The sequence below is a fragment of the Vipera berus genome (genome assembly GCF_964194415.1).
Source record: "Vipera berus genome assembly, chromosome: 5".
In the NCBI taxonomy this organism is placed as follows: Eukaryota; Metazoa; Chordata; class Lepidosauria; order Squamata; family Viperidae; genus Vipera; species Vipera berus.
Window position 1 is genome coordinate 61,428,812 of NC_138207.1, and position 112,872 is coordinate 61,541,683.

A 112,872-nucleotide genomic window follows, 5' to 3' on the forward strand; every position below is an offset into this window, starting at 1 on the left:
GGAAGGAGAGAGACAGAAAAAATATATGAATATATGTGGTTGTCCTTGCTGGACTTCTAGTAAAGAATGTTTAATGAAATATTTTGATGTTTTTTTTAATTAAGAGGTGAGGTATGAGGATAATTATGCTGTATTTAAAGATGGTAGATAAGCTACTAAAATTGTTTTTTACCTGTTGGGATGAAAGAGAAAGGTTTTTTTCACTATTTCTCTTGTCCTTTTCTCCCCCCCCCCCGCAATTTTTTTCTTTTCTGTTTTTCTGTTTGTAGTTTTTATAGTTTGCTTTTTATTTCACAAATATGAGGATGACTCAAATAGACATTTGAGTATTTTATTTGAAAGTAACCTTCGACCCAGCGACTTTTTTTTTTGGAGTTCAAAATGCTTTTGTTGCATGCTGAAATAAAAATGTGTTTTCTTTGTAGCAGTTCATTGATTTCATAAATGCAGCACGCTATAGATTTTTTAATACATAGCATAAAGGTAAAAAACAATATATCCAGTGGTATCTTCATTTTAGATGTCAAAAGGGTTTTGCCGCTCCCAGTGTCTTCTTTTCGGTGGGAAACGGGTTCAAGTGGCTCTTTAAGTGTTTTAGGTCGACTACCCCTGCACCAGACGGAGGACATATTCCCCATATTTATTTTTTACTATAGGTAGTTTTTGAGTTACAATTGATCCCAGAATTTTTGGTGCTAAGTGATACATTTGTTAAGTGAGTTTTGCCCCATTTTACAAACTTTCTTGCTGTAGTTGTTGTGAATCGCTGCAGTTGTTAAGTGGGTAACACGGTTGTTAAGTGAATCTGGCTTCCTCCCATTAACTTTGCTTATCAGAAGTTCGCAAAAAGTGATCACGTGACCCCGGTCCAAAGAGATAATAAAATGTGAAGAAGGAAACAAAATACCTCTTCAGCAACCAGCATAACAGGTAAGCAGGATTTAATACTAGACAAACTTTTCTCTTTTTTATCCTGTAATCCCTTAATTTGGAGTAGAGTCAGGACGGCTAAATGGAGCTGAGCATTTACTGGTCCGATGATCCTCCTGACACCTACACAGAGCAGCAGATATTTTCTCTTTGCACTCTGAGAGACAAATATCTGCCACTATCTAGGATTGAATTCTCAACCTTCTGAATGGGAGGGAAGTGTCTTCACCACTAGGCCACCATGCCATTCAAATACTGTACCAGACAAACAATCAAACAAAAAACAATACCGTAATCATTTCTGATTAGACCAAACACTTGCTTAGTCCAACATCCTGTTTTCTATAACAGGCAATCAAATGTCTTTGGGACATCTACATTTAACTATCTACAGTCCTTTGTCAGTAGACCATGACATTTGAATAAGACTAGAAGTATATTTTTTGACAAGATACAGGAAATATAGAACTAAGCTGGTCGCTTCTCTGCTACTTAATGTGAGAAGTTTTATATCAAAATGTATTTTATTCTTTATATTGTTTCCATCTTCCCTTAAAACAGGGGTCCCCAACCCCCGGTCTGTGGACTAGTACCGGGCTGCGGCATGCCATCAACTGGTCTGCACAAACAAGCAAAGCCCCATCTGTGGGATGCAGACAGCACACAAAACCACGCACCCTCTGGTCCACGTAAAAACCTCTCTCCACACAACGGTCCCTGGTGCCCAAAAGGTTGGGGACCTCTGCCTTAAAACATTAACAAAATCACAATAATCTGAGAATCAGAGTCTCCACTAGATAATTGACAGTCAAGCTGAAAATAAATTAATGAAGTAAAAATAGCAAACAGGGGAAATCCTTTACCCAAACTTCCTTAAACTTCCAAATAACTTACCCAGACCTAATCCATATAATCCATATAAGGTCTGCAAACAAAATAGAGTTAATTATATTAGGTCTCCCAGTGGAACTGTATGTTCACAAGAATACATACCTACACACACACACACACAAACACACACACCTCAAACGTCACCCTAGAATAAGCATGTAGACACTTCCACACTCTAGATAAGCTCCCCTTATAAAAATCTGCTGCTGCACCCCATTTTTCTGCAGCTGCCCCTAAAAGCAAAATGTTTGCTTTTAGGAATAAATATTTCACAACTGTCTGGATCTCATTTTTATTTTTCCACAATCCCGGCTCACGTTGGAAGCCCAAATTATTCTTCTGACATTAACTAATAAGCTAAAACTAATAGAATATTACTGAGATTTTTTTAAAAGGATTTTTTGTTAGCTGCAATAATTTTAATAATGTGCAGCGCATGTTGCTAGTCACCCTCCTGTGTTAATTAGGGTTACATAGGGTGATCGTTCAGCTTGTCATATATTTAATTTGTTCAACTTGTGACGATGACAGAACAGAAAGAGGAAAGGAAATACCTCTTGTATTTAATTGAAATGCGGAAAGAAAGAAAGTACTGAAGAAAAGAACAACTAATTCTCAGAAGTTTCATTCTACCTGTCATTGATATAGACACGGCCTTCAACTTTTACCATAGGCTCTTTGTTTTACTTAAAAGTTAGATGGAGATTTTTAAACTGGGTGTTGTTACAATAAACAAGTTGATGAGCATGCCAAATCCACAAAGGTCACTCTCAGTGAACATTTCTCTAAAATCATATAGTTCAGATTAGTGACTAACACACCTTTGTTGTTTTTTTTACAAAATTTACTGCCTGTGCAAGAAGCCAAAATTTGCTACTCGTTATGGTTGCAACTTTCTTTAAAATAAGTTGACACTACAGTTATTGGAATGTGGCACATGATGGTCTGTATATTTATATGCTTAAAGAGTTACAGCAAAAGAGAGAAATGAAGAGGATCTAGATCTTAGTTTTCAAATCGAAAACATCTGGGAATGTATGACAGATCAGTTTTGTTCATTTTGATCTAAGGAAAACATGAGGCCATTTTGCAAATGAAATTCAGAATAGTAGGATGGCAGTATAAATTTTCAAAAATAGGTGTATCTTTTCCTAGTGAACAGCTCTCCTCCATGGATATTGTGACAAAATGAATCAATTTTAGGGCCAAACATGGCCCTTTAGGTGCCACTGAATGACAATTCCCAGAAGGTCCTGGGAAGCTCATTGAGAGGGCTGCTGGGAGTTGTAGTTCATCAACTTATAGAAAACCATGCTTACTATTGCTGACCTTCATTTTAAGCTGTGCAGTTAAGAATCAAAACTGTTTCCAATCAAATCTAATATAGAAGAGAAAGGTAAATTTCATCAAATCCACAGTTACATGGAAGGTAGGTTTAACTTTGTCTCTCCAATTGAGGAAATCCTTCCTTGCATAAAAATTAGTTGAGAGAAAGAGTTTTAAAATAAATTACTGCTATAGAGTTTCTAAGAACAGTAGGCCAGAAGTCCTTCACTTCCCACTTTCCAGAGGTAATTCAGTTTTCTCTATGTGTGCCACTAACTCTTCAGAAAAGGAACTCATTGGATGGATAACACCTTGTTTAATTTGGCTGTGTAATTTTAGGAAGTATAAGATAAATTCTACTTGTGGAATTTCATATCTTGCTCTTGTCTGATATTTTTATCAGAAAGTCATTCCATACATAACAGTAGTGCATATGGAAGTTTAGTAAATGGAACTCCACCATCCCAAGATTGTCATTTGTGTGTATTCTAAGCAGGCTGTCAGTTTTTTTTACTGAGGTTTATTTTGATTTGATTGATTATGTACCATCAAGGACTAAATACAGGTAGTCCTTGAATTATGACCACAATTGACCCCCAACATTTCTTTTGCCAAGTTAAACATTTGTTAAGTGAATTTGCCTCATTTTATGACGTTTCTTGTCACAGTTGTTAAGTGAATCACTACAGTTGTTAAGTTGGTAACACGTCTCTTAAGTGAATATGACTTCCCCATTGACTTTGTTTGTCAGAAGGCAGCAAAGGGTGATTACATGGCCTTCAGACACTGCAACCATCATAAATATGAGTCAGTTGCCAAGCATCTGAATTTTGATCATGTGATCATGGTCTTAAGTGTGAAAAATGGTCATAAGTCACTTTTTTCAGTGCCGTTGTAAGCAAACTGTTGTATGTTGAGGACTACCTGTAAGCATTCTTCAAGATGCCTACAACTTTAAAAAATTGTGAATCCTATCAAATGTTTCAAGGGTTTTTGCAAAAATATTACCTGAAATGTTATTTGTTTTCCACACAAGCCCTTAGTTATACAATTAAACAAATCAGTCAAAAATATTTTACTTCATTTATTTACTGAGCAAAATGATCCAATGCTACATATTTATAATTGAGCATATTATGGTTTAGAACAGGGATGAGTAATATACACTGTAGATTACATGCAAACACTGAACCCTTTTGCAGCTGAGTGACTAGCACCAAAATTTGTTTCTCCTATTACTTTGAGATTAGAAATATATGAAAACTATAGTATATACAATCCTAAAGAATATGACAATTGTGTCTGGCTTTATCCTTATCCTCGTTTTCTCCTGAGAATTCTCAGCCCTAGCAAATGATACCAGTCTCCTGAACAGTACAGAAAGACTTAGTTCATTAACTGGGCCTGCTTAATTAAAGGGAGTAGGATGATATATCAATAATTAATTTTAATAGAACACACTGTTTTTACGGTCTCTTGATTTGTTCTTCTGGCCAAGCCCTTAATTTTTAAGAGTCTGTTACTGGTTTGGTGAATATCTGGATTGTTTTAAATTCATTATACTTGTAAATACCTCCTGTTGAGTTGAAAACTTTATAATATATTCTGTTTTGTTTTCAAGAAATACATATTTTAAAACACTGTATTTTTAAGAGTCACTTTGTAGAATCCAGCTGCCTCAATTCAGCATTTTTAATTCATCAGAACTCAGACCATTGTTTTATTCTTGGATATACTCAGTGGGTTAGGATGCTGAGCTTGTCGATCAGGAGGTTGGCAGTTTGGCGGGTCGAATCCCGAGTGCCACGTAACAGAGTGAGCGCCTGTTACTCGTCCCAGCTTCTGCCAACCTAGCAGTTCGAAAGCACGTAAAAATGCAAGTAGAAAAATAAGGACCACTACGGTGGGAAAGTAACAGCGTTCCATGCGCCTTTGGCGTCTAGTCATGCCGGCCACATGACCACGGAGACGTCCTCGGACAAGCACTGGCTCTTCGGCTTTGAAACGGAGTCGGAAACCACTAGCACGCATGTGCGGGGGAACCTTTACCTTTACCTTTTTATCCTTAGAGAAAACAAAGCACAAACCACAAAAAGCAAAACCACAAGCCACACAATTATTTTGTTCCTTTTCTGAAGAAAATATTTAAACGATCACACTTCATTCTCACCCCTCTTGGAGACCAGACATACTATAGATACTAGCAGCAGAAGAGATAGCATGCTTTTTAAAATGCATAAGTATTCTCTATTTAACAACAGTAATTGGGAATGGAATTTTCTATTGCTAAGTGACAGGATCATAAAGGACAATATCACACATGCCTGCACTGCTTAGCAGTGGAAATTCTGGCACTTCTGGTTGCCACCCTTGATTCACTGCAGGTTGTTCAGCAAGGACTTGACATGGTTACCACATGCAACCTTTTGCCAGCTTCCCCACTGATTTTGCTTGTAGGAAGCCAGCACATGTTGCAAATGATGACCAATGATTGCAGGGACCTTGTGATTGACATAAATACAGGTCATAAAAACCAGTCATTCAGTGGCATCATATGTTTGAACAGTCAATGAATTAATAGTTGTTAAATGAGAACCACTTGCAGTTAAATATGTTTCTGGGCTACAGCACCACAAACTTCAGTTGGGGATTTGCATCTCATATGGACAGATTTCAGAAGACAGAAACCCCAGTACATGGTGAATGGTTCTAGCCTACTTCTCAAACGCTCTATATACTTGGATAGCTTGGATATACATAAACTTTGTCATTAACTTTAAAAATGAACATTTCCTGGAGCAATTGCATTAGATGTCATTGTATGTGATTACCAAGCTTTTCCGTAATATTGGAAACTTAGCCTCCTTCTCACTTCGCCTAAGTGGTAGCTCTGTGTTCCCTGGAATAAATATTGTGAAATGAAAATATTATTAACTTCCTTGATGCAGACTTAGGAGATGAAGATGAAAGATCAAATTGCATACTAAAAATTTTCCTGTTTGGATTGGAACATTTATAAATTGTCAAGTTTCCTGTTTCTTTAGATTAGCAAAATACATCTTGAAATATGGGCACCCAGAAACTCTTCCCTTGGATGCTCCTAATACATGCTGCACTTCTACAAGAATCAGGTATGGTGTATATATATTATTATATGTTATTTTATATATGTTATATATTATACACTTGCTTGGATCTGAGAAGAAGATAGGTGATTGCTAAATGTCAGTAAACTGAGATATTGTGGACTGCTTTGCTTACGGTGTTCAGGAAACACGCAGCAATATTGTAAAGCATTAACCAGCTATGCTTGGATTAATGTTACCTCTTGATTCTATGAATTTGGATGCACAGAAGCAAAAGAATCAATTTACAAATCTACAAAAAGTACAAGCCCAGTGTGTACATATTTTAACACTTTTTTTGTTAATCCAAAGTTGGTTTTCGTGAGAATAATGTAATAGCTGCACAACTTGACTTTGGATGGTGCTAGCAATCATTCATCAAGAAGTCTCCACAAAACTGTTCTCAGAGAATTATTTTCAGTGATTTATATGAATGAAATAAATCCACTCAGGAATTAAGTCATAATAAAACTACTACGAGTCCATCATCTACTCTGTTGACCTAAACTTATTATTTTGCAGAATATATTATAGCATTGTGGAGGTGGTTGTTTTTTTAAAAAAAAAATTCAGAACACCATTGAGCTGATCTAATTTTATTTTATCAGAACCACTTACAATAATATCATTTGTGTTTTTGAAAGGGGCACAGGATCTACGCTTAGTAAATGGAAGCAACAGATGTGCCGGAAGACTAGAGGTTTATTATAAAGGAATTTGGGGAACTGTTTGCGATGACTACTTTAATCCAACCAATGCACAAATAGTGTGTAGACAACTTGCATGTGGAAATGCAACTAAGGTGATGGGATGGGCATACTTTGGCCAAGGATCAGGGTACATCAGTCTGGATGATGTAAAATGCACAGGAAGTGAACCCACCATCTGGGATTGTGTTCACGCCGGGTGGCTCAACCATGACTGTGGACACAATGAGGACGTTGGTGTCATTTGCTCAGGTAACATCTCTCTGTATATTTATATATGAGGTAGATCTTTAGAAATGAAGCCAAGTCAGATATCTCAACTAAAAAGTTGTACAAACTGATTTCATTTGGCCAAGTAATCCGAATCAGATAGTACCATTTCAAAAATTGAAGAAACAGGACTACAACATATATAGGGTTTATCTGAAATGCAGTACTAATGGAATTAGTGAATCTTATTCTTATCATTACTAGCTAGGAAAACAATGTTCTCTAAGAAAAGGTAAAGGTTCCTTCAGATTAAATTCAGCTCCTTGTATAACCAAATTAATATATTGGCCTGATGAAGGAGTTTACTATTGCCTTTTTTGGAGCATATATTTTAAAATGTCCCAATCTAATCTAAAACCCTATGGCCTTGTGTACAAATATTAAATGTCAAGCCCTCTTTAGTTTTTTGAGATCAACCATGTGAGTTAAATGCTGGTCTCTATTTAATCAATGCTTGTTAAGTAACGTATATGCAACTCTTTCCTAAACTGAGAGTTTATAATGTAATAAGCCTTGGTGGAGCAGTGGGCTAATGCCTCCTTAAGTAACACCAGCTGCCTGCAATTAGTGCAGGTTCGCATCCCACCAGGCTCAAGGTTGACTCAGCCTTCCATCCTTCCGAGGTAGGTAAAATGAGGACCCAGATTGTTGGGGGCAATTAAGCTGACTTTGTAATAATGCCGCTTGGGTTGTGTGTGAAAGCCCTAATAAGCAGGCATATACATAGAATGAAGGCTACTGCTAAGCTTGTAAGCCGCCCTGAGGCTTCGGAGAAGGGCGGGATATAAATGGAATTAAAATAAAAAATAATAATAAATGGTAACATTAGCCATCTAATCAAGATGAAACAATCCATGTCATCTCAAAGTGGGCTATTACAGTCTTTCTAATTGACTATTAATGATAACTTATTTGTTATTTACAAATGGAATGCAGTGGCTTAAGCAACAGATCAAAGAACTTATTATGATGCCATCTCTCTGTATTGATTAGTATTTTTTATAGTCCTCTTAATCTGAGCATAAATTATGAAGCTAATTGCAATTTCGGTTAATTCCATGGATCATAACCAAAATAAGCATCAGTGGGAGATGAACATACAAGTATTTCTTATAACTGAATGTCCAGATTTTCATAAAAATCATATGTGACATATTATACCTTATGCAGCAATAAAATTAAAGAATCAACATTTTTTGCCTCTTTGTTAAAAGATGCTGAATTACTACCAACAGGCAAGTCTCTTTAATTACTCCTGGTTAAAAAGGAGAGGGGGTTGATCTTTCTTAAATCCATAATCACTCAGGGGAATCACAGTCATGATATTGTTCATTAATTCTATCCTTTACAAATTGACAAAGTAGCTTCTCTGAAATGTCTTTTTTTTCTGATGATAGGCAACACAGAAATGCCAACCCCAACTCCATTTTTTACGTCTGAAGGTAAGCATCTTAAAACATTATTAGTTTATTAGATTTTCATCCCACCTTTATGGCCCCCGACCTTCGCTCCTTCCGGTGCGATCTCAAAACCTTCTTTTTCGAACAAGCTGGCCTGGTCTGACGGGATGGGGTTGGGTTTTTATAAATAGTTTTAATTTTAATATGTATTAATTTTATGGGCATAATGGTTTAATGGCTTTTTAATTTTTGTATTCTGTTTTTTATTATGTATTGCCCTGTTCACCGCTCTGAGTCCTTCGTGAGAAGGGCGGTATACAAATTAAATTATTAAATTATTAAATTTTATAAATAACTCATGTCAGCAAACATACCTAATACTCCTTTCTTTTCCTATTTTCCCCACAAAACCAATGTTGTGAGGTGAGGTGAGCTGAGAAAGGATGACCGCCCCAAAGCCACCTTCCCATCTTTCATTCCTAAAATGAGATTAGAACTCAGAGTCTCCTGGTTTCTAGGCCAGCACCTTATCCATTATTGCAAAAGGAATAAAAGGGTATCAGACATGGGTGGGACCAGGTGAGGAAAGGAAGAGTAGATTTGTCAGTGACTTAGGATTTAGGATTTAGGATTTATTAAATTTATATGCCGCCCTTCTCCCTAAGGACTCAGGGCGGCTCACAACAATAAAAATTAAGAGACTTTTACCAGGAGTTTGCTCAATTGATATCAGTGTTGCTTTTGGCATAAATAATGTTTGTTCTTAACTTTTAGGAAGAATAATAGTTTTGTTCCCAATATACCACCGTTAAACTTGTTAACTGCTATTCAGGAAGCGGAACTATCTAACAAGCTAGTGAGAATTCATTTGGAAACAGTATGAGTGTATGAGATGTTTGCATCCAAATTTCAATTTTGCCCAGAGATATTGCATTGCTTCAGATTATTATGTAGGTTTGGTGAGGGTTTGGCAAGGAAAACAATCTTTGGCTCCAGGGTCACATGCAGTTTCCCAAAGACTTGGCAGTGAGTTTGGGCCACCTCTCTGCAATTCTTTTTTTTATTATTAAAGAGTTTTACAAAAACAAGATTTTACAATATATCCCCAAATCCCCCCCACCCCGAACCTGCCCACTTGCCCCCCCACTTCCCAGAGCTAAATACAGGATTATAGTTATAATAATCATATTCTAAATAAAAATTATGCATAATATACAATTAACCAAATTCATAATGTGCTTTAACTCCCCTTTAACATAGATACATACAAAGTACCAACACTAAGATCAATAACAATATCCCTCTAAAATCTACTCATAAGCTAAATGGAACTTTTTAGTCCCATATTTATTCTGAATATAATCTATCCATCTCCTCCAAACTGAAATATATCTTTCCTGTGAATGATCTTTCAAGTAAGCAGAAATCTTAGACATTTCTGCAAGATTCGAAACTTTAAACACCCATTCTTCTATAGTAGGCAAACTATCCTTCTTCCAATATTGTCCCACCAGTAACCGCGCTGCTGTTATCATATTCAACATCAAATTGGTTTCTTTAACATCGCAATCTACAACAATACCCAATAAAAACAATTGCGGAGAAAACTTTATCTTTCTCTTAAAAATCTTTTGAATGCATCTATAAAACATTTTATAAAAATTTTCTCTTAAGTTTTGAGCCTGAGTAAATTTAACATTTCTGACCCAAATTATCTCCCAAGTGTCCAGCGAAATTGGTTCCTGAATATTTTGTGCCCACTTTATCATACAATCTTTAACTTAAGTCTCTAATTTGTTTTACTAAATTTTGATCTGTAATTGTGATGCCAACTTTTTGATCTAACTTCCACCTAGCTTTCAATTGGGTATATTGAAACCAAGAGTGACTTATGTTTTCTTGTCTTAACTCATCTAATGATTTAAGTTGCCAATCATTCCCTTCCAATCTAAGTAATTCCTTATAAGAAACCATATCCAAACTCACTCCCATAGATGAGGACCCATATTGTTGGGGGCAATTAAGCTGACTTTGTAATAATGCCGCTTGGGGGTGAATGAAAGCCCTAATAAGCAGGCATATACATAGAATGAAGGCTACTGCTAAGCTTGTAAGCCGCCCTGAGTCTTCGGAGAAGGGCGGGATATAAATGGAATTAAAATAAATAAAAATAAATAAATAGATACGCCCTCTATCGCGTGTCCAGGAATTCCCCAAATCGGTATTTTATAATTTAACTTATAATAATACTTTTTCCAGACACGCAATAAAGCACTTCTAAGAATATGGGATTTAAAAGCCCTGTCCACCTTCTTATCATAAAGCAAATATGCATGCCATCCATATACCAAAACCCAACCCTCAAGATGAAGTATTCTCTTATTAGTTAAATTAAGCCAATCACTAACCCACGTCAAGGCAACCGCATCATAATACAATTTCAAATTCGGCGCCTTAAGTCCCCCTCTTTCCCTAGCATCTTGTAAAATCTTAAATTTAACTCTTGGTTTTTTCCCCGCTGAAATAAATTTATTAATACCCTTCTGCCATTGATCAAGGTTGGCATCCTTTTTCAATATAGGTATCATTTGAAACAAAAAGAGAAACTTTGGCAGAACATTCATTTTAACGACTGCAATTCTTCCCAATAAAGATAATTGTAATTTTTTCCAATTTTTTTTTTTGGAAAAAATTACCTCTCTGCAATTCTTAATGTGACATAAGGAGAACATTATTCAATACTTGCAAAATGCTTGCATTAGTTGAATTTAAATTAATTTAAATCAATCAATAATGTGAAATCATAGGATGCCAAAAGATTAATTGTAGTGTTGCCATGCCTGTACTTAGAAAGGTTTATTTTTGTGATGTCTCAGAAATATGGGTGGTATTTGACTTATGACTACAATTGAGCCCAAAATTTCTGTTGCTAAGTGAGACATCTGTTAAGTGAGTTTTGCCCCTTTTTACGATCTTTCTTGCCATAGTTGCTAAGTGAATCATTGCAGTTGTTAAGTTAGTAACATGGTTCTTAAGTAAAACTGCCTTCCCCATTGACTTTGCTTGTCAGAAGGTCACAAACAGTGATCAAATGAACCCAGGACACTGCGATTGTCATAAATATGAGTCAGTTGCCGAGTGTCTGAATTTTGATCATGTGACCATGGGGATGCTGCAACAGTCGTAAGTGTGAAAAAAAGGTCATAAGAGACTTTTTCCAGTGTCATTGTAACTTTTTTTTTTTATTGAAAAGTTTTAAAATACAGTTTTCCTTTAAAAACCCCCCCTTCCCCCTCCCTCCTCCCCCCCTACCTCCCCCCCTCCCCCCTACCTCCCCCCCTACCTCCCCCCCTCCCCCCCTCCCCCCCCCGACTTCCCAGAGCTAAATACAAGGTATATATATATATAAAAAGCAATCATAAACAACCATATACTAACAACTATAAATTCTAAAATCCATCACTCTCTAGCTTATATAGGATAAAACAAACCTTAGCAATATTAAATATATATAAAAAACTAGAATAGAAAAAGAAAAAAAAACGAAAGAAGACTTATTCGAATGCTACATAAAACTTCTTAACCCTATACTTGTTCTGGATAAACTCAATCCATTTTCTCCATTCCATAATATAACGTTCTTGCGAATGATCTTTCAAATAGGCCGAAATCTTCGCCATCTCTGCCAGGTCGGAAACCTTTAAAGTCCACTCTTCTATGGTCGGCAGTTCCTCTTTCTTCCAATATTGACCTATCAAAAGTCTTGCTGCCGTGACTAAATTCAACATCAACTTGGAGTCCACAACTGTAGCGTCGACCATTATTCCCAACAAAAAAAATTGCGGACAAAACTTTATCCTCCGTTTAAAAATCTTCTGCATATTCCACCAGATTTTTATCCAAAAAACCTTAACCTTCTTACATGTCCACCATATGTGAAAATATGTTGCATCTTCATCACCACACCTCCAACATTTAGGCTGGTAATTCGGATACATACTTGCAAGCTTTTTAGGATCTAAATGCCATCTATAAAACATTTTGTAAAAGTTCTCTCTTAAATTTTGAGCTTGAGTAAATTTTACATTCCTCACCCAAATCTTTTCCCACGTGTCCATTGTAATAACTTCCTGAATGTTTTGGGCCCATTTTATCATACAATCCTTAACAAGCTCTGTTTCTGAGTCAATTTCTATCAATGCAAGATATATCCATTTGATATGTGCTGGTCCCTGATTTCTAATTTGCTTTATCAAATTTTCATCAGTCGTTGCAAATCCATTTTTCTGGTCTTCTTTCCACCTGGCCCGTAACTGAATATATTGAAACCAAGTTTGAACAACCTTCTCTTCTCGCAAGAGGCTATATGATTTCAAACACCAAACATTCCTTTCCAAGCTTAAAATTTCCTTGTAGGTAGTCACATCATGTTTGAAACCAGCATGTATATTTTCTATCGCGTGTTTTGGAATTGCCCACAATGGTATCTTGCTGCTTAACTTATGTCTATACTTCTTCCAAACTCTCAGCAATACCTGCCTTAAAATATGCATCCTAAACACAGTATCTACCTTCTTATCATACAACAAATATGCATGCCAGCCAAACAACAAATCATGGCCCTCAAGATTTAATAACCTCGGTTGCGTCAAATTAATCCAATCGCTTATTCCTACTAATGCAGCAGCTTCATAATATATTTTGAAATTAGGCAATTTAAGGCCACCTCTCTCACGAGTATCCTGCATAATCTTAAGTTTAACTCGTGGCTTTTTCCCTGCCCAAACAAATTTATTGATACCACGCTGCCATTCCTCCAAGTTAGAATCTTTCTTAAGAATCGGTATCATTTGAAATAAAAATAAAAATTTGGGCAGGACATTCATTTTCACTGCTGCAATCCGTCCCAACAAAGACAATTGCAATTTTTCCCAACTCTCCAATTCTTTTTGAATTTTCCCCCATAGTTTTTCATAATTATTTTTATATAGCTTTGTATTAGAGGGCGACAAAATCACCCCCAAATATTTAACCCTTTTAACAATCTCAAATCCAGTTAATCCTTCTAAGAGGGCCTTCTGTGAAACTGTCATATTTCTAGCCAAAATTTTAGTTTTCTGTGTATTTACTTTAAATCCAGAAACCTTCCCATATTGTGTTATTATCTCCATCAGGTCCACAACAGAGTTCTCTGGCTGGGTCACTGTAACAACCAGATCATCTGCAAATGCTCTCAATCTATAGTCCTGATCTCCAACTTGTATCCCCTTAATTTTTTCCGAATTCCGAATCTTAACCAATAATATCTCTAATGTTAACACAAATAACAAGGGCGATAGCGGACACCCTTGCCTTGTGCCCTTCTCAATATTACATGCTGCTGTCAGGCTATTGTTAACTATGATTCGGGCAGTTTGTTTTCGATATAATGCCCTAATCGGTTGTAAAAATTTTTCCCCAAAATCCATTTTGTCTAAAACTTTCAACAAAAATTGCCAATTCAATTGATCAAAGGCCTTTTCAGCATCTAAAAAGATTAGCGCTGCAGAGATCTGGTTGTGCCTTTCCAAAAACTCTAACACATCAACTATATGTCTCACATTGTTTTTCATTTGCCTACCACTAATAAACCCCGTTTGATCCCCATGAATCACCTGTTGCAGAACCCTCATCAATCTATTAGCCAAAACCTTAGCAAATATCTTATAATCTGTATTTAAAAGCGATATCGGTCTGTAGTTTTTAACTTGAGTAGCATCCTGGTCTTCCTTCGGAATCAAAGAAATAAAAGCTGTTCTCCAAGACGGTGGCACCTTTCCCCCCCTCTGGATTGTCTGGAACAGTTCCTTTAACGGTTTTATCATCTCTAATTGTAAATTTTTATAATAGGCCGCAGTCAAGCCATCCGTGCCTGGTGCTTTATCCATCTTCAGTTCCTTAATTGCTGTAAAAATTTCTTCTTCTGTAATCAGTTGATTAATCCCCTCTTTTTGTACTTGCGTAAGAACCGGGATGCTAGCATTCTCCAAGTATATATCAATATCTTTTGCATTAATTTCCTCTTTAGTATATAATTTCGAATAAAAATCCACAAAAGCATCCTTAATAAGATTCTGTTGAAACACAACCCTTCCTTTATACTCAATCTTATCTATATTAGAGGCCCTTTGTTTTTTCCTCAGTCTATAAGCTAACCATCTGCCTGGTTTATTAGCGTTGCAAAAAGTATTATGCCTAGCAAACCGCAGATTGGTCGCCACTTGATCAGCCATTAATTTATCAAATTGTCCTCTTAGCAGTCTAATAGCCTCCTTAGTCTTCACATCCTCTGGGTTCAAAATCAAAGCCTTTTCTTTTTCCTTTATTTCATTCTCCAGTTCTTTCCTTCTAGTTTCCACTGCACGTCTATTATTCATATATATCAACACCCCTCTCATATAGGCCTTGCTAGCGTCCCAAACCATATCCATAGAGGTACCCTTATTCATATTAATCTCAAAGAAATCCTTCATCCGCTGTTTGCATTCTTCCACATTTCTCTGATTTCTAAACAAGTTCTCATTTACGCGCCACGAGCGCCTATCTCTTTTCTCCTTATCAATCTCCAACCAAACTGGACTGTGGTCAGAGATAGTTCTTGCACAAATCTTCACCTTTTTAGTTCTCAAAAAAAAATCATTAGTCAACAAAATAAAATCAATCCTCGAAAAAGATTGGTGTCTGTCAGAATAAAAAGTATAATCCTTCTCCCGCAAGTGTCTCTCACGCCAAATATCTCGCAATTCCAGGTCATCCTTCATTTCAAAAAAAGATTTAGGCAATCTAGCATGACTTGGAATGCGCTTAAAAGCTCCAGCCTTATCCAACTGTACATCCAAAACACCATTCCAATCCCCCATAAAAATAAAAGATTTATAATCCAACTGGGTAAGCTTTGTGTGAAGTAAGCTAAAAAAGTCAGCTTGTTGTTGGTTAGGTGCATATAATCCAACTAAAAGCGTCTTTTTACCTTCTAACAACAGCTCAATCATAACATATCTTCCATGCTTATCTGCTTCAATTAAGTCTGCTGTTAAGGCACTTTTAACATAAACAACCACTCCATTTTTCTTATTCTCTGCAGAAGCAACAAATTGCGTACCCAGTCTCGAGTTCAGTAAATGCTTTTGATCCAAAACTCTAATATGCGTTTCTTGCAGACATATAACATCTATCTTAAATTGTTTTAAATATTGAAAAACTTTCTTCCTCTTCTGCGGTGAATTTAGTCCATTAACATTCCAGGTTAGAAATTTAGTTGCCATGCATATCCTCCCAAAGCTCTTGGACCACAGCTTTGATAGGACTAACTTCTTTAGGCCGTGCTCCTCCCACAGCTTGGCTATAAGTACGTTGTGAAGAATCTGAAGACTTTTGCTGATCTTGTTCTTTTATTTTCTTTGCTCGTTTTAAAGCAGCACGCGTTACTCTTTGCTCTCTAGGATCATCCAAAGAAATTGTAGCTTGATCTCCTCCAGCACCATCTTCCTCTGTTTCATCCTCTTGATGTTCTCCTTCTCCAGATCCCTTTACAGCTTCCAGAAGTGTTAATGAGGTTGCTTTTAAGACATTATTGTAGAAATCACGCGCTTGCTTCACAGTAATCAGCCGATACCTTTTACCTTCATGCATCACCATCAGCCCATCTGGAATCTCCCATCTGAACCTTATATCTCTTTGCTTAAGCTCATGCACGAGAAATGTATAGTCCTTCCTTGCCCTTAATATCCTTGGAGGAATTTCTTTTAAAACCAAGACTTCTTGTTCAGCAATCACGACTTTAGCATCATAGGCAGCTTGTATAACTTGATCTCTAATTTCTCTTTTTGCAAAATAAACCACCACATCTCTAGGCAACTTTCTCTGTCTGGCAATCCATGAATTCACCCGAAACACTTTATCCATAGCTGCTCTTATTTCAGATGCTGGCTGGTTCAATACCACTTCGAGAGCCTCAGAGATCAGTTGCTTTAAATCTTCTTTACTATTCTCTTTTAAACCTCTAATTCTGACAGCAAACTGCATCTGGTAAAATTGGGCAAGGCTTAACTCCCTTTCCATTTTGTCCCTTGCATTTTCATTCTCCCGTGCTTTTACTTCTAATATAGCATTCCTTTGAGCCAAATCATCCATTTTTTCATCTAATTCTTCCACACATTCCGCCACTTTATGCACTGAAGACAAAATGTCTACCTTCATCACGCTGAACTTCTGTTCCATCCTCTCTTCCATTCTCTCCTCCAGTTTCTCCAATTTCTCCTCCATCTGTGCAAATTTATCACCCATTGATTGATTGATTGAGTCCAAAAGTTTATCCAGAGCATCTCGTAAATCCTTCGGTGTCAGCACTTCAGGAGGGTGCAATGCCTGTAGTGATGATTGTTGCACCGGCGAGGATCCACCACTCCGAAGAGTTTTAGGGGGAGGTTTAGCCGCCATCTTTTACTCCTCAATTATGACGCACTTTCACTTAAAAATTAAAAAGTCCAACAAACTCGAGAGTATAGTAAAATAATCCTCTTCACCTTTTCCTCTTGTACCGCTCTGCCTGCTCCTTTAAACCATAGTCCTTTCTTCAGGCAGGGATGGTTCGCAGACGCCTGGCTCTGCTCCAAGAAGTTCGGAGCAGAGACGCCGGCCAGCTGGGAGCGACCCAGGCTTCGGGGGAGTTCAATCCTTCAGCCGCCCAAGCTCCAAGCTCAGGCGGCCCTGGAGAACTCTACCCCTACCTGGGGCCTCACCCCCTCCTCTTCTCCCGAGGAGGGGGCTTCAATTTCGCCCGAACAGCTGATCGGCGCTGTTTCGGGCGAAAAAACAAACAGCTGAGCCGCGGGCAGCCCGGGAAGGCTGTCTTCGGCGCCGCGCCGCCACCGGAAGTCTCAGTGTCATTGTAACTTTGATCAGTCGCTAAATGAACGGTTGTAAACTGAGAAATACCTGTAATCCTTCTGGAACATGTTGAACGTAAAGACCAGCCCAGGGCCAATGCTATTACCTGGAATGGTTTGAATGTAACTGATTATGGTGCAGATTGAAGTGCAATTTTGTACACTTTCCTATAATGAACTGCCTTGATTGTGTAACATATTGTACAGAATCTGGGCACTTCCATACTGTCATTGTTTTGACACATCTCAAACCCTCAGAATCAGTCTGAGAGCAATTGTTAATCATCTTTAGTTTTGCCACTTCAGAAATGCTCCACCTAACAGCTTTATAGCTTGCAAAAGGAGGGGGAAAGATGAAAAAGATCCAGTTACCTGGAACTTTGACAAAAAGCGCTGTACAATTTCAATTTTTCCCCATTTTGTCTGGATAACTGAAGGGGAACTACAAAGCCTAGAATTCTCATTAAAAAGCCTGAATCATGAACTCTGTCTTTGATGGGGATACAGAGATACAGCATCTAAAAATACCGTATTTTCCGGCGTATAAGATGGCTTTTTAACCCATGAAAATCATCTCAAAAGTTGGGGGGTCGTCTTATACGCCCAGTCGTCTTATACGCCGGAAAATAGTACATAAATCAATCGAGTGCCCCCGTTCTTGCAAAGCAACTTCAAGCCTCCTTAGTCCAGTCCCCCCTCCAATGTGACTCTCCCTTCCCACCCCCAAGAGCCTCTCAGCCCCTTCCCCTCCCCCTTGCAAACGCCAGACCCCGGGAGCTCTTGCGTCTATTCCAAAGGGTGGGTGGAAGGAAAAGCCCCTTTCGGCTCCGGCTTGGCTGCAAGTCAGCGAGCCCGGGAAGGCACGCCCTCCCCTCTCACTGTGGAGGAAGCAGGGCAGGCTGGCGTCTGGCGGGAGCCGGCAGGGCAGTCCTGCGCACGCGCACGCTCCCTGGCTCCTAAGGAGTCCTCGGGGAGCTGTGGCAGGTGCCTCACGCTCTTCCCTCTTGAGCCGGCATTGGCAGAGACGTCCGGCATCGGGCGGGAGCCGGCAGGGCAGTCCTGCACACGCGCATGCTCCCCGGCTGCTAAGGAGTGCTCGGGGAGCCGTGGCAGGCGCCTCACGCCCTTCGCTCTCGAGGCGGCACCGGCAGAGCCGTCCAGCGTCAGGCGGAAACCGGCAGGGCTTTGCATCATCTGCATCAGACGGGTCTGAATCGGGCTTGTGTCGGACAGTTGGCAACTGGCATGTAAGTATTTTCTGGCGTATAAGACGAAAAATCTTGAAAATCTTCTCAAAGGTCGGGGGTCGTCTTATACGTCCAGTCGTCTTATATGCTGGAAAATACGGTAAGTATACAAACAAACCCCTAACTTGCATCAATTTCAATTACATTCAAAGTGACTTGGAGATCAATAGGCTTAGCTTTCCCACCCGACTGACATCCTGGGGACAGAGATCTGAAACTTCAAGTAGCGCTTGTTTTAGTGACCACAACCTGGTCACTAAGTAACATGGTCATTAACTGACCACAACTGTGCTTTCTTTTCCCACCACTTCCCTGCCCTTGGGAATCCTCACCCACAAGACTAGGAAAATTAAGCAAGAAGGGAATTAATGCTTGCATTTATGTTCAACTGAGAGGAAAGGATTACAAGAGAGTAGGCAGGTACACAGAATGCACATCAAAAGGAAAATTTGCCTACCAAGTTAACTCTAAAATTTGTTGGTTTTGTCAGACCTTACTACAAACTCCGTAGAACTGACTACGCAGGAAATAAGAGTATTTATTATATGTTGAAGTGGATTTGCCTTTTGGTGTATGTTTTGTAGCAAGATCATCTACAAATGATTACGATTAATTTTGAGACATTTGTAAAGCCTGATTTCTAAACTTGGACAAATACTATTTTTTTAAAGGGAACAATCTTGTTCTGTCTGATAAAATATTGCATCTAAATAAAACATACACTGTTTGTTGGGCAAAATTCAGCTGTATTCTTTATTCAGCATAATAAAGCATAATACAACTGACCTGTTATGTCATTGCATAAACACACAGAGACAAGAGTTTGAAAAAACTCTTATGTACTGTAAATATTTGCTGAACAGCATCAGTGTTCTGGTTTTTACATTAAATCGTGATCCCTTGAATCTAAAGAAGATACTCTAAAAGCATTGAAAAAATAAAAAACACAGTTAAAAAGCGGAATGTGTCAACAGACAGAATTCTGTTAAATCTGATGTCATTATCAATTGCACTAATATTATGATATATATTAATGGAAAAGCTTAGAAATTTATCTGTCAAAACAGACCCAATAGGCAAGTATCAACGTATCTTCAAATTTTTAACCAAAATATGGGAAACACACCACCCACAGATTAGCCTGGTTGATTTTTCAAGGTTAAAAATGTAAGGGTTAGCTATTCCACTGATGGGCTTATCCACAAATATATACAGTGTTCATTTCTCAAGGCTAGTAAACACATTAAAAACAATTCTTATTCTGAAATAAAATAAATCCTTGCCTTATGCTATGTTATATTACTATTGCTACCTTTATTGAAACCATAAGTAGGAATATTTATTTATTTATTTATTTATTTATTTATTTATTTATTTATTTATTTATTTATTTATTTATTTATTTATTTTTGGGACTTATATGCCGCCCTATCTCCCGAAGGATTCAGGGTGGCTAACAACAATAAAAATACAATAATACAAAAGTTAAAAAAGAATTAAACTAGCAGCCCCAATAATAAGTTAAAAACATTTTAAAAATACATAAATTACTAATTTATGAAAGCAAGTTGGCTGCCCAAACTGAAATTTATTTAGTAAAATAAAAACCTTATTGAGATCACAGGTGGATATCTAATATTATGATTTTTTTGCTTCTGAAAAGAAAGCAGCATAAATAATAGTTTGAATTTCTGAAAAAGAAAAAAAAAGAAATTTATAGTATTCTTTTGGATATCCAGATTGCTTCACACATATAACATCACATTTTCCATGAAGCTAAACTTGGATTATTTCCAGGATTTCAGAAATGGTTCTAATGGCTTTTATTTTATTTTCATTTCTAATTATTATTATTATTTTTGTAAACCCACCTCAAAGTCACAGGTGAGATGGGTGGAAGTAGCAACTGAATAAATAAATATTTGCTCAAGTTCGTGATGGCAGGCTAGAATCAAAAAACTCACTCATGATTCTTCTGAAGCTTATTCTTATGTAACTCAAAATTATTTTGATTCCTATTTCTTGGTAGATTCCACATATTTCCCAACTGAAAAAACCACCCATCCAGCGACTGAGAAAGAAATAACACCTACTATGAGAACATTAGAAATGTCAAATGGAACCACAACATCATCTAAGACTACCCATTCAATAACCCAGAAGGAAGAAACAGTGACGCCAGGCTTGGCAGCCACTTCTCAAGGCGCTGTAGAAGACTTGACATCTGCTCCCAGCTCCATAACTGGTACTACAAGTTAACTCCAAGTATTGCTCTGAATAGTGAGAGGGCATATAAATTTGATATGTGGGTTACATAAAGAAGTGATAGTGCCCTGAATGATTGGGAGCCAAATAAATCAGGCTAACTGGGGGAAAAGCAATATGATGAAGTGGTTTGGTCAAAGAATGAACAAGGAATGGATTTGAAAACAAACATATCTAGGAGAGCAATAGCTGATCTCTAGGCTATGTTCCAAAGGCTCATGGTCATCAGAAAATTCACCACGGAAAAGAAAGAAAGTTTGAAACAACATAAAAATGACGTTGTTTGTTTACAAGAGACATATATTGTATTAAGTTTTTTTTATTGGATTATATGCTCCAAGTCAACAATAGTAAAAATTCTTTAAATTTTTACATCAGAGACTAATCGAACTGGATTATAAATTTGTTATTATGATGAGGGACTGGAATGGAGTTTTGGTGCCGTTTGAAGACAAGAAGGGACCCTCTAAAAACTTTTTTAATTTGAAATTGCCTAAAGCTTTTTTTTATTTGAAGGAAGATCTGGAATTATGGCGGGAAAGGAATATGAGAGACAGACTTGTTTTTACAGAAAATATATGAAAGAATCTTTTGTTATAAACATGCATAGGTACCTTGATAGAAAAGGTTTGGGATACTAGTCTTATTTTGAATCCATTGGATAATGGGGTATTATTGTAGATTGTGATGTTAAAGAAACTAATTTGATGTTGAATAATTATGGCGGGAAAGGAATATGAGAGATAGACTTGTTCCTACAGAAAACATATGAAAGAATTTTGTTACAAATATGCATAGGTACCTTGATAGAAAAGGTTTGGGATGCTAGTCTTATTTTGAATCTATTGGATAATGGGGTATTATTGTAGACTGTGATGTTAAAGAAACTAATTTGATGTTGAATATAAAAAGGATAGTTTGTTTATTATAGAAGAATGGGTGTCTAAAGTTTCGAATCTTGCAGAGATGTCTAAGATTTTTTGTGTATTTGAAGGATCATTCACAGGAAAGATATGTTTCAGTTTGGAGGAGAAGGATAGATTATATTTAGAACAAATATGGGATTAAAAAGTTCCATTTAGTTTATGAGTAGATTTTAGTGGGATATTGTTATTGGTACTTTGATTGTAGTTATGTTAAAGGGGAGTTAAAGCACATTATGAATTTGGTTAATTGTATATTTGCATAATTTCTATTTAGAATATGATTATTATAACTATAATCCTGTATTTAGCTCTGGGAAGTGGGGGGAAAAGTGGGTGGTTTTGGCGTGGGGGGGATTTGGGGGTAAAACTTTGTTTTTGTAAAACTTTTCAATTAAAAAAAAACCTTACTCATGATTCTTCTGAAGCTTATTCTTATGTAACTCAAAATTATTTTGATTCCTATTTCTTGGTAGATTCCACATATTTCCCAACTGAAAAAACCACCCATCCAGCGACTGAGAAAGAAATAACACCTACTATGAGAACATTAGAAATGTCAAATGGAACCACAACATCATCTAAGACTACCCATTCAATAACCCAGAAGGAAGAAACAGTGACGCCAGGCTTGGCAGCCACTTCTCAAGGCACTGTAGAAGACTTGAAGACATCTGCTCCCAGCTCCATAACTGGTACTACAAGTTAACTCCAAGTATTGCTCTGAATAGTGAGAGGGCATATAAATTTGATGTGTGGGTTACATAAAGAAGTGATAGTGCCCTGAATGATTGGGAGCCAAATAAATTAGGCTAACTGGGGGAAAAGCAGTATGATGAAGTGGTTTGGTCAAAGAATGAACAAGGAATGGATTTGAAAACAAACATATCTAGGAAGAGCACAAGGGCTGAGAGGAAGAGGAAGACAAAGAGGAGGGCTGCGTTTTTTCCAGGATTATTTTTTATCTCGATATATCTATGACAGCAAAGGAGTTTTTGCCAGGTTTCTGAAACATATAGCTATAAAATTTATTGTTTTTGTTAGACTTTACTACACCCTCTGCAGATCTGACTAGCCAGGAAATATCATATTTTCTGGTGTATAAGATGACTGGGCGTATAAGACGACCCCCTACATTTCCTGTTAAGTTATAGGGTTTGGGCTATACTCGCCGTATAAGACTACCCCTCTTCCAACGCAGACCAAATAAAAATTAAAAAACATCAGATTTGATTTTAATATGGTAATTTTAATTCAAATGCTTATGACATGCAGGTACTTAGTAGGAAAACTCACTTATAAACATAAGGCTGTTTGTCATCAAACATGTAAATACAAAACAGTGCAAGTGGATTAAACTTTTCCTAATTCACTCTAAAGCTTTCCCTGCGCAGACCAAATGGGAGATCCGCTCCAGGTTTTCCAGCCAGCCCGCCCAGTTCCTGAGTCAAATGTGTCCTTAGAGCTAAGCAGCTGCTCTGGCTGCTGCATTCCCCACCTGCCTTTCAAGTTGGGATAGACTGCAGCTGCTCTTCAACTTTAGAAGGAAAGACGCCCAGACCCCAGCCTGTAAAAAATCACAGACTGCAGCTTCTTCTCCAATTGGTTACGCTTTCCCTGCGCAGACCAAATGGGAAATCCACTCCAGGTTTTCCAGCCAGCCCTGTCCCTAAAGTTTCAGCACCCGGCGTATAAGACGACCCCTGACTTTTGAGAAGATTTTCATGGGTTAAAAAGTCGTCTTATATGCCAGAAAATATGGTAAGAGGTATTTAGAATAAACTGAAGCAGACATGCATTTTTATAACACTAATGAGTATCATAATAATAAACGTACTTCCAGCTGACTGCAAGGGATGCTTTCCACACAAGGAGTGCAAAACAGAACTGCAGAGAAGAAATAAAGAATTCTAGAAACTAGATATTTGAGGTGAAAGTCCAATACACATTTGTTTTCCTTTCAAGAAAAATCTCTGAGACTGGTGAATGGAGAAGACAAATGTCGTGGTCGCATTGAGGTCTTTTTCAATGGAAGCTGGGGAACAATTTGTGACGATGGCTGGGACGTGAATGACGCACAGGTTGTGTGTAGGCAGCTTGCCTGTGGAGAGGCCATTGAAGCCCTATCTAGTGCTGCATTTGGGGAAGGAACTGGCAGCATCTTCCTGGATCAGGTCCAGTGCAAAGGAAACGAATCCTCTCTTGAAGAATGCGTTCATAAACCTTGGGGCATTCATAACTGTCATCATAAGGAAGATGCTGGGGTCATTTGCTCAGGTAATCTGAACTGCTCAGATTAATAATATAATATAACCTCCTAATTCATCAACATCAGTATGTTGTCTTCTTCACCCAGACCAAAGTTATTCTTCTATTTTCAGGTCCTGCAGTCAGCACAACACCACCTGGTAGGTATTTGCTTAAATTCCTATTGTTACTTAAAACCAAATCTTGCATCCTAATTTACGGGGGATATGGTAAGTAAATAGCTAAATTGGTGACTAAATTGTTTGTGGTTAATCAATAGTGATTTGGTACTGATTGATTGGAAGCAAAATTAATTAGGTTGTTACCATCTTGAATGGGATCACAAAGGATCCTAACTGCTATTATGTGTAAACCTTTCAGACAGTCTTAATTGATAATGGGCCTCAGTAGAAAAAAAGTGCATTTATTATTGAACTTATAATGATTTGAAGATTTCTTGTTATGCAGGTTTCAGTAAGTTATGACATTATCTTTTATAACAACATCAGCACTTAACAATGTTAATTGAGCTGGCAGAGTCAATTCCAGTCAGTAATTGAGGACTTACCTGTAGTCTCAATATAAAAGACAACAAGCATCAGTTCTTACACCTCAAACCAGGCTTCCAATACTCATTTTTATTTTACTTCTTATATCAAACTAAAGAAGAGTAAAAAAATGTAAAAAATAATGGTAACGTAATAATAATGGCAATATAATGTAAGCTCCTAATTCATCAGCATCAATAGGTTGTCTTCTTCAGCCAGATCAAAATTGTTTCTTCTATTTTCAGGTCCTGCTGTCACCACACCAACCCTAGGTAGGCATTCGCTTTAATTTCTATTGTTACTTAAAACCAAATCTTGCATCATAATTTAAAGGCAAATAGAGCCAGTAAAGACTTTAACACCAAAGAGAGAAATAAGATTGACCCACTTTCTGATCTTTCTTTTCACTGAAAGAACAATCTGTGAAATAAAATTAGTCTTTATGCTAGGCATATGCTGTGAAGACTCGAAATTTGCTTTTCAGCAAGTCATTGAATGATGTATGGGTATAAGAAAGAATGAGTATCATATTTTGCTGGGGTCATTTGCTCAGGTAATCTGAACTGCTCAGTTTTCAAGTGGTGTGCTGTTTTACTTGGTTTACATTATCTAAACACAGTAAAGCAATAATTTAGTGTCAATGCAATGTGACTGTTGTCAGGTAAATTATTATCATCAGAAAGCCAAAGCCTGTTACATCCAACTAGGAGGTATGAATGGGATCACAAAGAAGCCTAATTGCTATTATGTGTATACGGTAGCTTTCTGATGATATTGATAATGTTTCTCAGTAGAAAAAGTGCATTTATTTTTGAACACACAAAGATTTAACAAACAAAACGTTAACCTATGCAGGTTTCAATAAGTTATTACATTAAAGTAAATTTGATTAAAGTGCTTAACATGCTTAAAAACCATAGCACTTAAGTATGCAGTTGCAGTCAGTAAATGTGGACTACCGGTAGTCTCATTATTGAAAAGCAAGAGGCATCAGTTCCAATACTTTCAATTAGGTTTGCTGTGCCCTTTTTTATTTTATTTTATTGTATCAAACTAAACTACATCCCAGAGTTCTGAAAGAGCTGGCAGATGTTATCTCAGAACCATTACGTCACATCTTTCATAAATCCTGGAGCACCGGGGAAGTACCTGAGGATTGGAAATGGACTGATGTGGTTTCCATCTTCAAAAAGGGGGGAAAACGGGCCCAAAAAGCTACAGACCAGTCAGTTTAACATGAATACCTGGAAAAGATAATCAAAATACAGATCTGCGAACAACTAGAAGCAAACAAATTTGTAACTAGTAGCCAGCACGGGCTTGTTAAAAACAGATCATGCCAAAACAATCTTATTTCATTTTTCAATAAAGTGATTAAACAAGTAGACAAGCGAAATGCTGTGGATGTAGTATACTTAGATTTCAGTGAGGTATTTGATGAAGTAGACCACAACCTACTCTTTAAAAGCTAGAAAAAGGTGAAATAGACAAAATCACCAACAGATGGGTCTGTAGCTGGCTGACAAACCGTACTCAATGAGTAGTCCTCAATGTCACCATATCCACATGGAGAGAAGTAAGCAGTAGGATACCACAAGGTTCTGTCTTAGGCCCAGTATTCTTCAATATCTTCATAAATGACTTAGATGAGGGAATTGAAGGGGAACTCATCAAATTTGCAGATGACACCAAACTGACAGGAGTAGCCAACATCCCAGAAGACAAACTCAGGATCCCAAAAGATCTTAACAAACTTAAACAATGGGCCCCATCCAACAAAATGTGTTTCAGGGTGGAGAAAAGCAAAGTTTTACATTTACGAAGGAAAAATCAAAGGTACAGGTACAGATTGGGTGAGACCCGGCTTAAAAACAGTAACTCTGAAAGGGACTTTAGAGTCCTAGTGGACGCTCACTTGACTATGAGCAAGCAGTGTGCAGCAGCAACCAAAAAAGCAAATACAATCCTGGGTTGTATAAACAGAGGCATAGAATCAAGAAGATCATGCAAAGTATTAGTACCGCTTTACAAAACCTAGTAAGCCCACACCTGGAATACTGCAGCCAATTTTGGTCACCATATCACAAAAAAAGATGTTGAGAGTTTGGAAAAAATTCAAAGAAGATCAACTAAGATGATCAAAGGCCTGGAGACTAAAACATATGAAGAACAGCTGCGGGACATGGGTTTCTCTAGTCTAAAGAAAAGAAGAAATAGGAGAGAGATAGTAGCAGTATTGCAGTATTTGAGGGGCTGCCACAAAGAAGAGGGGGTCATGTTATTCACCAAATTACCATAGGGCAGGACAAGAAACAATGGTTGGAAACTGATCAAAGAGAGAAGCAACCTGGAATTAAGGAGAAACCTCCTGACAGTGAGGACAATTAACCAGTGGAACAGCTTGCCTCCAGAAATCATGGGTGCTCCATCACTGGAGATTTTTAAAAAGAGACTAGACAGTCATTTATCTGAGATGCTTGAACAGGAGGATGGACTAGAAGACCTCCAAGGTCCCTTCCAGTTCTATTCTATTCTATTCTATTCTATTCTATTCTATTCTATTCTATTCTATTCTATTCTATTCTATTCTATTCTATTCTATTCTATTCTATTCTATTCTATTCTATAGAAGAGTAAAAGATATAAAAGAAATAATGACAATAATAATACTGGCAATATCATGAAACCTCATAATTGATCATCATCAGTATGGTGTCATCTTCACCCAGACTGAAGTTATTTCTTCCATTTTCAGGTCCTGTTGTCACAACACCACCACCTGGTAGGTATTTTCTTAAATTTCTATTATGACTTATAAGTTAAGGGGAAAAAGAGCCAGTGAAGACTTTAGCAACAAGAAGAGAAATAAGATTCATCCAACTTTCTTTTCTTTTCTTTGCTGAAAGCACAGCTCATGAAATAAAGTTAGACTTTATGCAAAGCATGTGATGTGTGAAGACTGGAGTTTTGCTTTTCAAAGGATGGCTGGTTTTTTCATCATTATTTTTATCTATATACACTTATGATAGCAAAGAAGGTTTGGCAAAGTTTCAGAAACATATAACTATAAAAAAATTGTTTTTGTCAGATCTTTCTACACCCTCCACAGTTCTGACTACACAACAAATAAGAGGTATTTATTATATGTTGAAGAAACACTGATATGCCTTTTTAAAATGAACCCTCAAAGAGTCAACGTAAGGTGTCATTGGGGGGAAAATGCTGCTTATATTCTTTTGACAATTGCAGAAAGTGCACTGGTAACGACAACAAGCTCGTTGACTGTAAGGTTGATGAATGGAAAAACAGATGCCAGGGTCGGCTTGAAATCTTCTACAATGGGAACTGGGGAACAGTCCTTAATGATTGTGAACCAAATTAATTAGGCTGATTAGTACAAAAGCAGTATCATGAAGTGATTTGGTCAAAGAGAATGAACAAAGATTGAACCTGAAAACAAGTAATATGTAGGAAGCACAAACGGATTGAAAGGAAGTGGAAAACCAAGAGAATGTTTTTTCCCCCAGTGTTATCTTTATACACCCATAATAGAAAATAATTCCTGGCAAAGTTTCTGAGTCATATAACATTAATTTTCTGTTTTTGTCAGAACTTTCTACACTCTCCGCAGAGCTGACTACGCAGGAAAGAAGAGGTATTTATTATATATATTATATTATATTATTATATTCTACATATTAGATATCTCAGATGAAATGTTCATCTTTTATTCCACAATGATGTAAAGAATAACGAGTTTTTGATCTCCGGTATTCAGGGGTAAGGAAGCTCAAAGATATCATTCAAATATACAAAATAATTTTTGGAAGATCCAAGGAAATCACCAAAATTTTGTAGATTGGGTAGCAGTTGTGGCCAGTCCTCTTAAATCTATTCAACCCCATTTATCTAAAGGGTCACAAGATCTAGAGTTGTACACACACACACACACACACACACACACATGCATGCATGCACATAGACACACAGACACGGAATCTTATCTGACAAAAAAACTATCAGATTGAGAAATATTCATATGCCTTTTTAAAATGAACCCTCAAAGAGTCAACGTAAGGTGTCATTGGGAAAAAAAATGCTGTTTATATTCTTTTGACAATTGCAGAAAGTGCACTGGCAACGACAACAAGCTCGTTGACTGTAAGGTTGACGAATGGAAAAAACAGATGCCAGGGTCGGCTTGAAATCTTCTACAATGGGAACTGGGGAACAGTCTGTGATGACGGTTGGGACTTAGAAGATGCAAAGGTTGTTTGCAGACAACTTGCCTGTGGAGAAGTTATGGAGGCCACCAGTGAAGCCTATTTTGGGCAAGGCACTGGCAACATCCTCCTAGAAAATGTTCAGTGTAAAGGGAATGAATCGTCTATAGAAGAGTGCTCCAATCCAGGCTGGGGAATTCATCGGTGTGGACACAAGGAAGACGCTGGGGTCATTTGCTCAGGTAACCATCTCCATCGTTGTTAGTGTAAAATGATTTCATAGGAGCCTTCGTAGCAAAATATGAATACCTCCGTATCACTCAGAGGAGGAGCTTACTTTCTTTTTTTTTTTGCTTTTTTTCATAGAAACAGTTTCCCTTACAACAAAGAATCCCATTATACCTAGTAAGTATCGGTTGTCTTTGCAAACAGTAAATAGTGTATTTGAGAAATGATCTCATTTTGCATAGAAGAATGTATCATGAAATTAGTAATACAATTAGGAAATACTGAAATTCCTGAATAATATTATTTAGTAATATAAAAAAGTCAGTGACATCTGTTCTATGAAACGTATGTGTTATGCCTCAGATTTATTTTCACTGAAAACCGAATCATTATTTTTAAATTCCTGCCGTTAGGAGCCTCTCTGTGAAAATTAGCATACTAGAGTTTCATTGTGAAGGCTCTGTGTATGCTGTAAATAAAAGGTCATATATTCTAAACTATATTTTCTGGTTTTAATAGATAGGCTTGCAGAATATTCCTGAGAATAATTAAAGTGATTCTGTAGAGAAACAATTAAACTATCAGATTCTTGTGTCTCTTTTCCTTTCCTTTCTTCATTTATCAAACTCAGCTATTTCTTTTCTTTTGGTTTCTGTAGCTCCCACAAAAACTACATCCGAAGTCCCAGGTATTTACATTTGGATAATTTTCTAATCAACATGATGTAGACATTATACTGCAAACGTGTTCTTTTGTGTGTTTAACACATTGTTAAATGTGGACGCTCACTTGACTATGAGCAAGCAGTGTGCAGCAGCAACCAAAAAAGCAAATACAATCCTGGGTTGTATAAACAGAGGCATAGAATCAAGAAGATCATGCAAAGTATTAGTACCGCTTTACAAAACCTAGTAAGCCCACACCTGGAATACTGCAGCCAATTTTGGTCACCATATCACAAATAAAGATGTTGAGAGTTTGGAAAAAATTCAAAGAAGATCAACTAAGATGATCAAAGGCCTGGAGACTAAAACATATGAAGAACGGCTGTGGGACATGGGTTTCTCTAGTCTAAAGAAAAGAAGAAATAGGGGAGAGATAGTAGCAGTATTGCAGTATTTGAGGGGCTGCCACAAAGAAGAGGGGGTCATGTTATTCACCAAATTACCATAGGGCAGGACAAGAAACAATGGTTGGAAACTGATCAAAGAGAGAAGCAACCTGGAATTAAGGAGAAACCTCCTGACAGTGAGGACAATTAACCAGTGGAACAGCTTGCCTCCAGAAATCATGGGTGCTCCATCACTGGAGATTTTTAAAAAGAGACTAGACAGTCACTTATCTGAGATGCTTGAACAGGAGGATGGACTAGAAGACCTCCAAGGTCCCTTCCAGTTCTATTCTATTCTATTCTATTCTATTCTATTCTATTCTATTCTATTCTATTCTATTCTATTCTATTCTATTCTATTCTATTCTATTCTATTCTATTCTATTCTATAGAAGAGTAAAAGATATAAAAGAAATAATGACAATAATAATACTGGCAATATAATGAAACCTCATAATTGATCATCATCAGTATGGTGTCATCTTCACCCAGACTGAAGTTATTTCTTCCATTTTCAGGTCCTGTTGTCACAACAACACCACCTGGTAGGTATTTTCTTAAATTTCTATTATGACTTATAAGTTAAGGGGGAAAAGAGCCAGTAAAGACTTTAGCAACAAGAAGAGAAATAAGATTCATCCAACTTTCTTTTCTTTTCTTTGCTGAAAGCACAGCTCATGAAATAAAGTTAGACTTTATACAAAGCATGTGATGTGTGAAGACTGGAGTTTTGCTTTTCAAAGGATGGCTGGTTTTTTCAGCATTATTTTTATCTATATACACTTATGATAGCAAAGAAGGTTTGGCAAAGTTTCAGAAACATATAACTATAAAAAAATTTGTTTTTGTCAGATCTTTCTACACCCTCCACAGTTCTGACTACACAACAAATAAGAGGTATTTATTATATGTTGAAGTAGATATCCATTCTTATAACAGTAACGAATATTGTAACAATAAACCTACAGCACTTCCAGCTGATGGTAAGGGGTGCTTTCCACTCAAGGGGTGCAAAACAGAACATCAGAGGTGATTCTTCTCCATTTAGAAATAAAGAATTCTAGACATTAAATATCTGAAGCAAACGTCAAATATGCATTTGTTTTCCTTTCAAGAAAAATCTCTGAGACTGGTGAATGGAGAAGACAAATGTAGTGGTCGCATTGAGGTCTTTTTCAATGGAAGCTGGGGAACAATTTGTGATGATGGCTGGGACATAAATGACGCACAGGTTGTGTGTAGGCAGCTTGCCTGTGGAAAGGCCATCCAAGCCCTACCTAAGGCTGCGTTTGGGGAAGGAACTGGCAGCATCTTCCTGGATGAGCTGAAGTGCAAAGGGAATGAATCCTCTCTTGAAGAATGCGCTCATAACCCTTGGGGTGTTCATAACTGTCTCCACAAGGAAGATGCTGGGGTGATTTGCTCAGGTAATCTAAACAGCTCAATTTTCAAGTTATGTGATATTTTTACCTGGTTTACATTGTCTAATAGGTGCGGTGGCTCAGTGGCTTAAAAAACCTGGAGTTGGTCTCTGCTCTGGTGGTTCAAGTCCTAGCACCACATGGCAGAGTGAGCTCCCGTCGCTTGCCTCAGCTTCTGCCCACCTAGCAGTTACAAAACATGCTACATGTGACTAGATAAATAGGTGGGAAACATGGCATCTTCAGTGGGAAACGCGGCCTCTTTTTGTATAGCCAGTCAGACCCGGGGTCGTAATGGTCTTGCCTGGATAAAATGCCAAATTTTGCTGCAACATTGGTGTGAGAGACCTCAGATGATGCCATAGGATTCCACTTGTCTTTCTGATGCAAAGCTAGTTCATCCCCTGTGGTATGTCATGGATTAGCACATGAGCGCAAACTAAACAGACTAGCACTCTTTGACTAGCAACCAAACAACTTCTATGTACTAGCTAATTGTATCAAACGCTAAATAAATAAATACATTAACCAAAAACATTGAAAGCATAATTAAATAATAAGGTGATAATGTAATGTGACTGCTCCCTGATAGAATATTATTATAAGAAAGCAAAGTATGTCATCATTGAATCTGATTCTTGAACAGGATCACAAGGAATCCTAATGGCTATTATGTGTAAAGTTTTCAGGCAATCTTCATTTTCTTGGTAGAAAAAAGGGTGTTTATTATTGAACATACAAGGATTTAAGGATTTGTCCTTATTATGTAGATTTCAATAAGTTATTATATTATTTTTAAGTAAATTTGATTAAAGTGCTTAACGTGCTTAACAACCACAGCACAGCACAGAGGAGCTGGCAGACTCAATTGCAGTCAGTAAATGAGGACTGCCTGTCGTTTCAATATTGAAAAGCAACAGGCATCAGTTTCAATACTTTCACTCCCATTTGCTATACCCTTTTTTATTTTACTTTGCTGTATCAAACTAAAGAATAGTAAAAACTATATAAAAGAAATAATGAGGATAACAATACTGGCAGTAAATCATGAAAACTCATAATTGATCATCATGAGTATGCTGTCATCTACACTCAGACAGAAGTTATTTCTTCTATTTCCAGGCCCTGCTGTCACCACACCACCACCAGGTAGGTATTTTCCTTAATGATTGGGAAACAAATTAATTAGGCTAATTAATACAAAGAAGTATCATGGAGTGGGTTTGGTCAAAGAGAATGAACAAGGATTGAATCTGAAAATAAATATATGTAGGAGGAACAAACGGATTGAGAGGAAGCGGAAAACTAAGAGAATGGTTTTTTCCCCCCAGTATTTTCCTTATACACCCATAATAGAAAATAACTTCTGGCAAAGTTTCTGAGTCATATAACGTTAATTTTCTGTTTTTGTCAGAACTTTCTACAACTTCTGCAGAGCTGACTACGCAGGAAAGAAGAGGTATTTATTGTATGGCTAAGTGGATTTGCATTCTTGTAACTGTAATAGATACTGTAACAGTAACACAATGAAACCTGTATACCTCCTCTTTCTGATCTCACACCCATTTTATTGTATAGTGAGATGAAGGTTGTTGGAAGTCTGCAAAGACCATACAAATCTGAATTTCAATAAGCTACAAAAGGAATTTTACATTAAATAGGAAATTATTTGAAAGTATATTTCCTTAAATCAGAGATGTCAAACTGCTGGCCTGCGAGCCGGACGCGTCATCCGGAGGTCGCGCCCACCCCATTGCCGGCAATGGCGAAAAGTCTCCAATATGTTATGCGATGTCACAAGATGTCGCGAGTTTGACATGTCTGCCCTAAATCATGGTTGTGCTGTTGAAATGAGCCAAAGAGTATGCTATGGTCATACCAGTTGAAACTACTAAGGGACAGAACTGAAACATAGAGAGCACGTGGTTTCCCACCGTACTGTAGAACCACTTCAATTGTCAGAGAAAAATAATGACTTGAATGAAATTGACTGATATTAATGTATAATGTATTACATTAATATGTTATATTGGCAAAACAGAACAGCAGAGTGATTCCTCTCTGTTTAGAAATAAAGCATTCTAGAAATTAGATATCTCAGATGAAATGTTCATCTTTTATTACATGATGATGTAAAGAATAAGGAGTTTTTGATCTCTGGTATTCAGGGGTAAGGAAGCTCAAAAATATCACTCAAATATAGAAAATAATTTTTGGAAGATCCAAGGAAATCACCAAAAATTTGTAGATTAGGCAACAGTTATGGGCAGTCCTCTTAAATCTATTCAACCCCATTTATCTAAAGGGGAACATAGGTTAGAATATCTAGAGTTGTGTACACACACACACACACACACAAACAGACAAACACAAAAGAATGCACATAAGATACACAAAGGCAGAATGTTATCTGAAAAAAAATCAGGTTGGGAAACACTGATATGCCTTTTTAAAATGAACCCTTAAAGAGTCAACGTAAGGTGTCATTGGGGGAAAAATGCTGTTTATATTATTTTGACAATTGCAGAAAGTGCACTGGTAACGACAACAACCTCGTTGACTGTAAGGTTGATGAATGGAAAAACAGATGCCAGGGTCGGCTTGAAATCTTCTACAATGGGAACTGGGGAACAGTCCTTAATGATTGTGAACCAAATTAATTAGGCTGATTAGTACAAAAGCAGTATCATGAAGTGATTTGGTCAAAGAGAATGAACAAAGATTGAACCTGAAAACAAGTAATATGTAGGAAGCACAAACAGGTTGAAAGGAAGTGGAAAACCAAGAGAATGTTTTTTCCCCCCAGTGTTATCTTTATACACCCATAATAGAAAATAACTCCTGGCAAAGTTTCTGAGTCATATAACATTAATTTTCTGTTTTTGTCAGAACTTTCTACACTCTCCGCAGAGCTGACTACGCAGGAAAGAAGAGGTATTTATTATATATATATTATATTATATTATTATATTCTACATATTAGATGTCTCAGATGAAATGTTCATCTTTTATTCGACAATGATGTAAAGAATAACGAGTTTTTGATCTCCGGTATTCAATGGTAAGGAAGCTCAAAGATATCATTCAAATATACAAAATAATTTTTGGAAGATCCAAGGAAATCACCCAAAATTTGTAGATTGAGTAGCAGTTGTGGCCAGTCCTCTTAAATCTATTCAACCCAATTTATCTAAAGGGTCACAAGATCTAGAGTTGTACACACACACACACACACACACAAATGCATGCATGCATGCACATAGACACACAGACACGGAATCTTATCTGACAAAAAAACTATCAGGTTGAGAAATATTCATATGCCTTTTTAAAATGAACCCTCAAAGAGTCAACGTAAGGTGTCATTGGGGGAAAAATGCTGCTTATATTCTTTTGACAATTGCAGAAATTGCACTGGCAACGACAACAAGCTCGTTGACTGTAAGGTTGACGAATGGAAAAAACAGATGCCAGGGTCGGCTTGAAATCCTCTACAATGGGAACTGGGGAACAGTCTGTGATGACGGTTGGGACTTAGAAGATGGAAAGGTTGTATGCAGACAACTTGCCTGTGGAGAAGTTATGGAGGCCACCAGTGAAGCCTATTTTGGGCAAGGCACTGGCAACATCCTCCTAGAAAATGTTCAGTGTAAAGGGAATGAATCGTCTATAGAAGAGTGCTCCAATCCAGGCTGGGGAATTCATCGGTGTGGCCACAAGGAAGACGCTGGGGTCATTTGCTCAGGTAACCATCTCCATCATTGTTAGTGTAAAATGATTTCATAGGAGCCTTTGCAGCAAAATATTATGAATACCTCCGTATCACTCAGAGGAGGAGCTTACTTTCTGTATTTTTTGCTTTTTTTCATAGAAACAGTTTTCCTTACAACAAAAAATCCCATTATACCTAGTAAGTATCGGTTGTCTTTGCAAACAGTAAATAGTGTATTTGAGAAATGATCACATTTTGCATAGAAGAATGTATCATGAAATTAGTAATACAATTAGGAAATACTGAAATTCCTGAATAATGTTATTTAGTAATATAAAAAAGTCAGTGACATCTGTTCTATGAAACGTATGTGTTATGCCTCAGATTTATTTTCACTGAAACCCGAATCATTATTTTTAAATTCCTGCCGTTAGGAGCCTCTCTGTGAAAATTAGCATACTAGAGTTTCATTGTGAAGGCTCTGTGTATGCTATAAATAAAAGGTCATATATTCTAAACTATATTTTCTGGTTTTAATAGATAGGCTTGCAGAATATTCCTGAGAATAATTAAAGTGATTCTGTAGAGAAACAATTAAACTATCAGATTCTTGTGTCTCTTTTCCTTTCCTTTCTTCATTTATCAAACTCAGCTATTTCTTTTCTTTTGGTTTCTGTAGCTCCCACAAAAACTACATCCGAAGTCCCAGGTATTTACATTTGGATAATTTTCTAATCAACATGATCTAGACATTATACTGCAAACATATTCTTTTGTGTGTTTAACACATTGTTTTATTTTATAGGTTTTTCTGGTGTAGTCCGTAAAATAGGGGTGTCATACTGCTGGCCCGTGGGTCGGACGCATGATGAGGAAACCGTGCCCACCCAATTGCCTGCAATGGGGAAAAAATTCCGTGTTGTTGCGAGTTTGACATGTCTGCCCTAAAATAACCTCCCATTTTTTGCATTTAAAATTATTTTCAGTCCTAATTTTAAATTATATTTGCTCTATTTATTACCAATTTGGGCACTAAATACTCGGCATCCAACTACTAGACCTGTTACTGCAGTAAGTGTATCACATCCAACTGCTCCAGATGTGTTATGCCTCAGATTTATTTTCAATGAAAACCGAATCATTATTTTTAAATTCCTGCCGTTAGGAGCTTCTCTGTGAAAATTAGCATACCAGAGTTTCACTATGAAGGCTCTGTGTATGCTGTAAATAAAAACTAAACTATATTTTCTGATTTTAATAGATAGGCTTGCACAGGGCTTTTTTTCTGATAGAACGCTCAGAACGGAGTTCTGGCACCTTTTTTGGATGGAACCTTGTAGGGTAGGCAAGGCGGGTTGTATGACACGTGTGAGTTCCGGCACCTTTTTCTTTTACAAAAAAAGCACTGGGCTTGCAGAATATTCGTGAGAATAATTAAAGTGATTCTGTAGAGAAACAATTAAACTATCAGATTCTTGTGTCTCTTTTCCTTTCCTTTCTTCATTTATCAAACTCAGCTATTTCTTTTCTTTTGGTTTCTGTAGCTCCCACAAAAACTACATCCGAAGTCCCAGGTATTTACATTTGGATAATTTTCTAATCATCATGATCTAGTCATTACACTGCAAATGTATTCTTTTGTGTCTTTAATACGTTGTATTATAGAACCTTGAATCTGATGTTTTATTTGAGCAAATACATTTTTCAAAGTGTTTTATTTTAAAAGTCAAACTGTTCTGATAGAACCCAACTAAATCAAATAATAATCTGACTTGAATAAAATTGACTGTCATTAATGTATTCTATGGACAAAACAGAACAACAGAGGTGATTTCTCTCTGTTTAGAAATAAAAGAATTCTAGAAATTAGATATCTGATGGGAAAATTCCAATATTTACTTGTTTTCCTTTGAAGAAAAATCTCTGAGACTGGTGAATGGAGAAGACAAATGTCGTGGTCGAATTGAGGTCTTTTACAGTGGAAGCTGGGGAACAATTTGTGATGATGGCTGGGACATGAATGACGCACAGGTTGTGTGTAGACAGCTTTCCTGTGGAGAGGCCGTCGAAGCCCTAACAAAGGCTGCGTTTGGGGAAGGAACTGGCAGCATCTTCCTGGATGAGCTGAAGTGCAAAGGGAACGAATCCTCTCTTGAAGAATGCGCTCATAACCCTTGGGGCGTTCATAACTGTCTCCACAAGGAAGATGCTGGGGTCATTTGCTCAGGTAATCTAAACCGCTCAATTTTCAAGTTATGTGATATTTTTACCTGGTTTACATTATCAAAACACCATGAAAAAATAATTTAAAAATCAGGTATCAATGTAAGGTAACTGTTGCCAGGTAGAAAGATATCATCAAAAAGCCAAAAAGCCATGTCCTCATCTAACCAGGAGGTCTTGAAGGGGATCGCAAATGGTCCTAATTGCTCTTATGTGTAAAGATTTCAGACCATCTTCACTGATAATGGGTCTCGGTAGAAAAAGTGCATTTATTATTGAACATTCAATGATTTAAGGCCTTGTTATGCAAGTTTCAGTGAGTTATCGCATTATCTTTAAATAAATTTGATTAAAGCGCTTAACATGCTTAACAACCACCACACTTAATGATGGAGTTGGTAGACACAGTTGCAGTCAGTAAATGAGGACTACCTGTAATATCAATATTGAAAAGCACCAGGCATCAGTTTCAATACTTTCACTCACATTTGCTATACCCGTTTCATTTTACTTTATTGTATCAAGCTAAAGAGTAAAAAATACAAAGGAAATTATGATGGTAGTAATACTGGCAATATCACGAAACCTCATTAACTGATCATCATCAATATGCTGTCATCTTCACCCAGACAGAAGTTATTTCTTCTATTTTCAGGTCCGGCTGTCACCACACCACCACCTATAGGTAATTGCTTAAATTTCTGTTATTACCTAAGACCAAAACTGTATAATTTAATGGGAAATAGAACCAATAATGTCTTTATTAGCACAGGGATAAATAAGATTCATCCAACTTCCTTTTTTTATTCTTTTCACTCAAACTGCAATTTGTGAAATAAAGTGAGCCTTTATGCTATGCATGTGCTGTGAGAATTGGAATTTGGCTTTTCAGCAAATCATTGAAAAATATATGAATATAAGAAAGAAAGATTATCATTAGTTTGATTTAAATAAGGATTCATTAACGTAAAAGCAGTGAATTATGGAAAGTTTTGTTCTGGAAGCGATGTGGCATATGGCTTTAATAAATAATATGTAAAATATTCTGTGCCTTTGAGGTATTTAAAAATTGTTTCTGGTTAAGCAGTACTATCAATGTCCTTAATGATTGGGAACCAAATTAATTAGGCTGATTAGTACAAAAGCAGTATCATGAAGTGATTTGGTCAAAGAGAATGAACAAAGATTGAACCTGATAACAAGTAATATGTAGGAAGCACAAACAGACTGAGAGGAACTGGAAAACCAAGAGAATTTTTTTCCCCATGTGTTATCTTTATACACCCATAATAGAAAATAAGTCCTGGCAAAGTTTCTGAGTCATATAACATTAATTTTCTGTTTTTGTCAGAACTTTCTACACTCTCCGCAGAGCTGACTACGCAGGAAAGAAGAGGTATTTATTATATTATATTATATTATATTATATTATATTATATTATATTATTATATTATATTATATTATATTATATTATATTATATTATATTATATTATATTATATTATATTATATTATATTATATTATATTATATTATATTATATTATATTATATTATATTATATTATATTATATTATATTATATTATTATATTATTATATTCTAGAAATTAGATATCTCAGATGAAATGCTCATCTTTTATTCCACAATGATGTAAAGAATAACGAGTTTTTGATCTCCGGTATTCAGGGGTAAGGAAGCTCAAAGATATCATTCAAATATACAAAATAATTTTTGGAAGATCCAAGGAAATCACCCAAAATTTGTAGATTGGGTAGCAGTTGTGGCCAGTCCTCTTAAATCTATTCAACCCTATTTATGTAAAGGGTCACAAGATCTAGAGTTGTACACACACACAAATGCATGCATACACATAGACACACAGACACGGAATCTTATCTGACAAAAAAAACCATCAGGTTGAGAAATACTCATATGCCTTTTTAAAATGAACCCTCAGAGAGTCAACGTAAGGTGTCATTGGGGGGAAAATGCTGCTTATATTCTTTTGACAATTGCAGAAAGTGCACTGGCAACGACAACAAGCTCGTTGACTGTAAGGTTGACGAATGGAAAAAACAGATGCCAGGGTCGGCTTGAAATCTTCTACAATGGGAACTGGGGAACAGTCTGTGATGACGGTTGGGACTTAGAAGATGCAAAGGTTGTTTGCAGACAACTTGCCTGTGGAGAAGTTATGGAGGCCACCAGTGAAGCCTATTTTGGGCAAGGCACTGGCAACATCCTCCTAGAAAATGTTCAGTGTAAAGGGAATGAATCGTCTATAGAAGAGTGCTCCAATCCAGGCTGGGGAATTCATCGGTGTGGCCACAAGGAAGACGCTGGGGTCATTTGCTCAGGTAACCATCGCCATCGTTGTTAGTGTAAAATGATTTCATAGCAGCCTTCGTAGCAAAATATGAATACCTCCGTATCACTCAGAGGAGGAGCTTACTTTCTTTTTTTTTTTTTTGCTTTTTTTCATAGAAACAGTTTCCCTTACAACAAAGAATCCCATTATACCTAGTAAGTATCGGTTGTCTTTGCAAACAGTAAATAGTGTATTTGAGAAATGATCTCATTTTGCATAGAAGAATGTATCATGAAATTAGTAATACAATTAGGAAATACTGAAATTCCTGAATAATATTATTTAGTAATATAAAAAAGTCAGTGACATCTGTTCTATGAAACGTATGTGTTATGCCTCAGATTTATTTTCACTGAAAACCGAATCATTATTTTTAAATTCCTGCCGTTAGGAGCCTCTCTGTGAAAATTAGCATACTAGAGTTTCATTGTGAAGGCTCTGTGTATGCTGTAAATAAAAGGTCATATATTCTAAACTATATTTTCTGGTTTTAATAGATAGGCTTGCAGAATATTCCTGAGAATAATTAAAGTGATTCTGTAGAGAAACAATTAAACTATCAGATTCTTGTGTCTCTTTTCCTTTCCTTTCTTCATTTATCAAACTCAGCTATTTCTTTTCTTTTGGTTTCTGTAGCTCCCACAAAAACTACATCCGAAGTCCCAGGTATTTACATTTGGATAATTTTCTAATCAACATGATGTAGACATTATACTGCAAACGTATTCTTTTGTGTGTTTAACACATTGTTTTGTTTTATAAGTTTTTCTGGTGTACTCCATAAAATAGGGGTGTCATACTGCTGGCCCGTGGGTCGGACGCATGACAAGGAAACCGTGCCCACCCAATTGCCTGCAATGGGGAAAAAATTCCGTGTTGTTGCGAGTTTGACATGTCTGCCCTAAAATAACCTCCCATTTTTTGCATTTAAAATTATTTTCAGTCCTAATTTTAAATTATATTTGCTCTATTTATTACCAATTTGGGCACTAAATACTCGGCATCCAACTACTAGACCTGTTACTGCAGTAAGTGTATCACATCCAACTGCTCCAGATGTGTTATGCCTCAGATTTATTTTCAATGAAAACCGAATCATTATTTTTAAATTCCTGCCGTTAGGAGCTTCTCTGTGAAAATTAGCATACCAGAGTTTCACTATGAAGGCTCTGTGTATGCTGTAAATAAAAACTAAACTATATTTTCTGATTTTAATAGATAGGCTTGCACAGGGCTTTTTTTCTGATAGAACGCTCAGAACGGAGTTCTGGCACCTTTTTTGGATGGAACCTTGTAGGGTAGGCAAGGCGGGTTGTATGACACGTGTGAGTTCCGGCACCTTTTTCTTTTACAAAAAAAGCACTGGGCTTGCAGAATATTCCTGAGAATAATTAAAGTGATTCTGTAGAGAAACAATTAAACTATCAGATTCTTGTGTCTCTTTTCCTTTCCTTTCTTCATTTATCAAACTCAGCTATTTCTTTTCTTTTGGTTTCTGTAGCTCCCACAAAAACTACATCCGAAGTCCCAGGTATTTACATTTGGATAATTTTCTAATCATCATGATCTAGTCATTACACTGCAAATGTATTCTTTTGTGTCTTTAATACGTTGTATTATAGAACCTTGAATCTGATGTTTTATTTGAGCAAATACATTTTTCAAAGTGTTTTATTTTAAAAGTCAAACTGTTCTGATAGAACCCAACTAAATCAAATAATAATCTGACTTGAATAAAATTGACTGTCATTAATGTATTCTATGGACAAAACAGAACAACAGAGGTGATTTCTCTCTGTTTAGAAATAAAAGAATTCTAGAAATTAGATATCTGATGGGAAAATTCCAATATTTACTTGTTTTCCTTTGAAGAAAAATCTCTGAGACTGGTGAATGGAGAAGACAAATGTCGTGGTCGAATTGAGGTCTTTTACAGTGGAAGCTGGGGAACAATTTGTGATGATGGCTGGGACATGAATGACGCACAGGTTGTGTGTAGACAGCTTTCCTGTGGAGAGGCCGTCGAAGCCCTAACAAAGGCTGCGTTTGGGGAAGGAACTGGCAGCATCTTCCTGGATGAGCTGAAGTGCAAAGGGAACGAATCCTCTCTTGAAGAATGCGCTCATAACCCTTGGGGCGTTCATAACTGTCTCCACAAGGAAGATGCTGGGGTCATTTGCTCAGGTAATCTAAACCGCTCAATTTTCAAGTTATGTGATATTTTTACCTGGTTTACATTATCAAAACACCATGAGAAAATAATTTAAAAATCAGGTATCAATGTAAGGTAACTGTTGCCAGGTAGAAAGATATCATCAAAAAGCCAAAAAGCCATGTCCTCATCTAACCAGGAGGTCTTGAATGGGATCGCAAAGGGTCCTAATTGCTATTATGTGTAAAGATTTCAGACCATCTTTATTGATAATGGGTCTCGGTAGAAAAAGTGCATTTATTATTGAACATTCAATGATTTAAGGCCTTGTTATGCAAGTTTCAGTGAGTTATCGCATTATCTTTAAATAAATTTGATTAAAGCGCTTAACATGCTTAACAACCACCACACTTAATGATGGAGTTGGTAGACTCAGTTGCAGTCAGTAAATGAGGACTACCTGTAGTATCAATATTGAAAAGCAACAGGCATCAGTTTCAATACTTTCACTCACATTTGCTATACCCGTTTCATTTTACTTTATTGTATCAAACTAAAGAGTAAAAAATACAAAGGAAATTATGATGGTAATAATTCTGGCAATATCACGAAACCTCATTAACTGATCATCATCAATATGCTGTCACCTTCACCCAGACAGAAGTTATTTCTTCTATTTTCAGGTCCGGCTGTCACCACACCACCACCTATAGGTAATTGCTTAAATTTCTGTTATTACCTAAGACCAAAACTGTATAATTTAATGGGAAATAGAACCAATAATGTCTTTATTAGCACAGGGATAAATAAGATTCATCCAACTTCCTTTTTTTATTCTTTTCACTCAAACTACAATTTGTGAAATAAAGTGAGCCTTTATGCTACGCATGTGCTGTGAGAATTGGAATTTGGCTTTTCAGCAAATCATTGAAAAATATATGAATATAAGAAGGAAAGATTATCTTTAGTTTGATTTAAATAAGGATTCATTAACGTGAAAGCAGTGAATTATGGAAAGTTTTGTTCTGGAAGCGATGTGGCATATGGCTTTAATAAATAATATGTAAAATATTCAGTGCCTTTGAGATATTTAAAAATTGTTTCTGGTTAAGCAGTACTGTCAATGTCCTTAATGATTGGGAACCAAATTAATTAGGCTGATTAGTACAAAAGCAGTATCATGAAGTGATTTGGTCAAAGAGAATGAACAAAGATTGAACCTGATAACAAGTAATATGTAGGAAGCACAAACAGACTGAGAGGAACTGGAAAACCAAGAGAATTTTTTTTCCCCAGTGTTATCTTTATACACCCATAATAGAAAATAAGTCCTGGCAAAGTTTCTGAGTCATATAACATTAATTTTCTGTTTTTGTCAGAACTTTCTACAACTTCTGCAGAGCTGACTACGCAGGAAAGAAGAGGTATTTATTATATATATTATATTATTATATTCTAGAAATTAGATATCTCAGATGAAATGTTCATCTTTTATTCCACAATAATGTAAAGAATAATGAGTTTTTGATCTCCGGTATTCAGGGGTAAAGAAGCTCAAAGATATCATTCAAATATACAAAATAATTTTTGGAAGATCCAAGGAAATCACCAAAAATTTGTAGATTGCGTAGCAGTTGTGGCCAGTCCTCTTAAATCTATTCAACCCCATTTATGTAAAGGGTCACAAGATCTAGAGTTGTACACACACACACACACAAACACACACAGAGACACATGAATGCACATAGACACACAGACACGGAATCTTATCTGACAAACAAACTATCAGGTTGAGAAATACTCATATGCCTTTTTAAAATGAACCCTCAAAGAGTCAACGAAAGGTGTCATTGGGAAAAAAATGCTGTTTATATTCTTTTGACAATTGAAGAAAGTGCACTGGCAACGACAACAAGCTCGTTGACTGTAAGGTTGACGAATGGAAAAAACAGATGCCAGGGTCGGCTTGAAATCTTCTACAATGGGAACTGGGGAACAGTCTGTGATGACGGTTGGGACTTAGAAGATGCAAAGGTTGTTTGCAGACAACTTGCCTGTGGAGAAGTTATGGAGGCCACCAGTGAAGCCTATTTTGGGCAAGGCACTGGCAACATCCTCCTAGAAAATGTTCAGTGTAAAGGGAATGAATCGTCTATAGAAGAGTGCTCCAATCCAGGCTGGGGAATTCATCGGTGTGGCCACAAGGAAGATGCTGGGGTCATTTGCTCAGGTAACCATCTGCATCGTTGTTAGTGTAAAATGATTTCATAGGAGCCTTCGTAGCAAAATATGAATACCTCCGTATCACTCAGAGGAGGAGCTTACCTTCTGTATTTTTTGCTTTTTTTTCATAGAAACAGTTTCCCTTACAACAAAGAATCCCGTTATACTTAGTAAGTATCGGTTGTCTTCGCAAACAGTAAATAGTGTATTTCAGAAATGATCTCATTTTGTGTAGAATGTATCATGAAATTAGTAATACAATTAGGAAATACTGAAATTCCTGAATAATGTTATTTAGTAATATAAAAAGTCAGTGACATCTGTTCTATGAAACGTATGTGTTATGCCTCAGATTTATTTTCACTGAAAACCGAATCATTATTTTTAAATTCCTGCCGTTATGAGCCTCTCTGTGAAAATTAGCATACTAGAGTTTCATTGTGAAGGCTCTGTGTATGCTGTAAATAAAAGGTCATATATTATAAACTATATTTTCTTATTTTAATAGATAGGCTTGCAGAATATTCCTGAGAATAATTAAAGTGATTCTGTAGAGAAACAATTAAACTATCAGATTCTTGTGTCTCTTTTGCTTTCCTTTCTTCATTTATCAAACTCAGCTATTTCTTTTCTTTTGGTTTCTATAGCTCCCACAAAAACTACATCCGAAGTCCCAGGTATTTACATTTGGATAATTTTCTAATCAACATGATCTAGACATTATACTGCAAACGTATTCTTTTGTGTGTTTAACACATTGTTTTATTTTATAAGTTTTTCTGGTGTACTCCGTAAAATAGGGGTGTCATACTGCTGGCCCGTGGGTCGGACGCATGACGAGGAAACCGTGCCCACCCAATTGCCTGCAATGGGGGAAAAATTCCGTGTTGTTGCGAGTTTGACATGTCTGCCCTAAAATAACCTCCCATTTTTTGCATTTAAAATTATTTTCAGTCCTAATTTTAAATTATATTTGCTCTATTTATTACCAATTTGGGCACTAAATACTCGGCATCCAACTACTAGACCTGTTACTGCAGTAAGTGTATCACATCCAACTGCTCCAGATGTGTTATGCCTCAGATTTATTTTCACTGAAAACCGAATCATTATTTTTAAATTCCTGCCGTTAGGAGCCTCTGTGTGAAAATGAGCATACAAGAGTTTCACTATGAAGGCTCTGTGTATGCTGTAAATAAAAACTAAACTATATTTTCTGATTTTAATAGATAGGCTTGCACAGGGCTTTTTTTCTCATATAACGCTCAGAACGGAGTTCTGGCACCTTTTTTGGATGGAACCTTGTAGGGTAGGCAAGGCGGGTTGTATGACATGTGTGAGTTCCGGCACCTTTTTCTTTTACAAAAAAAGCACTGGGCTTGCAGAATATTCCTGAGAATAATTAAAGTGATTCTGTAGAGAAACAAACTATCAGATTCTTGTGTCTCTTTTCCTTTCCTTTCTTCATTTATCAAACTCAGCTATTTCTTTTCTTTTGGTTTCTGTAGCGCCCACAAAAACTACATCCGAAGTCCCAGGTATTTACATTTGGATAATTTTCTAATCATCATGATCTAGTCATTACACTGCAAATGTATTCTTTTGTGTCTTTAATACGTTGTATTATAGAACCTTGAATCTGATTTTTTATTTGAGCAAATACATTTTTCAAAGTGTTTTATTTTAAAAGTTTTTCTGGGGCACTCCCTAAAACAGCAATGTCAAACTGTTCTGATAGAACCCAACTAAATCAAAAAATAATCTGACTTGAATAAAATTGACTGTCATTAATGTATTCTATGGACAAAACAGAACAACAGAGGTGATTTCTCTCTGTTTAGAAATTAAAGAATTCTAGAAATTAGATATCTGATGGGAAAATTCCAATATTTACTTGTTTTCCTTTGAAGAAAAATCTCTGAGACTGGTGAATGGAGAAGACAAATGTCGTGGTCGAATTGAGGTCTTTTACAGTGGAAGCTGGGGAACAATTTGTGATGATGGCTGGGACATGAATGACGCACAGGTTGTGTGTAGACAGCTTTCCTGTGGAGAGGCCGTCGAAGCCCTAACAAAGGCTGCGTTTGGGGAAGGAACTGGCAGCATCTTCCTGGATGAGCTGAAGTGCAAAGGGAACGAATCCTCTCTTGAAGAATGCGCTCATAACCCTTGGGGCGTTCATAACTGTCTCCACAAGGAAGATGCTGGGGTCATTTGCTCAGGTAATCTAAACCGCTCAATTTTCAAGTTATGTGATATTTTTACCTGGTTTACATTATCAAAACACCATGAGAAAATAATTTAAAAATCAGGTATCAATGTAAGGTAACTGTTGCCAGGTAGAAAGATATCATCAAAAAGCCAAAAAGCCATGTCCTCATCTAACCAGGAGGTCTTGAATGGGATCGCAAAGGGTCCTAATTGCTATTATGTGTAAAGATTTCAGACCATCTTTATTGATAATGGGTCTCGGTAGAAAAAGTGCATTTATTATTGAACATTCAATGATTTAAGGCCTTGTTATGCAAGTTTCAGTGAGTTATCGCATTATCTTTAAACAAATTTGATTAAAGCGCTTAACATGCTTAACAACCACCACACTTAATGATGGAGTTGGTAGACTCAGTTGCAGTCAGTAAATGAGGACTACCTGTAGTATCAATATTGAAAAGCAACAGGCATCAGTTTCAATACTTTCACTCACATTTGCTATACCCGTTTCATTTTACTTTATTGTATCAAACTAAAGAGTAAAAAATACAAAGGAAATTATGATGGTAATAATTCTGGCAATATCACGAAACCTCATTAACTGATCATCATCAATATGCTGTCACCTTCACCCAGACAGAAGTTATTTCTTCTATTTTCAGGTCCGGCTGTCACCACACCACCACCTATAGGTAATTGCTTAAATTTCTGTTATTACCTAAGACCAAAACTGTATAATTTAATGGGAAATAGAACCAATAATGTCTTTATTAGCACAGGGATAAATAAGATTCATCCAACTTCCTTTTTTTATTCTTTTCACTCTAACTAAGGTAAAGGTAAAGGTAAAGGTTTCCCCGCACATGTGTGCTAGTCGTTTCCGACTCTAGGGGCCGGTGCTCATCTCCGTTTCAAAGCCGAAGAGCCAGCGCTTGTCCGAGGATGTCTCTGTGGTCATGTGGCCGGCATGACTAGACGCCAAAGGCGCACGGAACGCTGTTACCTTCCCACCGTAGTGGTCCCTATTTTTCTACTTGCATTTTTACGTGCTTTTGAACTGCTAGGTTGGCAGAAGCTGGGACGAGTAACAGGCGCTCACTCTGTTACGCGGCACTCGGGATTCGAACCGCCAAACTACCGATCTTCTGATCGACAAGCTCAGCGTCCTAACCCACTGAGCCATCGCGTCCCTTTCACTCTAACTACAATTTGTGAAATAAAGTGAGCCTTTATGCTATGCATGTGCTGTGAAAATTGGAATTTGGCTTTTCAGCAAATCATTGAAAAATATATGAATATAAGAAAGAAAGATTATCATTTGTTTGATTTAAATAAGGATTCAATTAAAGTGAAAGCATTGAATTATGGAAAGTTTTGTTCTGGAAGCGATGTGGCATATGGCTTTAATAAATAATATGTAAAATCTTCTGTGTCTTTGAGGTATTTAAAAATTGTTTCTGGTTAAGCAGTACTGTCAATGTCCTTAATGATTGGGAACCAAATTAATTAGGCTGATTAGTACAAAAGCAGTATCATGAAGTGATTTGGTCAAAGAGAATGAACAAAGATTGAACCTGATAACAAGTAATATGTAGGAAGCACAAACAGACTGAGAGGAACTGGAAAACCAAGAGAATGTTTTTTTCCCCAGTGTTATCTTTATACACCCATAATAGAAAATAAGTCCTGGCATAGTTTCTGAGTCATAGAACATTAATTTTCTGTTTTTGTCAGAACTTTCTACGCTCTCCGCAGAGCTGACTACGCAGGAAAGAAGAGGTATTTATTATATATATATATTATATTATATTATTATATTCTACATGTTAGATATCTCAGATGAAATGTTCATCTTTTATTCCACAATGATGTTAAGAATAATGAGTTTTTGATCTCCGGTATTCAGGGGTAAGGAAGCTCAAAGATATCATTCAAATATACAAAATAATTTTTGGAAGATCCAAGGAAATCACCAAAAATTTGTAGATTGGGTAGCAGTTGCGGCCAGGCCTCTTAAATCTATTGAACCCCATTTATGTAAAGGGTCACAAGATCTAGAGTTGTACACACACACAAACGCATGCATGCTCATAGACACACAGACACGGAATCTTATCTGACAAAAAAACTATCAGGTTGAGAAATACTCATATGCCTTTTTAAAATGAACCCTTAAAGAGTCGACGTAAGGTGTCATTGGGGGAAAAATGCTGCTCATATTCTTTTGACAAATTGCAGAAAGTGCACTGGCAACGACAACAAGCTCGTTGACTGTAAGGTTGACGAATGGTCGGCTTGAAATCTTCTACAATGGGAACTGGGGAACAGTCTGTGATGACGGTTGGGACTTAGAAGATGCAAAGGTTGTTTGCAGACAACTTGCCTGTGGAGAAGTTATGGAGGCCACCAGTGAAGCCTATTTTGGGCAAGGCACTGGCAACATTCTCCTAGAAAATGTTCAGTGTAAAGGGAATGAATCGTCTATAGAAGAGTGCTCCAATCCAGGCTGGGGAACTCATCGGTGTGGCCACAAGGAAGATGCTTGGGTCATTTGCTCATTTAACCATCACCATCGTTGTTAGTGTAAAATGATTTCATAGGAGCCTTTGCAGCAAAATATTATGAATACCTCCGTATCACTCAGAGGAGGAGCTTACTTTCTGTATTTTTTGCTTTTTTTCATAGAAACAGTTTCCCTTACAACAAAGAATCCCATTATACCTAGTAAGTATCGGTTGTCTTTGCAAACAGTAAATAGTGTATTTGAGAAATGATCTCATTTTGCATAGAAGAATGTATCATGAAATTAGTAATACAATTAGGAAATACTGAAATTCTGTATTTGAGAAATGATCTCATTTTGTGTAGAATGTATCATGAAATTAGTAATACAATTAGGAAATACTGAAATTCATGAATAATGTTATTTAATAATATAAAAAAGTCAGTGACATCTGTTCTATGAAACGTATGTGTTATGCCTCAGATTTATTTTCACTGAAACCCGAATCATTATTTTTAAATTCCTGCCATTAGGAGCCTCTCTGTGAAAATTAGCATACTAGAGTTTCATTGTGAAGGCTCTGTGTATACTGTATTCTATCAGATTCTTGTGTCTGTTTTCCTTTCCTTCATTTATCAAATTCAGCTATTTCTTTTCTTTTGGTTTCTGTAGCTTCCACAAAATATACATCAGAAGTCCCAGGTATTTACATTTGGATAATTTTCTAATCAACATGATTTCTGCATTATGCTGCAAATGTATTCTTTTGTGTCTTTGATATGTTGCATTGTAGAACCTCTAACCTGATGTTTTATTTGAACAAATGCATTTTTCTAAGTTCTTTTATTTTAGAAGTTTTTTTGTGTGTACTTCCTAAAATAACCTCCCTTTTTTGCATTTAAAATTATTTTGAGTCCTAATGTTAAATTATGTTTGCTCTATTTATTAACACTGGGCACTAACCACTCAGCATCCAACTAATAGACCTGTACCTGCAGCAAGCACACCACATCCAATTATTCCTGGTCAGTAGACTAACCAATCTCCTGATTAATTGTTTTGAACAATTAGAATTAGAATTACAACATTCCGTGATGACTTCTTTTCCTTATGCAAAACAAACAAAATATTCCAAGCTCATTTTTGCCTCTAACATGCAAATATAGAAAATTTCCACTCCATTATTTTTCTCAGCACATCCTCCATTCCACCATTTTTATTCAGTCTATCTAGATTATATGTTAAATGTATTCTAGCCTTCAATAAATCTATTTAAGTAGCAGGAGGAAAGGTTCAACAGTCTTGCCTGGGATTGCATAATGTGGGCAATTCAGCTGGCCTTTTCTGTATGTGCATACAAACATACCATTATTCTGGTGAAAGGCTTGTGAAACCTAATAGGGTAGGTAGAGATAATCAACTGAAACAATCCTTCAAGTATTAGCATGCTTCCAAGAACAGAAAGAGAAAGAGATTTCAATCAAAGTTTAAATAACATCACTCAAGGCAAAATGGGTTTTGAAATATTGGGTGAACATGTATGAGAGTAATTGGATAATGTTTATAGTTAGAGGTTACTGTTACAACCCTATATATGGTACAAGGAGAATTGCTTCTGGACTGCAACTAGCTATTACTTATGCTCACTAGGTATTTGAGTTCTTAATAAGCTTTTAAAGCAAATGGTGTTTCAAATAACTGCAGACAACTGGAGTATCTGTTCTCCCATGTCTTCCAAACACTCTTTGGAATGAAATATTAAGTACAAATATAATTTTTGGCCGATGTTGGCCAAAATCAGCCAACATTCTCATCAGCACAGTACATGCTGGATGTGGAATGAGGATAACTGAAGTATCCCTTAATACACATATCATGCAAAATCTCAATTGAACAGAGGATTCAAAGCAAATATTAATTGTAAGATGCTTAAATTTGAGATTAGTCATTATTCAAGCAACTGTTTATGTATTCCTTCTTCTAGCATCAAAATCTATAACTCTTCCTATCACTCAGAAGCACACTCCAGCTGGTAAGTTCTCAGGCTGAAGTTTCTTTTCAGCATCTGTTAACTTAAGATCACTTAAATAATTTAAGATTAAAAACCCATGAACAATTTTTTTCAGAAACTAATTGAAATTTTTTCCAGCTGTTCACATGTAGGATTGTGATCTAAGTGATTTTCCTTTCCTTTGCTGAAAGCCACATCTCCTTTTTTTAACATATTAAAATAATAATAGTTTTTAAAAATCCACAAGATAACACATAGTTAGCCTACTATTATCTGGCTGCCACCTCAGTATCTCAAGGGCTGAAAAGGAATTACTCACCAACTTTGAAACACAGAATAAAGGTAAAGGTTCCCCCGGACATGCGTGCTAGTCATTTCCAACTCTAGGGGCCGGTGCTCATCTCCGTTTCAAAGCCAAAGAGCCAGCGTTTGTCCGAGGACGTCTCCGTGGTCATGTGGCCAGCATGACTAGACACCAAAAGGCGTACGGAACGCTGTTACCTTCCCACCATAGTGGTCCCTATTTTTCTACTTGCATTTTTACATGCTTTCGAACTGCTAGGTTGGCAGAAGCTGGGACGAGTAACAGGCGCTCACTCTGCTACACGGCACTCGGGATTCGACCCGCCAAACTGCCGATCTTCTGATCGACAAGCTCAGCGTCCTAACCCATGGAGCCACCGCGTCCCTGTGAAACACAGAATTCCTACCTACAAGAGAAATAGAGGTTTCCTTCTCATAAATCTAAATAGATTTAGATAAATCTAATAGATCCCGTGTTTAGTTATGTTTTCCCTAGTTCAGTTCCTTGCTTAACAGTTTCTGTCATGTTTGACAATAATCTACTGTATGAATTAGGTGGTACTATTTTCAGTTTTAAATTTTATGTATCTCAAACCTCTTTATAAATGGAAAAGATAGAATCACATAGGCAAGGATATTTCCAACCTTTGGCATATTTAGGCAATGTTTTCCCTTTACAGTATATTCTTGCCTTTTTTCACTAACCCATTCTCAGGTAGGTTAAAAAGTACACAATGGATTTGTCTTTCATATTCTGCTTTTTTTCATCTTATTTCAGTTGAGTATTTACTGACCCAGATGCAGAGAACATAGGTTGCTTCCTCTGAAGTTATTTTTTATTTTATTGTTCCCAGAATGCTTTTATAAATGGTTTTATTTGACCTATGTAAACATGTGCTATTTCCTGGAGTTTATGTATATTTATTTCACTAAAATTATACACATGCATGCATGCACGCATGCGCGCGCACACACACACACACACTACTAATAAAGTTCTTCACTGGCCTTTATTAATTTGTTTCCTTCTAGGCAAATGTCTCTGTGGCTGCAAATTGACAGGTCCTTCAGGTTCATTTTCAAGTCCATTCTATCCTTCAAACTACCCAAAGAATTCTTACTGTGTTTGGGACATAGAGGTGGAGGAAAGACGTCATGTAGAACTAAGATTTGAAGTTTTCAGGTAATAAAGATTCTCCTAGCTCATCAATGAAAATGCTGTTAAATCCTTTTATTAATCTGCTACAAATTCTTGTTTTAGTTAGAAACTGTTGTAACTAAGCAAATTTCATACTTTAAATTTGAAAGCTTTATGGGAATTATTCCACAGAACCCAGGGCATTTTCTTGAGCCTTCTATCTATAAACTAAAATATGTGTTATTATCCATTGTATCCTAAGACTGCAAGAATACAAAGATCTAAGAATAAAATGGGAAATGTAAATGTGTGTGTGTGTGTGTATTGGACTCTGCTCATATACACAGACATTTCATTGACCTTGTAAAACAGCTATAAGTTACAGCACTTCAGACTGAAAAAAATGTATAGAAAGGACCTCATTACTTTTTTTTCCTTCTGTCCAATTTCTGCTTAACTTAACCATTTTTGTTCTCAATATATGAGGCTCCTGCAAATGGCACCTTAAAGAACAGCAAAGGAGTACAGTGTGTATTAGGCAAGAAAATTCTATCTATTGTAGCTGAAAATTCTGAAAATAATAACTGATTTGAAGTAATTTTGTATGTTTGTTTACGACCTCAGATATGCCTCTTTGAAAGCAGAGTGAAATGACAATTTAGTTGTACTTGCTTCATACCAGGAATGCTGATTGTGAAAACACAGGATCTCAAATGGCCTATAACCTCATTAAGCCTAATCAAATTACAATTTTGAATGTGATGGAATATTATGCATTTTTGCATCATAGTATATGCTTAAAATTTATAAGTGACTCTGCTTTCTATTTATAGTATTGCATATATCATGATATGGCCTCTCATTCGAAATAAGATTGGTCCCACATTTTTGGCTTTGAAAAACTGAATTGTTAGGGAGAACATATGCAAAATAAAACCATACCATTGGCTTGTTATCAGTGCTATTATTATTATTGCATGATTTTATTTTACTATTTTAAAATTTATATAACTTGAGTTCATAGAATATAAATATGTTGTATCATTTATTGCTATATGATTATGGTTAATCACCTAGAGTTTCCCTACAACTAGAAATAAAATATCATACAATACAATAAGGTATACTTTCATTCGATTTAATTTTGTGATGAGCAGCTTTTCCATCCTGGGAGCTTAACTTTCTAAAGAAAGCAAGATAATTAATATAAAGTGGGTGGACCATGATTTTGTTTTCTTTTTCCTTCTGAAGAGTTTAGATATATCATCGTTTGAAATTCTGCTATGTCTGTCTTAAATACATTTTGCACATTTTGTGCCTCAGAACTGAAGCAAAGTTGTAGTTCGTTTGGAAGAAGACAAGGAAGGAATTCAAAGGTTTCTAAGGGCATTATTGGATTATGCCCACCTCTGTTTTAATGGATCAACTTCTGTGGAAGTAGTTGAGGAAGGACAGGTTTAACATACTAAAAAAAATGGAAGTCTGGATGCAGTGGTAGTTTCGAGTAATTCTGAAAGCATTCACTTACTCATCTTTTTCTCCACAGAGTGGAAATTACCAGGTTCTGCATCCTTGATTTCGTTGAGATCTTTGATGGCCCTTTCTTAACATCACCTTCATTTGGAAAAATTTGTTGGAATCCACGAAAGAGCTACCTGTCTTCGTCAAACAAAATGAGAATTGTATTTGTGAGTGATTCTAGCGTGAGTGAGAAAGGCTTCCTTGCACGCTATCGAGAAGTCCCTCCAAGGAAAATTGTGATTCCAAGTAAGGCTGCTCCATGATAATCATTCTCTTGCCCATTTTCTATGTTATTGCCATTAATTTGGTTATTGCTCTACTTCTTGCCATTCCTTCCTAAAAGAACCGTTATATTTCATTGACATCTCAATTGAATATTTTAGTCCCTTCAATATACAGAGGGCCCCTTTGGTGAATTGATGTTCTCTGAACCTACAAATATAAAGTTGTTGAGCGTATAGAAATAAAAACAAAGGTACAAAGTAGATGGGTGCTTGTTGTTTCCCAATTATTCCATCTTTGGGGGGGGTTGGGGGGGAGTTATTGCCAGGTTGTTTCTATTATTTGATAGTCCTTCTGCTTTCTTCTGAGCTCCCATAGTTGGGAAGCAGACAATGTACAAATGAATTTCACAAGGAGGAGGAGCTACAGCAAGGCCCTTCCTAAATGATAGAATGAAACTTCCAAATCTGATTTTGGCAAAGGATTCCAGAATATCCTTAGGACTTGCTTTGGACATGATCAAAGTATTTTTAATACTTTTCTGGCCCAGAATGGCCCCTCCCTGTGATGATGCTCTAGTCTAGTTGCCCACTGTCACAAACATTAAATATTTTTTTTCCATGACTAGCTAGCTGAATTGCTGAATTGAAACAAATGGAATTCAGGCTGTCGCAGTCCTCTGCTCTATAACTTGTCAAGTCATTTCTCACTCCAGCAGCATCTCGTACCAAACCTAGAAGAAAACCCCCTCCCTGTCTCTGCTGCTCTGACTTCTTTCTTCTGGGCCCTGCTTGCCCGCCTTCAGGTGCCTCTAAGGAAATTTAATCTCCTGTTTCTTCCTTTCTCTGCAAATGCGTATGTGCCTAGGTTGGCAGCTGACAGAGAAAAAAAAATACTGCAACCTTGATCATTTCAGAGCAGTTCATCCCCTTACATGTAGTTTAGTATTAATATGTCATGGAAGAAGACAATTGCTTTTGCCTCTAGTCATCAGTTTGCATTTCATTTTCCCTCCAGCTCAACTTTAAGAGAGGTCTTATATTTTAAAACAACAAATTATGTCTCCTTAAACATAGTTTCTCCCAATTCTCTGAGATAGCTTAATGATGACTCTGCAAACATTGCAGAAGAGTACAATTTAGGAAAACTTGGTAATAAAACTATATAAATTAAAATATGGAATAATAGTGTTGCAAATATTTTTTTTCAACAGCCTTACCACCACCACCACCACCAACGACCACAGTGGCCACGATTGCCAGTAAGCAATGTTTTTCTGATGCATAAAACATAACATATAGGCATGTGATTATTGTTCAGTCTGGTGAGCGTTTCGTACCTAGTTCCACAAATTAGTATACGTCAAATAAATCTGTATCTGTTGATAGATCAGAGCTCAGAATTAAAATAGCTTTGTTTATTTTAAACATGTTTTTAAACTCAGTGCACTTACAAAGTATCCCTTAAAACAGCAGCTCCCAACCTTTAGGGCACCAGGGACAGTGGAAAGGGTTCTGTGGAAAGAGGTTTTTCTGCAGACCAGTGGGGGCATGGTTTCACGTGCTGCCTGCTTCCCACGGATGGGGTTTCACTTGTTTGTGTGGACCGGTTTCTCGCATGCCGCAGAAATGTATTTAAAAAAAAATCCCCCCCCAAAAAAAATCCATATTGTTTTCCTGATTGCTCCTGATTCCTTCCCCAATTTGGAGTTATCTCCAAACCAGGAATTGTATTTTCCAGAGGATAACTCACTCTCCATCTGACAGCATAAAAAATCCAATCCAGATATTCCCATATTAATCGAATAAATAAAATTGTGGGAAAGCTATATTGCAAAACCACCGCGACTAGCCATGTAGGAACCTTAAAGTTGTTGGCATTCCACGATAGGCTATAGGAAACTCATTTTATTGATTGGTAAAGAAGTTTGAATTCTCATAATCGGTATTCCTTATACAGTTTCTAGAAAACTAATGTTCTGTGGCTGTAATGTTGGCAAAGAGAATAATCACATCCTATAAATTGTCATTTTCATGATGATTTTTTAAAAAGATCCTGAATTGAATCTCTTAAGACTTTAAATTTCAAGATTTTGTATCTCCCTCATTTGAACGGCCAGATCTCTTCTATTTAACATGTACCACATACTCCTTAGACTTCCAACATACAGTATTCAGTTTTCTTTCCAGCTGCAATCTTGCTTCCTCTACACATGCTTGTTTTGTTTAATGTTCATAAAGAACAAAAGGCTAATGCTTCTTTGTTCATATTATGTAATTTTGGAACTAGCAATACAGTAACTGAATATGGATATCTCAGACAAAATTGTTCATATTCCTTCTCTCGTTCCTAGAATAAGCAGGCTGTAAGGTTATAGGCCCAGTTGTTACACCATTAACTTTCATTGCAATATCTGGTCGGAATCCTAGCCAAATACGCATGCCATGATTTATTTAGCCAGTCACTGCTTGATTGTTGCTTGGTTTCTAGTCCAATAGTCACAGGATCAAGTAAGCCTGGTATTTTCCAAGGGTTAGCTGCTTTGAATTTGAAGAATAGTTTTAAGTTACTTCTACATGCTAATTTGTAAATGATGCCTTAATCATATTATTTTTTTTTCATAGCTCTTCCAGATGATACCACAGATTTTGATAATTTTTATTGTTGTTCAGTTACTTCATTAAACATTTTCATGGGCCGATGGCATTACATAATAATTCAGATAATTATATTCAGTAGCAAAATGAGTGACATGGAAGGTGCTTGCCTCCCTCTCAGAAGGCTGAGACTTCAATCCTAGGCAGTGGCAGATGTTTCTCTTCTAGGACACAAAGAATTTTTTTCCCGCGAACTCCATATAGGTGTCAGGAAGGGCATCCAGCTAGTAAATGCTCCATCTCCACCCCAACTCTATCTCGAGTAGGGACTACAGGGTCATAAAAAGGGAAATCAGTAGTAAATTGCCCCCCACAAAAAGGATGAAAATTTTGAAAGTTGTTAGAAACCAACGCAAAAATCCATATCCACAAGGGTGTGTGGGTGTACTAGACAGAAGTGTCCCTTCCAACTCACTGCTGCTTAAGGTCATGGTAAAGGGTGGAGAAGATTTTAAAGATTTAATTATTGATTAAAGTGATCGTGGCAAAAGCATATCTGATGGGAACATAGGAAGAAGCAAAGCCAGCAATTCATTCCTTAGAATGCTGGAGCATTGTAGCTAATAAGGCTCTGGTATTAATGTGTGCAATCATACCAAAGACTTTTGAAAGGATCTAATAAATAGTTATAATAGTAAAACAATGTGAACTGATTGCTGACTAATATGGAAACATACAGTGAAAAATCTTACTGCAAATATCATAAGAATTGTTATTTAACTAATGGTAAATCAATGATACCTGCATTTACAAAGAAACCTAGTTACAATTTTATATATTTTCTTCTATTTACTGACAACAGATTTCCTTTCTCATTGTACTGTAACACTTTCTTGCTACCTACAAGAGAAATAGAGGTTTCCTTCTCATAAATCTAAATAGATTTAGATAAATCTAATAGATCCCGTGTTTAGTTATGTTTTCCCTAGTTCAGTTCCTTGCTTAACAGTTTCTGTCATGTTTGACAATAATCTACTGTATGAATTAGGTGGCACTATTTTCAGTTTTAGATTTTATGTATCTCAAACATCTTTATAAATGGAAAAGATAGAATCACATAGGCAAGGATATTTCCAACCTTTGGCATATTTAGGCAATGTTTTCCCTTTATAGTATATTCTTGCCTTTTTTCATAAACCCATTATCAGGTAGGTTAAAAAGTACACAATGGATTTGTCTTTAATATTCTGCTTTTTTCATCTTATTTCAGTTGAGTATTTACTGACCCAGATGCAGAGAACATAGGTTGCTTCCTCTGAAGTTATGTTTTATTTTATTTTTCCCAGAATGCTTTTATAAATGGTTTTATTTGACCTATGTAAGCATGTGCTATTTCCTGGAGTTTCTGTATATTTATTTCACTAAAATTATACACTTGCATGCATGCATGCACGCACACACACACACTACTAATAAAGTTCTTCACTGGCCTTTATTAATTTGTTTCCTTCTAGGCAAATGTCTCTGTGGCTGCAAATTGACAGGTCCTTCGGGTTCATTTTCAAGTCCATTCTATCCTTCAAACTACCCAAAGAATTCTTACTGTGTTTGGGACATAGAGGTGGAGGAAAGACGTCATGTAGAACTAAGATTTGAAGTTTTCAGGTAATAAAGATTCTCCTAGCTCATCAATGAAAATGCTGTTAAATCCTTTTATTAATCTGCTACAAATTCTTGTTTTAGTTAGAAACTGTTGTAACTAAGCAAATTTCATACTTTAAATTTGAAAGCTTTATGGGAATTATTCCACAGAACCCAGGGCATTTTCTTGTGCCTTCTATCTATAAACTAAAATATGTGTTATTATCCATATTATCCATATTATTTAAGACTGCAAGAATACAAAGATCTAAGAATAAAATGGGAAATGTAAATGTGTATGTGTGTGTTTGTTTGTTTGTGTGTGTGTGTGTGTGTGTGTGTATTGCACTCTGCTCATATACACAGACATTTCATTGACCTTGTAAAACAGCTATAAGTTACAGCACTTCAGACTGAAAAAAATGTATAGAAAGGACCTCATTACTTTTTTTTCCTTCTGTCCAATTTCTGCTTAACTTAACCATTTTTGTTCTCAATATATGAGGCTCCTGCAAATGGCACCTTAAAGAACAGCAAAGGAGTACAGTGTGTATTAGGCAAGAAAATTCTATCTATTGTAGCTGAAAATTCTGAAAATAATAACTGATTTGAAGTAATTTTGTATGTTTGTTTACGACCTGAGATATGCCTCTTTGAAAGCAGAATGAAATGACAATTTAGTTGTACTTGCTTTATACCAGGAATGCTGATTGTGAAAACACAGGATCTCAAATGGCCTATAACCTCATTAAGCCTAATCAAATTACAATTTTGAATGTGATGGAATATTATGCATTTTTGCATCATAGTATATGCTTAAAATTTATAAGTGACTCTGCTTTCTATTTATAGTATTGCATATATCATGATATGGCCTCTCATTCGAAATAAGATTGGTCCCACATTTCTGGCTTTGAAAAACTGAATTGTTAGGGAGAACATATGCAAAATAAAACCATACCATTGGCTTGTTATCAGTGCTATTATTATTATTGCATGATTTTATTTTACTATTTTAAAATTTATATAACTGAGTTCATAGAATATAAATATGTTGTATCATTTATTGCTATATGATTATGGTTAATCACCTAGAGTTTCCCTACAACTAGAAATAAAATATCATACAATAAAATAAAGTATACTTTCATTAGATTTAATATTGTGATGAGCAGCTTTTCCATCCTGAGAGCTTAACTTTCTGAAGAAAGCAAGATAATTAATATAAAGTGGGTGGACCATGATTTTGTTTTCTTTTTCCTTCTGAAGAGTTTAGATATATCATCGTTTGAAATTCTGCTATGTCTGTCTTAAATACATTTTGCACATTTTGTGCCTCAGAACTGAAGCAAAGTTGTAGTTCGTTTGGAAGAAGACAAGGAAGGAATTCAAAGGTTTCTGAGGGCATTATTGGATGCCTGGTTGCCCACCTCTGTTTTAATGGATCAACTTCTGTGGAAGTAGTTGAGGAAGGACAGGTTTAACATACTAAAAAAAATGGAAATCTGGATGCAGTGGTAGTTTTGAGTAATTCTGAAAGCATTCACTTACTCATCTTTTTCTCCACAGAATGGGAAATACCAGGTTCTGCAACCTTGATTTTGTTCAGATCTTTGATGGCCCTTTCTTAACATCACCTTCATTTGGAAAAATTTGTTGGAATCCACGAAAGAGCTACCTGTCTTCGTCAAACAAAATGAGAATTGTATTTGTGAGTTATTCTAGCGTGACTGAGAAAGGCTTCCTTGCACGCTATCGAGAAGTCCCTCCAAGGAAAATTGTGATTCCAAGTAAGGCTGCTCTATGATAATCATTCTCTTGCCCATTTTCTATATTATTGCCATTAATTTGGTTATTGCTCTGCTTCTTGCCATTCCTTCCTAAAAGAACCGTTATATTTCATTGACATCGCAATTGAATATTTTAATCCCTTCAATATACATGATACATGATAATCATTCTCTTGTCCGGTTTCTATATTATTACCAGTAATTTGGTTATTGCTCTACTTCTTGCCATTCCCTCCTAAAAGAACTGTTATATTTCACTGACATCTCAATTGAATATTTTAGTCCCTTCAATATACAGAGGGCCCCTTTGGTGAATTGATGTTCTCTGAACCTACAAATATAAAGTTGTTGAGCGTATAGAAATAAAAACAAAGGTACAAAGTAGATGGGTGCTTGTTGTTTCCCAATTATTCCATCTTTGGGGGGGTTGGGGGGGAGTTATTGCCAGGTTGTTTTTATTATTTGATAGTCCTTCTGCTTTCTTCTGAGCTCCCATAGTTGGGAAGCAGACAATGTACAAATGAATTTCACGAGGAGGAGCTACAACAAGGCCCTTCTTAAATGATAGAATGAAACTTCCAAATCTGATTTTGGCAAAGGATTCCAGAATATCCTTAGGACTTGCTTTGGACATGATGAAAGACCTTATGTCCGCGGGAGGCCACCGTTGTCCAAATAGCCGGGTGTGAGTCTCTCCTCATGAGATATGGCCCTAGGGCTCAGTTGGGCTTGCTGCTGGTGTACCTTTCGCCTAGTCGCATAGCAGCAGCCCTGCCTGAGCTTCTCGATATCCTCTCGGGGTTGGTGATTGAGTTTCCCAGATTTATAATTTTGGGTGACTTCAATCTACCATCCCTGGGGGGATCATCTGAGTTAGCTCGGGAGTTCATGGCTTCCATGATGGCCATGGACCTGATGCAAGTAATTCAGGGCCTGACTCATGGGGGGGGGGTCACACGCTCGATTTGATTTTTCTATCTGGCCGGTGGTTAGATGATCTGGGTGGGGGTTCTCCAACTGTTACGCCCCTGTCATGGACCGATCATCATCTCCTGCGGCTGGTCTTCCATTTTTCCAATCCCTGTCGTGGGGTTGTTGAACCAACTAGATGGCTCTGCCCCAGGCGCTTAATGGACCCTGAGCGGTTCCAGGCGGCGCTTGGGTCCCCACCTGCCGCCCTTCTTCACAGCTCGGCCGAGGCCTTAGTGGAGGCCTGGGAAAAGGCTGCCATGGAGGCACTCGACCAAGTTGTACCCATGCGGCCCCTGACCCGGTGTAGATCCCAGTGGGCTCCGTGGTTTTCTGCGGAGCTCCAGGAGATGAAGCGTCGGAGATGGGCCTAGAGAGCTGTTGGAGGTCCAGCCGGTCTGAATCCGACCGATTGCGACTAAGATCCTTTACGAGGTCTTATCTCGTGGTGATGAGGATGGCAAGGTCTAACTACTTTGCCACCCTCATCGCATCCGCAGATAATCGCCCGGCCGCCCTGTTTAGGGTGACTCGCTCCCTCCTGAATCAGGAGGTGAGGGGGGAGCCCTTGCAGGGTCGTGCTGAGGAGTTTAGCCAGCATCTGTCGGACAAAATCGCTCGGATCCGGACCGGTTTGGACTCCGACTGGGCAGAGTCTGACGGTGAGAACATGGGTGGTCTTGTCGATGTCATCTGGGAGGAGTTCGATCTTGTGACTCCGAAAGAAATGGACAGGATTATGGGGAGGCTGAGCTCCATGTGTTTATTGGACCCGTGCCCCTCCTGGCTGGTATATTCGGCTCGGGAGGGGACACGAGGCTGGCTCCAGGCAGTGATAACTGCTTCTTTGAGCGAGGGTAGTTTTCCCGCCGCCTTGAAGGAGGTGGTGGTGAGACCCCTCCTCAAGAAGCCTGCCCTGGACCCAGCTGTGTTAAACAGCTATCGTCCGGTCTCCAACCTTTGCTTTCTCGCGAAGGTTGTTGAGAGTGTGGTGGCGCAGCAGCTTCCTTTGTTCCTGGAGGAAGCTGATTACCTAGACCCGTACCAATCGGGCTTCAGGCCCGGGTACAGCACGGAGACGGCATTGGTCGCACTGGTGAATGATCTCTGGTGGGCTCGGGACAGGGGCTGCTCCTTCTAGTCCTATTAGACCGCTCAGCGGCTTTTGATACCATCGACCATGGTATCTTACTGCAGCATCTTCGGGGGTTGGGAGTGGGAGGCACCGTCTTACGGTGGTTCTCCTCCTACCTCCTGGGACGTTCGCAGTCGGTGTTGGCAGGAGGGCAGAGGTCGGCCTCGAGGCCTCTCATTTGTGGTCCCTCAGGGGTCGGTCCTCTCGCCTCTCCTGTTCAACATCTACATGAAGCCGCTGAGTGAGATCATTTGTGGTTTTGGGGTTGGGTACCATCAATATGCGGATGATACCCAGCTTTTTATTTCTACCCCAAACCACCCCAGTGATGCCCTTGATGTGATGTCCCGTTGTCTGGAGGCGGTTCGGGTCTGGATGGGGAGGAACAGGCTTCGGCTCAACCCTGACAAGACTGAGTGGCTGTGTGTGCCGGCGTCTTGGGAAATTCAGTTTGTTCCATCGTTGACTATGGGGGATGAGATATTACCCCCCGTAGATAGGGCTCGCAACTTGGGTGTCCTCCTAGACTCACAGCTCTCTTTGGAAGATCATATAGGAGCTGTGACTAGGGGGGCCTTCGCCCAGGTTCGCCTAGTGCGCCAGTTGCGGCCCTATCTGGACCGGGATGCCTTGCGCACAGTCACTCATGCACTCGTGACCTCCCGTTTGGACTACTGCAACGCTCTCTACATGGGGCTGCCCTTGAGGACTACTCGGAGGCTCCAGCTGGTACAGAATGCGGCCGCGCGAGTGGTGGTGGGGGTTTCCCGATACTCCCATGTAACACCTCTACTCCGTGAGCTGCATTGGCTTCCGGTTTTCCTCCGGGTAAGATTCAAGGTGCTGGTTATGACCTATAAAGCCCTAAATGGCATGGGTCCGGGTTATTCCTGTTTCTTCCTTTCTCTGCAAATGCGTATGTGCCTAGGTTGGCAGCTTAAAATTAAATATTTTTTTCCATGACTAGCTAGCTGAATTGCTGAATTGAAACAAATGGAATTCAGGCTCTCGCAGTCCTCTGCTCTATAACTTGTCATTTCTCACTCCAGCAGCATCTCGTACCAAACCTAGAAGAAAACCCCCTCCTTGTCTCTGCTGCTCTGACTTCTTTCTTCTGGGCCCTGCTTGCCCGCCTTCAGGTGCCTCTAAGGAAATTTAATCTCCTGTTTCTTCCTTTCTCTGCAAATGCGTATGTGCCTAGGTTGGCAGCTGACAGAGGAAAAAAAATACTGCAACCTTGATCATTTCAGAGCAGTTCATCCCCTTACATGTAGTTTAGTATTAATATGTCATGGAAGAAGACAATTGCTTTTGCCTCTAGTCATCAGTTTGCATTTCATTTTCCCTCCAGCTCAACTTTAAGAGAGGTCTTACAGTCATGGCCGAAATTGTTGGCACCCCAGAAATTTTTCCAGAAAATCAAGTATTTCTCACAGAAAAGTATTGCAGGAACACATGTTTTGCTATACACAGGTTTATTCCCTTTGTGTGTATTGGAACACAACAAAAAAGGGAGGAAAAAAAGCAAATTGGACATAATGTCAAACAAAACTCCAAAACTGGGCCGGACAAAATTATTGGCACCCTTAACTTAATATTTGGTTGCACACCCTTTGGAAAAAATAACTGAAATCAGTCGCTTCCTATAACCATCAATAAGCTTCTTACACCTCTCACCCGGAATTTTGGACCACTCTTCCTTTGCAAACTGCTCCAGGTCTCTCTTATTGGAAGGGCACCTTTCCCCAACAGCAATTTTAAGATCTCTCCACAGGTGTTCAATGGGATTCAGATCTGGACTCATTGCTGGCCACTTCAAAACTCTCCAGCACTTTCTTGCCATCTATTTCTGGGTGCTTTTTGACATATATTTGGGGTCATTGTCCTGCTGGAAGACCCAAGATTTCAGACGCAAACCCAGCTTTCTGACACTGGGCTCTACAGTGCGACCCAAAATCCTTTGGTAATCCTCAGATTTCATGATGCCTTGCACACATTCAAGGCACCCAGTGCCAGAGGCAACAAAACAACTCCAAAACATCATTGAACCTCCACCATATTTCACTGTAGGTACTGTGTTCTTTTCTTTGTAGGCCTCATTTCATTTTCGGTAAACAGTAGAATGATGTGCTTTACCAAAAAGCTCTAGCTTGGTCTCATCTGTCCACAAGACGTTTTCCCAGAAGGATTTTGGCTTACTCAAGTACATTTTGGCAAACTGTAATCTCGCTTTTTATGTCTCTGTGTCAGCAGTGGGGTCCTCCTGGGTCTCCTGCCATAGCGTTTCATTTCATTTAAATGTTTGTGCTGACACTGATGCTCCCTGAGCCTGCAGGACAGCTTGCATTCCTTTGGAACTTGCTTGGGGCTGCTTATCCACCATCCGGACTATCCTGCGTTGCAACCTTTCATCAATTTTTCTCTTCTGTCCACGACCAGGGAGATTCGCTACAGTGCCATGGGTTGCAAACTTCTTGATAATGTTGCGCACTGTGGACAAAGGCAAATCTAGATCTCTGGAGATGGACTTGTAACCTTGAGATTGTTGATATTTGTCCACAATTTTGGTTCTCAAGTCCTCAGACAGTTCTCTTCTCCTCTTTCTGTTGTCCATGCTTAGCGTGGCACACACAGACACACAATGCAAAGACTAAGTGAACTTCTCTCCTTTTTATCTGCTTTCAGGTGTGATTTTTATATTTCCCACACCTTTTACTTGCCCCAGGTGAGTTTAAAGGAGCATCACGTGCTTGAAACAATCTTGTTTACCCACAATTTTGAAAGGGTGCCAATAATTTCGTCCGGCCCATTTTTGGAGTTTTGTTTGACATTATGTCCAATTTGCTTTTTTTCCTCCCTTTTTTGTTGTGTTCCAATACACACAAAGGGAATAAACCTGTGCATAGCTAAACATGTGTTCCTGCAATACTTTTCTGTGAGAAATACTTGATTTTCTGGAAAAATTTCTGGGGTGCCAACAATTTCGGCCATGACTGTATATTTTAAAACAACAAATTACGTCTCCTTAAACATAGTTTCTCCCAATTCTCTGAGATAGCTTAATGATGACTCTGCAAACATTGCAGAAGAGTACAATTTAGGAAAACTTGGTAATAAAACTATATAAATTAAAATATGGAATAATAGTGTTGCAAATATTTTTTTTCAACAGCCTTACCACCACCACCACCACCAACGACCACAGTGGCCACGATTGCCAGTAAGCAATGTTTTTCTGATGCATAAAACATAACATATAGGCATGTGATTATTGTTCAGTCTGGTGAGCGTTTCGTACCTAGTTCCACAAATTAGTATACGTCAAATAAATCTGTATCTGTTGATAGATCAGAGCTCAGAATTAAAATAGCTTTGTTTATTTTAAACATGTTTTTAAACTCAGTGCACTTACAAAGTATCCCTTAAAACAGCAGCTCCCAACCTTTAGGGCACCAGGGACAGTGGAAAGGGTTCTGTGGAAAGAGGTTTTTCTGCAGACCAGTGGGGGCATGGTTTCACATGCTGCCTGCTTCCCACGGATGGGGTTTCACTTGTTTGTGTGGACCGGTTTCTCGCATGCCGCAGAAATGTATTTTTTAAAAAAAATTCCCCCCCCCAAAAAAATCCATATTGTTTTCCTGATTGCTCCTGATTCCTTCCCCAATTTGGAGTTATCTCCAAACCAGGAATTGTATTTTCCAGAGGATAACTCACTCTCCATCTGACAGCATAAAAAAACCAATCCAGATATTCCCATATTAATCGAATAAATAAAATTGTGGGAAAGTTATATTGCAAAACCACCGCGTCCAAGATAGGCTACAGGAAACTAATTTTATTGATTGATAAAGACGTTTGAATTCTTATAATCGGTATTCCTTATACAGTTTCTAGAAAACTAATGTTTTGTGGCCGTAATGTTGGCAAAGAGAATAATCACATCCTATAAATTGTCATTTTCATGATGATTTTTTAAAAAGATCCTGAATTGTATCTCTTAAGATTTTAAATTTCAAGATTTTGTATCTCCCTCATTTGAACGGCCAGATCTCTTCTATTTAACATGTACCAGATACTCCTTAGACTTCCAACATACAGTATTCAGTTTTCTTTCCAGCTGCAATCTTGCTTCCTCTACACATGCTTGTTTTGTTTAATGTTCATAAAGAACAAAAGGCTAATGCTTCTTTGTTCATATTATGTAATGTTGGAACTAGCAATATAGTAACTGAATATGGATATCTCAGACAAAATTGTTCATACTTCTTCTCTCAGTCCTAGAATAAGCAGGCTGTAAGGTTATAGGCCCAGTTGTTACACCATTAACTTTCATTGCAATATCTGGTCGGAATCCTAGCCAAATATGCATGCCATGATTTATTTAGTCAGTCATGGGGCCACTGCTTGATTGTTGCTTGGTTTCTAGTCCAATAGTCACAGGATCAAGTAAGCCTGGTATTTTCCAAGGGTTAGCTGCTTAGAATTTGAAGAATAGTTCTAAGTTACTTCTACAAGCTAATTTGTAAAAGATGCCTTAATCATATTATTATTTTTCTTTCATAGCTCTTCCAGATGATACCACAGATTTTGGTAATTTTTATTGTTTTTCAATTACTTCATTAAACATTTTCATGGGCCGATGGCATTACATAATAATTCAGATAATTATATTCAGTAGCAAAATGAGTGACATGGAAGGTGCTTGCCTCCCTCTCAGAAGGCTGAGACTTCAATCCTAGGTAGTGGCAGATGTTTCTCTTCTAGGACACAAAGAATTTTTTTTTGCGAACTCCGTATAGGTGTCAGGAAGGGCATCCAGCTAGTAAATGCTCCATCTCCACCCCAACTCTATCTCGAGTAGGGACTACAGGGTCATAAAAAGGGAAATCAGTAGTAAATTGCCCCCCACACAAAGGATGAAAATTTTGAAAGTTGTTAGAAACCAATGCAAAAATCCATATCCACAAGGGTGTGTGGGTGTACTAGACAGAAGTGTCCCTTCCAACCAGGGGTGTCAAACTCAATTTCATTGAGGGCCGCATCAGCATTGTGGTTGCCCTCAGGGGGCCGGGTGGGCATGGCCTACTGGGTGGGCGTGGCCAGCTCTACATCATTCGCATCAAGGGTGCCTATGGGTGCCTGGGCAGGAGTGGGACAGATCTGAGGGTCTCTGGCAGAAGGAGGGTCTCTGGGCCAGGGCCAAGGCTGTGGGGGCCGTTCCCTCACTGTTTCCAGGATGGCTTCGCGAGCCACATGACACCACTTTGCGGACCGGATCTGGCCCCCGGGCCTTGTGTTTGACATGTCTGTACTAGACAGAAATGTCCCCTCCAACTCACTGCTGCTTAAGGTCATGGTAAAGGGTGGAGAAGATTTCAGAGATTTAATTATTGATAAAAGTGACTGTGGCAAAAACATAACTAATGGGATCATAGGAAGAAGCAAAGCCAGCAACTCATTACTTAGAATGCTGCAACTGAATCCCCTGGAGCATTGTAGCTAATAAGGCTCTGGTATTAATGTATGCAATCATACCAAATAATTTTGAAAGGATCTAATAAATAGTTATAATAGTAAAACAATGTGAACTGATTGCTGACTAATATGGAAACATACAGTGAAAAATCTTACTGCAAATATCATAAGGATTGTTATTTAACTAATGGTAAATCAATGATACCTGCATTTACAAAGAAACCTAGTTACAATTTTATATATTTTCTTCTATTTACTGACAACACATTTCCTTTCTCATTGTACAGTTACACTTTCTTGCTATGCGGAATACATGAAGGCAGTTATTGGGAGACAATATCTCATTTCAAAGGGCTGCCTTGACTGTAATTTGTACATAAGCGATTCTACCTGTACACCTGACATTTCAAAAGATAAGATTACATTCTATATACCATATGATGGTTGTGGAACCAAACGGGAAGTAAGTATCAGATAATATGACAGATATGATAATCAGTCTCTATCATGGAATGATAGTTATTTTAGAAGGTTTAAGGATGAAAAAATCTCAAAAATTTACAGTGTCAATTTTTTTCCTGCAATAAATTGTGCTTAAGGAGATGCTGTAACTATTTCTTATTTGGAGATGTTAACCAATATTTGATCACCTAAATTAGTGGATATTAAAACACTTTATACCAGATGGCCAGAACCAACAATAACAAAATTAGATTAGGTGATCCCAGTTAACCCAATAATAAATTATATAGCCCTAAGTGATGTGATAAATTTATTTAGGTGAGTGAGATTTCCTCTTAATCAAGGTAGATGAGTCTAAATAATATATTTGCCTTCATTATAAATAGTCTAGCTCTGGAATTTTTAAAATGGGTTCTGTAAGACCTTGATGGGGTTTGGTGAGAGATTAAGGGCAAAAGAAAAATACTTACTGAAATGCAGCCATCATAGAATTTTGCCTCTTGAAAAGAAATTCTGTGATTCTTTTTTTAAAAAAAATAATAATAATTCAGTACAGTATTCGGTATCCCTTTCCAAATATAACTATACATGGCTCTTCATACGCTCCAAATGATCTGATATTCAATCAGATCAAAGCATTGGATTTAACCACGTGCCTTTGAATTGCTATTTAGAGCAGTGGTTTTCAGGCTTGGCAACTTTGTGGACTTCAATTCCTGCTTTAGAGAAATTCAAAAAGCAATTCCGAGACATGATGGACTTTCTGGCTATCTGAGTATTAGACATTGTCCTAGTTACTTTCCGTATGTAGATAATGGTGACTGGAGTGATGCGATACACTCTCTACTATGAACATATGTAGCTAGCCAATGAATTTTATCATTTCCTAAATCCTGATTACATTTGAAAGCTTATTATTTCTTTACCTAGAGAGAAAGGCACATCATTGCATGAAAATGCCAGGGGAAGTGGGTTGCTGTTACATTTCTTACAGCCGTACTATAAATTCAGAAATGATAATACACCATTTGTCAGTCTTTTAAAAAAAAAGTACAAGCAGTTACAAATGGCCTGTCTTTCTCAGAAGAACAAGCCTTGCCAATGCACCTGCTATAATAGCACCTGCAAAAAAGAAAGTGATAGAGGGTGGGGGATTTTTCAGTCTTTCCTAAGACCTTAGTTTTGAAACAGTATTTGAACATTTTCATTTTTAAAAATTGAATAAAGACCTTCTGGTTTACAATTGCTCCTGTGCAGAGACTTTGCTATACCGTTTGAAGATTTCTGTGCTCTTTGTCTCTCATTCCTGCTATTTTTCCCTTAAAAGAACTATTTCAAAACAGTATTGTGAAACCATTGAAAGTTATCTAATTCTTTAGCTCCTCTCTCAGGAGAATAGAGGGTTATTACAGCAATTCTAATCATATGTGTGTGTGTGTGTGTGTGTGTATGTAAATTTTTTGGCTTGCTAACAAAGAATAAAGCAAGCCAAAAATTTTACACAAATATGAGCTGCCACTGCTGTGGCTACTGCCTGTAGATGGCCTTGGGCTAGGCTGAAACAGGAAATAAGATTTGTCCCATGTTTGGGACCAAGCAAGTGCATTCTAAATACTTAACAAACATTCAACATATATATAAAAAAGGGAGGAAAAAAACCAATTTGGACATAATGTCAAACAAAACTCCAAAAATGGGCCGGACAAAATTATTGGCACCCTTAACTTAATATTTGGTTGCACACCCTTTGGAAAAAATAACTGAAATCAGTCGCTTCCTATAACCATCAATAAGCTTCTTACACCTCTCACCCGGAATTTTGGACCACTCTTCCTTTGCAAACTGCTCCAGGTCTCTCTTATTGGAAGGGCACCTTTCCCCAACAGCAATTTTAAGATCTCTCCACAGGTGTTCAATGGGATTCAGATCTGGACTCATTGCTGGCCACTTCAGAACTCTCCAGCACTTTCTTGCCATCCATTTCTGGGTGCTTTTTGACGTATGTTTGGGGTCATTGTCCTGCTGGAAGACCCAAGATCTCGGACGCAAACCCACCTTTCTGACACTGGGCTCTACAGTGTGACCCAAAATCCTTTGGTAATCCTCAGATTTCATGATGCCTTGCACACATTCAAGGCACCCAGTGCCAGAGGCAGCAAAACAACCCCAAAACATTATTGAACCTCCACCATATTTCACTGTAGGTACTGTGTTCTTTTCTTTGTAGGCCTCATTTCGTTTTCGGTAAACAGTAGAATGATGTGCTTTACCAAAAAGCTCTATCTTGGTCTCATCTGTCCACAAGACATTTTCCCAGAAGGATTTTGGCTTACTCAAGTACATTTTGGCAAACTGTAATCTTGCTTTTTTATGTCTCTGTGTCAGCAGTGGGGTCCTCCTGGGTCTCCTGCCATAGTGTTTCATTTCATTTAAATGTCAACGGATAGTTCGCGCTGACACTGATGCTCCCTGAGTCTGCAGGACAGCTTGCATTCCTTTGGAACTTGTTTGGGGCTGCTTATCCACCATCCATCCGGACTATCCTGCGTTGCAACCTTTCATCAATTTTTCTCTTCTGTCCACGACCAGGGAGATTCGCTACAGTGCCATGGGTTGCAAACTTCTTGATAATGTTGCGCACTGTGGACAAAGGCAAATCTAGATCTCTGGAGATGGACTTGTAACCTTGAGATTGTTGATATTTGTCCACAATTTTGGTTCTCAAGTCCTCAGACAGTTCTCTTCTCCTCTTTCTGTTGTCCATGCTTAGCGTGGCACACACAGACACACAATGCAAAGACTAAGTGAACTTCTCTCCTTTTTATCTGCTTTCAGGTGTGATTTTTATATTGCCCATACCTGTTACTTGCCCCAGGTGAGTTTAAAGGAGCATCACATGCTTGAAACAATCTTGTTTACCCACAATTTTGAAAGGGTGCCAATAATTTTGTCCGGCCCATTTTTGGAGTTTTGTTTGACATTATGTCCAATTTGCTTTTTTTCCTCCCTTGTTTTGTTGTGTTCCAATACACACAAAGGGAATAAACCTGTGTATAGCAAAACATGTGTTCCTGCAATACTTTTCTGTGAGAAATACTTGATTTTCTGGAAAAATTTTGGGGTGCCAACAATTTCGGCCATGACTGTATGTATATGTATATGTATATGTATATTGCTTGATGTTTTAACAGAATTACGGGAAGACAAGCACTTTTACCAATATTGTGAGCAGCTCTGGGAATGGCGTAAATCCTCAGTTTCGATTCCTCTGCAAAATGGAGCCCAGCAGAAATATGGAAGTCACCCACAACATTGATGAATTTGAATCCACAAATCAAGGGCCAAAATTTCATATGGAGTTTTTATTTTATGAGTCACCTTTCTTTATACAGCCAATAAATAACATGGGTTACTTTATGAACCTGAACCAGAATGCATTTATCCAAGCCACACTCCACAGCTTTAATATAAATCAAATATTATTCATGGACTCTTGTGTGGCATCCCCTAACCGTTACGACTTCCAAACTGAAACTTACATCATGATAAATAAAGGGTAAGTCTAACAAATCAGTATTTCTTCACAGAATCATTACTTTTTTTGCCTCTCTATCCTATGTAGATAAATTTTGTTTTCACTTTATCTGCATCTCTAGAATACTCTTCTGGAAGCTTTCTTTTAATGCCTCTGAATTAGCTTTTCTCAACCTGATGCTTACCAAACCAGCCAGCCAAGGTTTCATGATAACTAGATAACTAGATAAGTTACAGTCCAGCACATTTGGATCAAAACATGATGGTGAAAAGTGCTTCAGCCATTCTCTCTGCTCCTGCTCCATTTCCTTCTGTTTCTTAACACCAGACTTAACTTAATACTCTATGTTCTGCTTAGATTTCACCGGCTCATTTGCTATCTGTTATTGGATCCCATTCCACCCTTTCATTATTTTTGCCAACATGCTCTTAATCTTTCTGTTATATACCAGTTATCTTTAGTCTCTAATTCTGTTTACAACTCTATCTTGTGAAAACCTTTCCTGATCAACAAATGCATGATAAATTTCACAATTTTGACAAGGTAATTGCTAAATACAGATTGTTGTTCATATGGAGAAGATGAAAAGGATTGAATCACAAAAAAAGACATGAAAGAAGAACAAATAGATTGAGGGGAACGCTTGAAAAAGTAAGGAATATATACTTTGGGGCCTAGCAAGGTAATCGAAATACTTAACAAACATTTAACACATATCTCCCTTGCTTCTCAGCTAACAAAGCGAGGAAGAGCCAGTGGCCTAAATGTTAGAACAATTGCCTAAGGTGCAATCGGCCCAGGTTCGAATCTCAGAAGGGTATGGCTGACTGATGAGAACAAATAAGTTTGAAATGCATATCAGTCTTCCTTTAATTCTTTGTTAGCAATCCAAAAAATTTACACAAATATGAGCTGTCACTGCTGTGACTACTGCCTGTTGATGGCCTTGGGTTAGGCTGAAACCGCCTAGCAAGGTAATCTAAATACTTAACAAACATTTTATATAATGAAATTTCAAAACTAGAATGAAGTTCAAAGAACAAAAGTATGAAGTATTGCATGTACATAGTGGAAATAAGGATGATTTGCAAGGACCAAATGATATGGAGACATATTGTAAATAGTGTTGGTACAAATGAGACCTAGTCCAATTTCTGATTCACTCCATTATCTTGGGCCTCTAGTTTCTTTGGCTTAGTATTCCTTACTCATTTTGTGTCCTCAGCGTAATGTTTGTTGTCCCATACAATGTATGGTTTTTCAAAAATTTTCATTTTAAAATCTTCCTTTTTTATCATTCTTGTGTTTTTTATTATCAGAATTGGTTGACTAGCAATCTATCTGCAAATATGTAACTATCTGCAAATAGTAAATCTATGAGCAAATACTCTCAAGCATGATATTCACTGGAGCACTCTGTTACTATAGTTTAATGCAGTGAAATTGTATTTGTGCAGGTTCTATCAAAAAAATAAAATCTTGTTCCATTTCTTTCAGATGCAAAATGGATAGTACATACCAACTTTTTTCTTCAAGGAACAGGAGAAGCATCAGCTTTAGATTTAAATCCTTCACTTTGCGCAACAACTATTCCACAGTTTATATTCGCTGCAAAATACTAGTGTGTAAAGCACTGGATTATTCCTCTCGTTGCTACCAAGGCTGCTATAAAAGAAACAGAATAACATGGAAATAATTTTTCTGGGCTATTTATGCTTACCAAATAGCAGCTTGAGTATAATCCAATGTATGATCTTTTCTTATGACGCAAATCTTTCTCAATAATGACAGTTTTTCACATGATTACATTGCAAAATTGAACTATTCAGTGTTTAAATGTTTTCACTGTTGTGCTTTTAGCTATCTTCTTCCTTCCTGTCATCTGTACACTTTGATTTGATGTGGGAAGATGTACAACTCTTTTGCCTTAATTCATCATACTTAATTAGTTTAACAACCTAGCAAAATAAATAAAGATAGCTGGAAACATTTTGCTTTTGAGTATTTAATCACATTGGGGAAAATTGTCAGAGTACCGTAATTGGTTTTTATCCATCATGACTACAGAGTTAAATGTTATTATCATTTGGTAATACACTGAGACTATATTTCTATTTTGTGAAGCTACAGGCCACTATATCTACGGTAGGTTTTATTCAATTGACTCAAATATCATTCAGCATTTAGAATAACAGTAATAATTTGGATATTATTTAATGCACAGGTTCTGCTAAATTTGCATCACAAATGGAGAATTAATGGAATCTGGACAGTACAGAGAGGGAAACCATATCAAATACTTTTGTTAAAAGAGTCAAAGAATGCATTTTAGATTTTAAAGGGTGCAGTACATCCAGATTCAGTAGCATGGACTAAAAGAAAAGCCTGTACTCATTACAGTAAATAAGTTGTGATCCTTTCTGCTCTATCATTGTAACCCAAATATGTAAATGGAACGTTCTACTGTGATCCAAGATTGTAATCCATACTAGGACAAACTGTTCTAAAGAAAATAATTAAATATAAAATCAGACTGAAACTAATGTCCTGTAAGGATCTTTGTCTAAATGACAATAGAATGATAATAGGTGATGTTATAGTGCAAGAATATAAGAAATATTGTTAAAATGGCTTAAAATGTCAGGTCTATCAGCCTAATTCCATGTAGGAATATATAAAAACGTAAAGGTTCCCCCGCACATGCGTGCTATCGTTTACAACTCTAGGGGCCGGTGCTCATCTCCGTTTCAAAGCCAAAGAGCCAGCGCTTGTCCGAGGACGTCTCCGTGGTCATGTGGCCAGCATGACTAGACGCCAAAGGCGCACGGAACGCTGTTACCTTCCCACCGGAGTGGTCCCTATTTTTCTACTTGCATTTTTACGTGCTTTCGAACTGCTAGGTTGGCAGAAGCTGGGACGAGTAACAGGCGCTCACTGTTACGCGGCCCTCGCGATTCGACCCGCCAAACTGCCGACCTTCTGATCGACAAGCTCAGCGTCCTAACCCACTGAGCCACCGCGTCCCTTCAGGAATATATAATAGGAAATAAATTCTATTCTGGCTGATGGCAGTATGTATAATAATTTTGCACTGTTCAACTTGTTTTGATTTGCCCCAATGGAGAATTTTGGTTCTGTGCTTCAGGACAAATTAATCTGTATTTTATCGATATAAAGTTTTGTGCTCTTTATTTCTCTCACACCTACAACTACCAGAGCAACTTTTTATTTGGAAACTGAAGAAATGCACTGTTGACTCCTTTATTTTTTTAAAGGTCTTTTAGTCTTTTTCTCTTGAGAAGAAAGGTAGCCTTGGACTCTTTTATTATATGTTGTGTTATTTAGAAAATGTTTTGGTTTAATGGTGATTCATGCATTGTCAAAATTCTTATGCTAATTCAAGTAGTAAAAAAAACCCTCTACTATTAAGTTCTGCTCTTCTGTGAAGTAGACAATGGACAAATATATAATTTCTGCATATAACCTTTCTGCGATTTCAGATTACTTTTACTATTTCTTCAGCCATTTATACCCAATCATTTATAAGAAATAAATACAATAGTGCTAAAATTCATATAAAAATTAATAGCATAGCTCAAAAGAAATTTCTCATAGCAAGTGAGGGAAGAAAACAACCTAAACAAGATCTTCTCACCAAAGAAAAGACTCTTTAATGGTTTCCCCCCAAGTAGAAGTTTAAAAATCTTAAGTGTCACCAGAGAGGTTTACTGTATATAATATAGACACTCCAATGCCAAACTTGCATACAATATTTCTCTAACAGCTTTACCCTAGGTGCAGATTACTTTTTCTTGCAAACAGCCAACATTGGCAGCTTAATGTGAACAAAATGAAGATTTTAATCCTCATTTCAACTTTAGCCCAAAATTGAATTGAAGAGACCATGCTGGCAATTTTTATTGGTATGAAAACCAACTTCTCACTAAAATGAAAAAGAAAGGGAGGTTTGCTATGTAAAACTCAGAATGGGAATGAGGTCCCTTGGAGTCTATAAAAGAATGGGGATAATTTAGTTCCCATGTCCCTAAAACAAATTACTATAATAAAATTATAGAGCAGCGCTTGAATACCTTAAAGCAGGGCTTTTCAACCAGTGGTACAGGTACCACCTGTGGTACATTGGCACCTGGCAGGTGGTACGTGACCATCCTAGAAAAGTGGTGGCGGGGGAGGGGAATGAGCTGAACCGGTGGCAGTACCGCACAAGGCTGAGCAAGAGATGGCTGGAGCTGCAGGGCTGTCAGGGCTCAGCGGAAGCACCAGGATCAGCGCCAGGCTCCAGCTGGAGCTCGGCACTGATCCTGGTGCTTCTGCTGAGCCCAGAAGAAGCACTGATCAGCTGGAATGTTGCAGCATCTTCAGGGTCTTGTGATTTACATTCAGATGCTCGGCAACTGATTCATATTTATGATGGTCACAGTGTCCCAGGGTCATGTGAAGTGACCAAAACCTGCTGCAACCACCCAGCAGAGGGACGGGGGAATAAAAACTAAACACACCCCACCCCACCCCCGCTGCCAATCCTCAACAGAAATGCTCACAACGAGAACCTCAGACAGGAGGAAGAGTGCTGCCGGGCAGGCAGTCAGGTGTCTTGCTTGGCTGTGGCTTGGGGGGCACTTTTTTCAGTGCCATTGTAACTTCAAACAGTCACTGTGAACTGTTGTAAATCGAGGACTACCTGTACTTCATCACTTTTTTTCTTTTTTTTTTTTTTGGTCATCAAGTTTTTGACACCTTGCTAGGCGACTGGTGGTACTCGGATGTTGCCATATCCTAAAAGTGGTACAATGGGTGAAAAGGTTGAAAAGCCCTGCCTTAAAGCTTAAAAGAGTTTCACTTGAACAAAAATAGCAATTGAGTAACTGGGTTTCAGACCAGAATGGGGCCATGTCCATCCAGAATCATTAAAATAAAATGTAGCATGCTTTCGGACATGTAGGCTTAACTTTCAGCAATAGTATTGACTCAGTCATGCACAACCCTTCCCATAATAATGTTTTTAGAGCTACATTTGGAGAATGAAGTGAATGCCAATTTTCCAGAGCAGACCTTGTATTTACACAGGTGTATGTCACTTGCTAATCAGAAAAGGTCTCATATCACACTATCAAGAATATTTTTGGAATAATCCCACATGTGCACATTTGCAGAAATTAGTGTTGCCTCACCATGGTTAGAGCTTGAGAAACTTCTCACCTGTGGATCTGGCTAGCTCATTGTTAAGTACCATTGAAAAATCTATAAGAATCTTTGTCTCATTGCATCAGCCCATCTCACCCAGTCAGGCAGGAATTACAGACCCGTCAGTCAAAGTACTCTGACTAGTAGGGAAAGAGCCCCTTCTCTGCAGTTGCTCCTGCCTGGTTCAATATTTATCTCCCAGAGGTGAGGCAGCTCCTCACTCTCCTAGTCTTTCAAAAACATCGTAACTATGTTATATATGTTGATGGCAGCAAGATTACTTTATGCACAAACATGGAAGGACACTTTGATCCTCACAATGAACAAATGGCTGCAAAAAGTTGATGGAGTTAGCAAAGATGGCTAAACTGACTGTTTTGCACAAAGAAAAAAACACAATTAATTTTATTTCTACTCGTAAACTGCTTTTGGATTTTGTGGTTGAGGTGGAAAAAATGAAACTTTGATTTTGGGTTTCGCTGATTAGATAGGTTTGGTGTTATAGAAATGGCTAGTATATATTATTATATAAAACTAAAAAGCTGAAGTTTCACGTTATTACCTTATTCTACTGCACCAAATGGAATTGGAAGTCAATGCTTTTTTCCCCACCTCTGTCCTATACTTTTCTCTCTTTCCCTTTTTCTTCCCTATTTTACCTTTCTTTTCATTTTTTCTTGTCTTTTTGTCTTCTATGCTTTGATAAACTAATTAAAAAAATGAGAAGAAAAAAGAAGTTAAAACGTGACTCTGCAGCCTCATGTGGGGCTGGTTAGTCCCCTGAAAGCCCTCTCTTCGCATTTTAATTAATTTAAAGTATTCGATGCTTCTTGCCTCCTCCTCCTAAATATTTACTTTTATATAAACTGTTTTATAGCTTAATATTTTATTGTACACTGCCCAGAGTCTCTCTTTGAGGGAGACAAGCAGCTCAGAAATGTGAAATATAAACAATCAACAATAACCTTTCCTATCAACATAATCTCTTTCACCTTTTCCTCCCAACCTCATTTCTTTTGATAATGTTTGCTTGTACTTCCTTTGGATCATTTGTTAGAGAAGGAGAGCACTTGATGCAACAGGTGGCTTTCCTATTTTTTTTTCTCCTTTTTTTGGGGGGGAGGGAATTCTTAAAAATCTGTATTTTGTTTAATGTCAGCTACCCAATGTTATTTGGCAAATGGGCATCCATATCAAACAATACCTTTTAACATCATCAAATAATATTTGCCTATCCCAAGTCCTTGGGCTGGATAGGTGGATGAAAATGACAAATCCAATCTAATTATCTGGCTGATTGTGCGACAAGCCATAATAATATTTAACACTGAATTTCCTTCACAGTATTGTCACTTTTAGTATTTATGTATAGTAGAAAACAGCAATAGTTAAGAACTAGAACATTTTGGGAACTAAAGATCTAGATTTGGTTTTTTTAAATGTAGCACCAGCTCTTTCAAATAGGCCAGTTCTAGAAACAGGCACAGAATCAGCATATTGCCCCCAACAATCTGGGCCCTCATTTTACCAACCTTGGGAAGATGGAAGGCTGAGTCAGCCTTGAACCGGTGAGAAACTGCTGGCAGCTGGCAGAATTAGCCTGCAATACTGCATTCTATCCACTGCGCCACCCCAACTCTGGTGCTATTTTTTTTGCAACGAGGTAGACCAGTGTCGGCGAACCTTTTAGAGACCGAGTGCCCAAATTTCCACCCAAACCCCACTTATTTATTGTTGGGTGCTGGGTAGGCGTGGCCCACTGGGTGGGTGTGGCTGCAGTGGTCATGGCAGACTGGGTGGGCATGGTGGGGGTGGGCATGGCCACCTTGATGTTGCTCATGGGGAGGGACACCTGTGGGGGTCAGCCATGGTTGAGGGAGATCCAGGGGGTCTCTGGCAGGTGAGATGTGGGGTGAGGTGAGGTGAGGTGAGGCAGGGGGCAGGGCAGGGGTGCCATTTCCATTCAGCATTTTTTGCAGATGTCTCATGACCCAAACTAGGTAACATCAGCAATGCCAGAAAAGAATGGGGCTTGTGGAGTGAAGGAGAAGAAAAGAAGAGGAGGAGGGTAGTTGTGGGTTTCTTGGTCCTGTCTGAGCTTTGTGGCTTTCTTGTAGACTTCTCATTACCCAAACTAGGTAACATCATTAGTTCACTTATTATCCCATTTTGGGTCCTGAAATGTCCACAAGAAATCCACCATCCTCAGTGCCCCACCCCAAGGACCCTTCATTTTAACTCTGAGCCAGAAATATTCTCCTTGATTGGCATTCCGGACCATATCAGGGCAGAAGAACCTATCTGGCAGGACTTCATTCATCTTTCCCATGGGACACATCCCAATGCCCCCCATCCTTCCTCCACCATTTCCTGGACCCTAAAGGCCAATGAAGTTTCTCTCAGTCACCAGCACCAGCACTCCTGGTTCCCTGAGCTGCTCCACCACCTTTAGCTTTGCCTACCTCTCGGGTCTTCACCTGGACACGGCACCACCACCCCCATTTGTGGATTGGGATGTTCCTCCAAAGGCCAACCGCATCCTCCTTCCCAGTGGCTCCCCCAACCTTTCATCGCCTCAGCTCCACACAACCCACAAATAACCTTCCAGAAGCAAATTCTCCTTTTTTTCTCGCTCACCCCAGCCACTCCTCACAAATACCTCGCCCTTCGCCCACTCCCCTCAGATCCATAACCAGTACCCCACTCCAACAGCCACACTCCAACTGCCGGTGGGGCTGGGTCCCTTGGCGATGGTGGGGATGATGTTGAGGGCCGGCGGCATCAGTTTCCTTTTTGCTGGCATGGCAGGTAGCAGCAGCAGTGATGGAGGCTGGGGCTCACGTTCCGTAGCACCTAGCAAGGGACCGGCCTCAGAAGCAGCAGCAGCAGTGGCACCGTCATCACCAGCTTGGCTGCCCTAAGCGAGGCCGAGGCTGCAAGTGAGGCCTAAACCTCTCAGCCAGGACCTGAGGTAAAAACATGAGAATAGGTGAGAGAAGGAGAGGAAAGGGGCGTGGCCAAAATGTGAGTATGCCCTTGGGCGTGTGAGGGAGAAACTTGGAAAAAAACATCTCCCACCAACTCGCCATTCCGCCATTGGCTGAGGCTCTCGCCACCATCCACCCACCCTCTCCTCGTGATTGGATAGCTTGCCCGAGAGGTTGAGGCAGGCCAGATAAAAACAGATTGGGCCATAATTTGACGATTCCTGAGCTACAACTTTGGTGGCTCTGTAGGTAGAGCTATAAAGTTCTCTTCTCTGACAGAGAACTTCGCAGCTTTGCCTACAGAGCTACCAAAGCAGCAAGTGGAGTACCGGAGGCTTAGGGAGGGACAGTGCTGAAGTGGGCAGTTGGGCCATTGTGGCAAGAGCAACATGTCTGAGCAGAAATCGGCCTTAGAACAAGTGGGGCAGGTAAGGAAAGAAATCCTCGCTCCCCTCAGAAATTTCATTTGTTCCTTACCTGACTCCCAGTCCCGTGCCATTTCATTTTTGCAATTGCCGCCGCTGCCACATGCAAGGAAACAAAGGAAGGTTTTTTTGGGGGGGGGAAAGGTCAGTCAAAATTCCAACTTTGAGATCTTTCACAAGAAGTTGAAATTGATTGATTGACAGTGCACGTGCCCATAGACAGGGCTCTGCGTGCCACCTGTGGCATGCATGCCATAGGTTCGCCACCATGGAGGTAGACTAATAGAATCTTGAAAATGTGTTCAGGTTTCTCTGCTTCACCTCATACTAAACAAAAAGCAGGGAGGGGGGTTAAGCATTTTTTCCCTCAAGCTTGCCTCTTTTACAGGAATGTGTGACCTTTTCCATAATTTCCTACTCCCACACAACCTTTAAAGGCTTGCTCACTTCTTCCCAAGATTGACTCTACGTTCCCTTTCATGTAATTTATGAAAGGATCTTCAGAGAGAAGCAACTTCAAAGCAAGGAAGACTCACTCAAGCAACCATCTTCAAATATTGTCTTTCAATGGTAGCATGAGAAAGGATTCTTTCAGCAGTAGAAATGGAATATACAGTACCAACAAATATTTGGCTATCGTGCCTCAAACCTATTTTATATTACATAAAAGAAAATGTTAAATTTAGTGGAACTTCTGCAAAGCAAGGTGCCATAGTACTGCTTGATAGGAAAACCAGAGGGGTAGTTTTAAAAGGTGGGCATAAAAGATGGAAGTTGTGCCATAGTGATTTAGTATAGCATGAACGTGACATATCAAATGAAGTGAGGGTTTACAAATATAACAGCCTTTGTTGGAAACTCTGTTCCGAAGAAGTCTTTCTTCATATCTTTGACAATACAGGTAAACCTCAACTTACAATAGTTCATTTAGTGGCTGTTCAAAGTTACAACAGTACTGAAAAAGTGACTTATGACCAGTTTTCAGACTTATGACTGTTGCAGCATCCCCATGGTCACATGATCAAAATTCAGATGCTTGGCAACGGGTTCATATTCATGATGGTTGCAGAATCCTGGAGTCATGTGATCTCCTTTTGCAAACTTCTAACAAACAAATCAATGGGGAAGCCAGTTGCACTGAACAATCGTGGTACTAAGTTAACAATTGCAGTGATTCACTTAACAACTGTGGCAAGGTCATAAAATGGGGCAAAACTCACTTAACATAGCTTAGCAACAGAAATTTTAGGCTCAATTGCAGTGATAAGTCAAAGCTGGCCTGTATATATTACTTCAAATCATTTACAACAAGTATTAATGAGGAATTATTCTTTTGTATATCTAATGTACATAATGTACATTCCAATAGTCCATTAAACCTGCAAAAATCCATGGATTCTAATGCTAATATGGAATAATTGTTACTCATAAGGCTATATAATACAAATGAAGTGTGGAGAGGAAATACCATAATGGACAATTTCACATATTAGAAAGTAATTCAATAAACAACCTGGATCAACATACAATCTGTTTTCAGACTTTTTAATCTTCATTGCATGATCATGACACTTAGGGATCTGAGTTTTTATGATTTGTCCAATTGTGAAATTTTAGACATGTAGATTTTGAATTATACTGAATTATAAAACCAGTTTTTTGGACTTTATATGATGATTATAAATAGAAAACTCTGTTCTTTAAACAAATCTAGAGTAATCCATTATGTTAACATCTGCTTCTTTCTCACGTACATCTCCAGGTTGAGCTTAGACATTAATGATTATGAAATAAGCAGATATATAAAAGGCTCAAAATACATTAACAATTGCACAGCAAAATGCCTGCAATGAGGCAACGTGCTTCTGCAGCTACTTTCTTGGTATTTTTCTTTGGTTTGAGTTTTGCTGAACAAAATCTGGCAGCGTTACAAGGTATGGAAAACTAGGAAAAAAATTAAACTAATATAAAAATCTAATTAATGTGCAGTGGCTTTGAAATCAATCTTTGCCTAAATTATGAAGCTGTATTTTAAGATTAGTCTTGTATAATCTTTATTCTTATAAATGAATTCAAAATGTTACACATTTGATACGTTCTCTCACTGCCATCGGTATAGATTATAAAAATATTATTGTAATTACATTGTTCTCTTACAAAAGACAAAGTGTAGTGCGCATATTTTAAAAATTTATTAAATAAATTTATATGCCATCTATCTCACTGTCAAATGACTCTTTTGGCTTATAACATCATTAAAACAGCAATATAAAATATTAAAAAGTTAAAACATTGATCATTGAAAATTAACAACAACAAAAATCCTGAGTAAAATAGGTACCAAACATAAATGAGGTGAAGGCAGATCTTCGCAGTCTACTAACTACCTCCAGTGAGGAACATGTAAATATATAGATGTTATTATGGGAATTCTACATTTATATAATTATCTCCAAATGTTTTTGGTCAAAATTCTTCTATAAAATATTACTGAGATTAATGCTGGTTTTCTAGAACGGAATTCAACATGTATGAAAATACTGCTGAAAAATTACCAAGCGCTACCAATTCAACTCAACGCAAGTCAAAATTGCATGTGGGAAATAAAGGGAGAAAGGGATACGAACGAAACCATTCGACTAATTTTTTCTCATGTGGAGTAAGTATCCTTCATCTGAGTTATGTCAGAAAAATCATAAATTAGATATTGTGTATTAGATAAGCAACCAGTATTTGCACAAGATCACTATGCAAAATGCAAAACATCCTTGGAGATAGCAAGGTAACTAGAGAGTGAGATTAAGAGAAAAGCGAGGAGGGAGGTTTTGTTAGGCATTGTACAGACAGTAAGGAAATACAGAATTGGAGACCTACAGAAGAGAGACGTAGAAGATCTACCTCAAAATCTGGAAAGACAACAAACAAAACTTCATTTTTTATGTTTGAATCGGTGAAATATAACAACCAGAAGATATGATATTCAACCGTAACAGTGGTAATAAAATCAGACTAAAATATACAAAATTATTAAATGAATGGCATTTGAATAAAGTAAAAATATATCCATAAAGTGTTAACACAGAATTAATTTAATATTTTATTAAATCTATCTGTATAGACCAAATTGATCCCTACTTTCCTGTGACAGTTCTTCAAGTTTTCGAAGACAGCTATGATGTCACCCTTAAGCCTCCTCTTTGTTAGGTTAAACGTACCTAGTTCTCTTAGCCTCCAAATCCCTTATCATCTTTCTTGCTCTTCTTTCCACTCTTTCTAGGGCCTCAGCATCTTTTTTGTATCATGGTGACTAGAATTGTATGCAGTATTCAAAGTGTGTCCTTACTAGTGCAATACAGAGAGGTACTATCACTTCTTATGCTCTTGATGCTATCCCTCTGTTCATACAACCTAGGACAGCATTGGCTTTTTTGGCAGCTGCAGCTTCATACTTTAGTGGTGCTCCACCAGCACACAATGTTCCCTCTCAAAGAGACTACTGTTGAGTCAGGTACTGTCGATTCTATGCCTGTGCATTTGGTTTTTCCTGCCTAAGTGCAGCGCCTTACTTTTCTCCTCACTGAACTGCATCAATGCTCAAATCAGTCAAGATCCTCCTGAATCTTGAGCCTATCTTCCAAGGTGTTAGCAATTTCCCCCATCCATAATCTCCTCATCTTGGTTATTTATGTAGAGGTTGAAGAGCACTGGGCCCAAGACAGAACCTTGAGGTACTTCAGTCATAATGTTGCCATCACTGGCCCAGATATAAGCAATATAAGGGGTTAACAGAAATAAGAAACCAGGTTGACACAAGATCATGAATAAACAAAGGTTAAGGGAGCAGTCATGTGATCATCTTTTGTGATCTTCTGACAAGGAAAGTCAATCGGAAAGCCAGATTCACTTAACAATCGTGTTACTAACTTAGCAACTGCAGTGATTCACTTAACAACTATGACAATAACAGTTGTAACATGAGGCAAAAACCTAATAATTGTCTTGCTAAGCAACATAAATTTTGGGCTCAGTTATGGTCATAAGTCAAGAACCACATGTATAGGCAACATTTTTATAGAGTGTCTTTCTTTTTTCAGTGACTGAGAACTCAGACTGCAGAATTATGCACAATTATAGGAAGCCAGTATTTGGAGACACTGTTACTGTAATATGTACAGGAGGGAGATACTGCACTACTATAATGGAAGCGTAGTACAAATATTTTATTTAGTTTCAATACTAAGAAGATTGCACTATTGTTTTTTATGAAGGGATTTCATTAATACTAACTTATAGAAAAACCAATCTTCTCTTTTTCTTTTAAGATTTAGCCCACTGTCCTCATGTGATGAAGAATATATTGAAGTATATGACGGTCCCTCAACTAATTCATCTGTCTTAGGAAAAGTATGCCGTACTCAAGACTCAGTATTTCACTCATCATCTTCGACTTTAACATTTCGCATATCAACAGATTCCACAAATTTTACACGAAAGATCCATGCATTTTATTACTATATTTCACCAGAATTACGTAAGTCATCCACAGAAGAAAGGAGGGAAATTTCGATCCAGAATCACCTGCAAGTTCAGGTTTCCAGTTTTAGAATAAAAACTGATAGATGACACTCTTGTAGAATTGTTTGAAACTTATCTTTTCATAGCTATAATGAATTCTTAATTGAAAAATGAATTAAAAACAAAGTAAAAATAGCTTGAGCACAGGGACACCGCTTAAAGAGGGATGTAAAGCACTATGAAATGGTATATAAGTCTAAATGCTACTGTTATTTTCCCCTTTCCCATGGAGTCTTTTGAGACTTCCAGAGGGGAGGAGAAAATATTATGGAACATCAGTCTTCTGAAAGTGCTTGGAACGCTGGCATTCATTAGTGTTTTTACCAGATCTGAGATCCGTTTCTCCAACACGTGGGAGAATTCGCCTCTGGAGAAAGGGACCTCATATCCAATATGCCCTCCACTTGCAACCCTCCCCGGGAGCTTCCCTTATATTCTTCCTGACTATAGCAAAGCACATTACAAATGATGATCATATGATTGCTGGGCACTTGGCTACTAGTTGTAAATGTGAACAGGTTGCCAAATGTCCAAAATGTGGTCATGTAACTGCGGGAGACAGTCTGACATTTTACATCAACTGCAAGTGTTTTATGGCCCACTCTGAGGCCACTGTGACAAATGGTTGTGAGTCAAGGACTACTTGTAACTGAATACCAAGCAATTGTGTATATGCATTAATTCACAGTGGGTTCAATCTGTTTATGGCCAATTCCTCTATTAGCAGCAGATTTTAGTGGAAGCTCTATTAATCCCATGTTGTATGTATAATCTTAGAAAAATCCTTGAACCCTAAGGATTACTCTAAAGGTAATCAAAGCAGTTGCATAATTTCTAAACAGCTTCAATCCTTCCACTGGCGGAGGACAGGAACAGGAAGAACAGCAAACCATGTTTTTTGCATGCTGATGTATGTTTTTTTTAATCTTTCTAAAGCCGTTTGTGGAGGTTACCTTACTAGCCCAGAAGGAACATTCACCAGCCCAAACTACCCCAAGAAACACCCACCGTTTACGTATTGTGTCTGGCATATAGAAACAGAACCATATACCAAGATAAATTTAATTTTCAAGGAAATACTGTAAGTACATTTTGGTTTACAAATGTGTTTCCAATTTTGGTCAGAGTATGAAATGTTAAAATTTTTAAAGAAAGAAATAAACTAAGTTCTAAGATTAGCCTTGCATTTAAAAATAGGCAGAATTACCGTATATGATTGCATGTTAGTAAAAATCCCTCAACAGAAAGTGGAATTTTAGCAAAAGAATTACAATATGCTTATCCCTAATATTTGACAGTCACTTTTTTTCTAAACTGATGCTCTTTACTGTATTCTCTATTTTCATTCATTCTTGGTTTCCCCCGTTTTAGTCAAATAACTTAACCACTATAACACATTGATTCATAAATTAATTATAAACCTTTGGGAAACATTTGCCTAAATCCAATCTATATCTCAAATCAGTCTAGCTTCTGCAACCAGCATCCAAACATTTATGAAAGCTAGTTCACAAATTCAAGAAGTTATTACCTACCATAGAACTAGCATGAAGTATAAATTAAGACTGCCAAACTAGGACTGGGGAATACCTTGAACCAAGGATAAATGATGATAAAGGAGAAAAAGGGATATGAGAAATAATAGTAAAATCAAACTGTTGTTTTTCTGTGTCCAGGATAGAAGTTGATGAAAACTGCAGATTTGATTTTCTCGCCATTTATGATGGTCCAAGATCTGATTCTCCTTTAATCAAAAAAGTGTGCGGTCGTTTAACTCCAACATTTACATCTTCGTCTAATGCTATGACAATTGTGATGTCTACGGACTATGCTAATTCTTACAGGGGCTTTTCAGCTCGCTACACAACTATACCAGTATCACAACCTAACAGTAAGTCCAAAGAGGCTATAATTGATTTATACTGATATGGAAAGGGAATACCAAATACAGATCTATTCTTCCAATGATGTCTTGCATATAAATCTGACATTTTGACATCTTTTCTAGGTTTTGAAATATGGCAAGGATTTTGTCCTTATTTCAAGTTATGACCAGTTTGACATAGGCACAAGCACACCCAGATATTCTATCCATCACCAGAGATTCCTACCTTGTTTTTATTTTCTCCCTTTAAGACAGTGCTGACTCCCGGCTACTATCTATTGTTCAGGAAAGTCCCCGTAAGACTTTCTTGGCAAGATTTTGGATGTGGTTTGCCATTGCTTGCTTCTTTGGGCTTAAAGGATAACTAGCCAAAATCCACTCAGCTGGCTTTGTGCCTAAGAGAGGAGTAGAACTCACAATCTCCTGGTTTCCTTAACCATCACACCAAACTAGCTCTCAGTACAGCTATACCTGACTGTAATTATATAGGCCTGATGACATAAGATCATTTATTTATGCAATTTATATAGCTGCCACAGCTATGTCACAGCAATGACTGTGGGCAGTATACAAAATTAAAACCAGATATTCAGACAATCCAAATAATAAATGTCCAAGGTCACATACAGCTAATTACAATTAAAACATCAGCCAGCATTTTTTGGAGGAGCATCTTCTCACTTTCTGAAACTGCAAGTTAGTTCAAAATACAGCAATTATGAGAAATCCTGAAAAGAGCACATCTTTTGTTGAAGGCATTAAGATTTGCTGGGATCTCTGCCTGCAGGATTATAAGATTATACAGAGAACAATGATGCTGTACCTGGAACCATATTTTTTTTTTTGCTCTCTTTACAGACCAGCTGTTATAGGTGGTGAAATATATTACACATTTCAGAATCAATGTACTGTATTATGTGCTAATACCTAGGTTACACCCAAGGAAATAATTTTAACATTTTTCTTCATCTTTTTTGGAGGTGCTTCAAATTCAAAACATTTCCAATAGTTTGGAAGTGATAGTAATAGTCAGATTTCTATTTTACGTTACTATTTTGCCAGGGAACCAGGATTCCCTGGGGTTTCTCATTCATATACAAACCTGTTTAACACTGCTTAGCTTTTTCAATAACAAAGTCTTGGTTAGATGCTGCTTGTCCCAATGTTTTCATTTTATGCAAAAAATAAATAAATCTATTTTTCAAACATTTTTATAACTTTTGTCATCTCCTTTCAAATTAATCTGCAATAGCAATTACATACTTCTTTCTAGGACAAAGAGTTTTATATTATTCCTGAGGCTATTCTATTTTTTTCCTGTTAGCATCCCTCAGTTGTTCTTCAGACAAGATGATAATTACTCTCAGCAAATTTTACTTGGCTTCGCTCAACTATAATGCAAGTTTCTTACATCTGAATGACCAAATGTGCAAACCTATTTCTTACAACCCAGTGATATTTTCTTTTCCAATCAACAGCTGTGGAACAATTAAAAAGGTAACATTCATCTTGCTGTGAATTCATTTATTTTTCCCAAAGCTATAGCTGCTTTTAATAGAGTCACCAATCAGGGCTGAAAAAATCCAGATGGTGACTAGTTGGCAGCAGTGAGTTTTCTTTCAACTAATGGTTATCAGATTTTTGCAGCCCATACTTAAAACCTTTTCTATCTTGCTCCTCTCCGCTATGGAATTCAATGGTGAAAAAAGTAAGGTTCTACATTTAGGCAGGAAAAATCAAATGCACAGGTATAGTATAGGTGGTACCTTGCTCAATAGTAGTAACTGTGAGAGAGATCTCGGAGTCCTAGTAGACAATCACTTCAATATGAGCCAGCAGTGTGCTGCAGCTGCCAAAAAAGCCAACACAGTGCTAGGCTGCATTAACAGAGGGATAGAATCAAGATCAAGTGAAGTACTAATACCACTTTACAATGCTTTGGTAAGGCCACACCTGGAATACTGCATCCAGTTTTGGTCACCACGATGTAAAAAAGATGTCAAGACTCTAGAAAGGGTACAGAGAAGAGCAACAAAGATGATTGGGGGACTGGAGGCTAAAACATATAGGGAACGGTTGCTGGAATTGGGTATGTGTAGTTTAACGAAGAGAAGGGTGAGGGGTGACATGATAGCAGTGTTCCAATATCTCTGGGGCTGCCACAAAGAAGAGGGAGTCAAGCTATTCTCCAAAGCACCTGAAAGCAGGACAAGAAGCAATGGATGGAAACTAGTCAAGGAGAGAAGCAACCTAGAACTATGGAGAAACTTCCTGACAGTTAGAACAATTAACCAGTGGAACAACCTGCCTCCAGAAGTGGTGAATGCTCCAACACTGGAAGTTTTTAAGAAGAGACTGGGTTTCCTGCCTGAGCAGGGGGTTGGACTAGATGACCTCCAAGGTCCCTTCCAACTTATTATTATATACTATCCCTAGATTTAAACATATTAATGGGATACAATCTTGAATGAGTCCAATATAGTTGTATATCTCTGTACTTTGCTTTTTTACACCACTCAGATATGACAAAGAGCTGTAAGTGAATTTTAAATACCCCACTAGTTTCCTTTGTAGTTTTATTTACTGGCAACAGCCTGTTTCATTAAATGTCCTGTGCTTTTTTCAGAATTCAAATGCTGATTTTCAAGACATCTTCTTAGTTTTCAAATGGAGAAATCAGTAATATCAAAGAAAATGATATTGGAGAAGGCTTTCGCTTTTCAATGTTCTTCAATCTATTATCATATATGATTTTTTTGCTACTGGCTGTTATATCTAAACAAAACACTTAACTACATTTTTATAATTAGATATTATAAAACCTTAGACTCGTGATGTATTTGTAGCTCAAAAATACTTTTTCTGTCTCCTGAAATATTCTACCATTTAAAAAATACCTTTTTTTTCCCTTGGCAGACTGAAGGTCAAAGCATCTCTTACAGCAATATTGTAACTGCCTACCCAACAGGCACTGTGGTTACCCGCCAAAAGAAAGTTGAAATTGTTGTGAAATGTATAATGGAAAACAATTCAACAGTAGAAGTTGTATATGTAACAGAAAGTGAACATTTAGACAACAAGACCACTACGGGTAGATATAATCTCAGCATGTCGTTCTATGAAACAGACTCCTTCTCCAAACCAATATTTGAAACGCCATACTTTGTTGACTTGAACCAAATGCTCTATGCACAGATCAGCCTACATTCCAGTGATCCAAATCTGGTAGTATTTGTGGATACTTGCACAGCATCTCCAGATCTTAATTCTAAATCACCAAAATATGATTTAGTTAAAAGTGGGTAAGTACATTCACTGTTAATCACAATTAGGATTTACTATAAATATAGATTGAGTTATATTACAAGACATAGAACCAATGTAATTTCCATCATGGAAGAAAAATAGGACAAAGGTTTCATATTATATTACATACATCACTTAATTATTTAATATAATGGTCTTTTACAAGACTGCAGGCATTTGATAAAATAGATTAATATCTACAAGCATGTAAACTGCAATACATCTCACATGGCTTTATTGTACATATACAGTAGACTAACACAAGTAACTTTCTGGACAAAATATAAGTGGGGCTAACTATAGATTGAAAGAATCCATGTGAGAAAGGAAAGAAATAGATCTAGGATCGAAACTCTTTTCCTTAAAAGCATTCATTCTTGGAACTTTTACAAAGCAATTTCTGATAAGCATAAAATATAAATGCATACAAGTCCAAGTATTTATCATGATAAAATAATCGGAATATTCTATTTCAGCTGCACTAAGGATGATACTTTTATGGCCTATCCCATCGTTGAGCATTTTGGGAGATTCAGGTTCAGATCCTTCAGATTTCTAAAACATTACCCATCTGTTTATCTTCACTGTGAAGTTTTAATTTGCGACAGCAAGGATTCTAATTCTCGCTGCACCGAAGGTTGCATTTCTCGGCATAAAAGAGAGATTCCTTCCTACAAATGGAAAGGAGATGCTGTGATTGGACCCCTCAAACTGAAAAGAGAAGGAAGTTCCATGGATCGCTCAGGTGAGAATGTTTTCTTGGAGTTGATTACATCAGTAGATTTAACAGGTTTCATTGGGAATTGTTTAAGAGCACTTTCAGTATTATAAATAGCAATCAAAGCATGCTACCACTGAATTGCAGACAAACAGAACTGCCAGTGCCTCCATCTCTACCCAATCAATCATAAAATACTGGTTAAAAAAAAAAGGAAATGTATAGCCAACAATTCTCCAGATTTTATTTTAAAAGTATTGTTCAATAATTTTGGAACTTGTGAAGATCATTTAACCTCCATTTGTCTTCTGTTTTTATATTCAGACATTTCTAGTGAAGTTTATCCAGAAGAAAGTGTTAATGCACAGCCCCAAGTCCTATATATCCTTGCATTTGCTGTGTTGGCTACAAACACAGTACTCCTGGTTGGGCTAGCAGCAAAGCGTCTCATCACTCGAGAAACCGGATACAGATACCAGAAACTGAGTTACTAACATCTTCATCTGACTGTTTCACATTTATGCAGATATGAATGAAATGTTCTGTGGTCTTTCCATGATTTTTTTTCCTTTAGAAGGATAATTTCAATTAAAATAAATGAACTACAGCATTAAATTAAACATATCTGGAAGGGAAACAGTCAAATACAAAACATGCATACACACACCGTTACATTGGATACCAAAATAAAGAAACTGAAATTGAGGAAAGTTATGATCACAAATATGATTCTTCTCTTCTTCGCCCATCTTTTTTTTCTGGAGAATTTTTCAGGAGACACAAATGGCTGTAAGGAAGAAAACGGCCAGGAATATTCCTTCCAAGAACTCCTTTATGTTAAACTTATTTTTAGACAAACCCCTTTAACCTTGTTTGTTTATATATTAATACACAAACATTCAAGCTAACTACGGAAAGAGAAGTATACGTGAATAACTCATTGAGAAAAAAAAACCATTTTGTTGTCAAAACATTGGATTCTATTGCTCTGCCGCCAAAATTCATCATATGAGTCAAATTTACTCATGAGCCTTTTGTCAAATACAGATGAATATATACAAAATAAGATCAGAGAAAATATATGTTGAAATAACTTGAAGTTCTACATGGATAACAAGACCAGATACGTATTGCATGTGTCAATAAAATACAAACTCCTTCTCTTAATTAATCTGCTTTTTTCTAAGACTGAACATTAATTTTAAATCCAGAATTAATGGATATAATTTAATTATTTTATGATATTACCCTACATAAAACTATAAAAATCTTATTAAATGTTGATAAAGCTGCAAAGCACTTAGAATGGTTCAAAATAATTTAGTGAGACACTTATCATGCCCAAAACTAATCTTTAAATAGTTATGAATAAATAGACCATAAGCAGATAAAGGAAATACTCTGAAAAATAATTATTTTACACATTACAGATGTATAACAATTAACTTTAGCATATAATACTTGCAAAATTACAGAAAAAGTACAAATTTTGAGGTGTAACTGTTTACAAGCTTATAAGCAACAAGTTTGTAAAATATAGACTTGTCCTTATAAAACATATCGAGTCTTTGACTTTTATAAGGATTTCCTACCTCTTCCCATCTGTGTTTTCTTCTTTCAAAGGACATTCTTGAGAAACAATATGCAAATTATTAACCAAATCTATTACTGCAGAAAGTTTATTATCAACATGTTCCTGAAGTTTTTCCATACGTAGGTCAATATAGTCCATTAATCTCTTCTCTGTCTGCTCCATCTTTCTGGACATGAACTTTTCCAAATATAGACAAATATGCTGCTGTTCTAAACTGCAAGAAATGCAAATAACCAAAAACTGATTCATGCCATTGAAAAACATAAATTATATACCTTGTGGCAATAATTTTACAAATACCCCAGTAGAATAACTGACACTGAACAATCAAAATCTGAAAATCTTCCAAGGCTCATGTTACTTAATAGTCCACATAAATAATATTAATAATCTGGAAATACTAAATATGTATGTTTAAATGTTAAGCAATATCATCTACCCCTTTTTAAAAATCAAATGAGCAGATTTATTAAATACCTCTGGTAAGGCAGCAAGCAAAATAGGATTATAGCACCTCAATAGATACCGAGGCATACAATCTTTAGCCTTTGAGTACAGATGATCGTTATATTACACAGGAACAGGAACTGGAACATGACACTCCATGTTTCAATATGAATTTTGTGTATATTGTACCTAGTGCTATAATGTGTTTCTATGGGTGTACTGGATTTTTATTACTGATGTATTATTTCATCTTCTTAACACTGTTATCTTCTCAGAATCACTTGGTAAATGGGCAGCCATATAAGCTGAATAAGCAAATAAATATCTTTCTTTTCCATGATTTCATGCCAGCATCTCAAAACTGATTTAGAGAGATAAACTAGGGAACCAGTAGAAAGTCAGAATATAACTGCATAGTTAAATATTTTTCAAATTCTACTGATTAATCTTTCATATAGTTCCTGCTATCATAGTGCAAAGATTTATGGAAAGTGAACCAATCAGAAATCAGCAATTTGAGTGGTCTCAATTTTAATGAATTCAAAAATCCAGCTAAATTCAATGGTCACACAATGATGAAAAATTTTGTTTAACAGTTACATAGTTTAAATGCTTGGTAAAGTCTACCTTATTTTTTTAAAGAGGCATTTTGAGCCCAATTTTAAAAATGGATAAAATTTTCCAGTATGAACTCACCCAACACTCTGAATTCCATCTTTCTGAGAAGCAGATTTTTCCCCACATTTATCCTTTTCACCTACGGATAGACGATCTATGTGACCACATACTGTTTGAAGAAATGGAAGCAGCAATGTGGAATTTGGCATATTTGAATTTTCATTTCCTTGTTCTTGAAAAAACGATGCCATAAACCCTTTACAGTCACTTTCAGAAGGAACAGTACAAGGCTGAAGTCCAGGAAGCTCAAAAATGTTACTTGTAGTAAGAACCTGTTTGGTGATCTTGGAGTGTGCATTTAAATCCTCTGTAACTGCTTTAGCTGCCAAATTAGCTTTTAAAAGAGAAGGTCCATTGGACAAGTGATCTAAGTCAGATGCCTTTTTCAATCCATCAATGGGATGATTTTTTCCATATACAAATCCATTCCCTCCTAAGATGGTTTGTAACTTGCCTCCAAAAGAAATTCCATTCTAATAGAAATAAAATACATGATCTCATTAAAATATATAATCCAAGAAAATAATTATACAATTTCTAATCCCAATAGTATCTATCTGAATATTACAGACTCATATTGAACTGGTGAATATCCCCCCCTTATTGGAAAACCATTTGCTCAATGTGTTGCTTTTCTAGCAATTTTCTGAAATTCCTCCATATTCAACCCATTGGCTCCTGCTAACCCTGCCTATGTCAGAGAGAGACTCATTTAGCCAGGGAAAGAAGCCAAGCGGGGAATTAATCTGCAATTGTTATGTGGGCATAAGAGAGCAAGGTCCAACCCCCCATGAATGTTGCTGAATTTAGTTTGGCCCCGATGCAAACTGCCAATGTCCTATGAAATAGGCATGGAGCTCTTCATGTGTAGATCTGGTTATGTTGCACTTAACAGGTTGTTTTTAGAATATTTTACTGAACTTGGCTTTATTTTACTATAATCTTTGATACGACATAAATAATTTGGAGCGTTAAAGAAAGAAAGTGTCAATGGAAGCTCTTTTTATTATTTTAAATGCAAACTGTGCTAAATGTGGAATGAGTAGGACAAAGGAAAAGGAAGTTAATAATGGTAGACAAGAATATAATTGCATTTTCACTGTTATTTTCTTCATCACCAGATTGATCCAGACCTTACAACCATGATAATGAATGAATTACATACCTTTCAAACAACACCCACCATTCACATTTGAATAGTTATGAGCAAGTGAAACACCCTGAAATTTTCTTGGCAATAATATGGAAATTGTTAGCCATTTCCTAGTTCAGGCATGTCAAACTTGCAACGTCACGTGACGTCGCGTGATGTAGCACGACTTTTCTTGCCGGCAATGGGGTGGGCGTGGTTTCAGCGTGACACATCCGGCACGCAGGCCAGCAGTTTGACATGCCTGCCTTAGTTCATTTTTTCCCTTCTTGTCTACTCCACAGCTTTGGATTCCCAGGTAGCTGCACATGTATTATGTAAAGCTGAGCTTACCTAATTTTAGAGTCTAATATGAAGATTCACGTGTTACCATATAACTTCAGATTATATATACCCTACCTTTTCAGACCAATTATGCAACTCTGTGTTATATTCGAGGTGCTGGTAATGACCTATAAAGCCCTAAATGGCTTGGGTCCGGACTATCTAAGGGAACACCTGCTGCCGGCATCAACTTCCCATTGTCCTGTGCGCTCCCATAGGGAGGGCCTCCTTAGGGGGCCGCCGGTCAGGGAATGCCGGCGGGCGATCCCCAGAGGGAGGGCATTCTCTGTGGGCGCGCCTGCCCTTTGGAATGATTTACCTGTGGAACTCCGGACTGCCCCCGACCTGCGCTCATTTCGCCAGGACCTGAAAACCTGGCTTTTCGATCTATCTGGCCTGGACTGAGGGGGTTTTTAGTTTTAAGTTTTAACATTGTTTTGTTGGACTATTATTAATTTAATTCTTTTTAATTCTATTTGTATCTTAATTTATATTGTCTTTTAAATATTGCCCTGTAAACCGCCCTGAGTCCTTCGGGAATAGGGCGGTATAGAAAACTAATAAAAATAAAAATAAAATAAATATATCTATTTATTTTTCTAACTTCACTATGCAAAAAGACCACAAAATTACTATGGAAAGGAAAACTATATATAAACAAAAATTCTAACTCTGCAACTAAAGTTGGTAATAATCATTTGAAAGAAGGCAAAGCCTGCCTTTATTTCAGTTATTAACAGCGCACAAATAATATGCAAGTTGAGAATACAAAAATGCCACATTATACAGTCCCTTCTACTCTTTGCGCATAAAAAGAACATTTTATGAATAATGTTTTGCAAATGGTAACTTACCTTCTGTTGAAAACGAACCATATCTAGGAGTTGTTGTGCCCCAGGCGATAATTTGGATCCCATTGATTCCATTATAGTTTGTACTTTATCTAGATCTATTCCTGATCCTAATGTAACACTGGGCACAGTCTTTGCACAGGCTGACTGGACTTGTACTACGATTTTATTGATGAGTACTTTTTGTTTTTCACTGATGGATAATAGCTAGTGAAAAGAGAATTCTGGTGATTTGAGGAAATAATTCAATTAAACACATTCCTTTAAAAATGATCTCCATTTTTTTCTCCTCTTAATTCTCATAGTAAACTTTATGCAGATGCTAGTAATAGGTCTGATATAACTAAACATAAGAATATGTTAATGGTAAGACTAGGTTGAAGCAAAATATTAGTTGTATTAAAATTTATTCTTAGATAGTATTAAAGCCATGACTTCAAGGATTCGTTTCTTGATTCTGCACTAGTGTGATTTCCATATAGAACTTTTGACAGCAGAGAAAAATTGTCCATTACCTCAGTAAATAAGAGTTTCTAATTTTTTATTTGCTGAAAGATGGGGAATGATGCTGAATGAACTTCCTATTTTCTTCTGAATCAGTTTTATATCACCGTATATACTTGAGTATAAGCCGACTCGAATATAAGCCGAGACCCCTAATTTCACCCCCCAAAAATGGAAAAAGTTAGTGACTCGAGTATAAGCCGAGGCTGGGAAATGCAGCAGCTCACCTTATGCTCCTCTCCAGAGATCTTCCCTCAGCAGCGGCCGGCAAAGTAGCTCGCACGCGAAACAAGCCCGGCAGAGGAGCCGGAGCGGCGAGCAGAGGCGCCCGGCCCAGATCCTGCAAGGCCCGGCCGAGACGCGCCCCCAGCAGCGGAGCTGCTCCGGCTCCTCTGCTGGGCTTGTTTTGCATGTGAGCTACTTTGCCTGACGCTGCTGGGGTCGCGTCTCGGCCGGGGCCTTGCAGGATCCGGCCCGGGCGCCTCTGCTCGCCCTCAGCAGCACCTGGCCCGGAATCACATGCAAAACAAGCTCGGCAGAGGAGCCGGAGCGGCGAGCAAAGACGCCCGCCCGGATCCTGCAAGGCCCCGGCCGAGACGCGCCCCCAGCAACGGAGCCGCTCCGGCTCCTCTGCCGGGCTTGTTTTGCATGTGAGCTACTTTGCCTGACGCTGAGAAGACCCGCTTGGGCACTCGGGTTGGTGTCAGTCTCCGCAGGCCCTTCTCGTTTCCAGGAACGTCAAGCGCGCTTGGCTCCCCACCCCCACGGCAGGGCAGGGCAGGGCAGGGCAGGGCAGGGCAGAGACTTGCTCGCCCTTCTGACGGCCCTGAAGAGAAACAAAGGGCTTGCAAACTCCCCGCGAGAAGCTGGGCGAAGTGCGCGGCTGGGCAAGTGTGTGCCTGCGCGCGTATTTATGAAAGAAACGCTCCGAGAGTTCTTCTTTCTCAATTATGAACACCCGGGGTCCCTCTGCGACTTACAGGCGGAATATCTAACTTCAGAGCCGTCCTCTCTGGCTGCGGTGGCCTGGGGGAGGGCAGCGCGGGGCTCTTGGAGGTACTCAAGATAGTTGAGGGGGATCCAACCTGCCGCGGGGGGTGGGAGTGGGACTTTAGTCACGGACGGCGAGAGGAACCTTCGGAAGGGGAAGCGGGAACAAAGAGAAGATGAGGGTGGAGCGATCGGGGAGCCGGTAACTCAAGTTCCCCGAGTGGCTTTCAGCACTGGAGAAAATGCAAAATCGCTCGAGACCAAACTCGAAGGAATCAGCTGCCGGTGGGAGCGAGGCAATCCGTGCGGTCCCATGACAGCCAGTCGGGCAAGCAACGCGAAGAGCGGCAGGGCTTTATTTTTGCACCGTGGAGCTCCCCCTCCCCCTCCTCCCAAACTCCCCCTCTCTCCCCCTTCCCCCCCTTCCCAGAGCTGAATACAGGGTATTAACCGGCGGCGGAGGCTTGCAGAACGGCGGATCGAGCCTATGTCGGCGGCGGAGGCTGGATCCGCGCTCCGCAAGCCTCTGCCCCCGGCGGAGGCTGGATCCGCGCTCCGCAAGCCTCTGCCCCCGGCGGAGGCTGGATCCACGTTCCGCAAGCCTCTGCCGCCGGCTGGATCCGCGCTCCGCAAGCCTCTGCCGCCGGCTGGATCCGCGCTCCGCAAGCCTCTGCCCCCGGCGGAGGCTGGATCCGCGCTCCGCAAGCCTCTGCCCCCAGCCCCGAGCGATAGGAAGGGGATCTCTGCCCTAGAGCGGGAGGGGGGAGGGAAGGGGGGGGAGGAAAGGCCCAATCGCTTTGTGTTACCTGCCGTGAAACCAGTCCTTGCAGGCGTCGCACTCGATCATGAAGCGGGTTACATCGTAGGGCAGCCAGGCAGCGGAAAGAAGCATGCAGGCAGGGCGCGGAGGTCCGGAGACCTGCCGACGTTTGGGGAGGTTTGGGGAGGTGCGCGCGCACCTCCCCAAACTTCGGCAGGTCTCTGGCTTGGAAGAGGTGCGCGCGATCCCGGAAGCACCGAAGCCTCGGCCGCACGCAAATCCTCGGTAAGTTTTTTTTTGTTCACTGGAGTATAAGCCGAAGTGGATTTTTTCAGCCCAAAAAGTGGGCTGAAAAATTCGGCTTATACTCAAGTATATACGGTAGTTAGGAGTACTGGGTCTCATAGGCCAGGGATGGAGGTTAAAGAATTAAGAAAAGTTGTGGGGGACAAACAGGAAAACATGAGACTGAGAAGATATGTTTATTTCATGTTTGCAACTGGAAAGAAATATTTTCAGTGCAAGCATTTGATGCTTCTAAAAATTATCAATCTGTCTCACTATCATAGCTTACTTGTGCTATATTGCTTTTTCTTCCATCTCTAAAATCTCTTCTTTACAAAGGAAAGAGATTATTAAAAACTACTTGCAATCAAAATGCCTGGAAGAAAAATCACACAAATTAAAGAAAATGGTCTTTTTACAACTTCCAGAATGTAAGAGGGAACACAATAATTTTATTTAATCACCATTAGAGTTGTGCAAGGCATTCAACAGAGGCTCTTTATAAAGGCTCTTTGTCAATATGAGCAAAACATCTTTTCTCAAAACAGCTATATCACTGGAAAGCTGGTACAACTGCTTCAAATATTGTCTCCAACAGTTTGCAGGTATGCAGGTCCAGCTGCTTTATTGCAGAAGTGTTGCCTGTGCATATAGATACACATACAGTATGTACAGACAGCTGGAGGGAGTTTTCAAAGCAGCTGCAAAACAGCTGTTTCAATGCTTCCAGGAGGAATGCTTTGCTCACTGATATGTTTTGCAAAGGCCCTCTTTTGAATAATTTGTAAAACTGCTGAAACTATCTTTTAAAAAATGAGACAAAAATTTAAGCTTTTGTTTGTTTTTTTGTAATTTCCTACCTTAATCTTACAAGAAACTGTAGAGCACTCCAACGTAAGATACTTTTTGTACAATGAAATCTGGTCATCTTCGCTGGGAAAAAAAAGTAAAATAAAAAAATTATAAAATTTTTATAATACTGCATTAATGAAATAGTTTTTCATAAAGAGCAATACAAGCAATACTGATTTTTCCCCCAAGATGCTACTTATATTTTTCTAATGTCCAAATAAACAAAACAACACTGCTACACTTAGAAATATTAGAAAGTTTCAATAACTCTTACATTTCTTAGTAATCTCCATAAGACCAGCAGTTATTTAAACATAGCAGAAAACTGAACACCCCACTCACAATCCAGAAATTCTATGCACATAGCAAGTACTTCAGTGAAAAGACAGGGCACTTGTATCTCATGTGATACTCAATGAATTCTACCAAAGGGTGGTTTTTTTCCCCCCCAAATCACAAGGAAGGAGAAGTAGCCATTAAGAGCTACAGTGAGATGAATAAGAAAATTCCAGTGAGCAATAAGCTTAATGCTCAGCAGGATCTCTAAAAATGAACTCTAGTTTAGATATTTGGGGGAAAATTATGCAAAACAAATGTTATAAAGTTAGTCATTCACATATAAGTAAACCCCTGCTCCAGGATTATTTTTAAATAAATTTCTTGAAAGCAACCTGGCTACAAGAGTCATCCACTCCTCATACAATTTGAGCATGTATGAATACTCCTTCTTTCTTTCATGAAATGAAACTTATTATTCTTAAGATCTCTATCCAACATATCAAATTATTAATATCGTACCTATTATATTTCTGTTATCCCAACATGTTTCTGTAGGAGAAAGACCTTTTCAAAGATGTTCCAACCAATCATGAAAATGTTGCTTTCAGTTTCACTGCATTAGCAAAACACAGTCTACATACCCATATGAATGCAGAACAAGAAAAAAACTAGAATCAAACAACATTATTGACATATAAATATTAAAACATTTGAGCATATAATTTCTGGAAGTCTTACCTGCGAAACTGAATATAACCTCATTACATTATTGACTGAATCAATGTGAAAAAAAGACAAAACAACTGACCTGCCATGTTTGACAGTAAACATTTTCTCTCCCCTTCCAGTTGCATAGTATTCATCTCCTAAGTAGACTTCCATGTTCCTTGCTTCACTTATAATACTTAGACTGACAATTTCTTCAGATCCACATGGATCACAGTGCAAGTAGAGTAAACAGGGAACTACACCGTCATCATTTATTTCTCCTTCAAGAACGACAACATTCTGACTAAATAAGAGGAAATGTTTTACCTTAAGTTACTCACTTGAACATCAGTACCTCTGGGAAATAAACTTTTGAAATGTACATGACAAAAATCCAAAAATATTTATCCCACGGCTAAAATCTTGCACAGGTATTCAAATGGTTATCTCTTCAAAGTATTATTGAAGTTACATGAAGAAGTGGTTTTTCCTACCCTTTGAAGAGAGAGGCTGAATTTAGATTCGAAAACAGAAGCATGGACTAGTGAAAGGGAGAAAATGAATCTCGAGAGCAAAAACTGTGTGGTGTCCATACATGAAGAACTGCAAACTGCTATTATCCATGGATTCCAAGCAATTTTCTACAGTCCTCATTCTCTAGGAACAGCAGCAACTTTTCTTTATTTCTGTTTCCCTGAAAACATTGACTTTCTACATTTTCTATCCTGTCAATTACCTCTCCTGCTCATCTCTTCTTTTGTTTGCTCTTTCTTTCTCTTCCTGCACAGCCATCCCTTCTCATCCTATTTCCATCCCATTTTTATTTCTTTTTTTACTTGGAAAAGCAAAGGAAGATATTTATGTATCTGAATATGTATTCCTGAATGACAAGAGTAGTCTGTGGTGAAGGAAAATGGTTAGAGTATGTGTATACGTGATGAAGGCATCAATTAATGATACAGATAATTAACTTAGTTATTCTTCTATTTTAGCCCTGTATTTTTTTTTTAGAATATGGATTTTGGTAAATGAGTATGTGTATAAAAGAATAATCACCAAGACTACTTTTAGCTGAACTGACAACTCTAGGTTGACAAATCAATGAGGCTGAACAAGATACATGGATTTTAAGTGTACATCTAAACATTTTTGTGTTGGGTTGATACGAAAGGTAAACTTACAATCAACTTTTGACAGCCGGGGATTGCACTGGGTGATAGTAAGGGTAGGAGAGAGAATCAGTGTGGATACATTATATATGTGGTAAGTGGTTGGGCTGGAATTTTCTCTTTGATAAAATAAGGGTGGATTATGATTTTAATTTGTGTGTGTGCATGATTATGTTTAAAACTGTCTATTATTTTAGGATCTGCACTGGAGCTTTATACAGCCAAGAATGAATGACTAATGAAATAAAAATACGAAGTGAATACAAAAGTGAGCGATCAATATTAAAGAAGTATGGTGAGGTGGTTTGATATGCAGGTAGTCCTTGCTTAACAAAGTAATTCAGACTGGCAACTCCATGCTAAGCAATATAGTCATAAAAAGCATTGTCACATGACTGCACCAATTTACAATGGCAGTTATAGCAAGTCATTGTTGTAAATCCTCTATAGTTGTTACATGCCACATCACATAATTGCCATTTGCAACCTACTGCCAGATTCCCCATTGACATTGTTTGTCAAAAGCCAGGAGTTAAGGTTGCAAATGGTAATCATGGAACAGAGGACTCTGCAACCATTATAATTGTGAGCTGGTTGCCATAAGCCCAAATCACAACCACGTGACCGTAGAGATCCTGCAACAATGATGGCCAGTTGTAGTCAGCTTATTCAATATTATAATAACTTTGGTTTCTGAATGAGTACTAAATGAAGAGTATCAGTAGAGAGAATGAATGAGGACCAAACATGAAACAAATCAATAAAGGAAGATAAAACAGCTCCAGAACAAGGTAAGCCGAAGAAAGTTGTGACTGGATGCAGATGGTGAGAACTCAAAAAGAAGGAGGTAGAGACGTTTAAAAAACCAAAAGCTAATGAAAGGAATGGGTACAATAGAAGCAGGGATGGAATACACATAATTTATATGGAGTGATATAATGAATGTAAACTAGATTTGATTCAATTTCCTTTCTTTTTATCTTTTGCCTTTCATTTATTTTGCTGTTTCTTGCTTTTCCGCCTTCCCCTTCACACAACAAGGCTTAATTCAAACCGGATTAATTTGATTTTGGACACTTGATTCATTCATAGCACTAAATCCGAGCTTAGCAAGTGGGAATGGGAGGGCAAGAAAACATAACGGGTAATTTTCAGCAGTTCTGCTCCAAGATATTGGAGGAAGTACTAGAAAACATCAAAACTTGCTCAGGACATCTCACAGTTCCACTTTTTACCCCAGATTTAGTGCCGTGTGTAATAATAATAATAATAATAATAATAATAATAATAATAATAATAATAATAATAATAATAAGAATAATAAGAATAAGAAGAAGAAGAAGAAGAAGAAGAAGAAGAAAGAAAGAAGAAAGAAGAAAGAAGAAAGAAGAAAGAAGAAAGAAGAAAGAAGAAGAAGAAGAAGAAGAAGAAGAAGAAGAAGAAGGGACCTTGGAGGTCATCTAGTCCAACCCCCTGCTCAGGCAGGAAACCTTATACCATTTCAGGCAAATGGCTGTCCAGTCTCTTCTTAAAAACCAGTTCTTCTATTTCAATGGTTTTAAGTTCTTCTGAAGCCTGGCTTAGTTAACCCCAACGGACTGGATTCACATGTCCAGGTAAACCATAAGCCGCGATTTAAGCATTCATCCAACAGCCTATATCCCCGAATTAAGCAAATTACAGGCTCCTGAACCCAGAAACGTGAGCCTGCAAAGGACTCAACGACCCTGCTGAGGGGGCCTTCGCATCACCGGACAATTCCTCGGCCGCTAGCTACATTTCGTTCGTTCCCCCATTTCTCTCTCGCCTCAGAAGGTCCTTCTCACCCGCTCGGGGCTGGTTCCGAAAGCTCCCCCGCATCGAATTGCCCCGCCGGGACGACGCAGAGAACCCTCGCCAAATCGTTCCGACATTCCCAGGAGCAGGCGACCGAGACGCGGGGCCTGCCAGCAGAGACATCCCAGCCAGCGGGAGCATGCTGGTTCTGGGGAGTCTCCGTCAAGCGTTTGTTGCTACTACTGCTGCTGCTGCTGCTGTTGCTGGCCATGGCAAGTTAAGAGACCCGAGCCTTGTAACGCGGCACAGCCCCGGCTGGAATGAAACCCTGGGCGGAGTAAATTTTAAGGCGGAACTTAGCGTCGAAGGAACGCGTTCTTCATCGGACTTATGTTTCACGGGACTTCCGCCCTCCCACAAAATTAATCATAGATAGGAAGACTTTCTATTTTCCTGTCGTTATAGGAAGTTAGTTGATTGACCACGTGATAGCGGCGCGGTTCATTTGTCAGTATGACGTCCCGCCTCTTTAGGGCGCTGTGGCTTTGCGAGAGGCTGCGCTTCTTGCAACTGTTCAATGAGATAATGGGAAGAGCGGCTTTTGCTGTCCGCTGTAACGTAGCCGCGGTGTCTTTGCATCCAGCCCCTCTTCGGCAATAGAAGCCAAGGAGGAAGCTCGCGGTTATTTTAAGGCTCTGAGTACAGAGCAAATAATGTATTAGGGGGGAAAAAATTCCAGACGCTTCCTGAATTCGAGAGGAAAATTATTCAACTGCCCGGCATGGCTAAAAGTGAAAAAAATGCCGATAGTCCTTTTAGGGAATCCAAGGTTGCAGCAAACCTTGCCTGTAGGCAATGATTATAAAGCTGGGTCTTCCTTGTAATAAAACTGTAACGCGTGATCTGTCCTGCTGTGTTGTTGTTGTTTTTTTTTTATTAAAGAGTTTTACAAAAACAAAATTTTACAATATATCCCCAAATCCCTCCAACCCCAAACCCCCCCACTTTCCCCCCCCCCCACTTCCCAGAGCTAAATACAGGATTATAGTTACAATAATCATATTCTAAATAAAAATTATGCATAATATACAATTAACCAAATTCATAATGCGCTTTAACTCTCTTTTAACATAACTACAAACAACGTACCAATAACAATATCCTACTACAATCTACTCATAAGCTAAATGGTACTTTTTAGTCCCATATTTGTTTTGAATATAATTTATCCATCTCCTCCAAACTGAAATATATCTTTCCTGTGAATGATCCTTCAAATAAGCAGAAATCTTAGACATTTCTGCAAGATTCGAAACTTTAAACACCCATTCTTCTAAAGTGGGCAAACTATCCTTCTTCCAATATTGTCCCACCAGTAATCGTGCTGCCGTTATCATGTTCAACATCAAGTTAGTTTCTTTAACATCACAATCTACAACAATGCCCAATAAAAACAATTGCGGGGAAAACTTTATCTTTCTCTTAAAAATCTTTTGAATGTTCCACCAAATTTTAATCCAAAAAGCTTTTATATTTCTACAAGTCCACCACATGTGAAAATAGGTAGCTTCTAAACTACCACACCTCCAACATTTAGACTGTAAATTAGGATACATGTTGGACAACTTCTTGGGATCCAGATGCCATCTATAAAACATTTTATAAAAATTTTCTCTTAAATTTTGAGCCTGGGTAAATTTAACATTTCTAACCCAAATTATCTCCCAGGTGTCCAACGAAATTGGTTCCTGAATATTTTGTGCCCATTTTATCATGCAGTCTTTAACCAGTTCCGTTTCCGAATCCAATTCAATTAAAGCATTATATATCCTCTTTATATGTGCACAATTTGAATCTCTAATTTGCTTTACTAAATTTTGATCTATAGTAGTGATGCCAACCTTTTGATCTGACTTCCACCTAGCTTTCAATTGGGTATATTGAAACCAAGAGTAACTTATGTTTTCTTGTCTTAACTCCTCTACTGGTTTACTCCTCTTAACTCCTCTACTGTGTTGTTGTTTTTGTGTGTGTATGAGAGACAGAGTATAACATGGTTAACATGGCAAAATAGTTACGGTTTGTCCAGTTGTTGTTGTTAGCTGCGAAGTCGTGTCCGACCCATCACGACCCTCTGGACAACGTTCCTCCAGGCCTTCCTGTCCTCTACCATCTGCTGGAGTCCATTTAAGCTCACGCCTACTGCTGCAGTGACTCCATCCAGCCACCTCATTCTTTGTCGTCCCATTCTTCTCTTGCCCTCAATCTTTCCCAGCATTAGGCTCTTCTCCAGTGGGTCCTTCCTTCTCATTAGGTGGCCAAAGTATTTGAGTTTTAGCTTCAGGATCTGGCCTTCTAAAGAGCAGTCAGGGTTGATCTCCTGTAGGACTGACCGGTTTGATCGCCTTGCAGTCCAAGGGACTCGCAGGAGTCTTCTCCAGCACCATAATTCAAAGGCCTCAATTCTTTGGCGCTCAGCCTTTCTTATGGTCCAGCTTTCACTGCCATACATTGAAACTGGGAAGACCATAGCCTTGACTATACACACTTTTGTTGACAGGGTGATATCTCTGCTTTTAGTGTGCTGTCTAGATTTGCCATGGCTTTCCTCCCAAGGAGCAAGCGTCTTTTAATTTCTTGTCTACAGTCCCCATCTGCAGTGATCTTGGAGCCCAGGAAAATAAAATCTGTCACTACCTCCATTTCTTCCCCATCTATTTGCCAGGAATTGAGAGGGCCGGATGCCATGATCTTGGTTTTCTTAATGTTAAGTTTCAACCCAAGTTTTGCACTCTCCTTCTTCACACGTAACACGAGGCTCTTTAGTTCTTCTTCACTTTCTGCCATTAGAGTGGTATCATCTCCATATCTTAGGTTGTTGATATTTCTTCCGGCAATCTTAATTCCAACTTTTGATTCATCTAGCCCTGCCTTTCTCATGATGTGCTCTGCATATAAGTTAAATAGGCAGGGTGACAGTATACAGCCTTGCCGGACTCCTTTCCCAATTTTGAACCAATCAGTGGTTCTGTGTCCAGTTCTCACTGTTGCTTCTTGGCCCACATATAGGTTTCTCAAGAGACAAATAAGATGGTCTGGTACTCCCATCTCTTTAAGAACTTGCCACAGTTTGTTATGATCCACACAATCAAAGGCTTTAGCATAGTCAGTGAAGCAAAAGTAGATGTTTTCCAGCGTATGTTGGCAATTTGATCTCTAGTTCCTCTGCCTCTTGGAAATCCTGCCTGTACTTCTGGTAGTTCTCGATCCACATACTGCTGAAGTCTAGCTTGTAGGATTTTAAGTATAACTTTACTAGCATGTGAAATGAGTGCAATGGTGCGGTAGTTTGAACATTCTTTGGCACTGCCTTTCTTTGGAATTGGAACGTAAACTGACCTTTTCCAATCCTGTGGCCACTGTTGAGTTTTCCAAATTTGCTGGCAAATTGAGTGTAGCACTTTTACTGCATCATCTTTTAAGATTTTGAATAGCTCAGCTGGAATACTGTCACTTCCACTAGCTTTGTTGTTGCTCAGTTTTTCTAAGGCCCACTTCACTTCACATTCTAGGATGTCTGGCTTGAGGTCAGTGACCACCTCATTGTGATTATCAGGGACGTTAAGCTCATTCTTGTATAGTTCTTCTGTGTAATTTTGTCACCTCTTCTTAATCTCTTCTGCCTCTGTTAGGTCCCTGCCATTTTGGTCCTTTATCATGCCCATTTTTTCATTAAACGTTCCCTTCATCTTTCCAATTTTCTTGAAAAGATCTCTGGTCCTCCCTATTCTATTGTTTTCTTCTATTTCTTTGCACTGTTCATTTAAGAAGGCATTCTTATCTCTTCTAGCTATTCTCTGGAATTCTGAATTCAATTGGGCGTATCTTTCTTTTTCTCCCTTGCCTTTCGCTTCCCTCCTTTCCTCAGCTATTTGCAAAGCTTCCTCAGACAGCCATTTTGCTTTCTTGCATTTCTTTTTCTTTGGGATGGTTTTAGTTGCTACCTCTTGTACAATGTTGCGAACCTCTGTCCATAGTTCTTCAGGCACTCTGTCTATCACATCTAATTCCTTAAATCTATTTGTCATCTCTACTGTATATTCAACAGGGATATGATTTAATTCATACCTGAGTGGCCTAGTGCTTTTCCCTACTTTCTTCAGTTTAAGCCTAAACTTTGCAATGAGAAGCTCATGGTCTGAGCCACAGTCAGCTCCTGGTCTTGTTTTTACTGACTGTATAGAGCTTCTCCATCTTTGGCTGCAGAGCATATAGTCAATCTGATTTCTGTGTTGACCGTCTGGTGATGTCCATGTGTAGAGCCGTCTCTTGGGTTGTTGGAAAAGAGTGTTTGCTATGACCATCGTATTCTCTTGACAAAATTCTATCAGCCTGTGCCCTGCTTCATTTTGTACTCCAAGGCCAAACTTGCCTGTTATTCCAGTTATCTTTTGGCTTCCTACTTTAGCATTCCAATCCCCCATGTTGATAAGGACACCATTTTTTGGTGTTAGTTCTATAAGGTGCTGTAGGACTTGATAGAACCGGTCAATTTCATCCTCTTCAGCACTGGTGGTTGGGGCATAGACTTGGATTACTGTGATATTGAATGGTTTGCCTTGGATTTGAACTGAGATCATTCTGTCATTTTGAGGATTGTATCCCAGTTTTGCTTTTCCTACTCTTTTATTGACTATGAAGGCTACTCGATTTCTTCTGAGGGATTCTTGCCCGCAGTAGTATACCTGATGGTCATCTGAATTAAATTCACCCATTCCTGTCCATTTTAATTCGCTGATACCTAAGATGTCGATGTTTAGTCTTGTCATCTCTTGTTTGACCACGTCCAGCTTTCCTTGATTCATGGATCTTACATTCCAGGTTCCTATGGAGAAAAAATCTTTACAGCATCGGACTTTCCTTTCACCACCAGACACATCCACAGCTGAGCATCCTTTCGGCTTTGGCCCAGTCGCTTCATTCTTTCTGGCGCTACTAGTACTAGCCCTCTGCTCTTCCCCGGTAGCATATTGGACGCCTTCCGACCTGAGGGGCTCATCTTCCAGCGTCATATCGTTTTGCCTTTTGGTACTGTCCATAGGGTTTTCATGGCAAAGATACTGGAGTGGGTTGCCATTTCCTTCTCCAGTGGATCACGTTTTGTCAGAACTCTCTGCTATGACCTTTCCGTCTTGGGTGGCCCTGCACGGCATAGCTCATAGCTTCATTGAATTACGCAAACCCCTTCGCCACGACAAGGCAGTAATCCATGAAGGGGATGCCCAGTTAGGAATCATGAATTACAAACCACAATATGGCTTGGGCTGAAAACCTAGCAGAAATTTCTTTGTATAACTTGTGCACTCTTGGAAATTAAGAATGAAATCTATACTATACGTACAGAGCAGATAAGTAGCTTGCTGTTTATAATGGCTTTCAAAGTCTGAAGTGAATAGGAGTGGAGGGCATTCAGACTTTAAAAATTCTTACAAAATTTTTATTGCTGATGCTGCAGTGCTATACAACATTACCAAAAAAATACAATAGAAGAAACACAAGGAATGTAGAAATAATTTACCGGTAAATTGGTTTAAAGCAGACATGTCAAACACAAGGCCCGGGGGCCGGATCCGGCCCGCGAAGTGGTTTCATGCGGCCCGCGAAGCCATCCTGGAAACAGTGAGGGAACGGCCACCACTGCCTTGGCCCTGGCCCAGAGACCCTCCTTCTGCCAGAGACCCTCAGATCTGTCCCACTCCTGCCCAGGTCCCCATAGGCACCCTTGATGCGAACGATGTAGAGCTGGCCACGCCCACCCAGTAGGCCATACACACTCTAGCCATGCCCACCCAGTAGGCCACGCCCACCCAGGCCATACCCACCCGGCCCCCTGAGGACAACCACAATGCTGATGCGGCCCTCAATGAAATTGAGTTTGACACCCCTGGTTTAAAGTCATACTTTCTTAGGCCAACTGAAGTTTTATAAAATAGTTTTTTTGGAGTTTGTATGACACTTCATGTTAGTATGTTGTGCAAATCAATGACTTATTTTGTCATAAAATTGGTTTGAGTAAACCATTGTTAAGTGAACCATGAGTAAGTAAGTAAGCCAGAAAACAAATGGAGAGAACAAAAAAAGAGCTAAACGAGCTGCCAGAAGAATGGGTGGAATAAAGAATAAAGAGGCTGAGTTATCTGAGATAAAACTAAAATGAAGGAGTGACGCTAGAAGGAATATTTTTAAAATGTACTGGTAAAGGGGTTTTTTTTGGTTCATGGACAAATATCAGTACTTCAGATCAGTTGATTATTTCTGGTATTGCAGCAAAAATATGGGTTGTTTATATCCGTTCAATGGCAATTGTGGAAGGGGGAGAAAATATGCAGATGCATAGGTGTTAACCTAAGCTGTCACTCTAGATAACAGAGGGTTGCAAGCCCAAGAAATTCAAGCTGAGCAACCAATCTTTTTTTCAAGTGAACTTCAAAAAGAAGACAGAAAAATCTAGATGTGCCTTTCCCTCTCCATCTCTTTATATCTTACATTCCCCAAGGAGAAAACATCTGTTCATAATGTTTTCCTGCTTGCAGTCCCAATTGTGATTGTAAGTCAAGGATTACCTTCTGTATATACTATTAAATAAATAATATGTTTTGAATTGCACCTGCTTGTATAGTCTGCCATCTTTTGTAGTTTGTCAATATTTTCCATGAAAGACATTTCTCACATTTTATTCAACTCTTTCATGATTCATTAGACATATTTAAAAAAAGAAAGGAAAGCTAATTTGGGCTGTTCTATAGAAAATCATAAAAGGGGCAAAAGTTTATTCTGAAGATTAATTTCCTTTTATGGTGAACAGAAAGTACAGTTTAGTTCCGTATTTTTGTTCCTGCTGAGTTTTTTTTTTTGCAAACAACTAGTGTCTGTGTCTCTATGTATATGTATGTGTGCGTACACACACACTTTTATAAACATAACTATTGATTCATAGAATAACAGAAATAAGGGCAATAACAAATATAAATTAAGATAGCAATGGAGAATACAATAAATAAAACACAGATCTCAAGTAACCCATTTCTTCAATAACTAATAAAAAAGGGATATCTACCTGATGCCATATGGAGTATAATGTGATCTACAGAAATCTTGATTAGGTATTAAAAAGGCCATTTGTTTCCTTATCTGATAGCAAACCCTAGAGAACTGCTTCAGAAGTACTTTAGAATTCAGTTGTGTGAATATGGCTAGTGATCCATTTTTTAAAAAGTCGTCTTAAAAAGCGCCCTCAGATTTGACTGGGAAATTGACCAGCTCTCGATGCAATGTCCTGACATTAATTAGCTGCTCTTATCTTAATGTCTTCTAGATTAACTGGTCTATAAATTTGCCACCTTGGGCTGATTGTGGGTGGTACCCAGAGTCCTTCTACAAATTTGAAAACAGATGAAGTATTGTATTTATATAGCTACCCTAAAATAGAGGTTTTCTAGGTATTTCAAATTAATTCAAGGCTGAAATAAAATAATACAAAATAACAACTGAGTATTCCCATCCAAGAATTCTTTCTCATATTTCAAATGGGAAATGCTTAACTGCATAAATAATTGCCAGAAGACCACTTTTGTCTCACAGTGTTGTAGTTGGTATATTGTGTTATACCTCGGCTGGATCTAGGAATATTCTCCCCAATGTATGAGTGTAATCTTTCAAGGGAAATTCCGCTTTTTCAAAAATAGGATATTTTTACTTAGCTGGCAAATGAAGTCATCTGCCATCACTCATGTCTGAGTTTTCAGTTCCTTGGCCCTCAGTCAAGTCATTGGCCCAGAAGCATCTTTCTTGCATTTAGATGAAAGAAACCAACTGCTCCATGCAGATCTGTCAATCCTGAAGATAGGGGAAAATACAATAAATCCTGGAAACTATGTAACCTATACTGAGCAAGAGCAAGAATTTCCATGCTTACTTTCTGAAATCAATTATCCAAGGAATGAAATAACTAATAGCATAAAGTATCTCTCAATCAAATCACTTAAGTGCATCATGCATAGATACTTTCTGCATTTAGGGAAAAAAACCTACTGAAATTAATCAAATATTTCATTGACTCATGACAGCTTCCATTCCCAAAGCAGTTATGTCTTATTATCACTTAGTGCAATTCTGTAGTTAATATGTCATCTATATTCAGGTTTCCACACCTTGAGGAAACCTTGACACTACCTGCCCAGGATTTTATAACATTTTATAATGGGAGTGGGGATTTCTGTCATTCTTTGGTCAGTTGTTGGCTTACGTGAAATAGTTCATAGTACACATTTATTCCACACCTATATGGCAGCAACCTCTAGACAGGGATATCAGCAGATCAATGACTCAGACACCAAAGTAACTATGTAATCCACAAACAAAGTTGTTCAAACTCTGTTCAGATAACAAAAGCAAAATTTGTGGTTCAGATCACAAGCTCCTTCTTGCTAATGTATAGCTTAAGGCTAAAGAAAGCAAAATCACAAGATCCACAAGTGAAAACTGCAGCAATATTTCACGAGATTATGAAATGAAAGCAAACAAAAATAGATATGATGGGTTAGATTTCACAGAATGCCTGGAGAAGTGGTTAGCTGAAATTTGTGACATCATTAAATACGAAGAAACAAAACTGTCCCCAAATGCAGAAAACAAAAGGGGAACCAGTTGTCTGCTAAAATGTTGAGAGTGGTGGAAGAAAGTTGGAAAGCTAAAAACAACAGACACAGAGCCGTTTCTGTGATGAATGGTTTGACCATTATCCACCACCGTTTGGTGGGAGTGTTTGTTTTGTTTTTGCATATATTACTCTGGACTCTGATTTGATGAGTTCCCCATCTATCCCCTTATCCAAATCGTTAATGAAGATATTGAAAAGCACAGGGCCCAGAACAGAGCCCTGGGGCACCCCACTACACACTTCCTTCCATGTAGATGCAGTTCCATTGAGGACCACACGCTGAGTATGGCCTGTCAGCCAGCTATGAATCCATCTGGTGGTGATGCTATCTAACCCACATTTTTCTGTCTTATCAAGTAGTAGGTTGTGATCTACTTTATCAAATGCCTTACTGAAGTCCAACTAAATTATATCTACAGCATTCCTCTGGTCCACTAATTTTGTCACTTGGTCAAAGAATGTGATAAGATTTGTCTGGCATGATCCGTTTTTGACAAACCCATGTTGGCTTTTAGTGATGACTTTGTTTGCCTCTAGGTGTTCGCTGATTTGTTGTTTGATTATCTTTTCCAGAGTCTTCCCAGGTATTGAGGTCAGGCTGATAGGTCTGTAGTTTCCAGGATCTATTTTTTCCCCCTTTTTTGAAGATGGGAACTACATCAGCTCTCTTCCAGTCCTCTGAATTAGAGAAAGGCTGGTTCTAAC

At 38.1% G+C, this 112,872-nt stretch overlaps 3 protein-coding genes across 25 annotated transcripts; 2 read left to right on the forward strand and 1 right to left on the reverse strand.

Annotated features, from left to right (window-relative positions):
* The first annotated feature begins 5,756 nt into the window (after positions 1-5,756).
* Positions 5,757-74,342, forward strand: LOC308668493 (scavenger receptor cysteine-rich domain-containing protein DMBT1-like). 23 transcript variants are annotated; one of them, XM_081328458.1, is made up of 46 exons: positions 5,760-5,846; positions 6,192-6,278; positions 6,917-7,231; positions 8,647-8,691; positions 20,853-21,068; positions 22,488-22,706; positions 23,977-24,288; positions 24,393-24,419; positions 25,052-25,078; positions 27,562-27,588; positions 27,895-27,939; positions 28,417-28,461; positions 28,933-29,271; positions 29,396-29,434; positions 29,916-29,945; positions 30,887-30,913; positions 31,221-31,265; positions 31,484-31,795; positions 32,912-32,938; positions 33,204-33,248; positions 34,679-34,723; positions 39,743-40,081; positions 40,209-40,247; positions 40,729-40,758; positions 41,594-41,623; positions 41,965-42,276; positions 42,928-42,957; positions 43,624-43,668; positions 44,136-44,474; positions 44,599-44,637; positions 45,115-45,144; positions 45,976-46,005; positions 46,378-46,689; positions 49,364-49,402; positions 49,854-49,883; positions 51,166-51,213; positions 52,528-52,678; positions 54,180-54,400; positions 55,590-55,637; positions 58,488-58,638; positions 60,184-60,404; positions 65,681-65,728; positions 67,072-67,098; positions 68,271-68,446; positions 71,637-72,001; positions 73,478-74,336. In XM_081328458.1, exons 2-46 carry the CDS (start codon positions 6,215-6,217, stop codon positions 73,674-73,676), a joined length of 5,550 nt encoding a protein of 1,849 aa, XP_081184584.1. In that variant the 5' UTR covers positions 5,760-5,846; positions 6,192-6,214; the 3' UTR covers positions 73,677-74,336. The 23 variants fall into 23 exon arrangements, with proteins under 23 accessions (XP_081184592.1, XP_081184591.1, XP_081184589.1 ...); XM_081328474.1 differs by having other exon boundaries at positions 42,928-42,951; positions 43,621-43,668; XM_081328479.1 differs by lacking the exon at positions 41,594-41,623 and having other exon boundaries at positions 5,759-5,846; positions 73,478-74,338.
* Positions 74,343-82,437: 8,095 nt separating this feature from the next.
* LOC308668565 (CUB and zona pellucida-like domain-containing protein 1) lies at positions 82,438-91,204 on the forward strand (the record flags this gene model as incomplete). Its single annotated transcript, XM_081328570.1, has 8 exons — positions 82,438-82,531; positions 83,112-83,256; positions 84,920-85,128; positions 86,109-86,253; positions 86,849-87,063; positions 88,382-88,554; positions 89,974-90,359; positions 90,840-91,204. 8 exons carry the CDS (start codon positions 82,438-82,440, stop codon positions 91,192-91,194), a joined length of 1,722 nt encoding a protein of 573 aa, XP_081184696.1. The 3' UTR covers positions 91,195-91,204.
* Positions 91,205-91,207: 3 nt separating this feature from the next.
* Positions 91,208-103,719, reverse strand: LOC308668566 (ATPase PAAT; the record flags this gene model as incomplete). The annotated part of the gene is made up of 6 exons (XM_081328571.1): positions 91,208-92,889; positions 93,819-94,273; positions 96,129-96,332; positions 99,525-99,597; positions 100,604-100,807; positions 103,499-103,719. 6 exons carry the CDS (start codon positions 103,717-103,719, stop codon positions 92,670-92,672), a joined length of 1,377 nt encoding a protein of 458 aa, XP_081184697.1. The 3' UTR covers positions 91,208-92,669.
* Positions 103,720-112,872: the final 9,153 nt, after the last annotated feature.

Excerpts from the sequence above, each read along its gene's own strand:
- LOC308668493 (XM_081328458.1), top strand. The coding sequence starts at position 6,215 with ATGGGCACCCAGAAACTCTTCCCTTGGATGCTCCTAATACATGCTGCA. Across the intron at positions 8,692-20,852 it reads TCCATTTTTTACGTCTGAAG|ATTCCACATATTTCCCAACT; the intron begins GTAAGCATCTTA and ends ATTTCTTGGTAG. Across the intron at positions 49,403-49,853 it reads AAAGAATCCCATTATACCTA|CTTCCACAAAATATACATCA; the intron begins GTAAGTATCGGT and ends TGGTTTCTGTAG.